At 52.9% G+C, this 101,849-nt stretch overlaps 6 protein-coding genes, 1 long non-coding RNA gene and 1 pseudogene across 21 annotated transcripts; 5 read left to right on the top strand and 3 right to left on the bottom strand.

Moving 5' to 3' along the window:
- The first annotated feature begins 2,596 nt into the window (after positions 1-2,596).
- On the top strand, positions 2,597-8,408 carry Nrbp2 (nuclear receptor binding protein 2). Its single transcript, XM_075959598.1, has 18 exons — positions 2,597-2,918; positions 3,348-3,470; positions 3,538-3,639; positions 3,735-3,824; positions 3,991-4,031; positions 4,131-4,225; positions 4,349-4,372; positions 4,442-4,525; positions 4,608-4,663; positions 4,744-4,839; positions 5,235-5,367; positions 5,481-5,583; positions 5,673-5,723; positions 5,802-5,937; positions 6,588-6,641; positions 6,723-6,786; positions 6,869-6,924; positions 7,011-8,408. Exons 1-18 carry the CDS (start codon positions 2,790-2,792, stop codon positions 7,077-7,079), a joined length of 1,506 nt encoding a protein of 501 aa, XP_075815713.1. The 5' UTR covers positions 2,597-2,789; the 3' UTR covers positions 7,080-8,408.
- Positions 8,409-13,688: 5,280 nt separating this feature from the next.
- On the top strand, positions 13,689-24,604 carry Puf60 (poly(U) binding splicing factor 60). 8 transcript variants are annotated; one of them, XM_075959594.1, is made up of 13 exons: positions 13,730-13,794; positions 15,101-15,220; positions 16,978-17,079; positions 19,176-19,271; positions 19,377-19,466; positions 20,345-20,395; positions 22,435-22,596; positions 22,679-22,771; positions 22,894-23,107; positions 23,191-23,381; positions 23,515-23,650; positions 23,839-24,074; positions 24,161-24,604. In XM_075959594.1, exons 2-13 carry the CDS (start codon positions 15,218-15,220, stop codon positions 24,458-24,460), a joined length of 1,674 nt encoding a protein of 557 aa, XP_075815709.1. In that variant the 5' UTR covers positions 13,730-13,794; positions 15,101-15,217; the 3' UTR covers positions 24,461-24,604. The 8 variants fall into 8 exon arrangements, with proteins under 8 accessions (XP_075815707.1, XP_075815710.1, XP_075815709.1 ...); XM_075959592.1 differs by lacking the exon at positions 15,101-15,220 and having other exon boundaries at positions 13,689-13,794; XM_075959597.1 differs by lacking the exon at positions 20,345-20,395.
- Positions 24,605-25,118: 514 nt separating this feature from the next.
- On the top strand, positions 25,119-47,239 carry Scrib (scribble planar cell polarity protein). Of its 8 annotated transcripts, none has more exons than XM_075959588.1 (38): positions 25,119-25,557; positions 26,776-26,893; positions 26,997-27,075; positions 27,170-27,259; positions 27,349-27,405; positions 27,480-27,543; positions 27,643-27,717; positions 27,787-27,931; positions 28,295-28,413; positions 29,212-29,411; positions 29,486-29,652; positions 29,735-29,865; positions 29,961-30,086; positions 30,799-30,963; positions 31,502-31,873; positions 32,811-32,873; positions 33,370-33,459; positions 33,958-34,035; positions 35,071-35,394; positions 35,506-35,586; positions 35,666-35,923; positions 36,322-36,432; positions 36,511-36,804; positions 36,874-37,062; positions 42,685-42,795; positions 42,872-42,928; positions 43,051-43,125; positions 44,319-44,381; positions 44,856-44,939; positions 45,074-45,172; positions 45,288-45,447; positions 45,525-45,672; positions 45,752-45,937; positions 46,018-46,160; positions 46,239-46,276; positions 46,409-46,483; positions 46,736-46,787; positions 46,877-47,239. In XM_075959588.1, the coding sequence occupies exons 1-38, from the start codon at positions 25,399-25,401 to the stop codon at positions 47,005-47,007; spliced, it is 4,977 nt and encodes a 1,658-aa protein (XP_075815703.1). In that variant the 5' UTR covers positions 25,119-25,398; the 3' UTR covers positions 47,008-47,239. The 8 variants fall into 8 exon arrangements, with proteins under 8 accessions (XP_075815703.1, XP_075815696.1, XP_075815697.1 ...); XM_075959581.1 differs by having other exon boundaries at positions 25,249-25,557; positions 29,738-29,865; XM_075959582.1 differs by lacking the exon at positions 32,811-32,873 and having other exon boundaries at positions 25,249-25,557.
- A 216-nt stretch (positions 47,240-47,455) lies between these two features.
- Iqank1 (IQ motif and ankyrin repeat containing 1) lies at positions 47,456-81,319 on the bottom strand. Its single transcript, XM_075963501.1, has 13 exons — positions 81,235-81,319; positions 77,650-77,736; positions 60,250-60,383; positions 59,893-60,057; positions 59,635-59,826; positions 59,441-59,566; positions 48,942-49,081; positions 48,793-48,847; positions 48,589-48,681; positions 48,229-48,337; positions 48,038-48,134; positions 47,829-47,963; positions 47,456-47,759 (listed from the first exon to the last, which is right to left on the bottom strand). The coding sequence occupies exons 1-13, from the start codon at positions 81,317-81,319 to the stop codon at positions 47,456-47,458; spliced, it is 1,722 nt and encodes a 573-aa protein (XP_075819616.1).
- LOC142844665 (small ubiquitin-related modifier 2-like) lies at positions 53,695-55,220 on the bottom strand (annotated as a pseudogene).
- Positions 61,712-66,144, top strand: LOC142844684 (uncharacterized). Its single transcript, XR_012909759.1, has 3 exons — positions 61,712-61,759; positions 61,854-62,029; positions 66,014-66,144. It is a non-coding gene; the product is annotated as an uncharacterized LOC142844684 (long non-coding RNA).
- Positions 81,320-83,101: 1,782 nt separating the features above from the next.
- Positions 83,102-91,008, top strand: Fam83h (family with sequence similarity 83 member H). The gene is made up of 5 exons (XM_075959580.1): positions 83,102-83,218; positions 85,740-86,201; positions 86,948-87,112; positions 87,183-87,307; positions 87,503-91,008. Exons 2-5 carry the CDS (start codon positions 85,755-85,757, stop codon positions 90,291-90,293), a joined length of 3,528 nt encoding a protein of 1,175 aa, XP_075815695.1. The 5' UTR covers positions 83,102-83,218; positions 85,740-85,754; the 3' UTR covers positions 90,294-91,008.
- Positions 91,009-93,183: 2,175 nt separating this feature from the next.
- Positions 93,184-98,831, bottom strand: Mapk15 (mitogen-activated protein kinase 15). The gene is made up of 14 exons (XM_075963985.1): positions 98,469-98,831; positions 97,179-97,277; positions 97,058-97,087; positions 96,839-96,929; positions 96,239-96,369; positions 95,992-96,155; positions 95,695-95,834; positions 95,046-95,103; positions 94,500-94,637; positions 94,294-94,399; positions 93,985-94,189; positions 93,777-93,880; positions 93,574-93,702; positions 93,184-93,467 (listed from the first exon to the last, which is right to left on the bottom strand). The coding sequence occupies exons 1-14, from the start codon at positions 98,829-98,831 to the stop codon at positions 93,282-93,284; spliced, it is 1,944 nt and encodes a 647-aa protein (XP_075820100.1). The 3' UTR covers positions 93,184-93,281.
- Positions 98,832-101,849: the final 3,018 nt, after the last annotated feature.

Raw genomic sequence — 101,849 nt, 5'->3', positions numbered from 1 at the left:
GGCTTTTACCTCTATCCCATTTTGTGTGCCCGGCTTGTTCTCCATCTGGCTGATGGCTCCTGTGACTGCGCCGGTCTTCATCCCAGCATCCTCTGTCTGGTTTTCCTGCCTAACCTTCTCCTGTTCACCTATAGGCCAGTGAACTCTTTCTTAGCCAATGAGAGTAATACATATTCATAATGTACAAAGATTGTTCCACAGCAAAGGGATAAACCCAGAGGACATCTGATAAATAGCAAGGACTTGGCAGAATGTGAAGAAGGACAGGAGTGGAGGCAGGGACTGGAAGGCAACTGGATCTGGGACAGTGGTTGAGGAAGGTGACCAAGGACATACCTCCGGTTTTGGCTCCTTGCCCAATGTTGGATTCCAGAGCCCTCCCTAAATCCAATGAGAGTTGTCTCAAATAATGTCACTTCCCAGGCACTAGGTTGGGTTGCACACATCTGTTTGATCTGGGACCGGTTAGAGGGCATAAAGGGGAAAGAATGTGCACTGAGGTGCAGCTCAAATGCTGCCACTTCGAGGGTCTCTTGGAACCATCCACCTAACCCTTCATTCATCCTCACATTGTAGCATCCATGAGGGGCTAGTGTGTGCTGAACACTTTCCTTGGCGCCAAGAGCAGAGACTCTACCACGTTCCAGCATGGACAGATGAAGCAGGCAAACACATGCAGGTCAAGTGTCAAAGGTCATGGAAAAAGTTGTGAGGCTAGGGAGGAAAGCGGGTGTGCAAGAATGGAACCCAGGAAAGTCTTGTCTGAGATGTGACCCCAGAGTCAAGACTGGAAGGAGGCGGACTCAGAGAATGCATAAGACACAGTCAGAGCGAAGAGCCCTCAGAGATGAGCCTGCCAAGTCCTGCAAACAGTCCGAGCCCAGGGCAGGTTTGGTCACCACACAGGCTGCATATGAAAACCAGTGGTGAAACTGAGTGTGGTGGGGAGCACTTTTAATCCCTAAGGCAGAGGTAGGCAGATCTCTGTGAGTTCAAGGCAAGACTGGTCTACAGAGTGAGTTTCACAACAATCAGAGCTGTCACACAGAGATATCCTGTCTCGAAAAACCAAACCAACCAAAAAACAAAACAAACCCAACCAACCAACCAAACAAACAAACAAAAAACCAAAAACACATTGGTAGAAGTCATGTGGGAAGGAGCCTAGGGGAAGCCTGTGAGGGAATTCAGATGCCCTCTCCCCATCGGTTCTTAGACAACATGCATTTCTGCTAGCAATAATGTATGAACGCCACTAGCCTTGGTGCTGTGGCATGTTAAGATTTATTTTATATGTATGTAATAGTGAGTGACTGCATACATGTACGTGTATCACTGTGTGTGCTTGGTACCATGGAAACCAGAAGAGGGCATCAGATCCCATGGAGTAACAAGTAGCTGTGAACGGTCTTGTAGGTGGTAGGAATTGAACTTGGGTCCTCTGTAGGAGCAGAAGTACTCTTAACTGACGAACCTTCAATGTCGTGGGTTTTTCATTGGATCCTGTCTGCAGTCTCCGAACCCTCAAGAGACTCTGCTAACACTGTGGTCCAGGGCTCCTCATCATTTTCTTTCTTAGCTCAGACCTCCGGGGTAGCTATGGCACTGGTTAATAAGATATAAGTAGGGGGATCTGGGGACTTGGGAATTGTCTTCCAAGCACTGGCCCTACTCTGGTTTCTGTGGCCAGCCCTGCTCAGGTTAGGCTGGGTAGGCCACCAGGGCAAGCTGCAGCATTCTGAGCAGGCGATGATAGAAGTCAGGAGCAGAGGGAGCAGAGCTGGTCAGGCTCCAGCTGGAGTTCAAATTGGAGGGCAGGCAGGCTATGGTCTCCCTATGGCAAGGGGCGGTGAAGGTAGGTGGGAGGGGCTTGTGAGGGTGAGGGCAGAGAGGGTGAATAAAGGTTTCTAGGGAATTCTGCTAGATGTGGCAAGTGAGAAATGCTCCCTCTTCGTGGTTCCACTGCTTCAAGGGAGCCCATAGTGGAAAGGAGAGGGTCACATCTGGGGAGAGAAGAGGAACTCGCCATTATGCAAAGTGGGTTTATTCACTGACAGAGAAGGCTGGAATTCTGGGCCAGGGCGGGCAGACAGGTGGTCAGGATTTGAAGTGCATCCTGTCAGTTTTCCAGTGTGCTGGTGTGCTCATCCGCCACCTTTAGTGGTGCTCTCCTTGTGTTTCCCTGGCTACCGGAGGGGAGAGCTGGCCCCGTTTCTGAAACCATATGGCCTCCTGCCACTTAAGTGCCTGCCCCCAGATGCCCTTGACCCCTGCTGCCCTATTCAGGTTCTCTATGTCGGGCCGAGTTCGGACATGTGTAATAGGAGCAGGATCGGGATGCAGTGCAAGAATTGGCTCCAACAGTTGGCCAGAGTGGTTCCAGAGGAGGCCAGCCAAGGCGCGCTGCGCAGGGAGAGCACAGCTGCCTGGGGTAGCCTAGGAGAGGCCTCCGCAGGAATAGGCGGTGCCTTTGAGGGGCGCGTCTCTTCGGGGCGGAGCTTTTGGAGGAGCAGGAGTGGTCTGGGTGGATGGGGCGTGACCGGGGCGGTGCTCTGCCACCCTTGGTAGAGCTACAATCCAGCTCCGGCCCGCAGAGGCGGCTCCGGAGGGGCGGGGCCGCTCCTCCCTTGGGTCCGCTGCGAGCCCGCACCTCCCAATTCCCGGAGCCTACGAGGGCTAGCGGCGGCTGCTCCGCTGGGCTCCAGGTTGGGCTGCCGGGCGCTGGGCCAGGGCGGGAGGGAGCGGGGCGACGGCTTACGCGGAGGGCGGCGGCCTGGGCCCGCCGAGCCATGGCGGCCCCGGAGCCGGCGCCAAGGCGAGGCCGGGAGCGCGAGCGGGAGCGGGAGGACGAGAGCGAGGACGAGAGCGACATCCTGGAGGAGAGCCCGTGTGGCCGCTGGCAGAAGCGGCGGGAGCAGGTGGGCACGGGTGCGGGTGACGCCGCCGTCCCGAAGCCTAAGGCTGGAGGCCACGGGGCCCTTGGGGTCCGGGCAGCCTGAAGGTCTCCCCTGACACCCTGGCCTCTGGAGGCCCTCGGAGCCCTTTGGCCCCACGCCCTGGTGAGAAACCCCCATTCCTTGAACACCACTGTCATCCTGGGACCACCTCCACGTGCCTCTTGGATCCCCTGCTACCCCTCCGGGGATCGTCCTCAACCTTCACATCCTGGTCCACCCCTGGACACCACCCCTATCCTCCTAGAGGGTAGATCCCCAGCCTCACCCACCCCCAGCTCTCCCTCTGAGCTGGGCAGGGCTGGCAGCACATTCATGGTTGGGGGAAGGTGGCAGGGACCACGTCCACACCCTGACTCTATTCGTATTGGGACACACATCCTTCCCACCTAGGTGAACCAAGGAAACATGCCGGGGATTCAGAGCACCTTTCTGGCCATGGACACCGAAGAGGGGGTAGAAGTGGTGTGGAACGAACTCCACTTCGGGGATAGGAAGGCCTTTTCGGCCCATGAGGTGAGGCCTGTTCATACCCCCTTTGCTCCATATCGTGATTGCCCCCACAACCATCCTCCTTCCCTAGGAGAAGATCCAGACCATGTTTGAGCAGCTGGCGCTGGTGGACCACCCCAACATCGTCAAGCTGCACAAGTATTGGCTGGACGCCTCTGAGGCCCGCGCGAGGGTGAGCTAGGGGCGGGTGTAGGGCGGAGTGAAGCCACAGGCTGGGTGGGGCAGCATGGGGACCCACCCGCAACGGCGGAGCCCGCCTGCCCGCAGGTCATCTTCATCACAGAATACGTGTCGTCTGGCAGCCTCAAGCAGTTCCTCAAAAAGACCAAGAAGAATCACAAGGCCATGAACGCCCGGGTATGGGGAGTGGGCTAGGGATTGAAGGGAGTCCAGAAAAACTTAGGAACAGTCGTGGGGTGGGGGGTTCAGAGTGACCTCGGGACAGGAGTGGGGTAGCGGGCGGGCTCCGCAGGCTCAGCAGCCTTTCGGTGCCCACCCGACGGAGTCGTGCGTCCGCTGCCAGGCCTGGAAGCGTTGGTGTACGCAGATCCTGTCGGCACTCAGGTGAGAACCCGGACTTGCCCACGCGCTTGCCCCCTGCTCTGCACCTTTCCGGTGCCCTCTGACCCCGTTCTTCCTGCCTCCCTTCCTCTATGCTTGCAGTTTTTTGCACGCCTGCAGTCCCCCCATCATCCACGGGAATCTGACCAGCGACACCATCTTCATTCAGCACAATGGCCTCATCAAGATCGGCTCTGGTGCTGGCGAGGCTGGGCGGGACAGCGGGCAGGGTTGGGGAACCTGCGGGAACCCAGGGCAGAGATTGCCCAGTGTGCCAGCCTTCTGACGCCTGCTCTTTCTCTCCGTGTTGGCCATTGCAGTGTGGTACCGCATCTTCTCCAATGGTGCGTGGGGCCTCTGGGGTGTGGGGACCTTGGAGAAACTGATCTGCTCAGCCCCGCGCTCTTCCTTAGCACTTCCTGATGATCTCCGGAGCCCCATCCGCGCTGAGCGGGAGGAACTTCGAAACCTGCACTTTTTCCCACCAGAGTATGGCGGTGAGTTCCTTATGGTTCTCTAGGGCACCTGACCTGCAGGCTCATCAGACTGACCATCCCTGCCTTGTTCTTCCCATTTCAGAGGTCAATGATGGGACTGCAGTGGACATCTTCTCCTTTGGGATGTGTGCACTGGAGGTACTGGCCACTCTCGACATAGCCTCTTCTCCCCTGGGCTCCAACCCATCTCACCATGTTTAATCTGTCCCTCTACCCAGATGGCTGTACTGGAGATCCAAGCCAATGGGGATACCAGGGTCACCGAGGAGGCTATTGCTCGAGCCAGGCACTCACTGAGTGACCCCAACATGCGGGTGAGGAGCTTACCTTGCTCTTCTGGGATGGGCTGCAGGTGCCTCAGCTTGCCCTTGAAGTGCTCTGGACAGCTAGAAGTCTAGCCTAATCAGTGCATTTGGGAGTATACCAGCTGCTGCACTAAGGCCTACACGGAAGAAAGGCTCGTGGGACTCAGATTTCACAAGGGTGACTGGAAGTAGAGCTTGGGTATTCGGGGCCCAAGTTTACAGCATCAGATCCTGAGCTGCTAATGGGAAGCCTTCCTCTTCTCTGCATCCATACAGGAAGGCTTTGCGGCACCACTGAGGAGGGAGGATGTGGTGATTGGACCCTTGGGGTCTAGGGTCTTCAGGGACCTCCTCTAGAGCAAGGATCTTCTACCTACCTCCCGCCTCTCCTCTCCACCACCTAGGAATTCATCCTCTCCTGCCTGGCCCGGGACCCTGCCCGCCGGCCCTCTGCCCACAACCTCCTTTTCCACCGAGTGCTCTTCGAGGTGCATTCGCTGAAGCTGCTGGCAGCCCACTGCTTCATCCAGCATCAGTGTGAGGGGCAGAAGGGCTAGGGTGGACCAGGAGCCTGGGGTCAGAACGTGGCAGGGTCTTTGCAGGACCCTTGGCTTGGGTCCATCTCCCTGAGCATTTTTTGTGATTCACAGACCTCATGCCGGAAAATGTGGTAGAGGAAAAGACCAAGGCAATGGACCTGCACGCCGTCCTGGCTGAGATGCCCCAGCCCCATGGACCCCCAATGCAGTGGCGGTGAGCAGTGACCACATAAGACTTTCCCTACTAGATGCCTGGCTAGCCTTTAGCCTGACACCGCTCATGTACTACCTACTCCATTCTAGGTACTCAGAGGTCTCCTTCTTGGAGCTGGACAAATTCCTAGAGGATGTCAGGTGAGAGCTGGCATGAGACTGAGGAAAATCACTGTCAGGCCTGAGCCCCCAGCTATATACCCCCTGGTATATCTCCAGGAATGGGATCTACCCACTGATGAATTTTGCGGCTGCCCGGCCCCTGGGACTTCCCCGTGTGTTAGCTCCACCCCCGGAGGAGGCCCAGAAGGTCAAAACCCCAACCCCAGAACCCTTTGACTCAGAGACCAGGAAGGTGAGTCCTGACTTCTGTTAAACTGTGCTGTCTTTCAGAACTGTCCACAGCCAGATAATGGGTGCCTTTCTCTGGGTGGGGTGGGGGGCTCTGTCTCCCCATCCCAGTTCTCCTCCAGACTGCCAGAGACCAAACCCAAGCTGACCGCTTTATGGACACTGTAATCAAGCTGAGACACCCATTTCCCCAAGGCTTCTTGCTTTTGCAGCCCTTTCCCCGTCCTGTTGCACACCCCATTCCGGAGGCTTTGGCCATGTCCATTCCTCAGCGGGACCCAGAGCCATCACCTTCCTTCCTTCCACAGTGCACCCTAAGTTCAAATGCCAGTAGTCAAAGTGTCCTGGATCCTGGCTGCCCAGAGAGTGACTAGAAGGCGGTGTGAGCTCCAGCCTCCTGGCCTGCTGGCATCTTGCTTTTCTGTGCAGTCACATCCTGGGACACAGCAATTCCCCTCCCCACCCTTTTCAAGGCATTCTGTTCACCACTCAGTACTCAAACCCAAACCTTTGCTGACACCTCAGTGCTGGTGCAATGAGATGAGCTTTCTGGGCGTCCCTTGGAGATGCTTAGCGTTTTTGAATCTCTGCTGATCTTTCTGGGCTCCTTTGCTAAGCGGTCCTGAGTGGCTAATGTAACTTCCCTGCCCTCAGGTGGTCCAGATGCAGTGCAACTTGGAGAGAAGCGAGGACAAGGCTCGGTGGCACGTGAGCAAGGGTGCTGGGCAGGGCTCCGGGGGCTGGGGAGGAATCAGTGCTGGTGTGCTGACCATGCCATCGCATCCACAGCTCACTCTGCTTCTGGTGCTGGAGGACCGCCTGCATCGGCAGCTGACCTATGACCTGCTCCCAAGTAGGCTGAAAGGGGACCAGGTGGCGGCCTGGGGCTCGGGCGGGCGCTGGCTGGTGCCACCACTCACTTGTCCTCTCTTCAGCCGACAGTGCCCAGGACCTTGCTGCTGAACTAGTGCATTATGGCTTCCTGCACGAGGTAGGCGGGGTGCACTGCAGGTTTGGAAAGGTGCAGGGTGGCACGAGCTGCCCACGACTCCCATGTCCCCTACCCATCCACTGCAGGACGACCGGACAAAGCTAGCAGCCTTCCTGGAGACCACCTTTCTCAAGTACCGTGGGACACAGGCTTGACCTTCCCAGTCCTGGCAGCCCAGCAGGGATACCAGGGCTCAGGGTTGTCCACTTGGCAAAGAGTGCCATACTGCTCAGAGCTGCCTTCTGCCTGTGTTTCCTGGAGCCAGTGAACACAGGCCCTGCTAGTGAAGACACCTCCCCCCACCCCAGCTTTCTGCAGCAGTGTGGGTCCTGGGGTGGTGATGGAGTCCCAAGCCTGAATGGGAGTGGAGGATACAGGTCATTTAGGGGAACTTCCCCATCTCTATTGGACAACAGCCATACATTCAGGTGACATAGAAACCCTAGGGAAGGAGCCTGAACTCAAAAGTAATAGAGCCCCTTCAGGTGTCAAATGCAATACTGGGCATCAGGCAGACCAGACTTGGCTGGAGACTCAGAGTCTAGAGAGCTTGGAGTTGGATCCCTGGTCCTACCCAGAGCAATCCCAATCCCATGCATACCTGTCCTGAGCCCCCTCTCACTGATCTTCCACACACTTGAGACCAGGACCTGTGTCCTCCCCAGAGTTCTCCAGCAGGATCAGCAGGATCTTTCTGTTCTTCATTCGTGAACTGCCTGTCTTCCAACTTCAAATTTAAAGTCTTAAATGCTTTTTAAATGTATGTATAAATTCAATGCACTCAAGTTCCTTCTTAAACAGTTCTTCATATATGAAACCAGGAAAGACACTACTGTGTTATTAATAGTTCCACATTGCTGCTGTCACGTTTGTCACAAACCCAGTGGCTTGAGACAACACTAATACAGTTCTGTACATCAGAAGTTTGATACAGGCTCCCACTAGGTTAAAACCCAGTCATCTGTGACTGAAGTCCTTTCTGGAAGAGGGATGTAGAGTGGGGATGGGGCTCACCTCCTGCTCCTTCAAGCTACTGGTAGAATTCGCTTCCTTGCCGTGGTAAGGCAGAAATTCCTACTTTTTTACAGCTGCCAACTAAGAACCCTTCTCAGCTTCTAGAAGCCACCAACTTTTCTTAATTCTCCCTCCACCTTCAAGACCAGCAGCGTCAGGTTGAATGTGTGTCATGGACTAGCTGTCTGGTTTTCCACTGCCTGGAAGGTTGGGGCCTTTTGTGAGTAGGTTGGACCCACCTAGATAATCTAGGATGATACCCCCTCAGGGCCTGTAGCTGAATCACACCTACAGAGCACCTTTTGCTACGGAGACTAATCATCCTGGGGTTTGGTGCTTAAGAGAATGGACGTGGGCACACGCAGGGTGGGGGTGTTGCTGTGTTGCCTACCATACCATCTTAACCAAAACCAAAACCTAAAATAAAGCAAATTTGTCATGGGACAGCTAATAAACTGAATGAACACTGATTATGCATGGTCTGACATAGTTTATTTGGAAAATCCGTAACAGACTGTACATGTGATTAAATTGAACTCCAAGGCGTCTGTGCTGTACTTTATCTTGTCTCTGTTCAGCTTATCTCTATTTCTAGAGATAAGATACAGTTTTGCTGCCATTACCTGGCTTGCCTGGAACTCAGTATCCAGACCTGGCCTGTGCAGTGTTTATAGGTGTGAGCCACCTTGCCGTACTGCATATTGTTTTAGAAGTTGAATTGTTGGGGACACAGGGTCAATAGTAAAAAGCAAGTACAATCTTCTGCCCTGATTTTCCACAAATTTCAGTCTCTTAGCCTCAGCCTGGAGCTCACTCCATAGACCAAGCCTGCCTCAAACTCAGAGATCTACCTGTCTCAGACTCCCCAGTGCTGGGATTAAAAGTGTGTGCCACCATGCTATGCCACTAGCATGCTTTGGGTCCTGTTTATTGCTTTTTATATGTTAGGTGTTCCCACATGGCAACTTGTCAGGCTAGTCACCTGCCCACCCTCTGAGCCAGCATCCTATGAGTCTGATGGGCATCAGAGCTGTCTGAGTATCAGTCTAATTAGTGCCGGTCTCAGCAAGGAACAAGGTGTCCCAAGCTATAGTTTCTTTCTTGCACAACTTTTTGTTTTCTCTGAAGTTAATAATTTTCTTTTTTTGCTTCGTTTTTTTAAAGCATTCATTTGGCTCTCTCTCTCTGTGTGTGTGTGTGTGTGCGTGTGCGTGTGCGTGTGTGTGTGTGTGTGTGTGTGTGTGTGTATACCATAGCACAGAAGAAGGTCAGAAGGCAATCTGTGGGAGTTTGTTTTCTTTCCACCATGTGGGTTCAATTGAACCCACTTTATCAGGCTTGGTGCCGAGCCCCTCGCCTGCTGAACCTCTCACCAGCTCTTAGCCTTAGCTATGTGTTTGCCATTAATTCATCACTGGGGTCCTCTCAATATTTAGGACCAAGTATGACCGGCCACTGTTTCTCCTTTTACAGGCTCTCTGCTGTTCTCTTGTCCTGTATTGTAGTTCAGGTAGCAGCATGTCTTGCCCTGCACCAGGATTCTATGGCATGCTCTTCTCTCTGGGCCCATGCGTTCTTCTTCCTTGATTTATGGCACCTGAAAAGGAACGCCTTCAAATTGCCCGAGAAAAATATATGGGAAATTATGGAACCTTTGTCTGTTTGTCCTTATTCTAGTCTTATACATGACTGAAAATGTACCAGGGTACAAGAAGTTTGCTTAGCTGAGAATCCTCAAGATTCAAGGGTGTCAGGTTACATTCTTCTAGTTCCAGGAATTGCGATGCTTCTGAGTTCTGACCTTTTCTGTAAGAGCGCTTCTGTCTCTCCTGCCCTTTCTTTGCCCAGTGTTTTGGAAATTATCAAGAATTCACCACTGTAAACAAAAAAAAAGAAAGAAAAATGACATTTTAGCAAATTGTTTATTGATTTCTCTATTTCCTAGATAAATTATTGAGGTGTATATTTGTAGTCCCTATTGTTTTACATTTATTTATCATCTGTTTATGTGTATACACATGGATGCATGAGCTGATCATGAAAGGGCTTAAGGGCAGAAGTGAAGACTTCTTTTTTTTTTCAATATATCCCAATCGCTGTTTCCTCTTCCCTCCTTCTAATCTCCCCATCCCTCCAGATCCACCACTCCTCCGTTTCCCTTCAGAAAAGAGCAGGCCTCTGAGGATATCTCTGGAACACTGCATAACAAGATACAGTAAGACTAGGTACAAACCCTCATATAAGGGCTAGGCGAGGCAACCCAGTAAGAGAAAAAAGGTCCCAAGAACAGGCAAAAAGCGTCAGAGACACCCCTATTCCCATTGTTATATGAGTCCCACAAAAACACCAAGCTAATAACAATAACATATATGCAGAGGACCTAGTGCAGACCCATGCAGGTTCTGTGATGGATGCTTCAGTCTCTCTGAGCCCTTAGGAGTCCTACTTAGTTGATTCTGTGGGCCATGTTCTCCTGGTGTCCTCCACCTCCTCTGGTTCCTTCTCCCTCTTCCTCGGGCATTTCCCAGATTCCAAGGGGAGGAGCCTGATGGAGATCTCCAGTCTGGGTGCTCTCTCTGCTGAGTGTTTGTCTTTGGGTTTCTGTATCGCCTCCCATCAGTTGGAATAGGTACTGATCTGGGCTTCCCCCTGCCAGGGTAGCTTCTGGTAGAGCAGGGAGACAAGGCTTATTTTCAAAAGCAATTCTGTGAAATTGTGAGGTTCAGGTATTTTACATGCGTAGGACTCAGGAGAGGGACATTCCCCATTGGTAACTCTAAGAACCTGGTCCAAGCTGGACTGTGGTTGTACACACCTTTAATCTCAGTACTTGGGAAGCAGAGGCAGGAAGATCTCTGAGCTGGAGACCAGCCTGGTCTACGGTCTAGTTCCACAACAGCCTGGGACACACAGAGAAACCCTGAGACGCACAGAGAAACCCAGTCTGGGAAAAAGAAACAGAAAACCTAATTCAGCTACCTCTGAAACAGTGGTGTTTATAGGCTGGACCACGCCATTATAAGTGAATACAGGTTCTTTGGAGTGAAAGTAAAGCAAGGACAGGAAAATCTGAGTGGGGGCAACCAGATGCTGGGCCATGTGTGGAGCAGGCATTCAGAAGCTGTTTTTGCTAAATCATTAACTCTTTGCTGACTCATAAGATAGCTGAAGCCGTCAAATGCTGTCACCATGCAGTCTCCTCTGGCTAGTTCTTCTAAAGAAGACAAATTCAACATCTCAGTGAATTTAGAGGTTTTAGCAGCTTGCGAAAGACATTTCTGAAAAGTGTTGTACGTTAGTATCAATGGAAGCTACCACAAGAGGGTGGTGCCTGAGGTTCCCCCTGGTGGAACCTGGTGGAACCCCTGGTGGTTCCCTGGTGGTAAGATCCAGCCTACTCAACATCCTGGGCTGGGGGTTGCACCATTTTCAGAGGTTCTGGTAGGCCCATCTTGTTTTAAATCTTGGAGAATACTGACCAATGTGATTACAGTTTCTATTTTTTTTGGGGGGGGACCTTTCAACTTTGTTTTGTTTTCTTTCTCTTTTTCTTTTTTAATTTTATTTTGGTTGTTCAAGATAGGGTTTCTCTGTGTAAATAACCTTGGCTGTCCTGGAACTTGCTCTGTAGACCAGGCTGGCCTCAAACTCACAGAGTTCCACCTGCCTCTGTCTCCTAAATGCTGGGATTAAAGAGGTATGCCACCACTGCCCTCACCTGGCTGAGATAGGATCTATTTAATATCTGGCTATCAGAGCTAAACAACTTGGAAAGGTAGACTAGGATGGCATCCAGTTTATAGAGATCCGCCTTGCCCCTGCCCTGAGTCTGAGCGCTGGGATCAAACGTATGTACCACCACATTCAGATTAACTTTATTTTCCAATCTATTAACTTGCTTGCTTTCATATTTGCTTTTAGTTTTTCAAGACAGGGTTTCTTGGCTGCCCTGAAACTCACTCTGTAGACCAGAGTGGCCTTGAATTTAGAGACCTACCTGTTTCAGCCTCCTGAGTACTGGGATTAATGTGTGTGTCGCCATCACCTTTGGGCCATTTTCATTTTTTTCTTTGGAAGAAATTTCAGTCAGTGGTCTCTTTTTTGAGACAGGGGTTCTCTGTATAGCTTTGGAGCCTGTCCTGGAACTCACTCTGCAGAGTAGGATTAAAGGCAGATGACACCACCGCCCAGCTCAGTTGGTGGTTTTTATATTCTTGTTTTTTTGGAATGCAACATCTTTTGGGTATCTTTGATTATACTGCTTTCTCAGGGTTTGTTTGTTTTGTTTTGTCTTTTAAGACAAGGTTTCTCTGTAACATTCCTAGCTGTCCTGGAACTAGCTCTTGTAGACCAGCAACTCAGAGATTGGTTTACCTCTGCCTCCCTCCCAAGTGCTATCATTAAAGGCATGTGCCACTACCAACTGATTTCAATTACTGTTCTTATTCTTTTGCTTCATTTATTGCCTTGGTTCCTTCTGAATCTTATTTCCTCACCCTTCCTTGCTTGGTGATTCTGGTTGGCTCGTTGTGCTTAAGAATGAGATGCTAAACCGGGCGGTGGTGGTGTATGCCTTTAATCCCAGCACTTGGGAGGCAGAGGCAGGCAGATCTTGGAGAATTCGAGGCCAGCCTGGTCTACAAGAGCTAGTTCCAAGACAGGCTCTAAAACTAGAGCGAAACCCTGTCTTGAAGAAACCAAAAAATAAATAAAATAAAAATAAACAAATAATGAGATGCTAAGCTGGGTCTCAGTGCTTCTTTTCCAGAGCGAAGCTAATTTGCAGCCACTGTTGGCAGAACCAGGCCTTCTGGCACCATGTGGTAGGGGCAGAAGTCTTGAGGCAACTACGTTTTTGTTTTTTCCTATCTGCGCTTTTCCCGGAAATTCCAGACACAACCGTCATAAACCAGTCTGCAAAAGTAGCGCCCACCCTTCCCCAACTCCCCAGCAGTTCATTTCTCCGCCCTCTTAGGTTTTGTTTGTTTTCAATATAGCTCCTGTGCTACCAAAGGGACTCCGTAAGGGGAGGAAAACATTCTGCCTTATTTTGCTAGAGATCTCTATATTAAATTATAAAATTTTCCGGGGTGGAAAGCAGAATGGCTATCTGGGGCAGCTAAAGGTGCCTGAGCTTATTTGGTGATGTTTTGCAGGCAGCTTTGGGACTCGGTGAAACTCAAGACAAACGTCAGAGCAGCTCCTCCGCACACAGCACAGATGATCATACAGGTTTAAACATACACAACTTAGGACTTGGGGACCAGCGTGCCCACAGGACTGTATACACAACTGGCTGGGGAATCATCTCTTGGGTCCACCGGCATGTCACCCGTTTTAAAAGGCTACTCGTTCACAAGGAAAGAGATTGTGTTTCCAAATAAATGCAGACTTCTGACTTCAGAGACGGACAAAACAAAGATGCAGCAGTTCTTTTGTTTCTTGTCTCAGATGTCAACGGACGGAGTCGAGAAGAGATCAGCCGCACTTTTCCGCTGCTTTCTGCGAGGGGATTTAACCAAAATAACTGTGCTGGTAAAATAGGCAGACGGAACTGATTTAAGAACGCTACAGGCCGAACTCCGCAGGCCTCTCCGGGCCGCCACTCCCACACTCCCGCCCGCCCCGGTCCCGCCCCGGTCCCGCCCCGCTCCGTTCAGTTTTAGTCCGGTGAGTTAACTGCCTGCTCCGCCCCGGAAATGCGTTCCGGTCTCCGTCCACGTAGCTAGGGAAAGGTCTATCGCGAGAATTCCGCGTCCGGTGCCCAGATCGCGCGAGACTGCGGAGGGATCTGGGGCTTGTGGCGCGCGCGGCGGCCGCGACGGACGCAAGATGGCGACGGCGACTATAGCTCTTGTAAGTGAGTCCCTCGCGGCCGGGGGCGGCAGTCAGCTGGTGGGAATGAGTCGTAGGCCGGGCCAGGACGCGGAGGGCCCCTGGGTGCGTAGCGGCTTGACCGGGCCTCACACGGACCCTCCTGTGGCCCCCGGCACGCGGGGCGGGGGCGGAGCGGGCGCGTGCGGCCGCTGCCGCGACTGTAGCTGTAGCTTCCGGCTCGAGGATTCCAGTTTCCGGCGGCTGGGCGGGGTGGGCCGACCGCAGGCGGCCCAGCTGGGTCCCTCGCAGGGCGGTCCTCGCTTTGCTGAGGTTGGGCGACAGCTGTCTAGGCGGCCGGCGGCGTCAGGGAGCCGTGGCGCCTGCTCTGGGCCTCCGCGACTGCGCCTGTGTTGGGGACGCGGGAGGGGCGGACCCATGACATTTGCTCTGCGCCGTGGTGCACAGAGAAGCGGGTTTCCCATTTTGCTACCCCACAATCCTCCCACATCTTTCGAGCAATCATTCTTCCCCAGGCTCTGTTGGAGAACCCAAGAGTCAGTGCCTGCCTTGGCCGCAGGTCTTGTGGCGTCCTAAGACTCTGCTCACCCAGTCTTGTGCTGGCGAGCCTCCGCTCAGCTTGCTCCCTGGTCAGTCAGGAATATTCCGGGAGTGTCTGCCACAGGTCTTCCCACTTCAGTCTTAGGAACCATGTATCTCTTGGACCTCACCCCACTGCAGCCCAGCTTTTTATTCAGTGCCACCCTCACCAAGAAGGATGGAGCGAGGTCTGGGAAGACTTAAGCAGGATTCATAGGGCCAAGTTAGACCCAGGCTGCCATTGCTCGGCCCTTGCTGGGAGCTGCACCCTCATACTTGGAAAGGGGCTCTTGCCCCAGTTTATGAGGGATAGATCTAGTGTGTGCCACTCACATCGTGGCTAACTTTAAAAAAAAAAACAAAACAAAACCATGCTCTGCTGCTTGAAGCTACAGGAGCAAATGGGCTTTGTGGAGAGACAGATTGTTGAGTACTAGGTGACAGTCCTGTCAGGTGATAGAAAGGAGAGAGACAAGGTCTGAGATACTCTGAACAGCACTGGAGGAGAGTGGAGGCCTTGTGTCTGAGTAACCGCTGGCATTCATGCAGACTGAAAGGTTAGCTGGGGGGGGGGGTCAGCTCTACCATAGCGCGGTGCCAGACAGGTAGTGTCATTGTTGAGATGGGCTCGAGATGGGCACGGGCAGTAAGTCTCACCATTGAAGCAGTTTGAATAGTCTTTGCCATTAGTTGACTATGAGGCCCCTGGAGTTGTCTCTCTCTCTTCCTTGTTTTGCTGCATCCACAGTGCTCAGTACAAGCCTGGCTACCCAGGAAGCAGCACTGCACCTTGTGAAGGGACCTGGACAGATGGAAGACAGCGTCCTGCAGCCAGTCCCATTCTAGGGGCCTGGCACTGCTATCAATGGTACTAATAACTGCTAGAACCTATGGCTTACTTCCCACACACTAAGGGACTTCATGGAAGGTGATTCTGTAAAATCTTCGCTGATGCCTGAGAGATAGGCCATCTCCCTGCACAAGAGGAGCTTGAGGCCTAGATTTTAGGTGATTTGCCTCAGGTTATTTAATGTGTCTTATAATGGAAGTAATTCTTTGTTCTGAGCTGGTGAAGGGCAGAGCTTGGCTTGTGCACCAGAGACGCTCAGCATCACTGTCCCTCAGGGGGGCTCCCCCTCTCTTGATGCACCACTCTGCCTGGGTTGGGGAGCATTGTGACTACAAGGCCTGCTGGTTTTCCTGGGACAATTTGCTGAGATGCGTATTAGTGACTAGCTGAGTTAACAAATGATAGTTTTCTCTAGATGCTTCCGGTGACTGATTAAAACAGAATTCTAGACTCTTGGAGAACTCTCTCCTGGAGTAAATGGGCTAAACTGGATGGTTTTCTTTTGTAGTGTCCATAGGCAAGCTTTCCCTGGAATGCTTATATGCATTGTCTGTGGATTTCGGCACTATCTATCCTTTTCCTGGAGAGGCAGGAAGTTATACATAGCCCCATATTCAACCTTCTCACTGGTGTCTGGCTAGTGCCAGAAGCATGCTTTCTCTGTGGGTGTTGAAGCAGCTTCTGTTCTATGGGTGTCTATGCCAAGGAGTCGACACTTCCATTAGTTTTCTCTGGAATATCATTTCTAAGTCACAGTGGAGCTGAGCTAGGCAGTAGTGCACATTCATATGGGTAGCACCGGGAGCAGCTCTAGGTACAGGCTGGGTCAGCCATAGTCTTTGCAGTATACTAGGCTTCCCCGTCTTTAGTAGTCTGATGACCTGAAAGGCCCATCTTGTCCAAGTTGGCCAGCCTCTGGCTTTGTCTCCAAGATTGGGCACAACCATCTCTCTGTCTTTTGATATATGAGGAACATGTTCTTGAGCTGATGGTAGTGAAAGCACTTTCTGACTTCTGTTCACACTGCAATCCCTGAGAACCTGGGGTAGGTTTTAAGGCTCTTCCATCACATCATTCTACTCCTTACCATATTGCCCACCTCTGCCAAGGTCTGTCGGGTGGCAGGGGCCACTCTTCCATCTTCTGAGCACTGCCTTTGGATACCAGTGTTCTCTATGTCTCCTAGGGTGGGTCTTAACCAGTGTAGAGAACTAAGTTCTCAGCTGTCTTCTTAGGGCAGTTTTGCACTTTGGCTGCTGAATGAGGGAAGCCTAGATTGGAGCAGAGCTTGTGGAATTACTGGAATAAAGGTTGAGCTTAGAGGCTTGGCCCAAGTGTGTATAAAGCTTGATGGAAGCAGTGCTCCTGCTGCCTGGGGAAGGATGAGAGGATACAGCCAGCTGGTCACCCTGTCATCTAATCTGGCTCAATCTGTCAGCAGAAAAGGGTGGCTTTCCTTGGCCTTGGGCTGGAACACTGCTTGCTCTCTGTCCTTTTCTTTTTGTCCCTTCCTGAGAGACTGTCAACTTGGGCCTGCTCCAGCTGCTGCTCTGCTTTCTGTCGGTACCTTGGGTGGCTGCATATGTGCTGGCAGGGTAGAAGGTATAAGGGCAATACAACGTGGGATTGATGCTGGAAATAAACTCAGCTGACCTTAAGCCCTTGCCCAGCCTCCCTTGTTCTAGATGAGGAAGGCAGCCTTCAGCTTTGGAAAATGAGAGGGTCTGGGTGATGGGTGTGCTTGACTCTTGGTTACATCTCCTTCCTGTCTGCAGCAGGTCAATGGCCAACAAGGAGGGGGGTCCGAGCCAGCGGCAGCAGCCGCAGCGGCGGCGGCGGCAGTGGTGGCAGCAGGAGACAAATGGAAACCTCCACAGGTAACCTTAAACATCATTTCCCTCAGGCCTGCCTGACTGCCCATGTATCCTTGGGCCTAGAGAGACCCAACTGGGGCAAATTGGACTTGTGGTGGGGGACTCCAGTGACCAGCCTCTGCCTTCTGGGTAGACAGTGTCCACAGGACTGGGGCCTTGGCCTGCTTCTGTTTTGTCTCTTGCCTGTGAGAGTCCATCTAGCCTATGCCTGGCAGGGCCTGGCAGTTGGCTAGCCAGGCAGCAGGGGGAGGAGATGGAGATGATGGGAATAACTACAGTCCGGCCCTCAGTGATTCTGGCTTTGAGCCATTAGCATTGTGCAGAAGGATGGGTCCTCTGTTTCCGAATGGCAGTGTTGTGTCTAGAGCCAGAAATAGGGATTTTCATTTTAGCTCTTTGTTTTCATGTAAGTAAAACAACAAAATAACATGTAAGTCAAAGCACACAAGTCTTGGGGAACCCCCACCCCCCGCTTCTTTGAGCTTATGTGGGTGTGGATGGATTTTGTTCTCTAGTCACTGGCCCATGGGAGTAAGTCTTCTGGGATGTGAAGCTGGGCTCTGTTGTTGCTAGGTGATAGATTCTTTATTCCCACCTTTACAGAGTCCCCCAAGGTTTCAACAAGATAGTGTGGTGGCCTTTGACTAGGCCTTCCAGGCACTGGTGTTTGTGTCGGGGGGCCAGACAGAGATGTTTGGTATGCAGCCTAGATCTTGGGACTTTGTGGGGGCTGAAGCTCTCTGTCCTGACTGGCTGGCCAGTATGCCATTGGTTGGTGGGAGAAGGGCCTTTTGTTCACCAAGACAAAGAAGAGATTGAAAAGTTTCTAGGGGGCCCAAGAAAAACTGGCATTTATTTCCATGGCGACAGCCTACTCTAGTGTCACAGCCTCATAGGCCTGGGGCCAGAGAGGGCAGAGGACACTTCTAATATGAGCCAGACTGCAGTCCTTGGTTCCATCTCTTGAGAGACTTTGGGATCTTCTTGGGACTCTGCCCCGGGGAAGGGGGGGGGGTCTTATAAGTTCCCTGCCTTTTGACCCTTGACCAGAAACTCAGCACTCTGGCATCCATGATGGGGTTCATGGGGTTTGACTCAGCCAGACCCTGCCTGCCTCTTTTGTACTTCAATCCTTGCCTGTTACTCCTATGCTATACTGTGGGCCTTCCTCTCTGCTGTTGCTCTCAAAGGTTGTGTCTGAAAGCCTAGAAGAGTCCCCAGAGGTATTTTAAACTGGTTGGAAATGTGTGCTGGCTCTGTTTGTTACTCCCAGGGTCTGCTGGCTCTGACATTGGGCTTTCCCTGTTTACATGGTTCTTTCCCTCTCCTGCAAACAGCTTGAAAATGGCCTTGATAGGAGTAATATAAACAATTCTCGTAGCATTCGATCATGTCTACAGCCAAGTCTCAAGCCCTCCCCTAGCTACTGTCATGTGTTCTACATTTATTTGGCTAGAGTGCTGTTCTGTACCTGACTTCTGGTATGCTGAACACATGACATATAGTACTGTTAATGTACTGAAGTGGACTGTAGCCCCTTGTAGGGCTCATGAACTGAGGAGTAACACTCACCCTTTCTGAGAGGCCTGAAATGGGCATTATTGGAGAGAGGCCCCTTGCCTTGTTCTGGGGTGGCCTGAGGACCTGAGAAGGGCCGTTGAGGAAACCAAGAGGTTAGAGTGCTAGGTAGCCTGTAAGTAATGAATCTTTGATCCTGGTTCTGCTCTCTGGGCTCTGGAGCACAGCAGAAGTTGGCTGTTCCTCAGGACTTGGGACAGAGACTCTAGGGTCTCTGTCAACAAGGGGTAGGCACACTGATCTCCTGTGTTAGTTGCATAAGAAGTCCATTGTGCTGCTAGTCCTACAGGGTACCTGCCTGATTTAATGTGTCCCACCCATGAGTCATGACTGTGACAGAAGCCTAAATGGGGATATTGGTGTCTGAAGGGAAGACCTACATCCTAACCAGGCAGGAGGTAGCTTGTACTGGGGCTTAGATCCTATTGGTTTAAGAATCTAGGGATAGAGGGCCTGTGGGGCTTCTAGGACATGAGAAATTTTGGTTTACTGCTGAACAAATCCTTTGTTTCCTATTCCAGGGCGCAGATTCTATCAAGATGGAGAATGGGCAAAGCACAGGCACCAAGCTGGGGCTGCCTCCCCTGACGCCCGAGCAACAGGAGGCCCTCCAGAAGGTGAGAGTGCACCTCTTGGGCACAACTGCTCAGCCAAGATTGGTGAGGCAGGCCATCCCCCTTCAGGCTGGACTCCCCAGTGCTCCTCACTACCATCTCTTGCAGGCCAAGAAATATGCAATGGAGCAGAGCATCAAGAGTGTACTGGTGAAACAGACCATCGCGCACCAGCAGCAGCAGCTCACCAACCTGCAGGTGAGCCCCTCCACCCTTCTGCACGCCACTGCCACTATCTTGGGGCTGGCTCTGCTGGAGGCCCTCCTGCCCAGCCTGGGCCAGGAAGCCTCCACTGCCCCTTCCCACTACCTCCACCATCTCCTCCTCTTCTCTGCCTCCTCCTGTGCCTGTGGCCGACTGCCCCCAGAAGGTGTTATCACTCTCAGACTCTCAAGATTCATTCTCTGGACCACCAGGGTCCTCTCTGAGGCATGAGTGGCCTGGCCTTTCCTCCTGTTGCTTGATAAGGCCCCTTCACCCCCTTCCCACTCCTTCTCTGTAGCTCTGCCCAGTTCTCCTTCTTGGTCTTCCCACTGGTGCCTCTGGGTCTCCATCACACCCTTGTCACCCAGGCTGTGCACAGCCATGGTGGCAGCATGTAGGTTGTGATCCTCCCTGCCCCTATGGTCAGGCCTTTATCCCTGGGCCCTCGACTGAAGGAGCAGTCTAGGGGTATGCTCCACTGGGCCCTACTCTAGGCTGGAGGCTGTGATATCTGTGGGAAGAAGCCTATGTGAAGCTGACAGGTTCCTGGGCCTTGAGCCTTCCCCTCCCCCAGGTCCAGCCCTCAAATATTCATACTGGCTGTTCACTGTGCTCTGTCCATCCCTCTCCTCCCTTCCTTCTGCCCTCGCCGGTCTTGCTGCAAAGGCTGTGGGGCGGGGCACCTGGGGCTCTGAAGCCCCCCCTGGGCAGGTGCCAGTGACCAGCCAGAGTGACCAGCAGTGTGGGAAGGCAGGCGGGCCTCCCTGGCAGGGCGGGGACTCCGCGCCTTGCTGCTGTCTGCGTGAGGTGTTGACGAGAGCGGGAGACTGCTCGGCTCCAACAGACTGAACTCTGTCTTTACTGTCTTTCAGATGGCAGCAGTGACAATGGGCTTTGGAGATCCTCTCTCACCTTTGCAATCGGTCAATAGAAATGCTCACTTCTTCTGGGGCTCATGTCCTTAGTCAGGGCTAGAGGGGGGCAGTGAAGCCCACTGCTGGGGACCTTGCTCCCCTGGCCGGCCCTGCCCGCCAGCTCTGGACGAGCACAGCAGAGCGCCAGGCATGGTGGGGCCAGTGGTGTGTGGGCACTCACCCTGGGACCGCCCCTGGGGAGGCCTTCATCTGCTCTGAGGGCCCACCTTAAAACTAACCGGCCAGGTAACTGCGGAGGGCAGCCGCGGCAGCCAGCCAGGGAGGGTAGCTGCCAATGCCAGGCTCATATGTGCCTTGTCACCCCACGTGGGGAATGTACCTGTGGACCTCCAGTTCCGACAGTCTCCAGGCTGCCTGGGCTCTTGGGTTGGGGTCAGGCCCCTGATAAGAGAGGGGTCCTAACTGTGGCCCCATCATACTCTGGAGGGAGGATGGATGGATGGGGTGTGGGCTGGGGACCTGAGTGAGCAAGAGAGGGAAGGGCATACAACAACTTGGGTCACAGACCTAGCTCTCAGCAAGGGGTAGATGTCATGTGGCCATGGCTGCAGTAAACAGAGGAGTCTGGGAAGGAGATGGCTCTTCCTTGCCCAGAGGCAAGTTGAAGTGGCCAGGCCCTATCCTGGGGAGATCCTGTGGGAAAGACATGGCTCATTCTCTGGGGTATTCACTTGGAGGGCCATCCCTGGATGAGTTGCCCTCATATTTGAGACATACTCTGGGAAGCACCTGTCTGATAGGGAGCTGTTGACCCTCTGAGGAGTCCTGGGAGATGTGGTCAGAGATACCTGTAGTTGGTCAGTCTCACCTTGAAGGGAAGACTTAGACTCTCTTGTCAACTGTGGCCTGAAGGACAGTTGTAGCTTCATGTCTTTGTGGGGCTTAGAGAAGGGGTGGCTCTACCCTTGCGGCCCTTCATCTGGGCAAGAGCCTGAGGTTTCTCAGGAGCCAGTTTGAGGGACTGGCCCCCAATTCAGGGAACTCCTAATGTGAGGAAAGATAGGCCCCACCTGGGTGAGTCCTGTGTTTGTGGACCTTTTAGTCCTCTCTCTCAGGGAGACTGGACTAACCTAGGCCCGCTAATGTCTAAAGAAGTAAACTGGTCTCTTGCCACTGGGACCTTTGTTAGGGTGAGAGGAGCCCTTGTTTGTGTTAAGGAATAAGGCCCTGCCAGGCCTGTGGGGCCCTACTTGTGGCTCTAGAACCCCTTGCCTGGCACATCTATAAAGTGTTGGAGGGAGCCTTTCCCAGGGCACGGGGAGGTCCCTCATTGCAGTGGCCCAGCTCACTGCTAGTCCTGCCAGCTTCCCAGCCCCAAGGATCCCTGAGGCTTCTTCATTGGGTTTTCTGCTGCCTTGTGATGCTCTTACCTGGGCCAGCTCTTGTGGCTACAGTCATGTGCTCCAAGCAGCTCTTTTTTGTGGGAGGTGTTGGGATGGGAGAGTGTAGAGCATACTGAGTCCTCACCTATGTTTCCCTGCATGAGCAGCTTGCTCCTTGTTCTCTCCAGAGCGCCCCTGTCTGGGCTCCCAAATTCCTTCCCTGGGATCTCTTCTGGGCAATGGCTGCCCTGTCTTCTGCCACCCTCTCTTCTGGCCTCCATGCCAGTAGGTGTCTCTGGCTTGGACAGCTCCTCCTTCCCTCTTCTGTCCCAATACTTGGCTGGACTAGTGGGAGGATCTCCCAACCTAGCCCAGGTACCAGGCCCCCAGACTGGAGAAATGGGCTGAATTACAGAGCTTTCATTCAGCCTTGGCTTCTGACCACCTGTCAGCTCTGCTGCCATAGTCTGTCTGGGACCTGGGTGGGTTGGGTACTTCCATGTCCTGCTGTTGGGCCTGGCCTTCCTTGGGGTGGGGTCCTGTTGACCCCTAAACCCTGGCTGCAAGAGCCCAGCCTGCACTTCACTGCTGCGTGGGGAGCCCTTCCCACAGCAGAGCTGGGCGGGTGGGCCAGGATGGGAGAGGGCTGCTGAGTCTCCTGCCTTCCTGACAAGCCAGTGGCTCTCTCCTTCTGTCCTGCTGCAGATGGCAGCTCAGCGGCAGCGGGCACTGGCTATCATGTGCCGGGTCTATGTGGGTTCCATCTACTACGAGCTGGGGGAAGACACCATTCGCCAGGCCTTTGCTCCCTTTGGCCCCATCAAGAGCATTGATATGTCCTGGGACTCTGTTACAATGAAGCACAAGGTAAGCAGATCGGAGTTACCCCAGTGCCCTAGCTTGCCCTCCTATCTGCTTTCCTGGGCTGATGGCAACTCCCTGTGTTTAGGGCTTTGCCTTTGTGGAGTATGAAGTCCCAGAAGCTGCACAGCTGGCCTTGGAGCAGATGAACTCAGTGATGCTTGGGGGCAGGAACATCAAGGTAACGACATGGTTTGGTCTTGGGGCCTAGAGCTGAGAATAAATGAGTCCTTGTGTGCTCACATAAGACAGTCACCACAGGCGTAGGCCGATGCTAGACTTTGTTCTTAACCTCTTCTATAGGTGGGCAGACCCAGCAACATAGGACAGGCTCAACCCATCATAGACCAGCTGGCTGAGGAGGCTAGGGCTTTCAATCGCATCTATGTGGCCTCTGTACATCAGGACCTCTCTGATGATGACATCAAAAGTGTATTTGAAGCCTTTGGCAAGATCAAGTCTTGTACACTGGCCCGGGACCCTACAACTGGCAAGCACAAGGGCTATGGTTTTATTGGTAAGTTTGGGGAGAGACAAGGAAAAGAGGGAGCCCACCTGGTACTGGGGCTGGCCTTCCTCACTGCTCATCCTGCCCTGCAGAATATGAGAAGGCCCAGTCGTCCCAGGATGCTGTGTCCTCCATGAACCTCTTTGATCTGGGTGGCCAGTACTTGAGGGTGGGCAAGGCCGTCACACCCCCCATGCCCCTGCTAACACCTGCCACGCCTGGAGGTCTCCCGCCTGCTGCTGCTGTGGCCGCAGCTGCAGCCACAGCCAAGATTACAGCTCAGGTGAGAGCTGGTGCAGTGGTGTGGGTTTGACAGTGGGTGGATAGGCACACTGATCCTTTGGGAACTGGCTCTTTAAATGGTTTTGGGTAGAGATAGCCAGACTAGAAAGTGACTGGTTGCCTTTTGGTTGCAGGAAGCAGTGGCTGGAGCAGCAGTGCTGGGTACTTTAGCTACACCAGGACTAGTGTCCCCAGCACTGACACTGGCCCAGCCCTTAGGGGCTCTTCCCCAGGCTGTCATGGCTGCCCAGGCTCCTGGAGTCATTACAGGTGAGTATGAGTTTCTCCACCATTCCTTACGCCTCACCTTGAGGCTGTCTTCAGCTTCCCAACTCATACTTCATTTCAGTATAACCCTTTTAACCCAGGGCAGGCTGGCTATAGCTATAGCCAGCCAGCGCTCTACTCCTCAAGGAGGGTGTATGTGTGACTATTGAACTTGGTTGGTTTTGCTGCAGGTGTGACCCCAGCCCGCCCACCCATTCCAGTCACCATCCCCTCTGTGGGCGTGGTGAACCCCATCCTAGCCAGCCCGCCAACGCTGGGGCTATTAGAGCCCAAGAAAGAGAAAGAAGAGGAGGAACTGTTTCCTGAGTCAGAGCGGCCAGAGATGCTGAGTGAGCAGGAGCACATGAGCATCTCTGGCAGCAGCGCTCGCCACATGGTCATGCAGAAGCTTCTCAGAAAACAGGAGGTAGGTGGTGCAGTGCCAGTGCCTCTCTAGGGAGAATGGGTCGAGTGTGGTCCATAGGCCACAGCATTCACTTCCCTTTCTCACAGTCCACAGTGATGGTTCTGCGCAACATGGTGGACCCCAAGGACATCGACGATGACCTGGAGGGAGAGGTGACAGAAGAATGTGGCAAATTTGGTGCTGTGAACCGGGTCATTATCTACCAAGAAAAGCAGGGCGAGGAGGAGGATGCAGAGATTATCGTGAAGATTTTTGTGGAATTTTCCATGGCCTCAGAGACTCACAAGGCCATCCAGGCCCTCAATGGGCGCTGGTTTGCTGGCCGCAAGGTGGTGGCTGAAGTGTATGACCAGGAGCGTTTTGATAACAGCGACCTCTCTGCGTGACTTTGGCCCCCTTTCCTGGACTTGCACTTCCCCCTTATTTCCTTTGGGTTCTGTAGAGTGTTAACAGTGGTGTCCTTGGGACCAGGCACTCTTCCCAGCCCACGCTGTAGTGTACATAAAGGTGCAGATACTGCTGGCCCTGAATCCCTGTCTGAAGTTGGTCCCTTGACCCAAGGCTGCTGCGTGTGGAGTGTCTTGTCTATCTTGACAGGGCACCAGTGACCAGGAAGATGTTAAGCATACTGCGCAGGCGTGAACGGAAGGGCAGCGGTGGGGGTAGGGGGCTTGCTTTTAGTTCCACTTGTGGGCGGTGTTGGCTTACAGTTCTCGCTCACGTGAATAGTGCTGAGAGAGGTTTAAATTGAGAGCCATTGGATCTAGGACCAAGGGAGTTCGCGGTACGCTATCAGCCGGGATCTACGTTATCGCAGCTATTGTGTCACGCCAGAGCCGGAAATCCCGACATGCTCTGCGCGAGGCGGCTACGGGTCGTCGGAGGCGCCATACCGCGGGGTCTATTGGGAATTGCAGTTTTAAGCAGTGAGGGCGGGCCTAGGCTTCCCGGCGGGCTGCGCGGCTGGGCGGTTGTCGCGGGCAGCGGCGGCGGTTCCGGCTGCGGTGTTGCGGGCGGACGAGCTGCTAGGTGAGCGGGCCGGGCGGGATGCGGAGCCGCCGCCGCGCCCCCAGCACCTGAGAAAGCGCTGACTGCTCAGGCTGCGCTGCCAGCTGGGCGCCGCCGCCCGAGACTACAGCTTGTACTGAACGCGGGCCGAGCTTGGTGCCGACCCCGGCTGCAGTCCGGGTCCGGGCGGCCCGCCCCACCCCCGCGCGGGCCGTGCCGCTCCGCCTGCGCTCGGCGCTCATGCGGGCCGAGCCCCGCCCCCCGGCCCGAGCCCGCCGAGCGTCTCCCGAGCCCGCGCTCACTGCCCGCCCGCATCATGCTCAAGTGCATCCCGCTCTGGCGTTGCAACCGGCACGTGGAGTCGGTGGATAAGAGGCACTGCTCGCTGCAGTCTGTGCCGGAGGAGATCTACCGCTACAGCCGCAGCCTCGAGGAGCTGTTGCTCGACGCCAACCAGCTGCGCGAGCTACCTAAGGTGAGCGGCCGCCGCAGCACCTGCTGCCCCGTCCGCCGTCCCGCGCTCAGTTTTATGGGCAGTGTGTGACTTCTAGGGCGGCCGGCTGGAGCAAGACCTCAGCAGGCGCTGCCCGGGCTTGGTCGGTACCGCAACCTCCAGCCGGCCCTGCTGGTTCCTACTGGCCAGAGCCCCGCCCCAGCCAGCCCCACCCTCCCCCAGTCGTCTGTGTTGGCACCTGGTGGCAGCCTGTCTGGGTGGATACTGAGCCTAAAAGGGGAGCCAGCAGAGAAACCCGTGAGAGCACAGGAGGTGGATGGGACCAGGGTGTGAGGTCTACCTGGGCTAGCAACAGATTGCTGGCCTGCTTTAGAGGTAGGGGCTTGATTTCCTTGCACCGTGTTCTGCTCCCCCACCCCTTTTCCCCCTTTGGGTTCAAAGCTGAGTGGAATTCTCTTAAGATACGTGCAGTGTCGGATCTGTTCTGTCATCTCTCAGCGGTGGGCCCACTTCTCACTGCCTGTGTTCCTTCCTGTCGGTTTGTTGTTGGTTTTGTTGTTCTTAGGCCACTCCAGAAAGAAGACCAGAGGAAGCAGGTTATGAAAGGTTTACTTTTCTGAGATGGGGGACCGAGTGGTCTGATATTGTTGAGGGCTGGGTGGCATGGGGTGTGGCCCCAGCGTAGGTCTATTTGTGATAGCTCTGTTATTCACAGATCTTTATGGTATCTATGTGTGAATCCTGAAGTTTTTGTGCGTGTGTCTCTCCCAGGTATTTTTACTACAGTTCTCTTGGTGGTCTTTGTCGAGCTCTTGCTGCTCATTGCTGGGGTCCCTGAAGAGTTTATCTGTGGTGGAAGAAGCAGTTTAGGTAGTGGGTAGAATCCTCTGACTGACACCACCCCCCCATAGGGCAGAGGGCAGGAGCTATCCAGTCAGGAGCTGGTGATGCTTCCGCTGGGGCATGGTGTCTGGGCAGCAGAACAGTGGTGGCGCATATGACAGATGCGCCCAGGGAGCCCAGGCGTCTAGTGGGCAGGGGTGTTTTCTGCATGTTTCTCTGCCTGGTTTTCCAGTACACTAGGTGTCATGCCTAGACCTCCAGAACCTTGTGTGACCTGGGACATGCAGAAGTCCAGGGACCTGGGGGCGTGATCTTCCTGGTCTAGAGACTCCTCTCCACCCTTAGAGCTGTTGCTTTGGAGCTTGTTCACCTTATCACGTCTTCTGCTACCAACAGCCCTTCTTCCGGCTACTGAACCTGCGAAAACTGGGCCTCAGTGACAACGAGATCCAGCGCCTGCCTCCTGAAGTGGCTAATTTCATGCAACTAGTGGAGCTGGATGTGTCCCGAAACGGTGGGCAGGCAGGAGGGGGTGGATGTAGGGTGAAATGGGGGGGACATTCCTGGGGTCTCCTGAGGCTGTAACATCCTCATGGTAAACACCTCTCCACACACAGATATTCCTGAGATACCCGAGAGCATAAAGTTCTGTAAGGCTCTGGAGATTGCAGACTTCAGTGGGAACCCCCTGTCCAGGTAAGCGTCACCACATAGTGGGGCTTGGCTTTGGGCTGTGGGAGGTTCTATAACCCTCCTGCGGGCATCTAAGGTCTGCTGTTTCCTCTCCTAGGCTACCAGATGGCTTCACACAGCTACGCAGCCTGGCTCACCTGGCCCTGAACGATGTATCCCTGCAGGCACTGCCTGGAGATGTGGGCAAGTGAGTATCCCCTCAGAGAGTGGGTCTGAGAGTTGGGAGTACTTGTCTTGGCCCTGCCTTCCTCAGCTTTGGCCCTTGGTCTCTTTCAGCTTGGCCAACTTGGTGACCTTGGAGCTCCGGGAGAACCTGCTTAAATCTCTCCCTGCGTAAGTTCGGGCCTCCGCTGAGGCTGTGGTAGGGCTGTGTTGGAGCTTGGATGTCAAGACTTCTTTTTCTGCAGGTCCCTGTCCTTCCTGGTCAAGCTAGAGCAGCTGGATCTGGGAGGCAATGACCTGGAAGTGCTGGTACAGTGAGGGTGCCTGGGGACAGCCAGGTGGGGGTATGGGACAACGGCTGCTGGAGGATGTCACCGTGGTTTCTCCTATCTTTGTCCCTTCTTGCAGCCTGACACTCTGGGGGCTCTGCCTAACCTGCGGGAGTTGTGGCTAGACCGAAACCAATTGTCAGCATTGCCCCCGGTAAGTGAGGGTGGGACTGGCTTTATCCTCCTAGCTTTGGCTGCCCTTTGACCTCTTGCCTGTCCTCAGGAGCTAGGGAATCTGCGGCGGCTGGTATGCCTGGATGTGTCAGAGAACCGTCTAGAGGAGCTCCCTGTGGAGTTAGGTGGGCTGGCGCTGCTCACGGATCTGCTGCTTTCCCAGAACTTACTTCAGCGGCTGCCGGAGGGCATCGGTCAGTGTGCACAGAGGGCCCTGGGAATTGTTCGCTCTCATCCATGACCTTATGAGGTGCCAAACAGAATCTTGGGTTAGGATCTGACTTTACCCTAGAAGTGTTTGGAGAGGGAAGGTTCAGATAAGGCTGGGATTAGATACCCCATTATACAGCTAGTACCTAAGAGTTGAGCATGTGGCTTTACGAGGGTCATGGGTGGGGACGAGCCTTGGGGGTAAGTAAGCATAGGGAATCTTGGCGTTCTCAGAGAAATGAGTTGTCACTAGAACATGGGACTAGACTGTGGCCATTTTGAAGACCCACACATTCTCAAGAGCCCTTGACCTGGCCCAACTAGTTACTATGTCTCCTTGATGCTAGGTCAGCTGAAGCAGCTGTCCATCCTGAAGGTGGACCAGAACCGGCTGTGCGAGGTGACCGAGGCCATTGGGGACTGTGAGAACCTCTCTGAGCTGATCCTCACAGAGAACCTGTTGACGGTAGGGCAACCTTATGTACCAAGCCCTTTAGGCTGTGCTAAGTGCAGTCAGTGCTAATGTGTAGCAGGAACACAAGCATCTCATGGCAGTGGCATGTGCTGGTAGTGGCTGATCCCAAGGGACGTGCTTGCTAGGGCACCCTTGGGGTCAGGAGAAAGAGCTCACTGGCATATGAGATGGCCTAGGACCAATGGGACCCTACAGGACTCTGCCAGTTAGCGCTCGGGCTGTGCTTTTCCAGATGTGTGGTATCGTGCCAGGGAGGACTGGAAAGAAGGCAAGGGTAAATTGGACAGGAAGAAGACTACTGTTGAGTATGTGTGCCCCATTGTAACCAGGGAGAACGAGAGCTGTAGTGCCCAAACCAGAGGTGTGTACAGTGATGAGCGCAGCGACAGCCTGGCGTGTGGGAGTGTGGAATGTTCCTGTATGTGGAGGATCCACCAGAGTCACAGTAGTGAGAGGAGGCAGGGCCCTGGAAATGAAAGCGCAGTTCTGAGTAGCAGGCACCTTGGATACTGGAGGGGCCAGAGATACGTGGCCTTGGTAGGTTGAGCCAGGTGGCTATAGGACAGGGCTAGAGAAGACAGTTTGGGGTCCTAAATGGTCTGGCAGGGTGTTAGGTGTCCATGGTGTACAAACTGATGCTATGTCCAGCCATAATTCCCGAGGGCTATGAAGAACCTTGGTGAACTAGGCAGTTTACCTTAAGGGGAGCCTTTACTTTCCGAGGCCTCTCTCTTTCCTCCTACCCCAGGGGGTTTCCGTCAGCCTCAGATCCTTCCTTTTCCCGGCCAGGCCTTACCCCGCTCTCTGGGCAAGCTGACCAAACTGACTAACCTTAATGTGGACCGGAATCATCTTGAGGTGCTGCCACCTGAGATCGGAGGCTGTGTGGCCCTCAGTGTGCTCTCTTTGAGAGACAACCGCCTGGCTGTCCTCCCCCCTGAGCTTGCGCACACGGCTGAGCTGCATGTGCTTGATGTAGCTGGGAACCGGTGAGTGTCTGCGTGGCCCCTGGGGACCAGGCTGCATCCCCTATGTATGCTGACCATGCCTGCCTGGCCTCCAGGCTGCGGAGTCTGCCGTTTGCACTCACTCACCTCAACCTCAAGGCCCTGTGGCTGGCTGAGAACCAGGCACAGCCCATGCTCCGCTTCCAGACTGAGGATGATGCCCAGACTGGTGAAAAGGTGCTTACCTGCTACTTGCTGCCCCAGCAGCCCTTGCCAAGCCTCGGTAGGTTGCTGATGGCTGGGTCCTGATGGTGGGCGATGAGACAGAGAGCCTAGCGTGGCTCCCTGACTCTGGCCTTCCACAGAAGACCCCGGCCAGCAGAGCAGTCCATCCGAGAGCTGTAGTGAGGCCCCCCTCAGCCGGGTCAGTGTCATCCAGTTCGTGGAGACGCTTGAAGGTGATGAGGACGCCGAGGAAGCAGCGGCCGAGAAGCGGGTATGGAGGGGTGGGGACTCTGGGCGGTACACTTCTATCCCACCCCTGCCTGACCCCTTCCCGGCCTCTGCTCCTCATCCCTGTCCCCATGGCAGGGCCTACAACGTAGGGCCACGCCCCACCCCAGTGAACTCAAGGTGATGAAGAGAGGCATTGAGGAACGCCGGAACGAGGCCTTCGTCTGCAAGCCTGACCCCGGCCCACCTTCCCCTTCAGAGGAGGTAGGCACGAAGGGGTTGGGACCCTTGGATGTCCGACCATCCTGGCAATGGAGCTGTGAGGACAGAGGCTCCATGGAGGAGGGCCCTGGAGATAAGCTGGCGAATAGGACTGGGGCCGCATAATCAGGCAGCAGCTAGGGGTCGGGCTGGGCAAAGGGTACAGGTGTGCCTACCTGTGGAGTCAGAATAAGGCATAGCCAGAGCTGTGGTTTCCAGGACCAAGGCTGGGCATGCGTGGTGGCACAGGATGAGGTTGGCAGGGGTCAGGCTGAAGGAGAGCTCTGCTGTCTTCATTCTCCCATCTGTTCCTGGGAAGGAGTTTGGTGCTGGAGCAGGGCAGGGCCCTTGCTTATTAAGAAGCTTCTGTTGTTAGGGCTGTGGGACGATTCTCAGTACCTGGGTACAGTGGCTAGGCAGACAGGTTATATACTGGCCATGCATGGCTACTTCCTGACTTGGGTAGCAGTAGGGCTCACCATAGGCTGATGTCCTCTTGGGATCTTTTGTATTTGTTCTTTTGAATCTGGGAAAAGGCTTTGCTAAGGTCTGGACCATAGACCGTGACTTTGAATAAAGCAGTCAGGGTGTGATTGCAAGAAGTGAGCCTGCTGGGGATATGTGACCAGGGCAGCAGGAAGCCTAGCAGAGGCCTGCCACACAGTGTACCCCCAGGGTGACAAACGTTGATGCAGCCTGACCCCGTTCTCTGCAGGAGAAGAGGCTGAGTGGAGAGTCTGGCTTGAGCGGAGCTTCTGCCCCGTCAGCAAGCACAGTCTCCGAAGGCGAGCCCGAGATCCTGCTGACGGAGGAACAAGGCCTAGGCCAGCAAGACACTATGCTTGGCCAGGAGGAAGAGATAGAGGAGGACTATGACGAGGTAAGGGCAGACAGGAAGGGAGCCTGAGGCCAGAAGAAAGGCTTTCTAGTGGCTATGCTTCTCATCCACTATGTCTTCCTGAGCCAGATGTGTGATTGGGACCATGTCATATGTTGCTTAGCCACAGTGGGATCTCGCAGGGCTTCCTCTGGCAGAGTTTGCAAAACGTGGTACAGGATGATGGTCCTGAGGGTTCCAGGGTAGGGTAAAGTTCACTTTTCAGCCAAGCTCAGTACTGTCAGATTTAGCACCTATATGCATTCCCTAGATGGTGTCCCTACCTTCTTGGCCCCAGGCTGTGCGTCCACATGCTTTGTCTTTACATGTTCTTAGGTTTCCACTTGCATTGCCATGTGCATCTGGAAAGAGCAGTGTCCTCTGGTCTTAAGAGCTGCGTTTTCTGTGTACTTCTACATGCACAGTAGGGAACTGTTCAGCTTCAGGCTGTTAGCTGCAAGGCTCGACCAGTCAGCCATAGCTGGGCCCTGAGAGGAGTGAGCTGGGGCCAGGATGCCACCCTCATCCTTCTACCACTTAGCCCACAGTGCACTTCGCAGAGGACACACTGATGCCCAAGGAAGATGGTGAAAGTGAAGAGGGGCAGCCTGAGCCCCCCTGGACACTGCCCAGTGGCCGGCAGAGGCTCATCCGCAAAGACACCCCCCACTACAAAAAGCACTTCAAGATCTCCAAGCTCCCGCAACCCGAAGCTGTTGTAGCCCTGCTGCAGGGGGTGCAGACGGACAGGGAGGGCCCCACCGGAGGTTGGCACAATGGCCCCCATACACCTTGGGCTCCCCGAGCCCAGGAGGAGGAAGAGGAGGAGGAGAACAGGGTCGAAGAAGAAGGTGAAGCCACTACAGAAGAAGACGACAAAGAAGAGGCTGTGGCTTCTGCTCCCTCTGTCAAGGTATGTCTCACTCATACCCCTCCTGACCCAGGCTCCACTGGCTTAGTAGGCTGCTTTGGACTCTGGCAGGTAACAGCATGAAGTCCATCCAGCCCTAATCTGACAGGCACAGAGGTTTGTCCCTGGTTTACTGACACCTTGGCTCTCAGGAGCAGAATAATGAGTATTATAAAATTGGTGTTGTTGTCACCTATTCCCAGGAGTCCCTGCCTTTGATCTTACTCAAAGTTCTTGGTAGCTCCCTACCTGGGCCTGCCTGGTGAGGTGGGAGGCCAGGGGCGCTTGGAAGCTAAGGGCCTCTCTGTGTCCTGTGTATTCAAGAATCTTGGACAAGGTCCTCCTCAGGAGCTGCTGGCTCTCCCAGGATCCTTCCTGCCTCAGGAAGTGACCAGCCTTGAGGCCTTACTGCTGGCCTGTGGCCAGTCCTGTGGATCTGGTGGAAGCTCTTATGCCTTGTCAGGTCCTTCTGGGATCCAGGCAGGACTAGAGAACAGTGGCATCTCTTCTTTATCCTCATGTTTGATTTTTGATAGCTCAAAAAGGACCTGTCCATCTACTGCAGACTCCTTGAGGCCAGAGGAAGCCCTAGCTACCAAAAGTCCAGTCCTTTTTGTCCCTACAGTGCTCCTGTCCTGAGAGTATGAGCTGATGATACATGATACCCGGGGCATTTTGGGGGTCAGTCAGGGACAGCCAGGAATAGACTTGCCCCTCTGGAGCCTTCATCCTAGCCAGCCAAGGCATGCCATATAAGTGGTCTGCAGAGTTGCTCATGATTTTACAGTCGGGAGGATCCGGGGGGAAGGGGCTGACTCAGATCACAAGAGCTTTACGGGATCTTCCTTCTGTCCTGCCTACCTGTGGTGAGGGCTGGGTAAGGTGGTGGCAGTTCCCAGCGGTGGCTAACTTGCATGCCTCGCTGCTCCTGTCCTAACAGGGGGTGTCGTTTGACCAGGCCAATAACCTGCTGATAGAGCCTGCTCGCATTGAGGAGGAAGAGGTCTGTACTGCTCGCTGCTGCTCTTTGCTCTGGGCCCGGGGCTCCTGCTGACCTTTGCTTCCTGGGCTGCGGGCTCTCACTTCTCCCCACCTCCATAGCTCAAACTCAGACCCTCTCCCAGAAGACTTCCTGACAGTTGCCACAGGGCTGGGGTTCTGGTCTCCTGGCTGGGCAAGCATGTCTACACACTGGGGCAGCCTGCCTTGTAGGGGATGAGTGGAAACACTGGGCCATTTCTTATATCCTACTGTGAGCCTTAAGGTATCCTTATGTACAGAAGCAAGGACAGCTAGCTCTGTACTGCATGGGCTAGCTCACAGAAGCTGTGCCTGCTGCAATCGCAGGAGCCTCCCTGCTTCTCTTTACTACCCAAGTGGGCACAGATACACGAGGATGAGCTGTATGGGGTCGTCAGCAGCCAGCAAGCCCTTTCTGCTGCTGCAAGCACCTGGGTATCCCAGGTCTTTTCAGATATCCATGTCCACTCTGTTTCCAGTTGACACTCACCATCGTGCGACAGACAGGGGGCCTGGGCATCAGTATCGCAGGGGGCAAAGGCTCCACCCCCTACAAAGGAGATGATGAGGTGAGCAGCTGCCTTGTTAGTAACCAGGGCCTAGTCTCCATGAGCTCTCTCTTGCCCACACCTGCCATTCTTGTCTCAAGAGACTTCCTCTTCTTTCTGGGGTGTCAGTGGTCACTCCAGATGTCCTGCTCACCATCCTTAAGGTGTGCTGCATGGGGCACCCCAGGGCACCGAACAGACCCAGGCGGGTGGTCCTGCAGGATGTCAGGAGTCTGAGAACAGCTTACATGGCAGCTGAGTTGTTCCCTCTACAGACAGGCTTTCTGTCCCCATTTTCCCATGCTGGCTCTGACTTGTATGTTCTAACTTCTTGTGCTAGAGCCCTCCCAGTAGCTGAGTACAGCCCCTTTGACCTCGGGGACCGCTGTCCTCCCTTCATGCATTTGGGGTCCTCACATCCTCTCCAGAGGCAGGCCAAGCTGTGTCTGACCTATGTACCTTTCACAGCCATAAGAAGGTGCTTGTGCTCTTGTGGACCAGTCCCCACTTGTCCTCTAGGGCATCTTTATCTCTCGAGTGTCTGAGGAGGGCCCTGCAGCCCGTGCTGGAGTCCGAGTGGGTGACAAACTCCTTGAGGTAAGTACTGACCCCCTTGCCTTGCAGCAAGGGACAGCTGATCCCTTCAAAGTCCGCATAGTTCTGATTATTGGGCTACTTAGCTGCTCCTGTCAGGAAGTGGGGACTCTGTCTTCCCCATCCAGAAGTCCAGGGCCCAAAGATTACTTACTGGGTAAAGCTGTTGAGACCTTAAACAGTAGGCTTAGAAGCCCTCCATGCCAAATTCCCTCTCCATCTGGATCTGGGATATAGTCTGATGGTAGATCACTAGCCTACAATGTGTGACAATTTGGGTTTAATCCCCATACTACTAGGGGATGGGATGTGAAAACAAAGAAGCAGCCCCCGGCCTAAACAAGAGGTACCAGGTAGTTCAGAAGTAGCCTGGTAGGGTCAGACCACAGCAGTCCTGATGGGAAGTTGGTCTCTCTGGAAGCCCTAGAGGTTTCTGCCTGGGCACTTGGCCATTGGAGAACTCACAGGAAAGCATTGACCTTCCTGTGGGGACAAGGCCAAGTGAGGTAAAAGGCTCTGGGATTCCAGACCTAGAGGGCTTGGGGAGAGGGGATGCTGCTGCCCTCGTGCTTCCTGTTCAGCTCCAGTCCCAGTGCTGCCTAGAAGCACGTGGAGTTGGCAGCCTAATAGCCTTGCTTTGCATGCTCTCTGCTAAGCAAATGACAGTTTCTGAGTGGGGACACCAGTATAGAATGGCCTCAGACATCTGCCTGTGTCTCATGGCTAGCCTGGATCCTGGCATGAAGACAAACAGAAAGATCATAAGCACTGGGTGGTGGTAGTGCACATCTCTAATCCCAGCACTTGAAAGGCAGAGGCAGGCAGATCTCTGAGTTCAAGGACAGCCTGGTCTACAGAGTGAGTTCCAGGACAGCCAGGGGTACACAGAGAGACCCTGTCTCAAACCGCTCCCCCCCACCACCACCCAAAGAAAAAGAAAGAAAAGAAAAAGGCACCAGTATACCGTAGTTAGAGTGTCAGGGTGGCTATGCCTGGATGCTGATTTGTGCTATAGCTTTTGTCTTCTCTTGCCTACAGGTGAATGGTGTGGCCTTACAGGATGCAGAGCACCATGAGGCTGTGGAAGCCCTCCGGGGCGCAGGCACTGCTGTGCAGATGCGAGTGTGGAGGGAAAGAATGGTGGAGCCTGAAAACGCAGTCACCATCACCCCCCTGCGCCCTGAGGATGACTATAGTCCCCGGGAGCGGCGGGGAGGTGGCCTGCGCCTGCCCCTGCTTCAGCCTGAGACTCCTGTACCCCTCCGCCAGCGCCATGCTGCCTGTCTTGTGCGCAGTGAAAAGGGACTGGGCTTCAGCATTGCTGGTGGAAAAGGCTCCACACCTTACCGGGCTGGCGATGGGGTGAGTCATTGATGGGGTGGCCTAGGGTGGAGGAGGGGACTGTCCCTGATGAGCAGAGACATGTTAGGTCTCCAATATAATGGCTTCAATGTGGCTTCTCTTTCCCAACAGGGTATCTTCATATCCCGCATTGCGGAGGGAGGAGCTGCCCATCGGGCAGGCACTCTACAAGTTGGTGACCGAGTCCTCTCGGTGAGTGGGGCTAATTATGTCCTGATAGTGTCTTTTGTTTGTCCTGCTTACCATCTCTAACCTAAGTGTGTCCCTGTAGATCAATGGAGTGGACATGACTGAGGCAAGGCACGACCATGCTGTCTCCCTGCTGACTGCTGCTTCCCCTGCCATCTCCCTGCTCCTGGAGAGGGAGACTGGAGGGACTTACCCACCTAGCCCCCCACCACATTCCTCCCCAACCCCTACTGCTACTGTTGCTGCTACCATGACCACTGCCATCTCCGGGGAACCTATGCTACCTAGGCTGTCCCCTAGCCTGTTGGCTACTGCCTTGGAAGGACCATACCCTGTGGAGGTGAGACACCTGCTCATATCCTGCTTGGCATCCCCTCAGCTCCAAGTGTAGAATAAAAGCCCACCCAGGATCTGCTGTTCATGGCATGGAGCCACACAAGGCAGAAGTAGTTCACGACCTTTGTACGTGTGCCCGAGAAGCCAAGGTTCTCCAGTCAGCTGCCATGGTGTTTCCCATCTGCCCTAGCATAGTCTGTCAGTAGCTTGCTCTGCTCCATGCCTGTAGTCAGTGAAGATGTGTGGATGTCAGACTGCGTGGTGGGGTAGCAGACTACCCCAGAGGCAGATGGGTCTGCATGGGCCTCTCCATCCTACCAACGCTCCTTGCCGATCCCATTGCCAGAGTGTTAGCTTCTTTCCCCCTTGCCCTGCTCTGACTGAGGCCCACCCTGTCCTCAGGAAATCTGCCTACCCAGGGCTGGTGGGCCACTGGGGCTTAGCATCGTAGGAGGCTCTGATCACTCCAGCCACCCATTTGGTGTCCAGGATCCTGGTGTATTCATCTCCAAGGTAAGTAGGCCTGGCAGGCAACTCGTGCAAAGAAGCACCCGCCCCAGCCAGACTACTGCATGTGGTCCTCTCCTGCAGGTGCTTCCTCGGGGCCTGGCTGCTCGCTGTGGCCTTCGGGTTGGGGACCGCATCCTCGCAGTGAATGGGCAGGATGTTCGGGAGGCCACACATCAAGAGGCAGTCAGTGCCCTTCTCAGGCCCTGCCTGGAGCTGTGTCTGCTTGTGCGGAGGGATCCACCACCTCCAGGCATGCGGGAACTCTGCATTCAGAAGGCCCCTGGGGAGAAGCTGGGCATCAGCATCCGAGGAGGCGCCAAGGGCCATGCAGGGAACCCCTGTGACCCCACCGATGAGGGCATCTTCATCTCCAAGGTGAGGGCTCTCCCTTCCTGGGGCCATGGATAGGTGCCTGGTGGCTCTCTCACACTGTTCTCGCTACAGGTGAGCCCTACAGGGGCTGCCGGGCGTGATGGACGGCTGCGTGTGGGGCTCCGGCTGCTGGAAGTGAACCAGCAGAGCCTGCTGGGCCTCACACACGCTGAGGCAGTGCAGCTCCTGCGCAGTGTGGGTGACACCCTAACCGTGCTTGTCTGTGATGGCTTTGACACCAGCACCACCACGGCCATGGAGGTTAGTGGCCTACCCTGGGAATTGGGTGCTCTCCTAGCAGTGACCTTTACAGTCAGGCAGAGTCCAGTCTCTGCTTGGGTCTGGAAAGTACTTGGCAGTTAGGAACCAGCTGTGTGGGAGTGGAGTGATGGTCCTGTGTTCTGTAGCTCCCCCCTCCCTTTTTTTTTGTTTGTTTTTCAAGACGGTTTCACTGTTTAACTCTAGCTGTCCTGGAACTCGCTTTGTAGGGCAGGCTGGCCTCAAGCTCACAGAGATCCACCTTGCAGGCCCTTTTCTGAGCCCTCATCACTGTACTGTCTAGAGGCTAGTCTGGGTGGGCCGGCAGTGTAGAGGTGGTTGTGTGATCAGGACCTGAGAAAACAGCTCTTACAGGGCTCTGGGAAGGCAGTACTTGAGGGCACACAGCAGCAGGACAGGGAAGAGAGAAAGCACTGTTCAGAGTCCCCTGTACCCTACCCCCCAACGCAGGAAGGCAGCTTCCTGGTCCTACTAGCCATTAGGATGTCCCTCTTATAGTCCCTTGGTGGAACTTCCTCCCACCTTCTGGTTCCTGGCGTCTTTCGGTATTGTCACAGGTCAGAGCCAGGACATGGACACAGGGGAGAGCTGCTTCTGCTCTCTGGCTCCCTGGAGTAGTACAAGAATGTCCAGCCATCAGAAGTGGGCCTAGACCCAAGAGGCAGGCACCATGGACAAGTCTCCCTCTAGTCTCACTGTTCCTCTCTGGGCTCATTCTTCCTCATTGTCCTGCCTTCTTGCTGTCCCTAGAACCCTCAACAGCTTCGCCTGTAGTCCAAGTGAGCCTTCAAGGGCCCTTTATGTGCACTGGCTGTCTGCTGTGTCTGGACATCCTTGCCAGTTGTGCTGGTCTCCAGGGTGCTGGTGACTGTACTCCCACTCCCTGTAGCTTTTATTCCTTTAACCTAGGGACAGGCAGCCATGCTAGGTTGGCCTCCTCTGGCAGTGGATCTTTGGATTAGTGACTTCCTGTTAGATGCTGGTAGAAAGATACCCTCTGGCCACAGACCTGTACTTTGTCCCAAACTAGCTGGTGAGGGTCACTGGGTGGGAAACAAGTTAGCCTTGGTGTTAGCATCTCTGAGTATTGTACTGCAGTCTGAGTGAGGTGCTACTCCCTAGTGTAAGGTTGACTCTTGTCCCACTCCTCCCCCAAGAGAGTCCTGTATCCTGGAGGAGTTTTTTGTGTGACTTCTCCCTGGGTGGTCTAGTCCCTAGAGAAGACCTGCATTTTGTTTACTCACATTCGCACATGTGTTTAAAAGTGTGTCGCTTCATGCACACTTTAATCTTTGCGTTCAGAACAAAGCCCTCTGGAAAGATCATCAGCTTTAGTGTTGCAGGCTGACGTGGTTCTGGGTCCCCATGGCCGTGCATCTGCTCCCTGCTGTTGTGACCCAGGCTGTTCTTGCAATACCTGGGTGGCTCATGAGCGTAGGGAAGCCACTGTGTATCTACACTTGCTTGGTCCTGCCAAAGCCTGTCTTGGCTGGGTCTTCATCTGTACTCTGTCTGGGGAGCAAGGCAGGTTTCTAGCCTACCTAGTGAGACACTCTGGGCAGTGGGCAGCTGACCAGGAGCCTTCCCGCCCACAGCAGCTGTCTGCTTTCACCTCTGCCTCCTCAGTCCTTGTCTATTCTCAGGATGCCTTGGCTGCTCCTACGCTGCAGGTAGACACTATCTTCACACAGAGTTTACTGTCTGCTCCCCACTCTCGGGATGGGGTCTCATCCTGGGCCTTGCACATACTAGGGAAGGCTGCCCTGAACTCTGCCCCTCCCCCTGAAGCCCCCTTTTGTGCTTCCCAGAATGAAGCTGTTCTCCTTCTTCCACTGAGTTTTTTCTTTCTTGATGTTTCTGTCTCACTGTGTAGCCGAGGTTGGCGATCTCCCTGCCCTCCGAAGCTAGAGTTACATCTGTGTGCCTTACACCTGTCTTGTGTTTGTTTCCCTCTTGGGACAGGATCCTTTGATTGCAAAAATTTACAAATTTTATGAGTTAAGGCTTCTTCTGTAGGGCTGTGTGTGGAATATGGTGTTTTGTTTCAAGACAGGGTTTCTCTGTACAAAGCTGTCCTGGAACTTGCTTTGTAGACCAGGCTGGCCTCAAACTCACAGAGATCGACTGCCTCTGCCTTCTCGAAAGTGCTGGGATTAAAGACATGTGCCACCAATGCTCATCAGTTGTCCCCAAGTGATTAATGAAAGTCTCACTGCTGAGGGAGCATGATTTGGCTGTGTGGTAGGTCCCATGAACTCTAGGACTTATTTCTTGACTTGGTCACAGTGAGCTGTGAAGCCTGCCAGGACAGTGTGCAGGGGCAGTCACTTTATAGTGTGCTCTACTGCTGAGCTCTTACATCACCCATTCTGGAAGTTTTGTCTGCTGTGTGTTCTCTTCTGAACAGATATGCCAGGTTCCATCACACAACTGGTTGGGACTCTGGGATCATTTTGTGAGTTTTTCTTGAGCCTCTTCCAGGCTGCTCTCCTTTTCTGTGAGTGCCAGTGGCTCCTTGTTGGCTGGCTTTGCTTTATCTCCTGGCAGAAGCGCTATGGCTCACAGCCATCACACAGTGATGGGGGGGGGGGGGGGGCCTCTTCCCTAGGGCTTCCCTCATTGTCTGTTTTCAGCCTGGAGCTTTGGGCCACTAATGTGCTGGCCAGTGGCTTTGCTTTGTGCCAGACTTAAGCAACTGTTTGTTGTAGTTTCTGTAGGAATGTTTCCAGACTGAGGGTGTTTTCTCTGCTTGTAATTGTAAAAGCAGTCATCTCTAGTGGGCACTGTTTGTCCTGAAGGGGCCTTCCATATATGCCCAGTGGGACTGGCCTGGTCCCAGAGGCTCCATGCTTGGGAAAAAAGAACATTCTTCACACATCAGTACTCTTTACTGCAGGGTGACTCTTGGCTTCTCATAGAAGAGCTGAGGACCTGGCACTGGTAGCTTTTGTCCCCACAAGATTGCCCATTCTGAACCCTCTGGGTGTGGAACAACATACAGATATCCTTACTCACACTCTGCTTCAAAGAGAAAAAATTATTGTGCTTATTTTTGTGAGGAACCGGTGTATGTTCCATGGTACATACATGGAGGTCAGAGGAGAGCTTGTGGGAGTTGGTTCTCTCTACCATGTCAGTCCTGGGGACTGGACTCACATCAGTCTTAACAGCAGTTGCCTTTCTCCCCACAAGCCATCTTGCTGACTCAGCACCTCACTTTTCTCAGACTGCCCACTTGAGTCATCTGAGCTTGTTTGACCTGTGGGATCAGTTTGCCAGCTATTAGTGACTTTGACCTGCATCTTTCTACCTCCCTCAGGCTTGTGGTTGTAGTGCGGGGGAGGGTGTCCTGGCTATATCTTGCCTGCCCTGTGCTAAGGACTGGTGTTCTCGGGGTTCCTGCAGGGTTTCCATGCATCTAGGCTCTTGTTACCAGACCTGCAGCTGCTGGACTTCTCAGGCTTGTCCTACAGCAGCACGTGTTCATCTTTATCACAGCGATCCATCTTCCAATCCAGATTCAGCATGCACGTGTGCGCACACACACACACACCCCAGCTAGAACGACCTTACTCTCCAGTCCTCTTCCCTCCAGTCACCTGAATGCCTGTGTTGGTACCTGAGTGAGTTCTCACACCTTGCTCTTGCACTGGCTCCCGAGCATTTGCTGTAAGGACTGGGTCTTGTGCTAGCGTCTTATCCCATCTCCTTCCCTGTCATCAACACAGACCCTTCCACATATTAGTCACAGCTTTGCTTTGGTGAAGATTTATTATTTTCTGTGTATGAATGTTTTGCTTGTATGAATATATGTACTGAGTGCATGCAGGAGCCCATGAAAATCAGAAGAGAGATTCCCTTAGAACTGGCGTTTTGGACAGGTGTGAGCTGCCATGGAGATGGTGGGAACTGAACCCATGTCATCAGCAATTGCTTTTACTGCTGAGCTGTCTCTTTATCCCGTCACCGTTATGTTAATATCAGATTGTTCCAGTATGGTCTCGTGGAAGGGGCTTGAGGCTGGGCCTGAGTCATGTTGACACCACCCGTCCACTGTCTTCTGGACTCGTCCCACACTTTCCTGCCAAGCTGTGGGGCCGGCCATTTTCCCCTGGAGTACTGATTGTCTTTGGTGACGGTGATGTTAGAAGCCAAGGTCTAGTGTACTAGTCGGGGTATCATGGCCAGAGATAAGGGTGGTATGTGAATAGTTCCTATCTGGTTATTCCTGGAGCCATGGGAAGCCTTGGGTCACTTGCTGGCCTTGTCCATCTTTCCAGTCAACACCACAGGTCAGCCCTTCTTACTCGAGTGGGCTTTTCTGACATGGGAAACCAGGCTTCCTTATTCTTGCTGTTTTTACTGTCTGCTCAGCCCCTCTGTATGGCAGTCCTTCCCACCCCGCTGAGCCTGCCTCTCAGTCCTCCCTAGTGCCTTTTTGACTGAATTACCAGAAGTGAAGAAGGTAGGCATCTTGTTTGTTGTTTGACCTAGTACTGTTGTCAGAGTCTGAAAAAGACAAGTTTGCCTGCCACTGTGATTATCTTTATCCAGCTTTCTTATTTCTAGTGACCTTTGCTCATTTGTTTAGTGTTACAGTTAGTGATCACTGTGTCCCCTGCTCCTGCTTGACACTCTTGACCTCAAGTTCCATCTTGCCAGTTGTGAGCAGCTACTGCCTGTTTGTTTTCTTGGTCTCTCATCCTTTCAGTGGTCTCTGGATCAGCAGTCCATAGCTGGGTTTGTCTGAGGCCACACTGCATGTAGAGGGAACTCTGATGGCAATCATGTGGCTGTTATCTTGCCTTCCATTCTGCTCTCACCCCCCCTCCTGTATTCCTCTGGTGGTAGAGGCCTCACCTGGTCCTTTGTGCTTTGTGGATGGAAGGCAGCTGAGGCCACTTTTCCATCATCTATATTTACCCTTCATCTAAGTACATTTTAGCCCAGGCCATGGCTCTCAGCTCCCTGCTCCCTGCCCAGCACAACACACATGCGTGCACGGGCACGTGTACGCACACACATGCACACACATGCACACACACACGCGCGCGCGCGCACACACACACACACACACACACACACGCACATATTCCATCCCAGACTTCCAGTTCCAGAGCTAGTTTAATTTCCCCTTACAGTGTTTCTGAATCCTTACTCAGCACCCAGACTACACATTTTAAATGTAGCCTATCTATCCATCTGGGAGTACTACTTTGCTACCAAGCTCATTGCCTTTGGCTGCTCCCTTCCCAGTCCCATCTTATTAGCTATTCCTCCTTTATTCCTAGACTGGCCACAGTCAGCTTGTTTTATCCCCATGCCAAGCATTGTGGCTGAGCATGGCTGTTTCACATTCCTGTCGTGTGCAGACATGAATGACCTACACCCACAGTAGCCGCATGAACCTAGGGCCATAACTACTCTTTGTCCCAGGAGGGTTGGGGACAGGTACACAAGAGGCATGGATGGACGAGCAGGTTGTCCACAGAGCCTCAAGTGTCCAGCTTGTCAGGATAAGGGGTCCTGGGTCCAGACCAGCTTGCTCCAGAAGTGGGATCTTGCCAGCAAGTTCCTTCTCTCAGCCCACTCTTCTCCTTGCAGGTGTCTCCAGGTGTCATAGCCAACCCATTTGCAGCAGGCCTTGGCCACCGGAACAGCTTGGAAAGCATTTCATCCATTGACCGGGAACTGAGTCCTGAAGGCCCAGGCAAGGTCAGGATCAAAGTGGCTGTCAGCCTGAGACTGACTTTGAGCTACTATTTCTTGATCATATCCGTTCCTCTTACAGGAGAAAGAGTTGAGCAGTCAAACCCTACCCTGGGAGCCTGAGTCACCAGAGACTCTGGTGAGTCCCACACAGGCGCAGCTTAGAGCCTGCAGTGGTGGACACAGCCCAGGAGTGCTGGGTGGGCAGTCACACTCCTGGGACATAGTCCTCTTAGCACTGTGGTGCACTCCACTCTCCAGGGTCGGAAGCTGGAGCCCCTGAAGCTGGACTACCGTGTCCTGGCTGCTGTGCCCAGTGCTGGCAGTTTGCACAGAGTGAGTAGTCCGTCTGCCTGCCAGTCTCCCTTGTCTTAACTTCCTCTTTCCCCGTGGGAGGCACGGCTGCCAGCTTGAATGCCACGGTCACCATGCAGAGCACTCTGTCTTGGATCAGGAGGCTTACAGAAGTCTGAGCTGGAGCTCTGCCTCCTAGCTAGGCAGCATTTGAGATTTTTTATTGTGCTTGTTTGGCAGTGCTGGGGATACAGGATGGAGCTTCGTGAATGCTATAACCAACACCCCACCACTGACCTACATGCCCAGCCCTTGTCTGCAAAGCTTTTGACCTTACTTTGTGGCTGTTGCTATGATCCGCTGTCATAGGTTCCAAGGGTGCCTTGAAGTCCCTCACCTCTTCCCCAGTGTCCACCCTCAGATAACTGGGTCGGGCAGAACCCTGCTGCTGCAGGCAGTCTGCTGGGAGGGGCAGCTGTCATTCCTCTCCAGTGTCTTGGGGTTTCATGGACATGGTTAACATGGAGGGGGTGGGCTGAAGCAGCTGCCGCCTGTGGAAGGAAGCCTAGTGGGTGTGGAAGGTGCAGCACTAACAGCTGGTCTGGGAGTGGCCACTCAGGGACCTAAGTAGGGGTGTGGCCTTTGAGACAGTTGTGGGCCTGGGGGCGGGCAGAAAGGACATTCAGTCCTCATTGTTCTCCAAGAGGTATTTAACTATCACTCCCAGAGGATGACAGGAGACCATTGCCAGAGTGTGAGTGCTTAAGGGGTCGGCTTGGCTGGGACATTGCTGAGACAGGGAGGGGTCAGGAAGGGCATTTGGATCTTGGGGTACCATTTCTCCCTGCTCCAAACAGTTCTAACAGAAGCCAGCATAATTTGAGAAAGCTATAGGTTGGGGTGCTTCTCTGACTCATGCATGGTTGGGAAAGAAGCCTGGCTTGGGGACTGGAGGTGGGTAGGCTTTTTGGGTCCCAGCTGTCTGCTTTCAGTCTGTTCATCTTTTCCCAGCTTTCCTTATAAATCTTAGGGCTGCACCTTTGGCAGTAAGCTACTGATGTGACCATAAGGCTAAGGCCAGGGTCACCTCTGTCCTTTATGGAGGGCTAGTGGTCATCCAAGCCTGTCTGATGGCATTACTGGGCTGTGGTCAGGTTAGGGAACAGGGCTATCCCTGTGCTGCCAAGATACCACTCAGCCAGCTGACTCTTTCCCACCTGCTACCCTCTCTCAAGGGACCATCTGTGACCACTGGAGGGAAGATGACTGAGACCCCCTGTTCCCCTGGCAGCCAGCAAGTGAGCATCCCAGTAACAGGTGTCCCATTGTGGGCACCTGTGCAGATGGGTTCTGGTATGCAGGGTCCCCTTGGGGTGTTGTTGTCAGATGTGTTTTTGTCCAGGGATAGCTTCCTGATTAAAGCTGGCCTTGGTGAAGGCAGGGACCTTGCTGGAGGAGTTCAAGCCTTTCACAAACTGAGCATACGATCTTTTCTGTACAGTTGTTCTTCTTGTCTGTGGGTCCCTCCTAGTCCCACCTTTCCCACTGCATGGCAAGGGCATGTTTCCAGCATTCCTGACAATGTATTGCAGGGTGGGGGTGGGCACAGACTAGCTCCAAACCTCAACCCTTCCAAGACAGGGATTTGGATGAGTGTCCCCTTGTAGCCTACTCCGTCTCCATTTGTCTCTCTCTCTTCCTATCCCTCCCTACTCCCACTCCGGCACCTCTGATCCTGCTCTCCTCCGCCACCATCCCCTTCCCCTTTGCAGACAAAACCGGGGATGATCCAGCCAATGGCTCAGGCCTGGCCAAGGGGCTCCCCGGCCCCCAGGGGCAGAGGTGGTCCCTGTTCTGTGAGTGTCCTGTTCCACAGTGGGTGAGGATGGTGGATGTGGGTTGGAGCAGCTGGAGGATTCCAGCTGGTGGCTCTTTGGGAAGTGGCTGCACTGGACAGCAGCCCCAGCCTCACTTACGTCTATTTCTCCAGCTGCCCTCCCCTGATGAACTGCCAGCCAATGTGAAGCAGGCCTATAGGGCCTTTGCAGCTGTGCCCACCGTGCACCCTCCTGAGGACAATGGTACCCAGGTATGTGCAGTGGTGCCCTGCTGCTGCTCATGCATGCTCTCTCTAGGCTGGGTACCCAGGGTGAGTGCCCCCAAGAGAAACACCAGCCAAGTCTGAGGGCCTGCTCCCCCTCTAGCCTCCAACACCTGGTCCCGCAGCCTCCCCAGAACAGCTGTCCTTCCGCGAACGGCAAAAGTACTTCGAGCTGGAGGTACGGGTACCTCAGGCAGAGGGTCCCCCCAAGCGTGTGTCCCTGGTGGGTGCTGATGACTTGCGGAAGATGCAGGAGGAAGAAGGTGAGGAGCCTAGACTTGAGGAGAGGCCTGGGTGGGATGATGACCTGGCCTTGTCTGAAATGTCTGCCTGCCCACAGCCCGCAAGCTGCAGCAGAAGAGAGCCCAGATGCTTCGGGAAGAGGCAGTGACCTCAGGGCCTGACATGGGGCTCACCTCGGACAGGGAGTCCCCAGATGATCAGCAGGAAGCTGAGCAGCCCTGGGCTGTGCCAGGCCATGCAGGAGGGTGAGTGCGAGAGGCTGAGCCCCACTCCCTGGCTTGTCTGCTGCATGCCCTCCCACAACATATCTGTCCGTTTCTCCAGCCCAAGCTCATCTTCACCCCCACCCCTGGGAGGCAGTGCCCCTGTGAGGACAGCCAAAGCTGAGCGACGCCATCAGGAGCGGTTACGCATGCAGAGCCCTGAGCTTCCTGCCCCCGAGCGAGCCCTGTCTCCTGCAGAACGTCGGGCTCTAGAGGCCGAGAAGCGGGCACTATGGAGGGCAGCCAGGTGAGCATCTCCCCACCCCCACCAGACCCTGCCCACTGCACATCAGGTCCACGCAGCAGCATTCTCTTCTCCTTCCACAGAATGAAGTCTCTGGAGCAGGATGCTCTCCGTGCACAGATGGTCCTCAGCAAGTCCCAGGAAGGCCGTGGCAAGCGAGGACCCCTGGAGCGGCTGGCTGAGGCCCCTTCACCTGCACCCACGCCGTCACCCACACCATTAGAGGGTATGTGTTTCCATGGGCCAGCAAAAGGCTCCTCCTGCAGTGAGCACTTCTCCCAACACTCTCTTCTTGTTCCCCCAGACTTTAGCCTCCAGACCAGTACCTCCCCTGGACGCTTGGTAAGGATCCTATGTCTCGGGCCCTTCCACACACCCCGGACGCAGTGGCCTGACGCTGCAGGGTTCTAGACTCCCCACCAGCCTCACCTCCCTTGCACTCTCTTGCCTTTCCCTTCATGCTGTCCTTTCAAGCCTCTATCTGGAAAGAAGTTTGACTACAGGGCCTTTGCAGCCCTGCCTTCTTCCAGACCTGTCTATGACATCCAGGTACTGGAGGCTACTTGGCCCTTTCAGCATGTTCCTACCGCCTCTCTGCCTGTCACGTGCCCTCCTCTATCCCTTTCTGTGTGTTTCTTGCTCTGCTTCCTGCCTGTGTGGCCTCCCCACCCAGCTTGGTCTCGGTCCAGTCTGCTCTGACCCTGTCCCAGGCTCTGTGGGCCTACCCCCAGACAGCCAAGCCTCTGTATGTAAATGCAGGCAGGCCCAGGGCCTGCCCTGACCAGCCTGTTTCCTTACCAGTCACCAGATTTCATGGAAGAGCTTAGGACTTTGGAACCGTCTTCCAGTCCTGGTGAGTTGACACCTGTCTGGGAGAGTGCCCAGGCAGCCAGAGATCTGGCTACCCTTGGCTCATGGCTTTTCTACCCCTCTCTATCCCAGGCCCACAGGAAGAAGACGGAGAAGTGGCTCTGGTGCTCCTTGGCAGGCCCTCACCTGAAGACATGACGCTGTGCAGTAGCCGTCGGGCCATGCGGCCAGGACGCCGGGGCCTGGGCCCTGTGCCCTCCTAGGGCCAGGTTCCTCCCCAGACTTAGGGTGGGGAGCCTGCCAGCTTCATCACCTCCCTTACCCCAAGTCTTTTAGCCTTGGTGTTAGCATTTTAAAGAGACCCCCTCAGGAGTTACGGCTTCTGACTAACTGCCCCTGTAGCCGGGATCTCGTGGCGAGACTGTAACTAGTGATGTTTGTACAACCAAAGACTCTATTTTGTGGTTTAAGGAGAATAAAGCTAACTACATTTTACCCTCTTGTCCTTTTATACTTCCACCTACTTGTACTGACTCCTCCTGCCCTGTTAAGTGCCAACATGCAAGTCTGCCTTCCCACGCCCCTCTCCCTTACCCCGGCACCTGTTCTCCTGTGGAATTCCAAAGCCACTGTCCCGCTTGGGTCCAGACTGCCTGGGGATGTGGACTTGCTCACAGAAATGCCTGGGGGACATGCTTTATTGGGGTATGACTAGAATCCTCCACCGGACAGCTGCACGCGTACTGGGAGCAGGATCTGCAGCTGGTCAGCTGGTGGCCACTGAACTCTGGTGACAAAGAAGAGGCGGAAGTGCTCTAGGCGTGCCTCCTGGAACTGGGAGGGGTCATACTCTGGTCCATCAGTGGGCCGCAGCAGGGACAGATAACCTTCCTGTGCCAGCAGCCCACGACTCAACAAGGCCTGTGCCAGGCCAGGCTGCACCGCATCCAGCTGCTGCTGCACTGCTGGGAACAGGTTCACTTCCCGCAGGTCAAACACCAGTGGCTTCCCGTACCTGTAGATGTGTCTGGTGAGGAGGCAGGTGAGGCCCAGGGTGGGGCTGTCTGGGCCCTGCGTGCCATACCTGAGCGCCCCCAGCAGAGCCAGCCGAATTGACTCAGGTCTCAAGTGCTCCGGGTTTACTGTGTCCACATAGTTGGTGTCCTGGTATCTCAGGAAAGTGGCTGCCTGGCCAGAAGGGTCGATGACAAGAGGCCACCTGAAGGCAGCCACCTGGTCACTGCAGCCTGTGGGCACTTCTGACCTGTACCCACACCCAGCCTGGGTACTGACCGTCCATCAGCTCGGATCCGGTCACCTACGTCCTTCATCAGCACGTCATGGAGCTCCGTGACCTTGCACTTCAGCCCAGGTGCTGCCATCTCCTCCTCTGTGGAGGTGTTTGTGGAGCATGGGAAATGCTAAATCTCCTCCCTGGCATCCCCTTTCCAGGTCCCCAGCTGCCCCACCACAGCCCTGCCCACCCTCCTGGGTCTGCTCCCGCAGCTCCAGCCTGGCCATGGCCAGTGTCTCCTCAGCCTTCTGTGCCTCCTGCCGCAACCTGTCCACTTGGGCTTCTGCGTCCTTGATGGCCTAGAGAAGGGACCACATTGACCATTGCTCTTCCATCACCTCAGAGTCACCACCTACTCTGCAGGAGGGTGGAGGAGGGGTCGGCTGCCCAGACAAGAGGTGAAGTCTATGCCTACCAGGACTTCCAGGTTCTACCCGTACCCCAAGGAGGCCATTGTTACTAAGTGACACCTTAGGTTTGGAAGGCAGAGATGCCTGAAAATCCCTTGGAAGGGGAACCCCCAGACTGGCGCAGGGCATGGGAGCCCCACCTGCAGCGTGAGCTCAGTCTTGCCCATGCACTTCCTTTCACACTTATCATGCTCCATGATCCTCCGATTGAGCTCGCAGTAGGCCTGTTGTAGCTGTGGGCAGACAAGGCTCGCAGACCCCAGCAACTCACCCTCACCCGACCTCCAGCTCTCAGGCCCTCCCCAGGGCCTCCTTCCTGGAGGGCAGCCTGGTTCACAACTCACCTCCTTGTGACACCTCTGCTGCTCCTTAGCCAGCTGCTGGACCTTGAGGTTGATACTGCAGTGGGAAGAAGCTGGCTGGTCAAAGTCGTCCATGTGTTTGCTCCACATCCCCTTCCTCTCCCGCGGCTCCCACATCCCCCTCGGCGCACCGGTTGGCCTCAGCCTCCTTGTGCTTCTGGGCCTCCTGGGCCCTGCGCTGCTGCTCAGCCTCCATGTTCTGGAGCATAGCCTCTGTGAGGCTCAGGTCCCACGACTGCAGCACGCTGGCCACTGCGGCCAGTGAGGCCACCTAATGACAGGGCATTTGGTGCTTAGAACCATGTGTCTTCTGAGGAAGGAGGCACACACATCTTAGAGGGTTTGGAAAAGCAAGGAGGGTGCCATGGCTGAGAACTAATAGCCCACAAGCCAAGACCATAGGTCCCCTGGGCTCACCATCCACATCCAAGCAGACCCAGCTCCAGTGGCAGAGCCTCCAGGGTCACATTTGCCCCTCTCCATCTGTCCACCAATCAAGTTCCTTGCCAAGTTACCAAGGCCTCTAGGCTTCCCACACTATAGGCACAGACACAGTTGTCTAGAGCCGCTTTCATCTCCTGTCCACCTGAAGATCTACCCTTCTAAGACACAGTCCCTAAGAGCCACAAAAACTTGGGTGTGATGGTCTACACTTGTAATCGCTCCCTTGCCTGGCTCTGAAAAGCAGAGATGATGCTCATGGGTCACAGTAAGAACAGGGATGAGCCTGGCAGACTTGGCCATCATCCACAGATACTGGAGGAAAGATGGAGAAGGGTCTACATGGAGGACTGGGAGTCTCTGTAAGGGTCAGGACATGGTTAGCCCATACAAAGTACACGTGCCCAGCCCCCTCAAGCTGATGGCTTGGAGTCAGCCCCCATGTATCTGTTGGCCCATCTCATTCGTGTCATATTAGCTCAGAACCCAGCAGAGACAATGCATAAGCTTTCATAATTCAGCTGCTTTACATGGAGCCCAAGATTACTTTTAGAAAATGAGAGGCTGCCTGCTTTTCATAGCCTACAAACCAGCACCCGGTTGCTGAAAGCCTCAGCCAAGACAGTGCCAAGGGCTGCCTGGGCCTTTCTTTGCCATCATTGCCCCCACAGCTCTGAGTTTCCTCGGGACTGAGTGACATCAGATGGCACTGGTCCTCCTGGAGATGGTACGCCACCGCTACCTTCGTCCAGTATCCTCCTCGGTCAGCTCTGTCCTTGGACATCGGGCACCCATGCCCTCACCTCCAAATCCCTCCTGCATGGCAGATACTTCCTTGGAGAGATCCACCCTGGACGCCTTAAAACCACGGCTACCCGCCTGTCCCCTAGAGACACGGCCCCTCACCCTGCTCCACTTCCACTGCTCACACTTCCTCACTGCACTGAGACCATGGAGTGGCCATCCATCGGCCCTTTGTTCAAGAAGCTTCCCCCAAGCGCCTAGGATGTTGGCTAGCACATTCTGTCAGTTAGTCCAATGGCTGTGTGAGTCAATGAATGAACCTATTGGTATTCATCTGAAGGTGCTGACGTGAACGCGCAGATAAGAGACCAAAGGCGGCCACGTGGAAAGAATCACTGATGAATTAATGTGTAGAGAAATGCATAGAAGGATAGGCAGTTGGATGGGTAACTGAAGGAATTTATGAATAAATATGTGACATTTTGAGGTTGTAACTATATCATTTCTCCCCTCCAAATCCTCCCATACACCCCTCCTTGCTGTCTTTCAAATCCGTGCCCTCTTTTCCCACTGACTGTTGTTACGAGTATATATACATATGTATATACACACACATTCCTAAAATCAATCTGCTCAGTCTGTATGTTACTAAAATGTGTGTTTTCAGGGCTGACCATCTGGTATTGGATGACTAGTTGGTTTACTCTTCCCTGGGAAAGACTAGTTCTTCCATTCTCAGCGTTCCGTAGTTGCCTGTAGTTCCCAGGGTAGGTTTGAGGCCTCATGGGCTTTTCCTTGTCCACGTTGGCATGGCTATTGTTGTCCCTGTTCGGCTCATGGTTGGGCAGTCATGTTGTTGAGGTTGTATGGGTGTATCTTCTGACATTCCTAGGAGACACAATCTCAGAGCAAACTTCCAGATCCTGTGGCTCTCACAGTCTTTCTGTCCCCTACCCTAAAATGTTGGTCCCCGAGCGTAGGTGACTTTGTAATTTAATTGAATTTTATGTGTATGTGTGTTTTGCCTGCATGTTTATCTGGACTCCATTTGTATGCCTGGTATATGCAGAGGCACAGTGCAGAGGGACTCAAATTCCCTGGAACTGAAGTTACAAATGGTCGTTAGTCATGATGTGGGTGCTGGGAATTGAACCCAGGTCTTCTGGAAAAGCAGCCAGTACTCCAAACTGCTTGGCCATCTCTCTAGTCCCAATATAGGGCCTTTTCTGAGATAGAGTCTTTTGTAGCCATGGGTAACCATGAATTTCTCATCCTCCTGCTTCCATCTCCTGAGTGCTGCTGGGATCGCAGGCATGTGTCCCCATGATTGGTATATCTGGTACTGGGGGTGAAACCCAGGGTACCATGCATGCTACGCAAGAACCTTGTCAGCTAATGTCCATCACCCAACCCTGGAATATACAATTTTTTTTGAGACAGGGTTCCTCTGTGTAACAGTCCTTGATTTCCTGGAACTAGCTCTCATAGACCAGGCTGACCTTGAACTCACAGAGATCTGCCTGCCTCTGCCTCCCAAGTGCTGGGATTAAAGGCATGCGCCACCACTGCCCAACAAATATATAATTTTAAATGCTTATTTTTGCCCTGTTTTGCTTTGAAGCAAGATCTCTCCATGCAGCCCTGGCTGTATTGTCTGTGTAGACCAGGCTGGCCTCTAATTCACAGAGATCTGCCTGCTTCTGCTCCCAGGGCTGGCATTAAAGGCATGCGACACTACATCCAGCTTAAATTCTTGCTTTGGGTGGAGGTTCTAAGGATTGTATCCATAGAACAAGGTGGCCCAGAATTGGGTCCTCACAAGGACTTCAGCTGAGTTTCAAAGCCCTGAAGCTGACAGGGTGGTCCAGGCTGCTGGTATCCTGGCATATGCCAAAGCAGTGCTGAACCCTCAGTGGCATATGTAAGATTTTAACGCAAGCAAACAAACAGGGCCCAATGGCAGAGGCGCACACCTTTCATCCCCGAACTTGGGAGGCAGAGGCAGGGAAATGTCTGTAAGTTTGAGGCTAGCCTGGTCTACAAGCGAGTTCAGGACAGGCAGGGTTATAGCCACAGGGATCTGGAGCTCAGGGGTAGAGTACTCACTCAGCTGAATGAAGCCCTAGGTTCAGTCTTCAGTACCTCAGAAACAACACATTCAAGGTGATGAGGACCGGATTAAGAATTTGGTAAAGTGCCGAAAGACTTTATCTATATTATATAACAAATGAAGTTTCTAGAAGTTAAAATAATCAAAATTAACAACAAAGTATGAATATTTAATGACTGACAGCAGACAGCTGGAGAGAAGACTAGTAAAATGGAAGGCATGTCAGAAGAAAACACCCGGGACCAACTGAGAAAAGTACGTAGGAAAGGGGTCAAAACTGCTGGTTAGCAGTACTGGCTGCTGTGCACATCCACTACCATCCCATTTTCAAGACAGCTCAAAGAATATTCTTCCTGACAACTCGTGCCAAACGACCAGGTCTGTTAAACAAACAGCAGTGGTTTGCACTGAATGTTTTGGATGCCTCTCCTCTAGGACCAAGGCAAGTGATATTCAGACAGTGGCTACTCTGTTCACGGGGCTTCCCAAAAGACTACAAAATTCCGAAGCTAATGTGATCCTTGCAGTGGACACTGAACACCAACTCATTCTGTTTTTAGCTACTGAGCAATGCCAACTGCGGACCAAGTGTTAAATCATGGACCCATGGGGACAATCAATTCTCATTCAGATCACACTAGTTGTAGTAATAATTTTAACTTGTATTTCCCTGTTAATATTGGCGAGAAATCTGTCTTATGCGTATTGGCCATTTTGACTCTTTTTTTTTTTTCAATATATAGAGCCTTGCTCTGTAAGTCTGGCTGACCTGATAGTTGCTATGTAGCTCAGGCTGATCTCAAACTCATGGCAATTCTCCTGCCTCAGCCTCCTAAGTGCTGGGCTGGCAGGCATGTACCTGGCCTAGATATCTTTTTTCAAGTGTATCTGTAGCGCATTTGTTTATTTTATCTTGGGGGGATGGGTGGGTGTGATCATAGAGCAGCTTCTAAGAGCTGGTTCTCTCCTCCCACCATGTGGATCTCGGGGATCGAACTCATGGTGTCAGGTTTAGTGGTGAGCACCTTACCCGCTGACTCCACTCATCAGTCCAGAAGATGTACTTTTAAAGAAGCATTTTGAAGTGAGTTTCTGCTCCTCTCTTGGATGCTCTGATTATTCCCTCACTGAGGAGCAGGTATCTGTAGCTGTCTCTCATCTAAGAGTTACACATACACCCCTCGCCTTTAGCTCTCACAGTTACCAGCAGCTGAAGTTGGACTTTTTCACACACAGGATGTCTCCAAGCGTTTCCCCCCCCCCCTTTTAGGGAGTGCTCCTGAGATCACTTCAAGCCCTCTACAGCCAGACACGAAGACCTGTCCCCCACAGTCCTTTATTTTCTCCCTTTTTTGCTTGTTTACATTTTGAGACTCTGAGTAGTCCTGGCAGGCCTGGAGCTCACTATGTAGACCAGGCTGGCCTCACACTCACAGAGATCCTCTTGCCTCCTCCTACTGGGTGCTAGGATCAAAGCTGCATGCCACTATGCCAAGCCCTGGGACTTCCCTCTGGACTCGCAGTCCATTGACTTCACCTTTAGGCATCGTTTCTGTTTGGTGATGGCCACTCCTCAAGGTGTGCACTTGCTAAGCACGTTTCCCTTCCTCCATGAGTGGAGAGCTGCTGAGGCCCGGCAATGCCTGCCCGCTTGAAGTCCCTGCAAGGGAGCGGAGAGAGTCCACTGAATAAAACTGTGATGCTGAGGCCTGGGTTGCAGCGGAGACCTGGAGATGTCGGAGCTGCCAGAGCGTGAGATGTCTGAAGGAGAACTGCACCTATGCAGCGGAACCAGCCCAAGAGAGGTGTACGCTGCAGCCAGCAAGGGTGGTGGAGTCAGCCAAACCCTTGAAATTAAAGTCCCAGAAAGAAGACACAGAGCTATGGGACTTTGGTTTTTCCTACTAGGTTTCAGTCTTGCTTTGGTCTGGTATTTCCTCACTAAGCTCCCATTCCTCCATGTTGGAACGGCAATGCATATTCCTTACTATTTTATAAGGGAATCATGTAATTAGTTTTTTGATTTTACAGTCGATCATGTTTAGAAATGGCCTTGAGTCTCACAAGAGATTTTGAACTTTTCTTTTTTCTTTTTTCTCTTTTCTTCTTTTTCTTCTTTTTTCTCTTCTTTTTCTTTCCTTTTTTCTTCTTTTTCTTTTTCCTTTTTCTTTTCTTTTTTCTTCTATTTTTTCTTTTTCTTCTTTTTTCCTTTTTTCTCTTTCTTTTTCTTTTCTTCTTTTCTCTTTTTTTCTTCTTCTTTCTCTTTTTCCTTTTTTTCTTTTTCTTTTTTCCTTCTTTTTCTTCTTTAACAAGGCGCTTGAGTTGAAGGGAAGCTATCCAGGAACACTTTGTTCAAGAATAATTTTCCCCTACTTAAAGGCAGGTTACCCTACATGTAATAGCTACATAAAGAAAGGTTACTAATTGTCCTTGGTTTTGTGATAAATAAAAACATTGACATTCTCCAAATGAAGAAAGGGTGCAGGGGTTTATGTTGTTGAGTTCTTTTGTTAAAACAACGAGAGCACAATAACTTCCTGGACTGTGTGGAGAAGAGCTGAGTGAGCGTGCCACTAGTGGAGGGGTTTTCCTAGAGCCACTACCTTCCCAGCCCTTCTCCATCTGACGTCCCGAAAGGGAACACAGCAGCGTGCCGGTGCAATACACCAGGGACTTTATGTTCAAGAAAGGAATAGGGACAGGGAAACCAAAGAGCAGAGAAGAGTACAGAGTGGTGGTCAGGGTGTGCGGGAACCAAACTGCAGCTTTCTAATGGAGAATGTTTCTTGGTTTATAACAAAATTCTGGGATGAAGTAGCGACCTTCCTTTTTGGTAGACATCTCCTGTCTGCTGCCGGAACACATCCATCGGATCTTCGTCTTCCACTTCCAGCTATGCAGGTGTGTCTGTTTCACTGTTTGCCCATTGAACTGGAACCCGATCTGCCTTATTGGTGAACTCTGTTGTTCACAGTGGGCTTTCATTAGTTCACTGAGCAGTGCCTGCTTCTTCCTTTAAAGCTGCACCATGCAGCCACCCTGCCCCTGAGCAGGATGCATCAATACGCTCATTGTTGTCAGTCTTGACTCCTTCCTTGGGTTTCTCATTGGCCATGGTGAGCATGGGAGTCTCCCCAGCTCCACTTCACAGAGATGCACCAGGTCCGCACAGCAGGAGATTTGGGACTTTCGAATGATGCTGGGACTCTGGAATACTATAGGGACTTTTGACGTTGGAATAAATGCATTTTGTATCGTGAGAAGGCCAAGAGCCTCTGGGGGAAAGGGTGTCATGTGTTGGTTTGAAGGAGGGTTATCCCTTGTGGGATCATGTATTTGAACACTTGGGCTGTAGTTGATGGCACTGTTTGTGGAGGTTATGGTACCTCTAAGGAGGCTGAGCCTTGCTGGAGGAAGTATATCACTGGGGGTGGGCTTTGAGGGCTTATAGTCTCATCCCACTTCCTATTCTTTCTCTCTCCTTCCCGTGTGTGCAGATGAAAATGCGATCAGCCAGTTTCCTGCTCCCCCTGCCATGACATGCCTTCCCCAAGCTGGACTCTATCCCTAGAACCATAAGCCAAATGAACTCTATCTTCTTTAAGTTGCTTTTGGCCATGGTGTTTCATAACAGCAACAGGAAAGCAGCTAGCACAACAATGACATCTACCGCAAGTCTTCAAAACCTACAGTGATCACAGCACGGGACTGAACTGCGCAATGGGACTGCAAGGCGCTGCTGGCAGGAGGGAACGGGCTGCCACAGCCACGAAAGCATGTGGGTGCGCACAGGAGAGATGGCAAGGGCACACCCAGCACATTGCAGCCACATCTGGAACGCAGTCATGGGAAATTCGCATAATGGAGTTCGTTATACTCGTGAAAGCAGATAAACTTTAGGTCTGAGCAAAAGACTGAATCTCACAGACACAGCTTGGTACCAGAGATGACGTCGGAAGAACAATGCCACACAGACTCTCGTGCAGAAGATGCCAACAGCGAGGCTAAGCTGCAGTGTCTAGACGTTTAGGTCTAGAAATGGATAGACAGGCAACTGAGGGGTGAGAGAGTGGATGGATGGATGAACGGTGCTTTAAATGGGGAATAAATGGCAGGAACAGGACAAACAAGAAAAGTATCCCCTATAAAATCCACCACATAGTTCCATGGGCAGAGAGGGTGGGGCTCTGGCAAATGGCATTCCTTACATTGCTTCTGCTGGGCCTTTCTTCCCGTGAACCACAGAGGCACACACACAACTAGGAGTCATTCGATGGCCAGCTTATGATTGGTATTTTATAGAATAAGGTCCAAGATGTATAAATTCCCAGAGCAGCTAGAGAAGTGGGTGCGAGGGGAGAGAGGGGATGATGAGCAGGTGAACGCTTGCACATGTGGACAGTCGTCTGGGCGAGCCAGCAAATTCAGATCTTAAATAAACCTCAGGTGCTTATCTGAAAGAATAGTTATTGAGAACTATGTGCCAAGATTTTGGTGAGGAACGTGATGTTAATCTCTAGTCCCACAGAGCCGGGCTGTGAGCTTCTGGTGAGTGGGAACAGCTTACGAACCTGTGCGGGTTGACCTGTGTGGGTGGAAGAGCCGTAAACCAACGGAAACCAAGTGAGCACAAGAGGATGACGTGGTCAGCTGCTGGGTGTCACGTGAGCAGATCCGTGGTTTAATAAGCTCATGAAGTGGCAGGGTAGAGACTGAGCTAGCTGAAAGGAAGACAAAGCGTACGGCATGTGGCAGGTCACTGCAGGTAACTGAGGCCTGCGTGCAGCAAACAGAACAAGCTGATGAGCCGGGCGGTGGTGGCGCAGGCCTTTAACCCTAGCACTCAGGAGGCAGAGGCAGGTGGATCTCTGTGAGTTTAAGGACAGCCTGGTCTACAGAGTGAGTTCCAGGATGGCCAAGTCTACACAGAGAAACCCTGTCTCAAAAAAAAAAAGAAAAGAAAAGAAAACCAAACAAGTTTCCGTACCCACAACCTTAGAGTGCCGCTGTCCTCCCCCCTCACCACGTCCACTCCTCCTCTTTTCCTTCCTGTAAAAACCACCTATCTGTCTTCCACTTCATCATTTTGCCAGTTTGAGATGGAATTGTCTGCTTAGCGCTGCAGGAGGGGCTTTTTCTCACAGTTCCCTTGAGAGTGGGAGTTGCTGCCAGTCTCTACCTCATCCTCCGTGGCTGAAAGGGGGTCTGGACTGTGGCCACACCAGCTTTCACCATAAAAGGACATCTGTGTCTGGACTGTGTCCAGTTTGGGGCTATTACCATGCAAGCTTCAGTAGACATTATTATGTGAGCACAGGCTCACTCTGCCGGGCTAAGCGCCCAAACATAACTGCTGAGGAGCATAGTGTGTTTAGATCTTCGGGGTCCGTAGAGGGAGGAGCCTATGTTCATGTTGGCTGCACGGCAGGAGACTCCAGCCTTGCCTTCGGCCTTGCCTTCCACCACTTCAGCTGTCACAGCGAATGCTGACATGGGACACCCTTGTTCTGTGCGGCTCTGCAGTCATCATGTCCTCTTCCAGGACACTCCTCTCCCTGTCTGTCATGGCTGGACGACATGTTTGCTTGTCGTTGAGATGGAATTTGCTTATATTCCCCAGGGAGGTGTCCTTGGTCAGGTATATGATTTGTGACCAGTCTCTCCCATTACTGGCCATTGCTTCCTGTCAGAGACCTATGAAGGGAAACTTCCCTTCCCTTCTTTCCTTTCTTCTTCCTCTTTGTCCTCAGGGGAGAGTGCGAGTGCAGTCCCCAACCACTGATTATGCCATCGGGTTTCCCACACTTGGGCACATCGCAGGTCGGGACAGCTGGAGTACACAGGAAAGCCTCACCCTGGAAATGCCTTTGTGATCATGGTGTCGCCCCTGCCAGGTTACTATGCTTTCGTCTTGGTGAAGGCCAGCTTTTCTTTCTTTTGGCTTCTCTGTGTGCTCAGAATTCTCCAACACGTCCTAGACCCCAGAGCTATTTCCCTGTCTAAGGCCTAGAGGTTCCCTGTTAATGCTGGAACTCAGATCTGCTGAGTTGATTGTGTCTGGTGTGAGACTCAGGGCAGAACTCATTTCTTGGCTTGTGGGCTGTCAGTGGCTCTAGTACCTGGAGTTGAGATGAGTGCTCTTCCTGACAGCTAAGATTCAGACACCTCCCTGTCACCACAGCTCCCCAATTACCAGCCCCACAGCGGTGCCCACAGTACTCCCGCCCTCTATGGCCTCCAGGCACCGGCTCTTGGGCACTCTGAGCTCCCAGACTCCAGCTATACTGTAACTTTACCTGCTAGCCCAGGAGCTTAGGCTAAGCCCAGAGAAGTGTCCCCAGGAAGCGGCGCCTGAAGCTGGGGTCCCAGGCTGGGCAAAGAATCTGATATCCCTTCAAGGGGCACAGAAGCAAGTGTTTGCCAAAAGGCCTGACACCCATACCACCATTTCTGGCAGCACCCTCAGCTTTAGAGGTGAGATATGGGGTAACTAACTTTAAATTCAGGTGACTTAGAGGAAATAAAGGTAAGGTCAGGTGTGGTACCCAGCACCTGTAACCCCAGAACTGTAGTGGCTAAGGCAGAAGGATCAGAATTGTTCCTGGCCAACGTGTGTGTGTGCGTGTGTGTGTGTGTGTGTGTGTGTGTGTGTGTGTGTACAAACAAATAGCAGGTAGAGGCACTTCCTAAGCTGGTTTCTCAGAGTTCCCCCATTGCTGAGTGAGCCTCATCAGCGACCTCCTGGACTAACATGTTCCAGTGGTCAGCATGAGGAAGACAGTACTCCCTCCTGATGGGAGGCAGTTCCACCAAGGGGGAAGAAACAGGAATAGACTGAGAGCACCTGTGATACCTTGCCAACCTCCGAGGCCAGAGAGCCTAATCGACCACAGCAGCTGTATCCTCTGGTGGCCAGAGCGCTGAAGGAGCTAGGACAACCACACAGAAGGCGTCCCCTGGCAGACAACAACCAATCACTGTTCAGAAACCCGCAGGTGTTTGGTTGGTGGGATGGAACCAAATACAAAACCTAGGAATCCCTGTATCCTATCGATCGACACACACACACACACACACACACACACATATTCCTTATGAGATATATAGTCATATCTATCTATCTATATATCTATATCTATGTATCTATCTAGAGAGAGAATGACCCTGTCTCGTAAGGAATGTGTGTGTGTGTGTATGTGGTGTGTGTATTCACATATATACACACATCTATTCCTTATGAGACAGGGTCAATGCTTTTGCCCAGTCCTGGTATTACAGATGTGTGCCACCACATCGGAAACCTTTGGAGTAGGGAAGTGCATGCCAGGGCCACACCTGCTCCGGAGTGCTCCCATCATCGGCGTACACCCGGGGGTCTGCTCCGAGCTTCAGAAGCACCTCCACGGCTTCCAGGTGGCCCCCAAAGGCTGCCCGGTAGAGCGGCGTGCGGCCGAAGGCGCCCTGCGGAAGGGGCTCCCTGAGCGCGTGCGGGGACCAGGCCACACCGCCGCCGCGCGCACCGCGCCCACCTTGCTGTTGGGGCTGGCACCCAGCTCCGCCAGCAGCTGGATGGCCAAGGGCTGCCCGCCCGCCGCCGCCTCGGACAGAGGTGTGTTCCCATGGCTGTCCTCGCACTCCACAGTGGCCACGCGCCTCTGCAGCCGCCGAGCCTTGCCAGCCTCGTCGTGGCCCACGCCTTCGCGCGTCAGGAGCTGATCCACCTGGGCGCAGGGCAGTGTCACCTTGACGCCCACCCGGTCCCGCCCACCCGCTGCTGCCACACGGACCTCTTTAAGCACCGCACGGATCTCGCCCAGGTCCCCTTCGAAGGCAGCCTCCAGCAGGCGGCGGCGGCGCTGCAGCTCCTCCCGCCGGGCGCGCTCTGCCGCCTCCTCCTGCTCGCGCTGCCGCCGAGCCGCCTCCTGCTCCCGGCGCACTAAGGCCAGGTAGGCCTGCAAGACACGGCCCGTGGTCACCGTCCCCAGCGCCCACGCAGCTCGTGGTCACTGTGCAATCCAGACATCATGTCCACAACCTGAGGTCCCTGTCTAAACCCCAAGGTCATGATTCCCCTTTACAGTCTTCAGACCTTCCCTCTTCCGCTGGTCCTGGCACCCAGGGTCTTGTGGCTGAACCCTACTCACCTCTCTCTGCAGCTTCTCCATTTCATCCAGGTACTCCTGGCGCTCCTGCCGACGGCGAGCCAGCGCCTTTCGAGCGAGATGTTGCCGGAAGGCACACTGGATGACAATGGCGGCTTTGTCCTCGGCAGTTGGGGCTGGCGTGAAGAGAGTTGAGATTTGAACCCCAGTCTTCCTTCCTAGCCACCATCTATGCAGTTGCTTGGGTTATACAGAGGACCCGGATGGTTCTCAGAAAGCATGAAGGCCGGATGCTGTGATCACGCCTATCTCCCAACACTCAGGAGGACCACGGAGTCCATTAGTGTGAAACCAGCCAGGGCTAAGTGGTAGACAGTGTCTCAACAGTGACAAAAATTCCTCACTAGCTGAGTCAGAATGATGCTCCCTCAGAAGAACCAGGGAAGGAGAGTGCGCCAGGCTTGAGCAGAAAGTCCACATCCCCGGGGCCAGAAAATCGCAAGAAATCTGCAGCTGGAAAGATGCCGACTGAGAGAAGTTGTAGGAAGCCCGAGGAAAGGACAGAAAAACTGCCCCTGGTCCTCAGGGTTCACCCACCAGAGCCAGAGGCCCAACACATCCTCAAAGCTTGTACGTTAAGTATAAACTGCCCCAAAAGGGGAGTGGTCTCAGACCACAGTCCATGACACTCACAGAGGGTATGAGTCTAGAACTTGGGCACAGCCGCGCACACATTCAGGCCATCTTGCAGAGGTCTAACATGCTGTCCTGGCACAGTGGCTTCCAGGAGCAGGGGACTGGAAGAACACCACGCAGACCCTCTTGTGACTGTCTGATCACCAGTGAGTAACCATTGGGCACTACTCCACCCCACAGGGTCTCTCTGTCGGGGTGGGGGCAGCAGGGAAATCAGCAGCATTTAGCTGGAAGTTGAAGAGCTAGAAGAATACAAGCCGCAAGTGAGGTGTCCAGAGTATCTATCCACAAAAGAGAGATGAAAATCTTATCTAACTGGGACTCCAAGACAGACTGCGTAGACCGCCAGGACAACTGAAAGATGAGTCAGAGTGCATAAAGAAAGAAACAGAAAACAAGACTCAGATGGACAGACATGAAGAAATTCAGGAGCAGGAAGAGTGGGCAGTGTAGTGTGGCTCTGCAGAGAGGGGCGGTCCCAGGTGACGCCGAGAGGGGCGGTCCTAGGTGACGCCGAGAGGGGCGGTCCTAGGTGACGCCGAGAGGGGCGGTCCTAGGTGACGCCGAGAGGGGCGGTCCCAGGTGATGCAGAGAGGGGCGGTCCCAGGTGATGCAGAGAGGGGCGGTCCCAGGTGACGCCGAGAGGGGCGGTCCCAGGTGATGCAGAGAGGGGCGGTCCCAGGTGATGCAGAGAGGGGCGGTCCCAGGTGATGCCGAGAGGGGCGGTCCCAGGTGATGCCGAGAGGGGCGGTCCCAGGTGATGCAGTCGAGGAACCGCATAGAGCAGAAACCAGGAAGGAGATAAACAGGGTGCAGCAGATGGAGCCGACCCTGTGGCACACACCTGCAGGTCCAGGTACTCCAGGGGGTAGGGAGGTCACTTGATTCAAGGGGGTGGAGACTAACCTGGACAACGCAGTGAGAGCCCTTCTCAACCATTTCCCCAGCAGGTAAACATGGCTGAGTGGCTGTGATCCCAGGGACCCTCCTGCCTCTGCCTCTCCGGGGCTGGAACTACATGGCTTTTGGGGATTAAACTCAGATCCTCAAGTCCGATCTACAATCTAGTGGCTGAATGCAACATCTTCTCCTGGTCCCGGAAATGAATCTTTGGATTCAATCTTTGGTGGGTATAATTAGCAAGCACCCTATACTGTTTTACATCTGGGCCCTATTTTATTTTGTTTTCTTTCTTTTTCTCTTTTCTTTTTTTTATTGTTTGTTGTTGTTGTTTTTTGAGACAGGGTTTCATATTTAACATTCTTCTAAATGTTTCATTGGGGATGCAAGGGACTTCTGAAGTAGGCAACTGGAGAAAGAAGACATGACTGAAAACAAAACGACAGGCAGGCAGTGGTGCACATGCTTTTAGTCCCAGCACTCGGGAGGCAGAAGCAGACAGATCACTGAGTTCCAGGCCAGCCTGGTCTACAGAGTGAGCTCCCGGACAGCCAGGGCTACACAGAGAAACCCTGTCTTGAAATACTAAAAAATCATGAACAATGAGAGTGTTGGTAGAAAAGGCTAATGATGTCAAGAACATAAAGATGTTTGAGGAACTAAAAGTTAAAGGTAAGACTGAACACTTTTATCAGAGAACTGGACCCAGTTATAAACTGTAGAGTGTAAACAAACAAAACTCAAGCTCAGAGCTCAACTGGGGCTGGGCATGATGGTACAAGCCTTTACTCCCATTTCTTGAGAGACAGGGGTAGGGGTATCTCTGTGAGTTTCCAGGACAGCCTGAGTTATACCAAGAGACCCTCTGGAAAGAACAACAATAGAACTCAGCTGGGGCTAGGTATGGTGGTGCATGCCTTTGATCCCAGCATTTGGAGACCAGATTTAGGCAGGTGGATCTTTGAGTTCAAGGTCAGCCTGGTCTACTCAGTGAGTTCCAGTCCAGCCAGAAGTACACAGTGAGAACCTACCTCAAAAAAAAAAAATCGCAGCCAGGCAGTGGTGGCGCATGCCTTTAATCCCAGCACTAGGGAGGCAGAGGCAGGCGGATCTCTGGTCTACAGAGCTAGTTCCAGGACAGGCTCCAAAACCACAGAGAAACCCTGTCTCCAAAAACCAAACAAACAAACAAAAAAAAAAAGAATCAAATTAAGAACTCAATTAAGTGTTAACTGTAACATCATAATAAAAAGAGCTAAAGGTAGGGGCTGGAGAGATGGCTCAGTGGTTAAGAGCACTGCCTGCTCTTCCAAAGGTCCTGAGTTCAATTCCCAGCAACCACATGGTGGCTCACAACCATCTGTAATGAGGTCTGGTGCCCTCTTCTGGCCTGCAGACATACACACAGACAGAATAATGTATACATAATAAATAAATAAATAAATAAATAAATAAAAAAGAGCTAAAGGTAGAACTAGTACAAGAATAGAATATAAATAAGATATTTGGAGCCAGGCAGTGATGACACGCGCCTTTAATCCCAGCACTCAGGAGGCAGAGGCAGGTGGATCTCTGTGAGGTTGAGGCCAACCTGGTCTGCAAGAGCTAGTTCTAGGACAGGCACCAAAACTACAGAGAAACCCTGTCTTGAAAAAACAAACAAACAAACAAAAACAAAACAAAATAAAATATTTGGAAAAAGACAGGGACAAAGAAAATGGTTAATGTGGGTATAACTGAAACAACATATAGATTATCAATGTTGAAAACAGTTTCTTGAGACACGATTTCTCTGTATAACAGCCCTAGGTGTCCTGGAACTCAATTTTTAGGCCTTGAACTCACAGAGATCAGACAGTCTCTGACTCCTGAGGGCTGAGATTAAAGGTGTTTTGTTTGGTTGGAAGAGAGTTTTGAAAGCTAACGAAAGTCATCAAGTCACAGCATTGAAATGCATTTTGAATCTCAAGAATGGCAAATACAAAAGTAAGCAAGGACCCAAAACCACTGAGCTAGAGAAAATTGCTAAGGGGGAAATATATTCAAAGAATCAATAAATTTGTTAAAAAGCAAAATAAACAGCAGTAGCACATGTGTGCTTCTGCATACAAAAGGCATTGTTCAAAGAGAAGGGAATTATGACAATTAGACTCATGCCTTCAGGAAAGAATGAAATAAATAAAAGACATGTACAAGGCAATAAATGCAACTACCAGTTTATATGAGAATTAAAATTAAAATTCACACACACAAAAATAGCTCATGAGAAAACACAGCATTCCAGAACATTCCACCATCTCATGGGCTTACGTTCTTCCTGCCCTCTCTTCTCTGACGTGTCCTGAGCCTTGCAGAGGCTGACAAAGATACTTACGGCTGAGCATTGAACAGCCACTTTCTCAGCACTTTGACCAGTTATGAGTCTCTGCTGTTAGTGCTGCCCACTGCAAAACAGCAACAAAACCTTTTCTAACTGTGGTGGTTTGAATAAGAATGGGCCCAATAGGCTCCTATATTTAGATACTTCGTCACCAGCAAGTGGAACTGTTTGAAAGGATTAGAAGGATTAGGAGGTGTGGCCTTGTCAGAGGAAGTGTGACACTGGAGGTGGGCTTTGAGGTTTTAAAAGCCCATGCCAGACCCAGTGTCTCTCAGCCTGTGAATCAGGATGTACTACTTCTCCAGCCCCATGTCTGCCAGCAGATTGCAGTGCTTCCCACTATGATGATACTGTATTAACCCTCTGAAACTGTAAGTCAGCCCTTGATGAAATGCTATATAGATGAATTGCTTTGACCATGTCTCTTAACAGCAACAAACTGTGACTCAGATACTAACTGAAGCTGACAACAGCGCTCATCTATGCGCAAACATAATTAGTCACATCACACCCATTTCCCAAACAACAGCAGTGTCTTCCCCACGAGGGTCCATGACCTCACCAGCCACGGCATTAACCAGGTATATAGTGCTGGAGCAGGCCTCAAACCCAGCCAGAAAGCAGTTGGCTACCCCACAGCAGACTTGCCTCTGCTGCACCAATGGACACCCCGTGCCTGGAGAATCGGCCGTGTCACAGTTAAGGTCACAGCTGTGTTAGACCATTGGTGACAATCCTCCCCAGCAGCCTGCACAGCACCTTCCAGCATAAGAGGACAAGCCAGTGAGGAGAGAGCTTCCAGCTTGGTTCCAGCTGGACTTCTCTGTCCTTAGAGAAAATATGGTGTCTTCAGCAACAGGTTCCTACCATATATTTCCAGTGGGCAGCCAACTGCAACGGCGTTTGCCTGCATTGTTGTGGGAGCCTCAGGAATCTCCCTGACCTACACATCATCGGGTGGTGCCCCACTCCAGGCACTGGAATTTTCACTTACAAATCTATAGCTCCTGGAGTCAGCTTTAACTACTTGGAGACCGCCATTCAAACTCTTACAAAAAGGAAATTCCAGGGCTGGAGAGATGGCTCAGTGGTTAAGAGCACTGACTGTTCTTCCAAAGGTCCTGAGTTCAATTCCCAGCAACCACATGGTGGCTCACAACACTCTGTAGTGAGATCTGGTGCCCTCTTCTGGCCTGCAGGCAGACATGCAGACAGAATACTGTATACATAATAAAAAATAAAATCTTAAAAAAAAAAAAAAAAAAAAAAAAAAGGAAATTCCAGTTTTCAATTAGATTACCGAGTACTGGTTTCCTTGTGGCTTTGCCATACAGCCTCAGTTTTGGCTTCTTCTTCCTGTCATTTAAGTATTCCCCTTTTACTTTCATATCTCATGTGATTTATTACTCTCTTCCCCATAACCTAAAGTGTCTTTTTCCACTCTCATGGGCCCCTTTCGAGTTTCTTGGCATTAATTACAGTCATTTCCACATAAATATGCATATATTAAAACTAGAAGGCAGGGACTCTAGGGACGGCTCTGCAGTTAAGAGCACTGGCTGCTTTTACAGAGGATACAGATTTGGTTCTGAGCACCCACATGGTGGCCCACAACCATCTGTAACTCCAGTTCCAGGAGATGTGATGCCCTCTTTTGACTTCTACAGGCACCATGTGGTGCACAGATACACATGAAGGGAAAGCACATATGAACACATAAATAAATCTTTAAACAAAGTTAATGAAAAGGCAGAAGAGATTATGCTTGTTTCTGAACCTGGGTTAGCTCACTTAATGTAATATTTCCCAATTCTATCCATTTTCTTACAGATCCCACTGTGTATCTGGGTCACATTTTCATTATCTGTTCATCACCCGATGATCCTCTAGAATGAGTCCATTTCCAGCTGCTGGGAGCAATGGAGCAGCAGTGAACACGGACATGCAAGTGTCGCTGTGGCAGGACGCAGGGGTGTGGCTGGACAGAGGGTGGGTCCATTCTAGTTTCAGTTCAGTGGCTGCACTAGTTGGGGCTCTTGCTAGGAATGGATGAGGGTTCCACTTTATTTAACATCCTTTCTAACATTTATCATTTCCTCCCCCCCCCCGCCCCCCCAGACAGGCTTTTTCTGTGTAGCTCTGGCTCGGCTGTTCTGGAACTCACTCTGTAGAACAGTCTAGCCTCAACCTCACAGAGATCTGCCTGACTCTGTCTCCCAAGTGCTGGGATTAAAGGCAGACACCACTGTTGCCTGGCTTTTATTTCAGGTTTGTAGATTCATCAGGTATATTTTGAAACTAACAACAAAAATCTAACTGGGCGATGGTGGCGCACACCTTTAATCCAAGCACTCAGGAGGCAGAAGCAGGCAGATTTCTGAGTTCGAGGCCAGCCTGGTCTACAGTGTAAGTTCCAGGAGAGTCAGGGGTACACGGAGAAACCCTGTCTCAAATCGCCCCCCCCCCCAAAAGCAACTAACCTGTTGTAAACTGTTAAAGATAATCAAGACATACAAGTAAATGGTCAGGCACTTCATAATATCAGACTCTTCAATGTGCTCAGAACTATGTGCACAGTCATGCTGGGATAAATGTAATTCATTTACAAGGACAAGCATTATTTAGCCACCTGTATATCTTTTCAAGGTTAAGCCTAGAGCAAGTAACTAAAAACAAGTCAAGTGTGTTTAAAATGAGGTATATTTAATAGATGCCCCTTAAAAACCCCAGAGAGCTGCTGAATGTGGTATTTAAAGTGTTTAGTAAAAAGCTTCCCATGATAGCAAAAACACCAGCACCTAGTGGCAACCCTAAAGTCTCCAGAGAAGACGGTGGGGCAGAGACTACTCCACCTGGAATGTGTTAATAGGAACCACTGGGGAAGAAACTGCCAAGGCCCCGCCCAAACTGTTCTCACTGTTGGGTTGACTATAGGCTTTGCCAAGGTAGGTCAGTTTTCCCAAGTTCCTCGTCCACAAGAAAATCTCTCATACCTTCTGGGTCTCGTGACCCAAGGCTGATGCCGCCATGTGTGACAGCCAAAGACTGACAAGCTGTCTCCAGTGAAACACTGAGATTACCATGAGGGAACCTAGAGTAACCGCCCAGGTAGCAGCTAAGTCTCTGCATTTTAACTGTTACAGAGACCATTTGGATTATAGTTCTTGCTCTAATTTATCCTTCTCAGGTCTTGGATGAAGCTGATGGCTAACTGTAGCTTTATCATTCTGACAACAGCAAGCACCCAGCTCTCTGCCTCCCAAGGGTGCGGCTGCCTGGTCAGTCCACTTCATAGGTAAAAGTCAGACTCATAGTTTACCTTGCTGGCTGACTTCACAGGCAAAGAGATAAACTCACAAAACAGGTTTCAATGTAACTTTTTACCCAATTCCTTTACTTAAAGGAGCTTACTTTGTAATGACTGCTCTCAGTAATCAACCATTTTTGTTTCGTGGTAAATGACTGGACGGAAAAAGAAAAGGGTTGAGGTTTATCTACGTTGTGATGGTCTGAGAAAGAATTTAAAGTGTGCAACCGCAACCTGCAGAGGCCTGAGGATGGGAAAGCTCAAGTAGGTTGTGAGGGTCCAAGAGCGGCTCAAGGGCTGTGAATGTAAGCTATGAAGGTTGGAGGAAGAGATTTAAGGTTTGTGAAAAATGAGAAATCTTTCAGGTTTCTCTCCCTCCCATGCTATGGTTATATTAAGACTTCAAAAGTTTACCGTTTTAACATTAATCAGTGGAGTTCTGATAAGCTACTAATCTAGCTCTGGTGAAGTGCTAGTATTATCACAGTCACAAGCTCAAAATTTAAAATTCCCTGTGGTTGTTTTCGACTGTAGCCTTAAGAGTGCTTCTCCAAGGAGCTCAGTGGTTAAGAGCACTGGCTGCTCTTCCAGAAGACCTGGGTTCAGTTCTCAGCATCCACACGGCAGCCCACAGATGTCTGTAACTCCAGTTCCAGAGGATCCAGAGCCCTTACACAGACATACACACAGGCGAAAAATATTCCTTTACACTGTAGGAATATACATCACTGTGATTGGTTTAATAAAGAAGCTGACTGGCCAATAACTGGGCAGGAAGAGAATGGGCAGGAGAGCCAGACTAGGAGAATGCTGGGAGGAAGAAGGGAGGAGTCTGGAGTCAGCAGCCAGACACAGAGGGAGCAGGAGATGATCATGTGGTACTGAAAGAAGGTACCGCCACATGGCAGAGTGTTAATAAGAAATACGGGTTAATTTAAAATGTAAGAGTTAGTTAGTAACAAGCCTGAGCTATCGGCTGAGCATTAATAAGTAACATTAAGTCTCCATGCTGGTTATTTGGGAGCTGGAGGACAGGATAGAAACTTCCACCTACACACCAATGCTCACTTTAAAAAAAAAGCTTCTCTTAAAAACAAAAAAGAGCCAGGCATAGTAACACAGGCCTTTAATCCCAGGAGGCAGAGGCAGGTGGATCTCTGAGTTTAAGGTCAGCCTGGTTTACAAAGTGAGGGTCTGCAGCTGGGACTACACAGAGAAACCCTGTCTCGAAAACAAAACAAAGGGCTTCTTGTCATGCTGAAAACATCTCCGTCTAGTGTATATACATCCAGCCCTCTGGACAAAGGGAAGTGTGTTCAGACTTTTAGCCCAGAAACATCTTTTTGGTTCCTCAGGTACCTATTAGCATACCAAAGTACATGCCAGCCTCTAGGCTCTCTCAGCGTCTCAGAGTCCATGCTGGCATCTTGGTTCTTCTCACTTCGCCTCCCACTCAAAACGTCTCCAGATCCTAGGCTTCCCTCACCCCAGTTTCTCATCTCTATATAACCGTGCCATTCCAGCAATGTGCTCTCTTCCTCCTCTCTCTTTCCCCTCTCTTGCTCTCCCTGTGTCTCTCTTCTCTAATGGCCTGGCTCACTCTGTAGGCCATGTTCAGTGTATGGCTTTCTCTCCCTGCTCTGAACACTCCCAGATGCCTGCCTCTGGCTGTACTCTCCCTAATATCTACAACAAAAACCTTTCCCTCAAATATACCTCAGTACGGTCATGGCCTCAGTTTTTTACACTTTCAGCCCTTTTGGAATGGTAATGCATGTTTTATGCCATTGCATGTCGGAAATATGTAATTTGCTTTTTTTTTTAAAGACAGGGTTTTTCTGGCTGTCCTGGAACTCACTCTGTAGTCCAGGCTGTCCTGGAACTCACTCTGTAGTCCAGGCTGGCCTCAAACTCACAAAAGATCCATCTGCCTCTGCCTCCCAAGTGCTAGGATTAAAGGTATGCACGACCATCACCTGACATTTCTTTTTTCATTTTTTGAGACAGGGTTTCTCTGTGTAACACCTCTGCTGTCCTGGAACTCATTCTTTAGACCAGGCTGACCTTGAACTCACAGAGATCCTCCTGACTCTGCCTCCCAAGGGCTATTTTTAATTATTTATTTATATTCTATGTATGAGTGCTTTGCATATATACCTGCATGCCAGAAGAGTGTGTTGGATCCTATTATAGATGGTTGTGAACTACCATGTGGTTGCTGGGAATTGAACTCAAGACCTCTGGAAGAGTAGTCAGTGCTCTTAAATACTGAGCCATCTCGCCAGCCCATAATTGCCTTTTATATTTTACAGGTGTTACAATTAAGAGATTGCCTTGAATCTCAGAAGAGACTTTGGACTTCTTTTGATGTTGTTGTTGTTGTCTTTCTGTGTAGTCCTGACTGTTCTGGAGCTCACTATGTAGACCAGGGTGGCTGCGAACTCACAGGAATCTGCCTGCCTCTGCCTCTCAAGTGTTGGGATGAAGGCTTGTACCTGGCTCTGATTTTGGACTTTTAAACTAAGAGATTATGAAAGATTATGGGGACTTTTGAAGTCAGGCTAAATGCATTTTGCATTCTGGCATGGCCATGAGCCAGTGGGGGTCAAGTATATATTTGATTGAGAAATTCTCCCCAGACACTCACGTATCTGGGTACTTAGTTCCCAGCTGCTGGTGCTGTTTGGGGGAGGTTTCTCCGATAAGTTCCCTTGTGTATGTGGCATTTTATCACAGCCACAGAGAAGTAAATCACTCCTTCAAAGCTTATGTATCAGCTCTTCTCCTTTTTCAAATTGTCTCTATTTATTTACTTATTTTGTTTGTTTGTGACAGAGTCTCATCATGTAGCCTAGGCTCAAACTCTGATCCTCCTGCCTCAGCCTTCCAAGTACTGGCAGTACAGGCATGTGCCATCACATCCAGAAAATTGCAGAAAATCTTGGAAAAAATGTGTATTTAAATGGATTTATATAATTTAAACGTATGTTGTTAAAGGGTCAAATGTACTTTAACTGTAACTGGAGGGCTGGGGTATAGTTCACTGGGTGGGAATAGGTAGCCACTGCGGGGAAAGGGTATCAAACTCTCCAAGTTTTCCAGTCAAAAGACAGAATTCAGGAGCAGCCCTGGCTGCTCTTCCAGAGAACTCAGGTTCAATCCCTAGCGCCTAGATACAGGCAAAACAGGCAAACACATAAGAAATAAAAGAGGCTGAGCGAAACATGGCAGTATATGTATCTCCCAAACTCAGGTGACCAAGGCAGGAAGGTCACAAGTTTGAGGCCAATATGAGCTACACAATACAACCCTTCCTGGGGAAAACTTTTCAAAGGGAGATTATCAGGATAGATAAAAGCACATGGTTCACATCGGATACAACAGCAAGCAAAAAGGACTTTTTTCTCTGGCTATCTGAGGGCGAACAAACAAACTCGCTCTCACACAAGCTTTTCCAAATCAGCCTCTTTATTCTTCTTCTGCCTCTATTCTAATTTTTCTGCCATCTTTCTAGTTTCTCCTAGTTTCTTATTTTTTAAAATATGATTTTTAAAATTTAATTTATTTTTATTTTATGTGCATTGGTATTTTTCATGCACATATGTCTGTGTGAGGGTGTCAGGTTCCCTGGAACTGGAGTCGTGAGCCACCATATGGGTGTGGAAAATCAAACTCAGGACCTCTGGAAGAGCAGCCAGTGCTCTTACCTGCTGAGCCGTCTCTCCAGCCCTTCTTCCGGCTTCTCCTCCTCTAGCCTAAAAACTCTTTCCTTACAGGAACCTTGAAGCAATAAAAAAAATTACAAAAGTTACCTCTCATTGGCCAAAAGCACATTCCTAGGGTAAGCGATAGGGAACTGAGCCATTGCCGTGGCAACACAAGGGTTTAAAGGTTACAGGAGTAAAACCATGATCAGACTGGGGCGGGGGGGGGGGGATGAGCACAGCGCTCAGTGACAAACTCTGAGACACTGGTCTACTGTTAGCAGACTGGCAAGTGAAGAATTGGCATGCTTCTCTTAGGGTGCTTTGTGTAGCAACCTAGGTTGGACATCTGCGACTCCGACCTTGTGCACAGCTGTAAGGTTTTAAACTTATGATTCATTTACAAAGAGCCTTTAGCCCAGTTTGAACTTGCTCTGAGGTAAAAGTGAGCTAATTGTGTGCAGTAGTCTTAGAAAAGGAACAAGGTAAGCTTTTAAGTGTCTACAGTCCTCATGGGACAAATAGATTTAGTTATGAAGCATGTCCTAATATATATTCTATATATCAAAATTATAAAGCCAAATGAAAAGTCATATTCCTGGGGCTGGAGAGATGGCTCAGAGGTTAAGAGCACTGGCTGTTCTTCCAGAGGTCCTGAGTTCAATTCCCAACACCCACATGGTGGCTCACAACCATCTGTAATGAGATCTGGTGCCCTCTTCCTGGGTACAGGCATATATACACTGTACACATAATAAATAAATTAAAAGAATAAAAATGCCATCTTTCTGACCACCCACAGATGGTGCCCATAAGATTGGGATGCAATCATGATATTACATGCACACATCACATGAAAATGCATGGTAGTAGGGAGATATCATAGCTGTTATTACACAAGGGAAATTACAGAGGAAAGCAACAGTTTTCAGAGTCAGTGGTCTGCAAGCCCTGCTGACAGGGTACCCATCAGGGAATACTTCCTCTGCTGGGCTGACATCTGAATCACCAATTGCTGTAAGCTGTAATCGCGCCGTGGCCCACGATGCTTGTAATAAACGCTCCTGACAATATTTGTCAACAAAAGACTCACTTTAGATCCAAATACACAGGTAGTTGAAAGTAAACTGATGAGAAAGGTACCACAGCCTGTGCAGCTTCGCCTCGGCTGGGGCCAGTGGGGGAATGCAGCGGGGTAGACACACATGCAGAACATCTGGGGTCAGACGAACAGCTGTACTCTGATGGAGCTCCCTCTACTGCTACTGCAACCTGGGCCTCGGCGCGTTTGTTGTGTGGATTTTGTACAGCACGGCGGGGTGGAGGGGTAAGCTAGTCTCAGACTGTGAAGACCAGGAGGACGAAGCTGTGGATGCTAGTTTTAACACACTGACCAATTGTGCCTTTGTACACATACACTCATACATAGACCAAAGGAAGAAGGCTTTGCCGTTCCCTAGCCTGACCCACAAGGGGATAGGTTTTGTCTGTTTCCCATTGGTCTGAGTTCTTGGTCCTTGTCATGGCTGTGCCCACGTCAACAGCACACATCCATTCAGAACTTCATTGCTCAGAGCTTCCTCCACTCCTGTAACCAAAAGGGAGTGATGGTGAGGCTGACGGTGAGCTGGCTCGGTGGGTGAGGGCACAAACTTGCCGCCAAGTCCGAGGACCTGAGCTCAATCCCCAATTCACAAGTACCCAAAGAGTGTAATGGGAGAACCAGCTCCCCCAAGCTGTGCTCGGACCTCCACACATGCATTGTAGAAACCGTGTGCTCGCCTACGTGCGCGCACACACACACGCACACACAAATAAGCAGAAACATTTAATGTAAGAAAACATGAGGGCCTATGTTATTAGTAGATGAAACAAACTTTAAATAAAAAAAATAGAGGTGGTGGTGGCTCAAGCCTTTAATCTCAGCCCTCAGAAGGCAGAGGCAGACAGATCTCTGAGTTTGAGGCCAGCCTGGTCTACAGCGTGAGCTCCAAAACAGTCAAAAAAAATTATATGATCAGTAGTAAAGAAGCTTGCCTGAAAATCTGAGTTTGATCCCTGGAACCCAAATAGTAGGAGAGTACTGACTTCTTCAGGTTGTCCTCTGATGCGCGTATGTGGGCTGTGGCATGCCTGCACCCATATACATACAAATAGGATAATAAAGTAATAAAAAAATTAAAAACCTGTTGCTGAAGGCACCATGTATTGTGGTCAGAGGACACCGAGAAGTCCAGCTGGAACCAAGCTGGAAGCTCTCTCCCCACTGGCTTGTCCTCTTATGCTGGACGGTGCTGTGCAGGCTGCTGGGGAGGATTGTCACCAACAGTCTAACACAGCTGTGACCTTAACTGTGACACGGCCGACTCTCCAGTGGAGGGAGCACAGCCAGCACCGTACACCTGGTTAACGCCGTGGCTGGTGAGGTCATGGACCCTCGTGGGGAAGACACTGCTGTTGTTTGGGAAATGGGTGTGATGTGACTAATTATGTTTGCGCATAGATGAGCGCTGCTGTCAGCTTCAGTCGGAACAGTTTTTGTTGTTGTTTTGCAGTGGGCAGCAGTAACAGCAAAGACTCATAATTGGTCAAAGTGCTGAGGCTGAGCCATAAATAGGACATCTATGTCATTCTCTGCAAGGCTTGGGGAACATTCCAGAAGAGATGGAAGAAATAACATAATCAATGAAAGGAGTGGCCTTTTGTATATGTTGTCTTGCAGGCAGGACATGGATATTATACTTTTTTTTTTTTTTGGTTTCTTGAGACAGGGTTTCTCCGTGTAGCCTTGACTGTCCTGGAACTAACTCCCTCTGTAGACCAGGCTGGCCTTGAACTCAGAGATCTGCCTCTGCCTCCCAAGTGCGGGGACTAAAGGTGTGTGCCACCACCGCCCAGCAAGGATATTATAATCTTAACTCGTAGCAGTGATTATCTACACAAGACCTGCTCAAGACTGGGTCCATCAACAGCATGCCGTGCAGTGTGGGGAGGGGACTCACAAGGCCCCACTCTGAGACCTATGGTCAGTTCATGGTTGCTGGGGAAAGGAGAGATATTTCCATTGATGTAGCCACTGATAAGGTGGATGAGGTACCAAGCTCCCGTAGAAGCCTAGTGAAATGGCTTCTCTCTCTCTGTCTCTCTCTGTCTCTGTCTCTCTCACACACACACAATATGAAAGTAGAAGGAGGACTGGTTGGAAGGAAGATGGGGATTAGTGAAGGTGAGAGGGGACAAGAGTTGAGGGTGGATGTGATCAAAATCCATTACATATCTATGTGAAAATGTCAGAATGTACAATTACTATACAATTAACCAATAAGTAATATATGCTGATAGCAATACAAAAAAGGCTTAAAAGAAGAAAAACAGAACATTACATAATCAAAAGATTTAATAATTCAAGCCAGTTCTAAGTATGCATGAATGTGATGATGAACCATCAGTGTACAGAAAAAAGCCTCAGAGTCAAGGAAGAAGCAACTCTACAACAGTAGCTGGAATTGCTGTGTCCCTAACACAAGCAGAACATTAGACAGAAGTAAGAGAAGAAATAGAGTTCTTGACATACGAAAGCCATGGAGCCAGTGCAGCTCTGTCCAACCCCCACAGGCACACGATGCCCAAGTGCACAGGGGACGTTGTCTTGGAATGTGGGGCAGGCCGCAGAATGAGTCTCCATGACTCCTTGGCAGATATGTGCTCTGCCACAGAGCTCCACCTGTCCTCAGAGGCAGACACGAGACAGAGCATCTGCCCTGACCACAGCGGGATGAAGCAGAGGCTGATGGCAGACTAGAATAAAACTGGAACATGCGCATAATGTGGGAGTTAAGATATGTCTGTTTTTTCTTTTCTTGGTTTTGGCTTTGGTTTTTCAATATAAGGTTTCTCTGCGCAGCCCTAACTGTCCTGAAACTCACTCTGTAGACCAGCATGGACCCAAACTCAGAAACATGCCTGCCTCTGCCTCCTGAGTGCTGGTATTAAAGGTGTGTAACACACTTCCAGTGCCCAACAAGCTATGCCATCTTAAACAAGGGATCAGAGACAAAATCACAAGGGAGATTAGGGAATTCTTAGCAATCAGTGGAAACACAGCACACCAAATCTACCAGGTGAGGTAAAAGCAGTGCTGAAGGGAATTAGACATTTGACATTACAGCATTAAACAAGACAGACCTCAAACCAGCATCCCACCTTTACGATTTACAGAACAAAAAAAAAGAAAACTAAATTAAACTCAAAAGATAGCAGAGGAGAGGAAAATACAGATTAGACAGAAACAAAATGGAAAAAACAAAAATCGATGAGACCAAAAGTTGGTATTTTGAAAGTATCAATAAGCTGTGTGTGGTGGTCGTGCCTTTAACCCTGGTACTTGGGAAGCAGAGGCAAGCAGATTAGAGAGTTCAAGGCCAGCCTGAGTTCCAGGTTAACCAGTGCTACGTAGTGAGATCCTGTCTCAAAAAAAAAAAAAGTCAACCAACAAAATTAATAAACCATAACTATACAGACAAAGAGAAGTAGAAAAATACAAACAGTAAGGTCAGAAATGAAAGTGGGTGTGGCTGGAGAGACGGCTGGGCAGCAAGAGCACTTGCTGTTTGCAGAAGACCCAGGTTTGGTTCCCGGCACCTACATTAGGCCTCTCTCAACTGCCTGTAATTCTAGCTCCAGGGGCCCCATCACACATATGCATACATGTCAATAAACAAAGATCCATACACACAACTAAAAATAAAAACTAAAATCATACTACTGATTCTGCAAAAATAAAAATTACTGTAAAGGAATAGATGTAAGTCAGAATAGACTCATGGGTAGTAAAGAGACTGAATTCTCTTTCCCAGCAGGGTCAAAGAGGTTCAGTAGGTTTGGTTCTAAGCACCCATGTGAAATTCATAGCTTCCTGTACCTCCAGCCTCAGGCCTCTGTGGGCACCACTCACACACACACATCACCCTACATACACATAATTTTAGATAAAAAAAATAAATTCTTAAAAGGTTTGGGACCACAGTTAAGAGCTATTCCTGCTCTTCCAGAGAACCCAGAGCTCCATTCTTAGCACCCTCATCAGGTGCCTTAAAACCACTGTTCTTTCAGCTCCAGAGGATCGAATGCCTTCTGGCCTCAGCAGCCGCCGGCATGCACACAGTGCGCAAAAATGTAGGCGGGCATACATGTAAATATATTAGATAAATAAATCTGAAGAAGAAACTATGAGGCCAGAGTTCCCTGATGCTAAAGCCAGGCAAAGAAACCACAAGAAAATCTGGATCAGCGCCTCTTAGGAACACGGATACAGAATCCCTGGTCAAACAAAATGTACTTTTGAGAAAGCCCCACATGCATTCCCGAAACCCAGCAGTAATGCTCCTGACCTGTGCAACAACTAGAGGCAATGTGGGTGGTACTGCAGTGTAAGAAACAGCACAGGTCCTTCTGGAGAACACTGATTCCTCCTGTTGGCCTCCCCGTGGTCTGAATCTCTGCTGGGGACTGCATCCCACACATTTGTCTCGCTTGTGTTTCAGGACTCAAGGCCCCGAGCTATACAGAGCCCAGGTCAAGGCATCAGGCATAAGAAACTACACTAGAACAACCTACAGGTCTCATGTACATCCCGTGTCCAGGGCAAGGCTGTCTCCTTATCCCAGCACCCGGGGATGGAATGGAGGAGGTTCACAAGTGACAGCTTTGTTCACAAGCAACACAGTGTGTGCGTTGCACACACTGGGGCTGCACTGAGGACCAGGAGGGAGAGGCTAAGGGCAAAGGTGAGGCAGCAGCCAGATGAGGGCAGGCATCTGAGGCTCTGCGAGACCTGGAAACCAGGCAGGGAAAGTATCGAACAACGGGGTCGGCAGGAATGGGTCCAGGCATCAGCCACGAGGAGCATTGTGGATGGAGGGAAACTGAGGTGAGTTTAGAGGAACTGGTTGATGTGCTGGCTTCAAGACACCCAGTGGGAGTTAGGGGTAGCTGAAGTGGGGTTGAGATGCTGTTGGTGAGATCTTAACCTAATTGTTGGGTTGGGAACCTTGGGAACACCACACAGAGCCAGGGCCAGGGCCAGAGCCAGTCCCGTCCATAGGCACAGGACTCTAAACTCCACAATGGGGCACGCCAAACATGGTCTATGGCTGGATCATTTTACTGCCACCAGAGGGCGACACGCTCAGGACAGGAGATTCATGCTATCACTGGGAGGTGGAAGGAGCCACAGGCTAGCAAGGCACAGGAAGGGGACTTCTCTGAGTGCTTCTGGCCTACTGCATGGAAGATATGCACACACACGGATACACAAATGCACAGATGCCCTTGCACATTCATGCATACACATGTGTGCATAGGTTGATACACACATTTGTGCATACTATACATGTTTGGCAGTCCCTTTACTGCCAGCCCACCCTTTAGCAGAGGTAGGACCCCCAGGATCTCACCTGCAGGGACCTTGGGGTTCTCAGAGTAGGACTCTTTGGCTGGCTGGCCTGTCTTCCTCTGCACCTGGCGATTCTCTTTCGGCTTCCCTGGGGGAAGGTAGTAGAAGTGTTAGGATATGAGTTGTCCCTCATCCCATCAACTTCAGGTGGCATTTATGGGACACCAGCTAGGCTTGTTCCTAAGCTATTAGGGAAGGCCTCGTGAGGCCAGCACATGCCACAGCTTTAATGAGCTGCGTCTTCCAGCAGCAAATGCATCTTAGCCTGGTAATATTAAGAATCAATAGGCACACCTACCCCCGTATCTGGAACGGAAACCCCGGGCCTGGGCATGTAAAAACCCCTAAAAGGTGTGCCCTTCATTGTCCTGACTGCTGTCTCCCACCCAAACAATGCCTCTGCCATTCTCCATGCCCTTCAGCAAAGCCTCTGCCCAGTTCTGCTCCAGACAGGTGCTCTCTCTGTCTGCTCCTGAGGTTCCTGGGCAAGGGCAGGATGGACGGGAGTGTATGCTGAGCAGGGCTGGGCCAGGCAAACCAGTCTGGCCAGTGAAGCAGAGCTGGCTGGGATGAGGCCCTGGGCGTGGGTGTGAGTCAGCGGGCTGGGGCTGGGGAACCACTGGGGAGGATGCCACCTGGAGCAACGCCTCGAAACAGGAGGCCTGGGAAGGAAGGCTCAGATGAGAGTTGGTCCTGGACCCCCAGCTTCGCCCCTGGGACTAACAGGTGGGCCTTGTAAGGGTCCCTTGGGTCTTGTTTTAATTCAAAGGGGGAGCTGGACTTCTAATCATGGCAGTAGTCAGGTCCCATCCTAGGAGACAGCTAGACTCGCTTTAGCTAGGCTTTTGAAGGCTCAGTGTCTTCACTAGCCCACAGTGTGGCCTGAGTGTTTCATGCTGGGGCTATGGCGGCCTTTCATCTCTGGCAAGTTCCCCGGGCCAGCTCAAGTGCAGCAGGGTTCATCTGGGTAGGTTTGGGGCTCTAGTGGTCAGTTGGGTCGGGATGGTCTATGGTCAGTGAGGGTCTGGGCATTCAGGGTTGGTGCATTTGAGATGCAGCTCTTGGCTCTGTGGACAGTTTGAGTTTCCCGCGACCAAGGGTGGGGTGAAGGGGGTGGGGGGCCTTGGTGACGCCCAGGCAGGACCAGGCACGTCCTTAAGCGGCAGTCTAGCTACTGAGAGCCGCCCCCAGTTTCTTAGTCTCCCTCCCAGTCTGGCCAGTGAAGTCTGTGGCCTGTGAAGTCCTGCACCCTGTGTCAGCACGTTGTTAGTCAGCCTCCTCGACTAGGGTGAGCCACTGTGCCGCCAAAGTCCCTATAAACTCCCTGGTGTGGCCCAGTGCCACAGAGTGGGGCCTGTGGGGCCTACAGGCAGAGCCAGGGCCCGGTGCTGTGCTGCGGACACCAGGCCAAGGGGCAACGCAGTCACTTGGGACAGCAGGAACAGAGAGGGCTGAGGCTGGCTGAGAGCAAGCAGCCTACTGTGGTCTCTGGGATGTCCTCTGAGCTCCCCAACAAGGCCAGTGGATGAGCCAGGTCCCTGGGGAGCAGGCACCTGGTGAAAGAAGCACTGGATCCCTGGCCATGTCTGGGAAACGAGGTCGAGCTCGAAAGCCCCGAGGCAAGAGGGTGGGCAGGGCCCAGCGGGCAGCTGGGCAGCAGCGCCCTGAGGCTGAGCCCCCGCCTCCCAACACAGGGGGCCCTCAGGACCAGGTGGGGGTGGCCCTGACAGCGCACGTGACCAGCACCCAGCCGGCTCCTCAGGGAAACTCCAGGGCCACCAGGCCAGAGCAGCTACAGGCAGCCGGGAGGCCAGTTCAGGCCACAGCTGTGGAATCCGAGCTGGTGCTGGCCCCTGAGCTCATGGAGGGCTGTGGAGCCGGGGCCCACATGCCAGCCCTGGGCCCTGAACTGCTGAGACTCCACGAAGTCCAGCTATGCTTAGCCCAGGAGCAACTCCTGCTGGAGGACCGGAGGCGGCAGGTCCAGCTGCAGATGCAGCTGTGGCAGGAGGAGCAGCTGTGGCTGCAGCAGCTGCAGGAGGAGCAGTTGTGGCTGCAGCAGCTGCAGGAGGAGCAGGCCTGGGTGCACATGGAGGGGCTGCAGCTGGCTGTGGCCCTGGAGCAGCTTCGGAGTGAGGGCCTGGAGGCACTGCAAACCCAAGGCCAGGTAAGGCCTAGAGGGCTCTGGGCAGGGGCTTGGGCAGTCTGATGGTGCAGAGGACACTCCAGGATCTTACAGATGTGTGAGAGCTGGGAGGCAGGGTGGCTGCAGAACCTCTGTGGGCCTGTAAGCCTGGAGGGGCTGATGCCCACTTCGCAGACTGTTTGCCCAGACGAAGGACAACAAGCCTGACTAGACCACATAGTGCTTGGCAGGCAGAGGCCATTACGGGCAGGGGGGGGGGCTTGTTTGGGGATAGAGGTGTTAGGGGACCAGGGCATAAGCTACAGGAGCTGTCCAGGGCAGCATGCATAGTATCGTATGGGGTGAGGCTGACAGACAGCAACAGAAATGAGACACAGTCCCCACCCCAAGTATGCTGGACAGCTTCTTGTCTGGTCCACATTCCCTGCCCCCTGTTTACTGCAGCTTGGTGCCCAGGGCTTGAGATCACAGACGCAGCAAGCAATGCTGGTACCCATTATCCTCATTCCAGGAGGAAGACTGGCCTCAGACGCAGCTGGGGCTATTTTGGGCAACTAGGATTTCACCCCAGCGTGGTGTGGAGTCACCACGTCCTGCCAGAGCCAAGGAATCTGGCACTGCCTGGTCTAAGATGTGGGGTCGCATCCAGGTCTGGGTGGGTACCCTTGCAGCAGGTACAAACTCCACGCAAGTCTGGGTGCAGAGCCCGAGACAGCCTGGAGGATGCTCACAGCTGTGGCAGAATGAATGGGAGCAAGAGTGAAGGGGTGATAAGGGCTGAAGAAGGGTAGGCACAGGGAGCAGGAGAGTATTTTCTGATGCTCTATGAAGCCAGCCCAGTTGTAACCTTCCAGCCGGGGAATGCTAGGAGAGGTGATCTGAAGGGGAAAGGGTGAGGTGGGACTGTGGGACAATGAGCAGACAAGTGCTTCTCACCAAGATTCCCGGCTTGGATTCAAGCCCTGCTCTTTTTCAATATCGGTTTTGTTGTTGTTGTTGTTTTCAAGAGAGAGTTTCTCTGTGTAGCCCTGGCTATCCTGGAACGCATTCTATAGACCAGGCTGGCCTCAAACTCAGAGATCCTCCTGCCTCTGCTTCCCAAGTGCTGGGATTAAAGGTGTGCGCCACCACCGTCCTGCTTCAATATTGTTTTTAAACCATCTGCCCCTCCAGTCTCCCGCTGACCCCTTTCTTACCTCCAGGGGCTCTAACATTATGTCCTACTGAGCCCTGTGCCCACTCCCCACCCCAGATCTAGAGGTCCAGGCTACAGTGGATGTCTGATCTTTAAAGCATCAAACCTATTGTGCCCAAGTCCAACTAAGAGATAGATCCCCTGAAGGTAACTTGGAGAGAAGGGTTTCTCAGAGGAGCCCTATGTACCTAGTGGTCTCAGGTCAGTGTTGGGGCAGTGCCCTGGAGGTCAGAGGGTGCACTCACCAGCAGCAGCTCGAAGCTTGGACCCAGGGAGGGGCGCCTGCCCCTTCCCCGGTGCAGCTTTGGGCCCCCCCTTCTTACTGCTCATTCTCCTGAGGGTGGGAAGGAAAAGTCCAGGGAGGGTATGTTCAGGACGGCAGAGGGCAAGGCAGTGGACATGCTGCCCTGGCCCTGGGTGAGAATGCACGCAGCAGGAGCATGGGCCTCCAGCACATTTCCCAGCCAGTTTCTTGGTCCACCTGCCTGCCCCTGGCTATCTGAATATATGTCCAGCAGTTTGAGCAAGGATTCCTGGCAAGAGGATGCCTCTCTTTATGCTTGTGTGCCTGTCCTCTACAATCCTGCCTCAGCCCACTCTGCTGGAATCCACAGATCTGCATTCTGGCACTAGTTTCTAAATTGCTGGGCTACCCGCTGAACAGCCTGGACTAGGCAGGCATGGCTTCAACTGCCCCCAACCTGGGTATGCTGAACCCAAACCCCTCTCCATCCTCACACCCCATCTCCTTCTTGCCTTAGAAAACTGCTATCTGGTTCTGGAAGCAATGCTCTTCCCCCTAGTATACAAGGTGTGTGACCCCAATCATTCCCCTCTGAAGAGTCTTCTTTCCACTCCAACCTGTGTAAGAGTCCTCCAGGGCTCTAGAACCCCTCCTAAGGCCCAACGAATAGGAAACCCAGGTAGGGCAATCCATACACCTATGTTCCCACCCCGCTGGTGCCACAGGAACATTTGGGAATAAAGTTAATGAAATGTTATCCTGAAAATAGGGCCAGAAAGTGACTGAAGGCTGTCTTACAGACATTGAGAACTCGGGGCAGGAGAACTGGTGGATGGGGAGCTGGCTTGGACACATTGAGTTCAGGCCAGGGCCTAAGAGGGAAAACTGGGCAGACTAGGAACCAAGGAGGAACTAAGTGCTTAGGTGTATGGGTGATGTGTGGGGTTGATATGTACATGAGGTTTCCTGTCTACAGAGGGTTGCAGTATCCTGAGCGCAGACTCTTTAAATCACAGGTGTGAAGAGACCTCTGTGCTTTCAGCTGGTGTGAGGGAAGACACGATCAGTGGGTGCCAGGACCACTGGTGGGAGGGTTCAAGGAGAAGGATTCTTAACGTGAGATGAGGGGTGGAGCTTGGTGTGCGGGATTCTGTGTGGCGGAGGGGCTTCTGCTTGTGGGTCATCCGAGGTCCCCTTGAGTCTGAGGGGGTCCCTTGGGTACAGGGGTGTGAGCGCACAGAATCCCCTATGTGGTTGGGCATATGGGTGGGAAAGCGCGTGGAGTTCCTATGCCGTCGGTCTCATGTGAGAGGACGAGCCTGCAGGGAGTGAAGTGGGGAAACCAGAGGTGTGTCTGTGTGCTGTAAGGCGGTCATCCCGCGCGTCTGCGGCCTCACCTGCCTCACCTGCCACTCGCAACGAGGAGGCCAGAAGCCCCGCCCCTCACGTCGGGCTGGCCAGTTTCCTAGCGACTAAGCCGGAACTTCCGAGTCACCCCAACTTCCGGGGCGAGGGTCAGGGGTCGGCAGTAGGGGCTTCGAACTATCAGTTCGCACTATTCGTTGAACTATGGGTTCAAGGAACCTCGGGGTCCTGAAAGAAGAAGCGCCGGCAGTACCGAGTGGCGCTGGCCAGAGTCCGGGGCGCAGTTCTGGGGTGCCACCGGAGCGCTCGGGGGTCGCGGTTGGGGCTGGGGGCCGGGGGCGCCAGCGAGGCCAGACTGGGGAACTCGGGGGTCGCGGCCGGGGTCCGGGCTGCGGAGGGCGCAGGAATGCGGGCGCGTCGGGGTGGGGCCGCCCCGCCCAGGTGCTGCCCGGACAGGCAGGAGGCAGAGCGCGGGCGGGGCGGGGGCGGGCGCGTGAATCAGGCCGAACGGGCGGGCGGGCCGCGGCGGGGAGTGGCTGCCGGACGGACCAGACCGCGAGGCCGCTGGGCGGCGGTGGGCTCCTGCTGCCCCTGTGCCGAGACCCCGCTCACCTGGGCAGGTAGGGCCCCTTCCGCGGCGCGGGCCGGGCACTGCGCCGCGCGCAGGACTGGAGGCCGGGACCTCCGCGCGCGCGGTACCTGGGTCTGATCTCGGGACCTGGGCCGGGCGGTGCAGTGAGAGCGTGCGTGGGGCTGGGTCGGGGACGGGGTGACTGCTCTCCGGGGTACTGGGTGAGGGGTGTCCTAGGGGCATGCCGGTAAGGAGGAGGCAGAAGAAAGGGTGCGACACACTCGTCTTCGCGGCCTAGATGTTAACTGGGCAAGACCTGTACCTTTCCCGGAGCCTCTCCCCAAGCCGCCATGAATCAGGTGTCCAGGGCTGAATCCCTGTGTGGAGGGCAGGGAAAACTGGAGTCTGCTAACTCCTGGTCCCACATCCCTGGACTAGATGAGTTGATAAAGACACCTGGCCTGGGTAGCGGCTAACTTCCTGGGGTACAGTAATACCCTTGGGGCCTTTCAGTGCCTAACCCGCAAGCTGTAACTCAGCAACTTCTGGTTTTTGAGCCCCATCCCACCAATTCCCATCTCTCAGTTTCATGTCTCCTACCGCCCACCCCTTACTTGGCCACGGTCACCATTTTTGTGTAGTAGCCCAAGGTGCTCCCCATGGGACCCTCCCCCCACTTCCAGACGCCGAAACACTACCTCCTGTCAGGTAGGAGGGGAGGGGACATTTTCTTGTGCTGTTAATGGTGAAGGTCCTGGAGAGTGGCTTCAGGTCAGAGGTCAGATTCCTGCTGAGTCATTGATTTGGGTGGGATAGGCTCTTACCTAAGTAAGGCCCCACTTGGATAGGCAAATGTCTTCGAGCAGGCTGTTGGGGTTCATTGCTGATAGGAGTGGTCACTACCAGTCCATAGTCAAGGGGGGAATGTGAGTCAGTGAGAGAACATAAGGGCATTTGAGGTCGTGGGTGGCCAGGTCCCACAGTGGCCACTCAGGACTAGGGTCCCTTCCCAACCATTTGTGTCTTTGATGGTTCCTGGCCAGAAGTCCACAGGCCGGACAGTTTCAGATCTCAGTTTTCCTTATATCAGGAAGTACCCCGAGGGAGCACGCTCCAGGTAGTGTGAGCCTGCTGAAGTCTGGGTGCAGTAAGGGGGCTGCCCAAGCACACACGCCAGCATTCTTACCCCAGGTGGTCTGCCTTGATCTCCCCAGAAGAGTGTGCCACACCTCACATTGCAGACAGGAAAGAAAACCAACTGCATTCTTCTTAGGGCAAGTAGACATTGGAGTGTCCCCGCCCCCAAGCTCGGTCATATTTGGATTTGTTAATGTGTTGCCCCCAGGGATGGCAGGCACTATAGCTCCCTGGGTCACACACAGCAGAGTCCTGACCCCCAATGTTATCAAAATAACAGCAGCTAGTTCCCCATCCTGCCAGTATCACTGGTCCACTCCTCTTCCTGGGCAGAATTACTTTTCCTAGTCCAGACTAACATCCAGGAACCTGTGTGCTAGGCAGGGCAAGAGTCCCAAGCCGTTCCAAACCCGAGGAGCAATGGGGAATGGGGTGAGCCTGCCCTAAGGCAACTTCCAGGGCCAGAGGTGCAGAGTGCTGGGTGTTAGGTTGTTTTTTCTAATGCCTTCCTCAAGCACAAGCTTCTGTGTCCGTCCCCTTCCCCCGCCCCCAGCCACTGAAGAACAAGAACTGTGGTACTGGGGCACCCGTGGTAATGGGGCCCTGACAACTTGGCAAGCCGTGTGGTAAAGGCCCTACCTCCTCCGTTCTTAGCGTATCGGGGAGAGGGTGTGATTCAGAGTCTTGGGAATGCCTTTATTGCCGTCAGCACGGGTGGGTCTGGGAGGATATAGAGTAGAGACCCCACAAGGGACGGGCTGAGATGGGACAGTAGTGAAGGCTGATGCTTTTCGAGAGATGGAAAGTTTAGGAGTTGGGGCAGGGAGATGAGTGCAGGGGCTGTGGGAATATACAGGTGTGGGCCCAGGGAAGAGGTGTGGGTGGGGTTTAAGGCCATCAACCCCGGATGAGTCAGTCTCCACTGTGCTCACCTTGGGCCAGGTACAGTGTCTTGCCACCCCTCCCAGGTGTGTACAGTGAAGGTAACAGGCCAGAACACTGCCCAGGATCTTCAGGCAGTAGAGGCAGGGGCCAACGAGACTAGTCCCTTGGGGGGGGGGGGGATAATCTCACTACTGGACTGCATTTGTGTCTTAACCAACAACTTATTTTAAGATCCACAAAGTAAATGGGCCACAAATATATTGACCCTGAAGGAGGGGTAGGTGGGACCTCTTACCTGCCTAGAAGGGGGCAAACACTGACAATCCTTGAGACCCTGCTGAGAACAAGGTCTCAGCCCCAGGAAGAGGATTTAGGGCCAATGGCCCACAGCACTGTTTCTGAGACTATCTTGGTTGAGCCCTCAAAGACCTCCCAGGCATAAGCCAAACCCATGATCTAGCAGCTCTGGCAACTGTGTGTGTCCACTCGTGAGGGTAAGGTAAGTGGGTCCTACTGCCACTAGTTAACGCATCTTCCTGCCCCTCCAGGCCCCTGGCCCCAACATGGCCCGTCGCTCCCAGAGCAGCTCACAGGGGGACAACCCATTGGCACCTGGGTACCTGCCACCTCACTACAAAGAGTACTACCGACTGGCCGTGGATGCACTGACTGAGGGTGGGAGAGAAGCCTACAACCGCTTCTTGGCGTCTGAGGGGGCACCTGACTTCCTGTGCCCTGAGGAAGTGGAATATGTGAGCCGCCACCTGCAGCCCCCACAATATGTGGCCCGAGAAGCCCCTGAAGGCAGCCCTCCTGATGTGGACATGGATGGTTCCTCAGGCACCTACTGGCCAGTGAACTCAGACCAGGCTGTGCCTGAGCTGGACCTGGGCTGGCCCCTGACCTTTGGCTTCCAAGGCACAGAGGTCACCACACTGGTTCAGCCACCACCACCTGACAGCCCCAGCATCAAAGATGAAGCTCGGAGGATGATCCGCTCTGCCCAGCAGGTGCATTATGGGCTCGATGGATAGTGAGGGGCAGCCTGAGCTGGATCTTGAAACATGAATAGGAGGGTGTGGGGAGAATAAGAGCTTTACTGGTGCTGGGGATGCCAGGGCTGGCCAGCCAGACCTCAGCAGGAGGGTCACTGCAGTTTGTCCATTGTCACCTGGGACTTGGCTAATGGCCTCTCTATATATGCTTGTCCAGATTCATGACCAGTACCCAGAAACTTGGGGCTGTTGGCATATTGGTCTCTTTAGACCTGGCCCAGATGAGAGTAACCCACCCCCAAAGCAGTTGGCAAACAGAAACAACAAAAAGCCAGGGAGGTTGAGGCCATCCTGGACTATGTAGTAACAGTCCAGCCTGTATTTAAAAAAACAAAAAAACAAAAAAAAAAACCACTGCCACAAAACCTGGGAAGATTAGGTAAGGTAGCACACCTAGCTTCTGTCCCTGCTCCAGGTTGTGACAACCCCCCCCCATCCCTCATTAAGTCTGCCAGGACAACTAGGAATCTGAATACACTGGGCCAGGATTGCAGCCCCCCCACCCCACCCCATGAAGTACCTTAAAAGTATAGGCTGTGACCCTCTACAGGGGTCCCTTTTACTGCCCTCCCAGTTGTGGCCACTCTCCTGGGGTGGGCTAATGGTTATTTTACAGGGCTTGTGGGTGGAAGTATGGCTGGAGGATAGGTAGAGGGGCAGGGCCCTTCCCTGCGGCTGACCTGATATCCACCTCCTCCCAGGTGGTTGCTGTGGTGATGGACATGTTCACTGACGTGGATCTGCTCAGTGAAGTCCTAGAGGCCGCTGCAAGGCGAGTCCCAGTCTACATCCTGCTGGATGAAATGAACGCTCAGCACTTCCTAGACATGGCAGACAAGTGTCGCGTCAACCTGCACCACGTGGATGTGAGTGACCAAGCCAGGGGAGTGGAGGGAAAAATACCTTTGAGGAAGACCTGACTCCCCTCTCTTCCAGTTCCTGCGTGTGCGCACAGTGGCAGGGCCTACCTATTACTGCCGCACTGGGAAGTCGTTCAAGGGCCATCTGAAGGAGAAGTTCTTGCTGGTGGACTGTGCTGTAGTGATGAGCGGCAGTTATAGGTATGCCCAGTGGGTTTCCCTCAGTCCTGGCCCTCTCCCACAGAGTCCTCCTCCGTGGTCGCAGTTCTTTCCCATAAAGCCCTCCTTGCCACAGTCCCTCAGCCCCGCTCCTTACAAACCTCAATTCCCTGATTATCCAACTGATGCCTTTGTGGCCCTACTTCCTCTCCCTGACTTCCGCTCTCCTGCCCACAGCTTCATGTGGTCCTTCGAGAAAATCCACCGCAGCCTGGCTCATGTGTTCCAGGGAGAGCTGGTCTCCAGCTTCGATGAAGAGTTCCGCATCCTCTTCGCGCAGTCAGAGCCACTGGTGCCCTCAGCTGGGATGCTAGCCCGCATGGATGCCTATGCACTTGCTCCATACTCTGGGGCTGGGCCTCTGGTGGGCGTCCCGGGGGTTGGACAACCAACACCTTTTTCGTTCCCTAAACGGGCGCACCTCCTATTCCCACCGCCCCGGGAAGAAGGCCTGGGCTTCCCCTCTTTCCTAGACCCTGACCGCCACTTCCTATCGGCCTTCCGCCGTGAGGAGCTGCAGCGTATGCCTGGGGGTGCATTGGAGCCCCACGCAGGGCACCGGTCACTGGCGCGTCCCACTGAGGCTGGACCTATCGGAGAGCTAGCAGGACACCGGGGCTTCTTCCAGGCCCGGCACTTGGAGATGGATGCCTTCAAGCGGCACAGCTACACAGCAGCTGATGGAGCTGGAGCCATGGAGAACTTTGCGGCTGCACGGCAGGTGTCACGACAGACATTCCTCAGCCATGGTGATGACTTCCGTTTCCAGACCAGCCACTTCCAACGTGACCAACTCTACCAGCAGCATTACCAGTGGGATCCACAGTTTGCACCCACGCGCCCGCAGGGCCTCTTTGAGAAGATTCGTGCAGGCCGACCTGGCTTTGCAGACCCTGATGACTTTGCACTAGGTGCTGGGCCCCGCTTCCCAGAACTCGGTGCTGATGTGCACCAACGGCTAGAATATGTTCCATCCAGTGCTTCTCGAGAGGTACGCCACGGTTCGGATCCTGCCTTTGGAACCGGCCCTCGTGGTATGGAACCTAATGGGGCCCCACGTCCCAACCTGGGTCAGCGCTTTCCATGCCAAGTATCCACGAGGCAAGGTCTGGACACAACTCCGGAGGTGGAGCCTGAGCGCAGGGGTGGAACCGAGGGACGGGCCGGGCTACGTCAATGGCGCGTTGCTTCCTACCTGAGCGGCTGCCATGGTGATGGTGGGGAGGAGGGTCTTCCTATGGAGGCTGAGGCCTATGAAGATGAAGTGCTGGTTCCTGGAGGCCGAGACCTGCTCCCCTCCGCCTTCCGCACTCCTGCACCGTTCCCAGCCAAGGGACCAAAGCCAGGCTCAGGAAGCGGTGGTGGCGATAGCTCCGAGAGAGAGGGCCCAGAGGAAACAAGTCTGGTTAAGCAGGACTCCTTCCGCTCACGCTTGAATCCGCTCATCCAGCGCAGCTCCAGGTTGCGCTCATCCCTCATCTTTGCCTCACAGGCCGAGGGTACTGGTGGGACCACAGCCACCACCACAGAAAAGGTACAGCTGCTGCACAAAGAGCAGACAGTCAGTGAAACTGTGGGTCCCAGTGGAGAGGCTGTTCGTTCCAGCGCCTCGGCGAAAGTGGCGGAGCTACTGGAGAAATACAAGGGTCCTGCCCGCGACCCTGGTGGTGCAGGTGGTCTCATCACTGCCTCCAGCCACAGCAAGGCTGTAGTGGCCCAGTCCTGGCGGGAGGAGGTGGTAGCACCAGGAGGAGCGGGAACTGAGCGCCGCAGCCTTGAGAGTTGCTTGCTTGATTTGCGGGACTCCTTCGCACAGCAATTACATCAGGAGGCAGAGCGACACCCAGGAGCAGCTTCACTGACTGCTGCGCAGCTGCTCGACACGCTGGGCAGCACAGAACGCCTGCCTTCACGCTTGCTCTCCGCCCAGGGTCGCTCCTTGTCTCCACAAGGGCGAGATAGCCCTCCACTTGAAGGGCCCGGAACGCACCAGCTGCCTTATTCTGAGCCAAAAGGGAGCCCCACTCCTGCTCACCCCGAGCGCAAGGGGAGCCCTACACCTGGATTCCCCACTCGGAGGGGCAGCCCGACCACAGGATTGATTGAGCAGAAGGGGAGTCCCACTTCGCCCTACCCAGACCGGAGGGGCAGCCCGGTGCCCCTACCTGAGCGCAGGACCAGTCCAGTGCCCCCAGTGCCTGAACGCAGGGGCAGTCCGGTGCCTCCTGTCCCTGAGCGTAGAGGCAGTCTCACCTTCGCTGGGGAGACTTCGAAGACAGCACCTACGGAAGAGGTGGCTGGTGGTCCCATGGAAGTCCTGCGAAAGGGCTCCCTCCGCCTTAGGCAGTTGCTGAGCCCCAAAGGCGAACGGCGAGGGGAGGATGAGGGCAGCTTCCCAGTTCCACAGGAAAATGGGCAGCCTGAGAGTCCCCGGCGGCCCTCGCTGGGTCGGGGTGACAGCACAGAGGCTGCCGCAGAAGAGAGAAGCTCAAAGGTACGCTTAGCTTCAGCTACTGCCAATGCCTTATACAGCAGCAACTTGAGAGATGACACGAAGGCCATTCTGGAGCAAATCAGTGCCCATGGCCAGAAGCACCGCGGAGTCCCTGCTCCAGGCCCAGCTCACAGCAGTCCTGAGCTAGGTCGCCCAACAACTTCAGGAGACTTGACTCCAGACATGTCCGACAAGGACAAGTGTTCAGCCATCTTCCGCTCAGACAGCATAGGGACACAAGGCCGGCTCAGCCGCACCCTGCCGGCCAGCGCAGAGGAGCGTGACAAGCTCTTGCGCCGCATGGAGAGCATGCGCAAAGAAAAACGTGTCTACAGTCGCTTCGAGGTCTTCTGCAAAAAGGAGGAAGCTGGCAATACTGGGGCAGGAGACAACCTGGCAGATGAGGACACCAGAGACAGTAAAATGGGCAAGTTTGTTCCCAAGATTCTGGGTACATTCAAAAGCAAAAAATGAGTCTTCTGGTCTCGGAGGCCAGGACTCTGCATCACTGCCATACAGCCCTGGTAGCACCCGCCTGGTCCCGATGGACTGGTGGCTGCCAGACTGGTGTCAAAGCCGTCTGGGATCTGGCTGACAACCGCCTGAACTGAGCTGCACTTGAATTCACCTGATAGCCACACTGCCTCTCACTCTTGGCTTCTCCACGCTAGGAGCTCAGCCCCTCTGCTCAGTGCTTCTTCCTCGTCACCTCCCTTACCTCAGGCCTCCACCATCTCCTGGACTCAGGTCCACTTTGGGGCTTAATTCACCTCAGGGATCCGTATCTCTGCCTTATTCGCCAGTTTGTCATGGACTCCTCACTTTATGCCTCTGCTGCCTCTTAGGGCCTTTTATCTCAGGGCTTTTTCTCAGGGTGTCCATCTCACAGCCTCCCTCTGGAGACAGCCTCCTACCGTCCCTCCTCACCTCCATCTCCCTCTCTCTCTCTGGAACTCCCTGCTTCCACTGTCTCCTCACTGCCTCCTAGCACTTTCTTGGCTCTGTCCTCCTGCTGTGGAGAAGGCATGGATCTGGACAGGGTGGGCCACTGGGAAGTAGCTGCCAAGTATCTACTGGGGCCGCCTTAAGTCACATTTGCCTTCTCCAGCCAGTCTCTGGGTAGCACTTGAAGAGAAGCCAGAAGTGGGGAGCACTGGACTTTGCAGTACAATAAAGCAGTCTGGACAGACTTTCTGTGACCCTGGCTTCAATAAGTTCCTAAGCCAAAGTCTGAAAGAGGCTGTATGTAGTGTTTGGGTCTCAGCAAAAGGGAGAAGATTGAATACGGACCAACCTGAGCCCCAGCAACCACTAAGGGACAGCAGACCCTGCCCCCCCCACTCCACCTTGATCCATTTCTATTTGTCACCAACAAAAAGAATCTGTCCAAGGTCCCTGGTTACGTTTATCTTTTCTTACCTCCAAAGATTTTGATTTGGCACAGCATCAAATGCATAGAGTGTCCCCCCACACACACATACACACTGCTAGGCAATGAGAAATATATTTCTGCTGTCTTCTTTCCAAATAGTTTATACCTGTGTTGTGTGTGTGAACACTCATGTGAAATCCCAAGAGAGCAAAGACATGAAAAGAAAGCCACTAAGTAGTTCCTTCTGACTCCAGCAGCTGAAGAAGGGAGGATACTGGGATTTGGGCAGTGACTGGATTCATGCTATTACATTTCACTGTCAAAAAAATCCCCAAGTTCCTGGCCAGGTGTGCATGGTCCCCTAGGAACCGGATGAGCTGGAGTGTTTCCTAGTCTTGGCATGCTCACTGCCTAGCTTCTTAGAGCTCATGGTCTGGTGTCCTGTGCGTCACTGCTCAAGCTCAGACCTGTTGAGCTCTGCATTGCAAAAGTGGAGGCTGGTAGTCCTTCCGGGGGCTCTCTGAGACCCCTGGCCGCCCCTTCACACCTTTCTGAAGCAGCGTATTGTGTTCTTACATCTACAGTAAACACAATGCGCACAAACTCCCAGAGCCCAGTGCTGGGGAGGCACAGGTGAGCTGGTCTCTTTAAGTTCTGGGGCAGCCTGGCACAGCAAGTTCCAGGCCAACCAGAGCTACACAGTGAGATCCTATGAGGGGGAAAAAAAAAACCCAGCATGTCCCCAAATAGGTTTAACTGTCCAATTTATATGAAGCCTTTAACCCTGTGGCCTTCCTAGGTTCCTTTTTGGAAAACCATGATTCCTGGTGGGGAACTCTTAATCCTCCGTGCTGGCACAAACATGTCTCCCATCCCTGCAAACCCCATACAAACCCCTGGCTCTTTTGGGCCATCATGTAGACCATCATCTGGTTCTCCAGCCTTCAAGCCCAGCAGACACTTCTCAACGTTAATCTTTCAGCTCCTGTCCAGCCTGAACCCTTCTGCCCCGATAGCCAGGTCTTGGCTTGCAAGCACGCTGATTTCTAGTGTTCACCCTCAGACTCCTTGCACTGTTTGTCATCAACTTGGAGCTATGCCTCAGCCTCTTGAAACCATGCACTGACCACATTGGCAGTCGGCCACTTCAGGAGACAAACCTTTGGCTCCAGTTCTGACTGGCTTTCCGCCATGTTGGAATCATACCCACCCTCTCCTATACCCAATCATTTGCTTCCTGCCTCTGTCTCATCTAGCCCAGTATCACTGCTATGCAGGTTCCAACTCTGCCCAGCTTCCCCTACCTTTGTCCCTTTTGTCATTTGCCCTACTGTGGCCAACAGATTTAGACAGCTTCCCTAGTCAGGTGGGGAAACGGCTTTGGCATTCCTGCGTTCTGCTCCAGCCCAGTTTCTGAGGCTGTGTGGGGTATTTGATTGCCAACACAAATCTGAACTCACACCAAGCCCTTTGAACAGTACTGTCCCCTCAAGATTTTGGGTTTTTTTTTTCTTTCAAGATTTTCCTCTTTAAGTGCTTCCTGTCCTTTTATCAAGACCTGGAGACAAGCCTGTCACTGTGTGGTTAGGTCACAGGCTGCAGTCACCAACAAATGGTAGCAAGGGTCAAGAGAAGTGCTGCACCCTCTCCTCTTTTCTTTATGTGGCTCCAGTCTTAAGTAGTCATTGGTGACCTGCACCTGGGTGGGGAATGGCGCCACACTCCTTGGCCCAGAGGACTAGGCTGAGTGGGCAAAAGCCTCAGAGAGCAGACATGGTACTTTGTGCTAAGTATAGGATTCGGATATGGAGCGCTCAGGAGAGTGGGGCTCAGGAAAGATTTAGGACCTAGGAAGGGAGTCCTCGGGTGGTAGTGGGTGAAAGATGACTTAACTGGGCTGGGGGAAAAAAAAACATGACTTTATTGGGAAAAAAATAGTTGGGGTGGAGTGTAAACTACCATCTACTCCCCCTTAGGGGAGAGAGGCTTGGGGAACCCTCCCAGAACTCGAATGCAGAGTGACAAAGGAGGGAGATGCGCTGGGGGCTGGGGAACGGCGCCGGGTTGCCGCAAGGAGATGGGTGGGCGGCTCAAGCACGTGGTCCGGGGAGTAGAGGCAGCCGGCCCAGCGCTGAGCGGCACACGGTCCCGTAGGCCTGTGAGTAGCCGCCAAGCGCAGCTCTGGCTGCGCCCTGGGCCCCCTGCGAGGCCGAGGTGCCAAACATCCTTCGACCGGGTCGGGGTTCCGGGGCCTCCCGGGACAGGCGGGAAGGGACCTGCACGCAGGCGAGGGTCTTGTTCAGGAGGGAGAAGTGTGGAGCAGGGCTCTGGGGGGTACGAACCGCACTGGAGGGAGCTGGGAAGGGCCAGGGCCGGGCTCACCCGTCGCGCGCCGGCCTCCCTCGGCCCACCGCCCCGGGCCAGGTCACAGCGGATCAGGGCCCGATTGACCGCCTGAGCCGCGGCCTGTGAAGTCAGGGAGGGTGCCACCACCCTAACGTTTGTCTTCACCTGGAAGGGGTGCGCCACAGGGTTACGGAAAGGTACTGCAGAGGCTCTTCCGTGCCCACCGAACCTCGACTTACCCCTGAGGGTGCTGAGGGTGGCTGCGCTGTGGCCCCTGGTGGCCTTTCCCCCCTGCCTGGAGGCGGAAATTGGAACAGGGGGTCTGAGCTCTGCCTGGGGACTTCTGTGGGGTCATAAGAGCAACCCCCGGAGTTAGGTTCCCGCTGCGCACGTTGGTGGTCCTACAGAGAAGGGGCCAGGGGTGCGTGGGAGGCAGGCAAGGCTCACCCACGTGCTCGGGGTTATGAGCAGGGTTATTCTGAGGTCTGGGTCCGCGTTTTCGCGCAGGCGTCTCCGCGGGGACCTGGGGGAGGACTCCGGGCTTGAGCAATTGAGCCCGGGCAGGGGAAGCCCTGAGCTCTACCCGCGAGGCCGCACCCCACAGGCCTTCCTCTCGAGGGCTGCGGCTGTTCCCCCTCCGCTCCAGGATCATCTGCGGGATGGGAGGGGCGCTCAGAGGGGGCACTGAGGTCGCTGCAGTAAGAGGCTTCGAGGGTGCCCGTGGAAGCGGACGACGCGAATCCGCAGTCCCAGCACCTGGTACAGGCGGTTGCGATACTCTGGTGCAGAGAGCTGGTCTCCTTCGTGCACCGGGAGCCGCACGTCGGATCCCCGTGTCCACTCGCGGTCGGGGCAATGGAATCTACCGGACCAGAAAGATGGATCCAGGCGTGACGAGACCCAACTTGCAGGAGAGCAAGCCACTGGGGCTCCCACCCCTGTCCGCTCTCTTCGAGTCTCACCTTTGCACGTAGGGGTGTTGCAGCGCCTGCTCCGCGCTAAGCCGCTTATCCGGAGCAAACGCCAAGAGTCGTTTGAGGAGGTCCAGGGCTTCTGGGGGGGTGTCTGGCGGCAGGAGGGCGTCCAGCGTCTGCCGTGGCCTGCGGGCAGCCGCCTGTTGTCTCCTCTCTAGGGCCCTACCCGTGGCACCTTTTGTCTGTGGCCTGACCTCCGCTGTTCTGCTTGTGTAAATCCCACTCTTGTAGTCCCCTTCCCGAGGTTGTCACCTCTTCATCCCCTCCTCCCAGCTCAGAGGGACGCTCTCCCATAAGGCTGGGTGTTCTCATTTCTGGGGGTTGGGTCTTGTTTTTCTTTTCTTTCTTTCTTGTCAGTCTCCTGGATTTTGTCTTTTTTTTTTTTTTTTTTTTTTTTGTAACTAAAGCTTTAAGAGTCAGAGAATGAGCGCTGCAGCTCTGGGCTGGTACAAACTGGTTCATGTGCCAGCTGCTACATGGTGGCCCCCTCCTGCGACCTGCCACCCCTCCCCCACACCTAAAAGTTCCACTCACTTGGACCCAAGATTCTGCAGAATCAAAGCACCGTAGTCTGAGCCAAGGCCCTGGAGCTCTGTGGATGGGTGGAAGACGGGCATGAGCAGGCAGGCTTGGGAGGGGGTGGGCAGCCATTCCTTCTGGTCACATAGATAATAAATAACCTTTCACAGAGTCTGTGGTCTAGAAGGTCCAGGTGAGTCCCCATAGCTGTGTCTTACCTGGAAATCACACACTCTCAACATGATCACATAGAGGATGCTGGGGTCACACCTCCCTTTGGTCCTACCCAAAGAGTAGGAACTCTCTAAGAGTACCAGGCACCCAGCCGGCTTTGAGAGGTGTCTCCCTCTCGCCATGCCCCTCTGCAAAACCGCTGCTCTCAGCAGCCAGCACAGCCACGGCACTCTTGTTCCCCTGGACCCTCTGCACTATCAGCCTCTTCCTGTCACTGTTGGCGTGTACTGTCCTGTGGCCAATTCTGCCGCTGTGCACCAGGCTCCAGAGCTGCTCCTGGGCCCTCCATCCATGGGACCCTTTTCAGTGTTCCCGGGTCAAATGACTCTCTCCTCTGCACAGTACTGGGGACCCTTCCACTGGGCATCATCCCATGCCCATGCCTAGGGACAGGCTGCTGAGGTTGGGACCTCAGTGTGTACATGCTCACCCTCCATGGAGGGCAACGGGATGGTCTCCAGGATCAACTCCAGCTGGTGGAAAGTAGATGTGCCAGGAAACAGCGGCTGCCCCCGAAGCATCTCTCCCAATATGCAGCCCAGGCTCCACATGTCCACCCCAGGGGTGTACCTGGGGCAGGAAGGGGTATGTGCAAGGGCAGGGAGCAGAGGCAGAATGGGAGCGCAGGGAAAGGGCAGTGAGTATTCAGGTGGGCCCTGCAGGACCAGGATGCAGGGTACTCTATGGGACCTGAAGGGACAAGGTAGACTGGGTCTCCAGCTGTTACCATCGGCAGGAGAGAAGAACCTCTGGAGCGCGGTACCAGCGTGTGGCCACATACTCCGTCAGGGCCTGGCCCTCAGGTCCCTCAGGGAGGTCACTCAGGGAGCGTGCCAGGCCAAAGTCACAGAGTTTCACCCGGCATGCAGCATCCAGTAGAACGTTGGCTGGCTGGAGAGAGGAACGGGCTTGAGACCCACTAGGCCCCGGAGCATGGTGGGGCCAGGGACCTGTGGGCACAGTGTGGACCCAACCTTCTGGTCCCGGTGGATGACACGCCCTGAGTGGATAAACTTGGTGGCCCTCAGGAGCTGGTAAAAGATGCACCGCTTGTGGATATCCTCCAGTAGTCTGCCCTTCTGGATGACTGCGTTCAGGTCAGTGTCTGGGAAGGATACGCAGGTCAGTCTGGAGGGTGAAGAGGGCAGGTCTGTACCGCTTTGAGCCTGCACCAGCCCTCGGCCCATCCTGGGCTCTCTCTGCCTGGCTACCGGGCTACCGAATCTGTCTTCACTGTCATTGCAACCAGAATGGTCTACGGAATTATTTTCATCCTATTCCATGTTCTTGTTTTACAAACTGAGTGGGGAAAAGGAGAACACAGCAAATGAGGGCAGAGCAAGAGTCCGGTGCAGAAGGGACAAAATGGGGAGCAACCACCAGGCCAGTGCAGGCAGGGTCAGGGGACGGGGGAGTCAGTGCTAATCTTTGAGAGTCAAACCTCACCAGCTTTATGATCAGGTTCAGGGGGCAGATGGAAGTGACAGATACAGCGTGGGCCAGGGGCCATAGGAATATCAGAAAGGAGCCAGGCTGCTTAAGCAGGGCTGGGGTCTGGCCAAAGCCTCACTCACCCATGGACTCAAACACCAGGTAAATATCCTTGTCATTCTCTGCTGGGATCACGTCAAGCAGGCGGATGATGTTAGGATGGTCCCCAAACTCCTGGGAAGACAGACTGTTGCTGCTGCGGGGCCAAGGCTGTGCTCAGGGCCAGTAAGGCCAGCTTCTCCCTTGTCTGTGGGGACTTGCACCCAGGGAAGGGAAGCGGCAGGATGGCCTGGGCCTCTTACCTGGAGAAGTGTGACTTCCCTGAAGGTTCTCTGTAAGAAACAGAAATGCCAGGAAACCTGTGGTGCCGGGCCCCTCCCACAGCTCACCACGCCTCCCCAGAGACCCTCCCTGCTCACTTACCTGAGCATCTGTCTGGTCCCTAAAGGCATCAAAGATTTTCTTGATGGCCACTACATCACCAGTCCTCCGATCCACTGCCTTCCACACAAGGCCATAGGCCTGGGGAACACATGGTCAGCTTGCTGAACTTAAGTGTACACACACGTACACACACACACACACACACACCCAGCTTTGGATTCTGGGAGGGGTTAAAGTGTGACAAGACCTGGAGCGGCAGAGCCTACAAGGGCAGCATCTTCTAGAGTGGGGGAGGGGAGGGAGGATGAGAACTGGAGAGGTTCCTACCAGGACATGAAGCCATAGTGGGTACTACTGGGCTGTCTCTGGAATGACCTTTGACCCCTCTACCTCCCCACACATTCTCACTATCTTTCTCTACACTCCCACACCATCTGCTTAGCAAATCCTATCAACTTGACCTGCAGAGCATAGCCAGGGCCTGACGGGGCCCTTCCCTCCCTGCTCTGCTGTGCACTGCGCACACTTCCAACATCTCCTGTGGGTTGGCTGTCTACTCTCTCTGCCACTCCCACCCATCACCGCCACCGAGCCTCGCCAGAGCAGACAGGGTGAGCTTTGTAAAGTGAATGTTATGAGCAGCTGCTACAGCTCGTCAATCAAAAGCCAAGGTCTTGGAGGTGCCCTGGATCCCTTCCACACCACGGGAGCCATCACTGTTGCTCCCTCCCATCTCCGCCTGGTTCCACGCATAAAAATGTAGTGTGTCTCCACCAGCCAAGCAGATCTTTGCCTCGGGGCCTTTGCAATTGCTGTTTGCTTGTTCCCCTCCACGATACACAGAACACACCCCCACGATCACACACATTCACGCATACAGCCCCATCTATTCAGACCCAATTACAATCATGAATACACCCGAATTCACACACAGCTCCTACTCTCATTCTGTGAACCCATACTTAGACTTCCTGAACCTGGCTATGTGCTCCTGGGCAATGCTGGGAGAAGCCCTTCACCCTCAGAAACTGGAAAAGGCCAGGCTTCCCCAGAGCAGCCTATGGGAATCCAGAAAAGTAGGGGATGTGGGCGGAGCACCAATACAACTCCTCCTGCAACCTGGGGACCCTCGCGACCTGCATTCCTGGGCGAGGTCCCTGAGTGTTACCCAGTTTCCTTATGGAAACGTGGGTCCAGGAGCCTCGGAGGAGGCAGGACGCGAGCCTAGAAGCCAGCATCCCGTGTCAGAAGAACTAGACCTTGAGGGGGCCGACCAGACCCCCAGGTGACTGCAGTGCCCCTCGGATGACGGGGCGTCCCTGCGCTCACCCCCTTCCCAAGCCTTCGCTTGATCAGGTATCTCTGGGCTACGTGGCGGTCCACCTCGGCAGCACACATGGAGAGAGGCAGGCGAAGGCTCTTGGCGTTCACAGACTCCTTCTCGGTGCTGGACCTGTTGATCCGTTGGCTTGGGAACGGCGGCCGCGGTGTGCCTCCCTGCGCTTGCGCCAATGGGCGGGGTTTGTAGCCAGCTCCACCTGTTCGCTTGGGTCCCCTGGTCAGTGCTGCTCGCGGGGTGGGGGTTGGGGTGGGAAGGCTATCCCCGAATGCCCTGGGCACAGTAGCATCGCCCGCTGCCAGCCACTGAGTTGGGCACGTCTTAGGATGCAGAGGAAGCTGAGCGTCGGGCATTCAGAGCCTGTCTCTCTCAGGAACGAAGTTGTTGGGTACAAGAGTGGATGAAAAGACGACAAGGTCAGGGCGTGGCGGGGGCCCTGGACCCGGGTAGAAGAGCACTAGAGTTGGTGACTGGGAAAGGCGCCAAGTGGGAGTGAGTCCAGTGTGTTTGGGGTTCCATGCCTGCTTGTCAGGGGAGTTGGATGGAGACCAAAGGTTTGGGCCACCCAGAGGACCAAAGCACTGGGCCATTGTTGTGAGGGAGGAGGTTGCAAGAGGCAAGGAGGTCGCGATTATGCTGGGCTGGGGACACCACACAAGAGCAGAAAACACTGCATGAAAGTGGATCAGGGCTGCTGGAGTCTTAGTCTGGATGTGGGAAGGGTGGCGGACCTTGGCTGACCAGAGAGACCTAGAATGCAGGGTGTGTGGCTTAGTGGCAGAGCCCTTACCTAGCAGGCAGGAATCCCAGAGTTCCATCCCCAATATCCCAACAGAACAAAAACTGGAAGATGCCTATTATGCCTCGCCCAAGCTACTATGCCTCATTTCCTTAAGGAAACCGGGTAACGCCCACAAACCTCATACCCAAAGGCTGGTGACCACCAGGGCCCCCAGCAGCCACAGGAAGAATGATTCCGGTGTTTCACTCACCTATCAATCACCTACTTCCAGGGCCCTTCTCTTGTTTCCACCAGATGCTCTAGGGAAGCCTGGTCTGCTCCAGTCCCCTACAGTGAAGGATTGTTTTTATCAGGGCTCAGAGTCACATGAGCAGGGTCCTTAATGAGCTGAGCTATACACAGAGTAAGGGCAGGAACTGTGTATGAGCCTGGGGGAATACCAGCTCATCTGCGTGCATTCGATCTTAGACATTGAAGGGACCAGGTGACACCAAGGTACTGGGCTAGCACCACTTGGGGAACAGCGGAGAATCAGGCAGTGCTCTGAGCTCTCCCATCCTCTGGCAGATTGTCAGCGTGCCAGGGACCAGCATTTTTAGCAAGCTTTGAATCGGTTGTAGTCGATAATTGTGTGGAATACAGTGAAAGTGAATTACTAGAAAAATTAAAACCTCAAACACACAAAAGAAACTATTATTGTCATCATTTACTTACTGGACTGGGGAGTTAAGTGACCATGTGCCACAGCTTTTGGGAGAGATTCTCAGGGCTGGGAAGATGGTTCCGTGGTGAAGAACATCTGGCTGCTCTTCCAGAGGATCCAGGTTCAATTCCCAGCACTCACATGACTGCTCACAACTGTCTGCAACTCCAGTTCCAGGAGATCCAACACCCTCACACAGACATACAGGCAGGCAAAACACAAAAATTTTTAAAATTATAATAATAAGGAATTTTTCAGATTTTCCTGTCCTTTCCACCTTGATTCACGGAATACCTGCCATCAACAGCGACAGCAGACAACTCGGGCCTGTGGCAACCAATGGCCAAAGAATAATGACTATCCGGTGGTACTGTGAGGTCTGACCACGCAATTGCTAGGATAGATAACCACTGACCCCTGGCAGGGACAGTGTGCTCCTCCTGCATCCCGGGGAGGAATAATGCCGCTGCCGGGGCTAGAGAGGTAGATAGCTCAGTAGGCAAAGTGGCTGTGATGAAGGAAGTGATGTTATGAAGAACTTTTCAAAAGTAGAATTTAGCTAAGGAGCACTGCCTTCAATAGGCCTGAAAGATAAGTGGTGTTCTAGTCAGACTTCTTAGGTATTACAGAAAGATAAGAAACCCAGAGTTTAGGCTGGGCCGTAGTGGCGCACGCCTTTAATCCCAGAACTTGGGAAGCAGAGGTAGGAGGATCTCTGGGTTCTAGGCCAGCCTGGCCTACAGAGTGAGGTTCGGGACAGCCAGGGCTACACAGAGAGACAATGTCTGAAAGAAAGAAAGAAATATACATAGAGCTCTGCTCTAGTACTCAGAGTCGAGGGTTACTGAGGGTCTATTCTTACTAAGACTTGTTCCCCAAGACTGTCCATTAGAATCTATTTCCATATCAAAAGGAGTGTAATTCTGCCAGGCAGGCAGGCAGACCCTGGTTAATGATAACCTAAAAACAACCCTGGCCTACCTATTTCCAAATAACTGCGAACTATCTTTGTTGTGCCAACCTCCCATCTGTCCGCAATGGCCAAGCTTGCAGTTTCTGTAAGACGTGTTTTAATAGCACAAAGTGCGACTTGGAGCTGGAGCCCTAAAGAGATTTACAGACAACCTACGCTAGCTGCAAAGAATTTCTGTTCAAGGCCAGTTTCTCTTTGGACTTAAGACAGAACTGGACGCACACAGTTGTGAAAGAATTTTTATTCGCCGTTATTTGCCAGCGTTTGGAGAAGAATCTCACATACCGCCTCAGTCACCGTGCAGGCCTGAGAACCAAAGGACCTGAGTTCAATCCCCAGCGCCATATAAAAAACTGGGCATGGGGACAAAAAAAAAAAGACAAGGGAAAAAAAAGGGAGGGCATGGTGGTGCTGGTTTGCAGTCCCACTGCCTATAGGTGGAGACAGGTGAGTTTCTGGAGCTGGCTGGCCAGCCTACCCTGCCTAATTAGATCCAGGTCCCACAAAAATTCTACTACGGGGAGGGGGCGGGGAGACTGAGAGTGGGACTGTATTGGGATTGCTGAGTCTGTTAGAACACAGGAAACAATGCGTTCAGAGAAAATTAGGGAGATAGTTCTAAAGTAACCGTGTAAGTTTCTTTACTTAAAATATAAGAACTTAAAAAATATTTTTTTCTGGGTGTGGTGGCACATGCTTTTAATCTTGGCACTGGGGAGGCAGAGGCAGGAGAATTTCTGTGAGTTTGAATCCAGCCTGATTCTACAGAGTGAGTTCCAGGACAGCCAGAACTCAAGAGAGGGACGCTGATGGGTTTGTTGTTTGGTTTTTTTAAAGATTTGTTTTTATTTTATTTTATTTTATGTGTATAAGGGTTTTGTGTGAATGTTTGTATGTGTACCGCATGTGTTTCTGGTACCTGTGAATGCCAGAGTGGGGCACTGGAGTCACCG

This window comes from Microtus pennsylvanicus, chromosome 2 (genome assembly GCF_037038515.1).
Source record: "Microtus pennsylvanicus isolate mMicPen1 chromosome 2, mMicPen1.hap1, whole genome shotgun sequence".
In the NCBI taxonomy this organism is placed as follows: Eukaryota; Metazoa; Chordata; class Mammalia; order Rodentia; family Cricetidae; genus Microtus; species Microtus pennsylvanicus.
Note: the sequence above shows the minus strand (reverse complement) of the source record. Positions and strands in the feature narration are given on the sequence as shown.

Bases quoted from the DNA above. Each gene is read 5' to 3' on its own strand.
- Mapk15 (XM_075963985.1), bottom strand. From the start codon at position 98,831: ATGCCCGACGCTCAGCTTCCTCTGCATCCTAAGACGTGCCCAACTCAG. The intron at 96,930-97,057 runs GTAAGAGGCCCA...CTGTCTTCCCAG, and splicing joins GGGAAGTCACACTTCTCCAG to GAGTTTGGGGACCATCCTAA. The intron at 94,638-95,045 runs GTGAGTGGAACT...GGCTGCCCGCAG, and splicing joins CTGCAGAATCTTGGGTCCAA to GCCACGGCAGACGCTGGACG.
- Fam83h (XM_075959580.1), top strand. From the start codon at position 85,755: ATGGCCCGTCGCTCCCAGAGCAGCTCACAGGGGGACAACCCATTGGCA. The intron at 87,113-87,182 runs GTGAGTGACCAA...CCTCTCTTCCAG, and splicing joins TCAACCTGCACCACGTGGAT to TTCCTGCGTGTGCGCACAGT. The intron at 87,308-87,502 runs GTATGCCCAGTG...TCCTGCCCACAG, and splicing joins GTGATGAGCGGCAGTTATAG to CTTCATGTGGTCCTTCGAGA.
- Scrib (XM_075959588.1), top strand. From the start codon at position 25,399: ATGCTCAAGTGCATCCCGCTCTGGCGTTGCAACCGGCACGTGGAGTCG. The intron at 35,395-35,505 runs GTGAGTCATTGA...CTTTCCCAACAG, and splicing joins CTTACCGGGCTGGCGATGGG to GGTATCTTCATATCCCGCAT. The intron at 36,433-36,510 runs GTAAGTAGGCCT...CCTCTCCTGCAG, and splicing joins CTGGTGTATTCATCTCCAAG to GTGCTTCCTCGGGGCCTGGC.
- Nrbp2 (XM_075959598.1), top strand. From the start codon at position 2,790: ATGGCGGCCCCGGAGCCGGCGCCAAGGCGAGGCCGGGAGCGCGAGCGG. The intron at 4,373-4,441 runs GTGCGTGGGGCC...GCTCTTCCTTAG, and splicing joins GTACCGCATCTTCTCCAATG to CACTTCCTGATGATCTCCGG. The intron at 5,724-5,801 runs GTGAGAGCTGGC...GTATATCTCCAG, and splicing joins AAATTCCTAGAGGATGTCAG to GAATGGGATCTACCCACTGA.
- Puf60 (XM_075959590.1), top strand. From the start codon at position 13,771: ATGGCGACGGCGACTATAGCTCTTGTAAGTGAGTCCCTCGCGGCCGGG. The intron at 19,272-19,376 runs GTGAGAGTGCAC...CATCTCTTGCAG, and splicing joins AACAGGAGGCCCTCCAGAAG to GCCAAGAAATATGCAATGGA. The intron at 24,075-24,160 runs GTAGGTGGTGCA...CCTTTCTCACAG, and splicing joins AGCTTCTCAGAAAACAGGAG to TCCACAGTGATGGTTCTGCG.
- Iqank1 (XM_075963501.1), bottom strand. From the start codon at position 81,319: ATGAGCAGTAAGAAGGGGGGGCCCAAAGCTGCACCGGGGAAGGGGCAG. The intron at 59,567-59,634 runs GTGGGCGCGGTG...CCCCTTCCGCAG, and splicing joins GTGCCAGCCCCAACAGCAAG to GGCGCCTTCGGCCGCACGCC. The intron at 47,760-47,828 runs GTATGGCACGCA...ACACATCTACAG, and splicing joins GCTCTGCTGGGGGCGCTCAG to GTACGGGAAGCCACTGGTGT.